Source organism: Amphiura filiformis, chromosome 15, assembly GCF_039555335.1.
Source record: "Amphiura filiformis chromosome 15, Afil_fr2py, whole genome shotgun sequence".
Taxonomy (NCBI): Eukaryota; Metazoa; Echinodermata; class Ophiuroidea; order Amphilepidida; family Amphiuridae; genus Amphiura; species Amphiura filiformis.
This window is the reverse complement of record NC_092642.1, coordinates 57,200,155-57,316,995: the sequence shown is the minus strand read 5'-3', so window position 1 is coordinate 57,316,995 and position 116,841 is coordinate 57,200,155. Positions and strand designations below refer to the sequence as shown.

General features: G+C 36.8%; 3 protein-coding genes across 4 annotated transcripts; 2 read left to right on the top strand and 1 right to left on the bottom strand.

Annotated features, from left to right (window-relative positions):
- Positions 1 to 14,747: 14,747 nt before the first annotated feature.
- LOC140171868 (uncharacterized) lies at positions 14,748 to 30,232 on the bottom strand. Of its 2 annotated transcripts, none has more exons than XM_072195206.1 (4): positions 29,831 to 30,232; positions 21,654 to 22,396; positions 18,552 to 18,656; positions 14,748 to 16,830 (listed from the first exon to the last, which is right to left on the bottom strand). In XM_072195206.1, exons 1-4 carry the CDS (start codon positions 29,922 to 29,924, stop codon positions 16,282 to 16,284), a joined length of 1,491 nt encoding a protein of 496 aa, XP_072051307.1. In that variant the 5' UTR covers positions 29,925 to 30,232; the 3' UTR covers positions 14,748 to 16,281. The 2 variants fall into 2 exon arrangements, with proteins under 2 accessions (XP_072051307.1, XP_072051308.1); XM_072195207.1 differs by lacking the exon at positions 29,831 to 30,232 and adding an exon at positions 23,090 to 24,189.
- Positions 30,233 to 44,369: 14,137 nt separating this feature from the next.
- Positions 44,370 to 51,213, top strand: LOC140171867 (glutaredoxin-1-like). The gene is made up of 3 exons (XM_072195205.1): positions 44,370 to 44,602; positions 49,653 to 49,814; positions 50,811 to 51,213. The coding sequence occupies exons 1-3, from the start codon at positions 44,555 to 44,557 to the stop codon at positions 50,922 to 50,924; spliced, it is 324 nt and encodes a 107-aa protein (XP_072051306.1). The 5' UTR covers positions 44,370 to 44,554; the 3' UTR covers positions 50,925 to 51,213.
- A 9,380-nt stretch (positions 51,214 to 60,593) lies between these two features.
- Positions 60,594 to 114,328, top strand: LOC140171866 (coiled-coil domain-containing protein 171-like). Its single transcript, XM_072195204.1, has 30 exons — positions 60,594 to 60,704; positions 69,224 to 69,260; positions 69,456 to 69,667; positions 70,207 to 70,286; positions 71,465 to 71,639; positions 72,106 to 72,218; positions 73,732 to 73,820; positions 74,640 to 74,775; positions 76,163 to 76,255; positions 76,498 to 76,592; positions 78,156 to 78,221; positions 79,687 to 79,825; positions 83,907 to 84,140; positions 84,841 to 84,930; positions 86,326 to 86,526; positions 88,297 to 88,464; positions 90,161 to 90,349; positions 91,640 to 92,022; positions 93,452 to 93,564; positions 94,627 to 94,758; positions 96,245 to 96,465; positions 101,825 to 102,007; positions 102,463 to 102,654; positions 103,133 to 103,278; positions 104,545 to 104,659; positions 106,777 to 106,839; positions 107,692 to 107,841; positions 108,783 to 108,907; positions 110,238 to 110,318; positions 111,261 to 114,328. Exons 3-30 carry the CDS (start codon positions 69,466 to 69,468, stop codon positions 111,355 to 111,357), a joined length of 4,071 nt encoding a protein of 1,356 aa, XP_072051305.1. The 5' UTR covers positions 60,594 to 60,704; positions 69,224 to 69,260; positions 69,456 to 69,465; the 3' UTR covers positions 111,358 to 114,328.
- The last annotated feature ends 2,513 nt before the right edge of the window (positions 114,329 to 116,841 follow it).

Below are 116,841 nucleotides of genomic sequence, written 5' to 3'. Positions count from 1 at the left end.
TTTTGAAAATTCATATTATTATAGTCATTGATCTGATCTCAAAAACTCAATCCTGTTTTTATAGATGATAATATGTAAAACGTGTAATATAAATATTTTGCCTCATCATTCCAAACTTCTTTGTTGCAATTGCAACCATTTTTATCACGCTTCGCTGTGTTTACACTGACTATGACCAAGTCCAGAAGTGGATTTGTTTTCAATGTACTGGGGACATTTTCCCTTTAATCACTATGTTGATGACGATGAGTTCAGATTTGCTTTATTTTGTTTTGATAATACAATTGAGTTTAATCGCATGCTTAGTTTGAAATTAAATCCCTTTAACTTTGAAGATATGTTTCAACATCACCCAATGAATCTATTAATTTGAATGAGCACACAAACCCTCTCAATAATTGTTCTTATTTATTTGACAATGATATTACTTGCTCAGGTGATAACGATTTTTCAATTTTGCATCTAAATTCACGTAGTCTCAACAAAAATTTTGATAACATTCATAGCTTTATTTCTGGTCTAAGTCACACTTTCACAATTATTTCCATTTCAGAAACGTGGTTAAATGATGATAGTTTTAATATGATTGATATTGAAAATTATGTTCTCGTTAATGCACCCGACAAGGTAGAAGAAGTGGTGGTGCTGCTATTTATATTCATAACTCAGTTGTTTACCGTGAAAGGGAAGATCTTAAATTAATTGTTGAATCATCTGATGACATCGACCACTCTGAGTCTGTATTTATTGAAATTTTGAATTCTGTTAACAAAAATATAATTGTGGGTAATATCTATCGTGCACATCGTACTAATGTAAATATGTTCCTTACTGACTTGGAAAATTGTGTTGCTAAAATGTCTGGTGAAAATAAGCAGTGTTATATTTCTGGCGATTTTAATTTTGATCTATTGCAGTATACTAACAATAACACAATTAATGATTTTCTCAATATTTTTACAATAATAATATGCACCCACTGATTGACAGGCCTACAAGAATAACACCCACTACCGCTTCTTTACTTGACAATATTTTTACAAACGTTCTCACACACCAAATAAAATCTGGTATTTTCGTTAGAGGTTTAACTGATCATTACCCTATTTTTCAAATTACCAAATCTATTCCTCTTACACACCCACACCACCACCAGCATACAACATATCGATTAATTAATCAAAATAGAATCCGAAATTTTCAGAATCATTTAAATCTGGTTGATTGGAATTTTGTTGAAAATATAGGTTCTTGTGAGCATGCCTATGTGGCTTTTCTTAATAAATTTTCTGATTTGTATAACATTTATTTTCCCTTGATATCGTCTTGCTCTAGTAGTTCCAGTAGGCGGCGAACTCCCCGCAAACCGTGGATTACAACAGCTGTCCTTAACTCTATTGTTCGGAAGGAAAAACTTTACAGAAAGTATGTCGGTCATCCAACAGAGTCTAACAAAATGAATTATCATGTTTATCGCAATCGACTAACTTCTATCATTAGGTCTTCCAAAAAGACTACTATGCTGAGAAACTAGAGAATTGTAAAAATAACTCAAACGAACATGGAATATTTTAAATTCTATTCTCGGTCGCCAACATAGGTCTGATCTTCCAACTATGTTTAACATCAAAAACGTTTCAACTTCGGATTCTCAGCATATTGCAGATCATTTCAATTCATATTTTGTTAATATTGGGTCTAATTAGCTGGCAAAATTCAACAACCAAATACTGATTTTCGTGAATTTTTAATTAATGCTCATTCTCCTGTTAACTCACTCTTTCTTTCACCCACCAACTTCGAAGAAGTAGTCAATCTCTGTATGGCACTGAAGCCTGGCGCAAGCAGTGGTCATGATGAAATCAAACCCGAGGTAATTAAAGCAGTCAGCACCTCAATCGCAACCCCACTTGTCCATATTTTTAATTTATCCCTGTCTTCTGGTTTTGTTCCCCACCAACTCAAGATCGCTAAAGTTGTTCCCATTTTTAAAGATGGTGATCGCCACGATTCTTCCAATTATAGACCAATTTCAGTTCTTCCTGCTTTTTCAAAAATTCTTGAGCGTCTGGTCCACAAGAGGTTGTACAATTTTATTTCCGATTTAATCTACTCCATAACTCACAATTTGGTTTTCGCTTCTAACTGCTCCACATCTATGGCCATCATGGAAGTCTACAATAAAATTGTTAACGATCTCGATAACAAAAATCACGCCTTGGTATCTTCCTGACCTCTCGAAGGCATTCGACACGGTTAACCATGATATTCTGTTCTCGAAACTCGCTCACTACGGTATTCGTGGGAATGCCTTCGATTGGTTCAGGAGTTACCTTACTGATAGATCCCAGTTCGTTAACTTTAATCATCGTAACTCAATTCATTTGAATACAAGTTGTGGAGTTCCACAGGGCTCGATCTTAGGACCCTTATTATTCATTCTATATATAAATGACATTGTGTTTTCAAGTAAATTTTTCTCATTTGTCATTTATGCTGATGACACTAATTTATTGGCTTCACATAAAATCTCCATCACCTTATACATTCAGCTAATATTGAACTTGCAAAAATTTCCACATGGCTTAAAGTAAACAAACTTTCCTTAATATTAAAAAGACCACATATATGTTATTTAAAAATAAACACAACACACATATTACGTATCCTGACACTATTTCAATCAATATTGAAAACAAATCTATCTCAAGGGTCTCTCACACAAAATTTCTCGGGATAATTCTTGATGATTCTCTAACATGGCATCAACATAACACTTATATTACAAATATTGTTTCAAATATTCAGGTATTCTTTATCGCCTTAAACACATACTTTCTGGCTCAACATTATTTTCTCTTTATTCTAGTTTGGTTTTACCACATATTCAATATTGTAATATTATTTGGGCCGACAAGAATAATTGCAATTTACAATCTATTCATCTCAAACAAAAGAAAATTGTCCGTATATGCACCAACTCACATTACCTTGCACACACACAACCTTTGTTTAAGAGATTAAATACACTTACAGTTTATGATATTCACAAACATCAAATTTCCTCTTTATGTATAAGTTCAAAAGTAGTTTACTCCCAAATATTTTCACTGATTATTTTAAGAAGAGTAATACCTTCCATTCTTATGGAACCAGGTCAGCTGAATTGTATAGACCTCGCAACTTCAGAACAGATCTTGCAAATAACACAATTAAAAGACAGGGCCCATTAAGTTGGAATGTTATTGATCTCAATATTCGTGAATCTGTAACACCATTAAATGTTTTAGTAACCTGTATAAAGATTATCTTGTATCCCAATATGAGTTGTAATTAGATTGCTCGGGGTTTTATTTATTTATAGATCATGTTGATTTCAATTAATGATTCTCGTGACTTTGAGTCTCGTAATTATCTTTTTATTATCTTGATTATATCGTATTGCCAACACATTTGTCTGTCTCACATGTGCTGTCCTGTCTCGCTTTGCACATTGTAGTTATGTCGCTTCATAATGTCTCTCGTCTTTGCACGTAGTATTTAAGTATTAGTAGTTCTCTTATAAATTTCTTTCAGGGTGGCTAAACTTGTACGAGCCTTGTGCTCTTTTTTGGTCATCCCTCCATTGTAATACCGTTTATTTCGAAATATGATTCAATTGGTAAATAAAACTGAAACTGAAACTGAAACTGCAAGTAAAACACGAATAGTCAAAGGGTGTAAAGTGTAAACCCATAATGGTAATCTGTAATGGTAAACTGCTGCATTGAATAGCGTGCATACTGAGCAGTTTGCCCTGCATTGATATTAATATATACGTATAGATATTTATTTCAATTCAAAATGGCAAACTGTTAACAAATGTCATAAATGCGATCAATTTGTCATTCCTTTTGTATTCAAACATTCTCAATTGGTGTAGCCAAGGTAAACGAACGTCAGGCTCCATGAGATACGGCCTAAAAACCATAAAATGTGGATTTTGGACCATTTTGTCATTATGGTAAACTGATCCACTTTGCCATTTGCACTATGCAGCTTTACACTTTCCCCGATACCTGACTACTATAAAAGACCAAAACTGATTACTTCGATTGCAAATGGCAGCGTGGCGCAACGGCTTAGTCCTTCGACTGGTAATCTTTTGACTATTCATTGATGCGAATGGTTCGAGTCCCCGTGGTGGTCGATTTTTTTTCTTTAAGTGTATTCAATTGTTGTTTTTTTTTTTTTTTCTCACCGCAAAAGCGTATCTTATTATAAATAATATTCAGAAATGAGTTGTTTCAAATTGTTACATCACAATCTTTCTGATTCGCTCGATAAGCCTATACTCAGCAAACGCAAGTTTTACAGAAAACATTTACATGTTGGATTATATTATAAAGGGTACAGAACGTTTTAATAAAATTCAAAAACATTTTGGAAAACATGCTGCAAAACATTGTAATATTTTTTAAAAACTATATTTGTAGTGTTTTTGAATTATGAGACAAACACGAGATTTTAGTCATAATTACGAAATGTGTGTAATTTAGCATAGGAGGTGTTTTCAGTGACCATTCCCTAAATAATCCAACATCTTTATCAACAATTTTATTGTGATTCAAAGGGATATTATATACTCCCAAATTGTGTGCAATATGACGATCATACAACATTTTGTTTTTAAGTTATGGGACAAAAATGACATTTTAGAGCAGTTTACAGCCATAATTACGAAACGTGTGTAGTTTAGCATAGGGGGGTGGTTTCAGTGACCACTCCCTAAATAAACCAATTTCTTTATTAACAATTTTGTTATGATTTCAAAGCATATAATCCACTCTCAAATCGTGTGCAATATGAAGCTCATACGACATTCCGCTTTTTGAGTTATGAGACAAAAAACGAAATTTAGATGAAATATTTTGCATTCGGTAGAGACAATCAACGAAAAAAAGTCTTGAAACGCTTATGCGTAAATAACGGAAAACTGTCACCCCTCTCCCCGTGCAATGTTGAGAAATACCAAAGTCTTCAGCGGTTTCCCAATGTGTTCCAACATTGATTGATGGGGAGAGGGAAGGTAAATCATTGTTGTAGATGTCATGCTTGTTCCCAGGCAAAATATACGCTATTTCCATGATCATATGAAATTCTGCACGAATTTCGACAGAGTGTACCAAGCGCCCAAGGACTTTTTTCAGTAGATTGTAGGCCTGCAATTGCAAGTTGTCCTTTCAGTGGTAAAGTTAGATTCAAAATTTCCTGATAGGGAGGTGTTACCAACAGATGTAACCCATGGTGTTGCACTTCTTCGCAAGTGACTACTTTTCCTTCCATGAATACTGAATACAAGCTTAGGCAATATTTTCATATCATGGGTTACTTTCATTTAAATATATGCTATGACATCAATATTGGGACAATTACAACAAATAAGGTGTCATAATGCACAGAAATAAATTCAGCTTCTAATGCATTTACCAAATTTGGCATACAAAACCGTTTTTGAATAATGTTCATTCATGCATTCATGTCCATTTATAAAGGAGGGGCAGTTACTTTTTAGATGTGTTTAATTGCTATAATTGAGCAAGAATGTGAAATAGAAAATCAGGGCTATATATTTTTACAGGTTTATTATTTTCATATACTTTGTACTTTTCCATGACTTGACATGTTTGTCAATGGTAAACTGAAGGGATTGGAAATTTATTGTTTACTGCTAAACACATTTTGTATTGGCCACTGGTTTACCCAGAATACATTGGTAATGTTGTTAACAATCATTATTTTAGGTAAATATTAATTTATTGATATTATCGTACATTGTAAGTATATCATTTTTAACATGATTATATAGATTTTGTACAAAATGTATGGGCTTTTTATAAATTAACTTAATTTTTTTTCTAATATTCATCTAACTGCATTGTGGATGTTCCATCATAAAATGTGTAATGCTCCATGAAGAATACAAGTTAGTTGGAACTAACCAATTAATCATGTTTAAAATTATGATTTGAAAATTCATATGTGTGCATGTACCCCAAAAGATGAACTACAATGTATCATGATATATTCCGGATGTAAATTATACCCAATACAATGATGGCAGAGAAGTGTTTGCAATCCCTTTTATTTCATTGTAATGTTCTCAGTGTATGTAGAAAATCTTTGTGTGTATGTCAATATCACTGGCTACGTAGTGTTTGACTACAAACAGCCTAGACCTATTTAAGCTGCTTTCAAGTATACCTCCTTGTATACTTTTGTACTTTGATTTCTAATTGCTGACTAAAGGTTGATATAACTGTTGTACAGACTTTCACAATATTTGTTTAAGGTTGGTCTTAACTCTTAACCCTAGAATTATATGGTGTCTTATATGAGGTTTGATAGTGTGGTCATTTAACTTTTGAGCCTCATAACTGCTAAATTGCTGGTCTATATCAGAGGTTGATTCAATGTAATCCCCGCATGCAGTATGTAATTATGTGCAATGTAATAAAGGAGCCATTTCAACACCATTTTACATTCAAATTTATGTACAAAATAAGAACCAGTAGTTTTGATAGAATATTCATCACGACTTTTATGTTTTGAATTGATAATTGGGTATGGGTAATGTTTGTGGATACATTGCTACCAAGAAAGTTAAAAAGTCATGTGTTTTTAAAACAATTTTAGATATTTTAAATGCTTGGGAAAAGAAGGTGGAACCGGCAAAGTTTCCTTGCACATGCATGCATGCAGACGCATAGCTTATCTTGTTGTATAACAACCATGACCATGCACAGCAGGAGCCCAGTGTGATATTTTCTGAACATAACCATGTGTTTCTCAAACATGCTGTCAGTGGCTGCAATGTATTCTGGGCTTACATTTAAACAACCTCTGGGTCTATATAGGAAAGGTATATAAACGGATACATATTTAGAAAGGCAAACACTTGACCCATCCATCTGTGATGTCAAATACATTTTTTAACCAAGTATTCTTTTTTGGTGGGGGGGGGGGGCAACATAACAACAACAAAAAGACTTAAGGCCAAGTAAAAAATAAAACATGTTTCACGTCCGGGTTTTCGAAAAAAAAGGAGGAGGAGGGGCTTTTTATTTTCTATTTTTATCGCAAAATTGGTGTAAATACCCATACTTAGAGCTGTTTTAGGGTATACAATATTAAATGCCTGGAAAAAGATGGAGGCCCTTTTTTATTTGTTGTTCTGAGAGTTACACCCCCTCTAATGATCACAAAACCTTCCTAAAATGTTTCTTGTATCTTAACAAGGCTATAGAAAGCATTCCAACTTCCTAAACATATTTTTGAAAAGTTATAACTGAATTTCAAAAATAAAAATATATTTGAGGAAACCTCAAAAAAGGAAGTGGGAGGGGATGTGAAACATGTTTATTTTTTTATTTTGCTTAAGTCAAAATCAGCCAGACATATACACATCAAAATTGAATAATGAGATATGATATTTGTAAATGTTGTTGAAATGGACATAGAAAAGGATTCCAGACTTCTTTTTGCAAAAGCTGAAAATAATTTAACTTAATGTCAAAAACTGACAAATTCAGATGCAAAATGATATACATGTATCTAAAGGATGCCTTGTGCATTTCTCTGTTAATATTGTTATTTTATGCACAGCGATACTTTTTTGGCCTAATTGCTAAATTAAGGGGCACTAAGTACTATCTGAGACTAAATTAAAAAGACTAGTTTGTGTATGATGTCATCTGTCAATGAAACTCGGAAACGACTTGTTTACGATTTGTTGTGATGATTGAAATTTCTGAATGCAGAGGTAAAACAGCGTGCCTTATGCTTAATTTTGAACCTTCAAACATACAAACCATCTCAAAAGTTGGGTCTGACAGTAATAGCAAACTTTCTCTCCTGAAGGCACAATGCCAAGAAAAGCCTTTCACATGCTACTAAATGCTCATAGGCTGAGGAGTTGATTGACAGGTGATGTCACATGCAAAGTAGTTTTTTTATCTGGATCCAATTGACCTTTTCGGTAAATCCCATAAGCCTTTGCGAGTACACCTAAGAACTCGTCATTTTGCGCCACGCCGCTCTGCGCCGATCGCACATCGTTTATCGAATATCGTTACTGCGCATTGCAAGTCGGCGTGACGTAAAATGACGAGTTCTCAGGTGTACTCGCAATGGGTTGTGGGATTTACCGAAAAGGTCAATTATAAAATATACATTGAATGTTTATGACAATGGAAAGAATATTTTTATGAGGTGATGGACCGTTCCATTCATCGATGCTTTGCCGAGTTGAATGGAACAGTTCATATTTCACCTCGTGAAAATATTCTTTCCATAGAACGAATAAAAACATTCAATATTTGTTTTATATAACTCATATAAAAATTCTTTTTCTTCCACTTAATTCTATGAATCACCGGAAAAACAAAATAAATTAGAAAAAATATTACAAACTGTATTTATTTTAGAATTGACACCCATACCTATAATTAGCGAGTCGGGCTAGTCTCCGTGCACGATATACACTCGCATCTGTCAGCGTTGCCATGGTAGGTGCACGTGAGTGCAATGGAAAAAGGACTATTGCACGGGCGGGGAGTGCAATAGTCTTTTGCTATAATATAGCAAGAATAATAATCAATAGTAATTGACCAATCAAATGATAAGAATCTTTGTATGAGATATATAAAAAATAACACGTATCAATAATAATATTGATTTCATAATCCAAGTCGGCAATGGTATATATCCTGAACTCTTTCTTTCACCCATGTTGCTGTGCATTTCTATGTGTTACACTTTGGTTCAAACTTGAGTCCTTTGGAACTAAAATTCACCCTTTCAATTTTAACCACCTTATCAAATAAATCTGAGGAATTATTATCATCATTATAAAATCCTCTCATGTATTTGTACACCACAAGCGCTAAAACAGAGGAATCAAAACGATGAGGATGATTGGCTCCTTTTAGGTTCCCTTTCCCACGATGTGCTCCCTCGGGCGCTATGCATTGGAGTCGCAGAGAACACTCCACAAGCGGTCCAAGAACATTCTTATGAATAAAACTACTGTTAACGTGCAAGACACGACCAGCGGATATCCATGGCGTGTAACCAATGTCATTTGCATATGCAGTCCTGTTAATATTAAGTTGCGTGAAGGTGCTTGGGTGAGTCATGTGGTATTGACCACCTCTGGTTATGCGAGGATCAAAGTTGTGAATATGCTGCATGAAACCATGGTTTTGTTTCAGATACGGGTAGAGGATTTGAAGAGTATCTAAGAAACGTACGGATGAATCGCCATAAAAGATGGCACCAAATTCCTTTAATGACTCCTGCAAAGAATATACAAATATAAGAAGAAGGTAGTATAAAATCATGCAAAGATTAAGCCAATTTGAGCCTAACAGTAACATTGTCAGCCAATTGATTGCTTTATTCATGGAAGGATTCAAAACCAGCGGCACTATGGGGGAATCTCCCCACTTGGGCTTTTTTCCTGGTTGCCCTGCAGTTGTAACAATGGTTCCCCCCCTCTGTGGTGCCACCACTGAGCGCACATTCAAATAAAAGTTTTGAAAATCCAGTTTTCATTGCAGGAAACCTGTCTAGTTGGCTCTCACAGGATTATTCTTTTTATTTCATGAATATAGAGGAGGTACAAACATGTGATAATCAATAGGTCCTACAATCAACGAAAAAAGTCTTGAAACGCTTGCGTGTAAATAACGGAAAACTGTCACCCCCTCTCCCCCGTGCAATGTTGAGAAATACCAAAGTCTTCAGCGGTTTCCCAATGTGTTCCAACATTGATTGATGGGGAGAGGGAAGGGTAAATCATTGTTGTAGATGTCATGCTTGTTCCCAGGCAAAATATACGTCATTTCCATGATCATATGAAATTCTGCACAGAATTTCGACAGAGTGTACGAAGCGTTCCAAGGACTTTTTTCGTAGATTGTCTCTGCCGAATGCAAAATATTTCATCTAAATTTCGTTTTTGTCTCATAACTCAAAAATGGAATGTCGTATGAGCTTCTCATTGAACACGATTTGAGAGTGGATTATATGCTTTGGAATCATAACAAAATTGTTGATAAAGAAATTGGTTTCTTTAGGAAGTGGTCACTGGAATCACCCCCTATGCTAAAATACACACATTTCGCAATTATAGCTCTAAACTGCTCTAAAATGTTGTTTTTGTCCCATAACTCAAAAACAGAATGTTGTATGATCTTCATATTTCACAGGATTTGGAGGTAGACCATGTACTTAGGAATCATAATACAATTGTTGATAAAGAAATTGGTTGGTTCAGGGAGTGGACACTGAAACACCCCATACCCTAACATACGTACGCATTTAATGAAATTTTTATGCTATATCTCAAAACCGAGAAATCGTATCGCGGCTCTAAGGTGCATGATTCCGAGTTGTTTAATTTATTTTTGAAATTAATATTTTAAGTTCACCTTCATAGCACTTGTCAGATAGGTGAACGAACGTTACAAAACAGAAAAATGAGTTTTAATTAAATATTAAAACCGCATGTACGTTAAGATTGTAAGGAAGTCAATAATAAACTACGACTATCTTCAGTAGATAGCATTAACTTGTTTTTGACATGATGTAACAACTATCTTCAGCAGATTTGTGCTTCACATTTTTGTGTATGGGGTGTGTGTATAATGTGGGGGTGTGTGCGTGCGAGGTGTTGGGCGTGGGATGTATGTGAGGTAGGGCGGAGGGAGTTTGTAGGACTATTATAAGATCACATTTAAATCGGAAAGTATTTCATTTGGGGGCTTTTGGGAAAGAAAGAAAGAAATAATTTAATTAATTAATCAAACATAGAGAAAGAAAGGAAGAAAGAAAGACAGAAAAAATAAATCAAAAATGTATACTTCATGTATTTATAATAAACAAATATTTTCACCGGTTCACCGTCAAGAATAATAAATGAAACAGAAAAAGTAATACCGCCTGGGACCTCATGTTTACAAGACCTATGCCTTAACCACTCGGCCACGTGAGCTTCGTGATTAAGCTGCTTGCAATTTGAACATATAAGCGGTCACTTCAACCTTTTTCCACGTTCATGTTTTTATTTATGTCAAATGTCTTACGTTCATTCATTCATTCATTCATTCATTCATTCATTCATTCTTTCCTTCTTTCTTTCTTTTTTCTTTCTTTTTTTTTTTTTTTCTTTCTTTCTTTCTTTCTTTCTTTCTTTCTTTCTTTCTTTCTTTCTTTCTTTCTTTTTAATACAAAGAAAGAAAAAAAAGAAGCATTGAAAATAATGAATGCATAATTTAGCGATGATTCACGCAAGTAAAACACGAATAGTCAAAGGGTGTAAAGTGTAAACCCATAATGGTTCATGTTTTTATTTATGTCATGTCTTTCGTTCATTCATTCATTCATTCATTTTTCTTTCCTTCTTTCTTTCTTTTTCTTTCTTTCCTTTTTTCTTTCTTTCTTTCTTTCTTTCTTTCTTTCTTTCTTTTCTTTCTTTCTTTCTTTCTTTCTTTCTTTCTTTCTTTTTTAATACAAAGAAAGAAAAAAAAGAAGCATTGAAAATAATGAATGCATAATTTAGCGATGATTCACGCAAGTAAAACACGAATAGTCAAAGGGTGTAAAGTGTAAACCCATAATGGTAATCTGTAATGGTAAACTGCTGCATTGAATAGCGTGCATACTGAGCAGTTTGCCCTGCATTGATATTAATATATACGTATAGATATTTATTTCAATTCAAAATGGCAAACTGTTAACAAATGTCATAAATGCGATCAATTTGTCATTCCTTTTGTATTCAAACATTCTCAATTGGTGTAGCCAAGGAAACGAACGTCAGGCTCCATGAGATACGGCCTAAAACCATAAAATGTGGATTTTGGACCATTTTGTCATTATGGTAAACTGATCCACTTTGCCATTTGCACTATGCAGCTTTACACTTTCCCGATACCTGACTACTATAAAAGACCAAAACTGATTACTTCGATTGCGAAATGGCAGCGTGGCGCAACGGCTTAGTCCTTCGACTGGTAATCTTTTGACTATTCATTGATGCGAATGGTTCGAGTCCCTGTGGTGGTCGAATTTTTTTCTTTAAGTGTATTCAATTGTTGTTTTCTTTTTTCTTTTTTTTCTCACCGCAAAAGCGTATCTTATTATAAATAATATTCAGAAATGAGTTGTTTCAAATTGTTACATCACAATCTTTCTGATTCGCTTCGGATAAGCCTATACTCAGCAAACGCAAGTTTTACAGAAAACATTTACATGTTGGGTTATATTATAAAGGGTACAGAACGTTTTAATAAAATTCAAAAACATTTTGGAAAACATGCTGCAAAACATTGTAATATTTTTTTTAAACTATATTTGTAGTGTTTTTGAATTATGAGACAAACACGAGATTTTAGTCATAATTACGAAATGTGTGTAATTTAGCATAGGAGGTGTTTTCAGTGACCATTCCCTAAATAATCCAACATCTTTATCAACAATTTTATTGTGATTCAAAGGGATATTATATACTCCCAAATCGTGTGCAATATGACGATCATACAACATTTTGTTTTTAAGTTATGGGACAAAAATGACATTTTAGAGCAGTTTAGAGCCATAATTACTTAAACGTGTGTTGTTTAGCATAGGGGGTGGTTTCAGTGACCACTCCCTAAATAAACCAATTTCTTTATTAACAATTTTGTTATGATTTCAAAGCATATAATCCACTCTCAAATCGTGTGCAATATGAAGCTCATACGACATTCCGTTTTTGAGTTATGAGACAAAAACGAAATTTATATGAAATATTTTGCATTCGGTAGAGACAATCAACGAAAAAAGTCTTGAAACGCTTGCGTGTAAATAACGAAAACTGTCACCCCTCTCCCCGTGCAATGTTGAGAAATACCAAAGTCTTCAGCGGTTTCCCAATGTGTTCCAACATTGATTGATGGGGAGAGGGAAGGGTAAATCATTGTTGTAGATGTCATGCTTGTTCCCAGGCAAAATATACGTCATTTCCATGATCATATGAAATTCTGCACGGAATTTCGACAGAGTGTACCAAGCGTTCCAAGGACTTTTTTCGTAGATTGTAGGCCTGCAATTGCAAGTTGTCCTTTCAGTGGTAAAGTTCAAAATTTCCTGATAGGGAGGTGTTACCAACAGATGTAACCCATGGTGTTGCACTTCTTCGCAAGTGACTACTTTTCCTTCCATGAATACTGAATACAAGCTTAGGCAATATTTTCATATCATGGGTTACTTTCATTTAAATATATGCTATGACATCAATATTGGGACAATTACAACAAATAAGGTGTCATAATGCACAGAAATAAATTCAGCTTCTAATGCATTTCCCAAATTTGGCATACAAAACCGTTTTTGAATAATGTTCATTCATTCATGTCCATTTATAAAGGAGGGGCAGTTACTTTTTTGATGTGTTTAATAATGTTGCTGTAATTGAGCAAGAATGTGAAATAGAAAATCAGGGCTATATATTTTCACAGGTTTATTTTTTCCATATACTTCAATTTTCAAGAAATTTGTACTTTTCCATGACTTGACATGTTTGTCAATGCTAAACTGAAGGGATTGGAAATGTATGGTTCATGCTTTGTATTGGCTATACTGATTTACCCAGAATACATTGGTAATGTTGTTAACAATCATTATTTTAGGTAAATATTAATTTATTGATATTATCATTTCATACGTTGTAAGTATATAATTTTTAACATGATTATATAGATTTTGTACAAAATGTATGGGCTTTTTATAAATTAACTTAATTTTTTTTCTAATAGTCATCTAACTGCATTGTGGATGTTCCATCATAAAATGTGTAAAAGGTTGATATAACTGTTGTACAGACTTTCACAATATTTGTTTAAGGTTGGTCTTAACCCTAGAATTATATGGTGTCTTATATGAGGTTTGATAGTGTGGTCATCAGGGTTGCCAAACCCGCGATTTGGTAGCCCAATTGGGCGACTTTTGAAGATTTTCCCCGCGACTTTTGACAATACAACTTAGTTGGAACTAACTAATTAATCATGTTTAAAATTATGATTTGAAAATTCATATGTGTGCATGTACCCCAAAAGATGAACTACAATGTATCATGATATATTCCGGATGTAAATTATACCCAATACAATGATGGCAGAGAAGTGTTTGCAATCCCTTTTATTTAATTGTAATGCTCTCAGTGTATGTAGAAAATCTTTGTGTGAATGTCAATATCACTGGCTACGTAGTGTTTGACTACAAACAGCCTAGACCTATTTAAGCTGCTTTCAAGTATACCTCCTTGTATACTTTTGTACTTTGATTTCTAATTGCTGACTAAAGGTTGATATAACTGTTGTACAGACTCTCACAATATTTATTTAAGGTTGGTCTTAACCATAGAATTATATGGTGTCTTATATGAGGTTTGATAGTGTGGTCATTTAAATTTTGAGCCTAAACTGCTAAATTGCTTGTCTATATCAGAGGTTGATTCAATGTAATCCCAGCATGCAGTATGTTATTATGTGCAATGTAATAAAGGAGCCATTTCAACACCATTTTACATTCAAATTTATGTACAAAATAAGAACCAGTAGTTTTGATAGAATATTCATCACGACTTTTATGTTTTGAATTGATAATTGGGTACGGGTAATGTTTGTGGATACATTGCTACCAAGAAAGTTAATAAGTCGTGTGTTTTTAAAACAATTTTAGATATATTTTAAATGCTTGGGAAAAGAAGGTGGAACCAGCAAAGTTTTCTTGCACATGCATGCATGCATGCAGACGCATAGCTTATCTTGTTGTATAACAACCTTGACCATGCACAGCAGGAGCCCAGTGTGATATTTTCTGAAAATAACCATGTGTTTCTCAAACATGCTGTCAGTGGCTGCAATGTATTCTGGGCTTACATTTAAACAACCTCTGGGTCTATATAGGAAAGGTATATAAACGGATACATATTTAGAAAGGCAAACACTTGACCCATACATCTCTGATGTCAAACACATTTTTAACCAAGTATTCTTTTTTTTTGGTGGGGGGGCAACATAACAACAACAAAAAGACTTCAGTAAAAATCAGCCAGACTATAGGCCTATACACATCAAAATTGAATAATGAAATATGATATTTGTCAATGTTGTTGAAAAGGACATAGAAAAGAATTGCAGACTTCTTTATGCAAAAGCTGAAAATAATTTAATGTCAAAAAACTGAAAAATTCAGATGCAAAATTATGCTATATCTAAAGGATGCCTTGTGCATTTCTCTAATATTGTTATTTTATGCGAAGAGATACTTTTTTGGCGTAATTGCTAAATTAAGGGGCACTAAGTACTATCTGAGACTAACTTAAAAAGACTAGTTTTTGTATGATGTCATCTGTCAATGAAACTCGGAAACGACTTGTTTACGATTTGTTGTGATGATTGAAATTTCTGAATGCAGAGGTAAAACAGCGTGCCTTATGCTTAATTTTGAACCTTCAAACATACAAACCATCTCAAAAGTTGAGTCTGACAGTAATAGCAAACTTTCTCTCCTGAAGGCACAATGCCAAGAAAAGCCTTTCACATGCTACTAAATGCTCATAGGCTGAGGAGTTGATTGACAGGTGATGTCATATGCAAAGTAGTTTTTTTTAATATCTGGCTCCAATTATAAAATATACATTCCATGTTTATGATTACAATGGAAAGAATATTTGTTCCATTCATCGATGCTTTGCTGAGTTGAATGGAACAGTTCATATTTCACCTCATAAAAATATTCTTTCCATTGAATGAATAAAAACATTCAATATTTGTTTTATATAACTCATATAAAAATTCTTCTTCTTCCACTTAATTCTATGAATCACCGGAAAAACAAAATAAATTAGAAAAAATATTACAAACTGTATTTATTTTAGAATTGACACCCATACCTATAATTAGCAAGTTGGGCTAGTCTCCGTGCACGATATACACTCGCATCTGTCAGCGTTGCCATGGTAGGTGCACGTGAGTGCAATGGAAAAAGGACTATTGCACGGGCGGGGAGTGCAATAGTCTTTTTCTATAAATAGCAAGAATAATAATCAATAGTAATTGACCAATCAAATGATAAGAATCTTTGTATGAGATATATAAAAAATAACACATATCAATAATAATATTGATTTAATAACCCAAGTCGGCAATGGTATATATCCTGAACTCTTTCTTTCACCCATGTTGCTGTGCATTTTTATGTGTTACACTTTGGTTCAACCCTGAGTCCTTTGGAACTAAAATTCACCCTTTCTATTTTAACCACCTTATCAAATAAATCTGATGAATTATTATCATCATTATAAAATCCTCTCATGTATTTGTACACCACAAGCGCTAAAACGGAGGAATCAAAACGGTGAGGATGATTGGCTCCTTTTAGGTTCCCTTTCCCACGATGTGCTCCCTCGGGCGCTATGCATTGGAGTCGCAGAGAACACTCCACAAGCGGTCCAAGAACATTCTTATGAATAAAACTACTGTTAACGTGCAAGACACGACCAGCGGATATCCATGGCGTGTAACCAATGTCATTTGCATATGCAGTCCTGTTAATATTAAGTTGCGTGAAGGTGCTTGGGTGAGTCATGTGGTATTGACCACTACGGTTGCGAGGATCAAAGTTGTGAATATGCTGCATGAAACCATGGTTTTGTTTCAGATACGGGTAGAGGATTTGAAGAGTATCTAAGAAACGTACGGATGAATCGCCGTAAAAGATGGCACCAAATTCCTTTAATGACTCCTGCAAAGAATATACAAATATAAGAAGAAGGCAGTATAAAATCATGCAAAGTTAAGCAAATTTGAGCCTAGCAGTAACATTGTCAGCCAATTGATTGCTTTCTGCTTTCTTCATGGAAGGATTCAAAACCAGCGGCACTATGGGGGGAATCTCCCCACTTGGGCTTTTTCCCTGGTTGCCCTGCAGTTGTAACAATGGTTGCTTTCCCCATTGGCTAGTGTGTAACATTATGGTGAATACAAGCTGATTCAAAAAGAAGTAAACTCATGTTTGTGGCACTTGGGTACAAAATCTAGAAGGAAGCCGCTGTAAATGAAAAGAGCAGATTCTGAACAGATAAATTAAAAAAAGAATTTTTGTATTTGCTTACACCAAACCTGAGTTATACTCATTTGAATAAAACCATTTATTTGAATAAAACCTCTTTTCAATGATAGCGGATCCCATCTAGATTTCGTACAAATATGTTCTTTTTTAATCAGCTTGTATTGGTTTGTCGCTCATGGAGGGCAAATAGTGTTCCTCCTGCATTTTTCAGCCAGAGCCCCAAATGGAACATTAATTTGCTTATTTAAACTTGGGGGTTTAAAAAGGTTTGCATGTATTTTTGGCACAATGCGGTACATGCAGAATGCAAACAACAGCGCACTTTGAATTGAAGTTGGGGCGCATAGCAAAATTATCAGGAGGTACACCATTTGCCCTCCATGCAACTTCCCCTGATTAGAGACCGTTCACAAACACTTGTTAGGGGGGCCTGATGCAAAAAGGGGGCCTGGAATTTTTGAAGGGGGGCCCTGAAAAAAATTTTCCTGAAAAAAATAAGTTTATATGCTTTTCTATGATGGGGTTGACCCATTATTTTCATATCAAAAAGGGGGGGGGCCCTGAAATTTTTGAGGTCTGTAAAGGGGGGCCCAAAAATTTTTGTGATGACATTTTTTTTGCATCAGGCCCCCCCCTTACAAGTGTTTGTGAACGGTCCCTTACACCACTGCATATTGTAACTGTCTTTCATTATCTCCTGAGATACCAGACTGACAGGGAAAGCTTGCTCCTCGTTCATCCAAACTGATTACTGTAAAAGTAGAAATTTTCGCGAGGTTTTTATTTTCGCGAATTTCGCGAGTGGACATAAAATTGCGAAAATAAAAACACACGAAAATAACCTTTTGCATTAGGTTTCTATTGTATCAATATCAAAAACGCGAAATTTAATTCTCGCACAATTGACAAAATCTTCAAAATCGCGAAAATATCTTCTCGCGAAAATATTGACTTTTACAGTATTTGCAAAAGTGTGCTTTGGTGTAAACTTATTGACAACTTTTGCATGAAGCTCTTACAATCATGTTTGGACAATCTTGAGGATATTTAAATGTTCTTTTTGTTTTAAGTTGACATCGATGAATTAATTGATATTTGTGACATGATCTGGTCCATGGGGGCCAAAGGAGGCATTTTTGAAAATTGAGTTACTGTAATTATTACATTATACATACAATAGGCTACAATTTTAATACTGAAAACACCAAAGGTCTAGCATACTTGGTTCTAAAGTTATGAAGTTTTTTGATATCTATTTTCTTATGTATTTTCTTGTTTTTTACTCCATATTTTTACCTTTATCTCAGTTTCAAATTTGCCGCCTTTGGCCCCATGGACCAAATTGTGTCACATGTATAAAATTTCATTTTGTTGATTGATTGATTATCACTTACCAATATAAGTAGAGGTTTCCATGCATAGTTGTGTATATTTTTCACATGTGGTGGGTACCTTTCAAATGGAAATTTCCGTACTTCAACATTGCACATTTTGTCAACCTGTATGGGGTCAAGGGTCAAGTTAAAGTAATGAAATAAAATGAGAAAATTATGCTGTATTAACTGTCAGGAAATTCACGTTTATATGTATTATGTAAATTAATGTAATACTAAGAGAAAACGGCTGCACAAGCAGATCTCATTAAAAGTTTGTTTCGCTTATAATTGGCAAAAGAAATGAGACTCGTAACATGTATTAATATAATTATAGAATAGCGTACATGCAATTGGGCACACTCACGCTAGTTGCTCATTGCGTAAGGCGCGACTAATGCAGGCTTATGTGAGTTTATGCGAGAGTAAGATGGGATTTGATCGACGTGCACAGTAACACAAATGAAATAAACGGAGGAAGAGGCTTACGCATCATACACTGGAACATGGAAACATTCAAACATTACAACTAGCGCACAAGATCAAATTAATGATGCTTAATCGTTATTCTTAATATATCAATATACAGGGGAAAGAAGAATTACGCATCGCACACTAGCACATTTAAACATGAATTTACAAATGGAAACATAACATGCATAGGCAGATATACCAGAGAAAAAACTCCGGACATACCTGCCTGTGCGGGGACTAGAACCCCAGACCTCTCGCTTGTCGGGCGAGCGCTTTAACCACTGAGCTACACAGACTGTCCCCGATAAACAGGACTCAAGTCTGGTACTTATGGATATGAGCAGTCAAGGGTGAACAGTACAAACAACACATTACACACCAGTGTACGAGATCAATTAATGATGCTTACCCGCCAGCCTAATATAATCATACAAACGGAGGAAGAGGCTTACGCATCATACACTGGAACATGGAAACATTCAAACATTACAACTAGCGCACAAGATCAAATTAATGATGCTTAATCGTTATTCTTAATATATCAATATACAGGAGAAAGAAGAATTACGCATCGCACACTAGCACATTTAAACATGAATTTACAAATGGAAACATAACATGCATAGGCAGATATACCAGAGAAAAAACTCCGGACATACCTGCCTGTGCGGGGACTAGAAATAGTTTTGCCAATTATTATCCGAACAAACTGCGCCATTAGAATTCCATCCAAGGGGGTGGACAGTGTTTGAAGGTTAAAAAACTTAACCCACTTGAAAATCAAGCAAAAAAAAATTGCATACTTTTACTTGATATAATTGAATACCTGAGTGGAAGAAGGACCCAACTCCAATTTTTTACAAAAATGAGTTAGACCCAGCATTTGATTGCCAGCAGACTGTTCTTCCTTGTGTGTGAAAGATGAGCCAAAATCCACTCTCTATAGTACACTTAATCATGGTTTTCATGGAAGAAAGGCCCAACTCCATGGAGTTGGGCCCTTCTTCCACAAATATTGTGTTAAAGAGGAATTTTGTTCTTCCTTGAAATCTGCTTTTCACTACAATAAACTTTCTTGCTAACATATTACATGCTTCTACTTGTGCAATCAATGGATAATTACCAAATTTCTGTAGCTATTTTTAACACATCTGCTTGTAAACGGAACTGGCACTTGCAGTATATTAGTGGAAGAAGGGCCCAACTCCAGGTCGTATTAAGACATGTACCGTTGCCATGGAAACATCATATATAATGTTGATTGTATGTAATATTGTATGTTCATGTATTAAAGGTCCTCTGAAGATGAAAACACTCTGCCTATAAAACTTTTCCAAATATTAAGTTTTTTCTTAATATCTCAAAAACAGTTTTGATGGAGTTGGGCCCTTCTTCCACTCAGGTATTCAATTTGTTTCATGCTCTTGGCTTTAAAAAAAAACTGTTCCGTGGAGAAACCAATGTATTCCAATGTTAGATCTGGTAGCAATTAAAGTACTTAAGAATGATTTTTGACAATCATGAAGTTAATGAAAATCAGCTTTTGTAGAAAAAATAGTGTCATTTTTAGTCAATCTTAGAAATACATGTATTGCTTATAAGACCAGTTATGCTAAGTTAAAAAGTAGAAACTTTACCACCCCCCAAAAAACAACAACAAATAAACAACAACAACAACAACAAAAGTCAAGCATTTTGTTATCAACTTTTTCAACCACGGCAGTGGCATATATCAAGCAAATTTTCATTGTTGGCAACAATGTTACTGAGCTCCTCACCAAATGACCTGACCAGAACAAAATGTTACAGTGATTTACCATACAGAGGAAACCTATTAGGGAACAAACCAAAAGATCGATGACGTCCTATAAACGAAACTAGATTCGTTTAGGGGAGGGGGTAAAAATACTCGATTACGTTTGTACAAAAACATCGGTCTGATGAATGTGTCATTATTATTATTATGTCAAAATTTTCAACATTTCTTTATTACGTTTCTGGCAGGGAGGGAGGGGGTCTGCTGAGAAACGAAACCAGTTACGTTTATAGGACGTCATCGATCTTTTGGTTTGTTCCCTAAGCAAACCCAGAGGAAGATGCATACCCAGTAATGATGGAATCTTTATTCGGGGATGAGCATATTTTTTGCCTGTTTTAGATGAAAATTTTACAATTTTACCCTATTTTGGCCCAAACACTCATGTTGGGTATTTTAGGCAAAAAAGGAAGGTAAAAAACAACTGATAACACTTAAATAAACACATTTATTTTTATATTTTACATGTTAAGGTATAGGAGGTGCATGCATACATAACACGTTTATAAAGGTTTTTGTGATAAATATAAATTATAAATCAATATATCAAGGCAATTGCACTTTTAAACACTGATTTTCATTCTATACATTATTGTATGTGTTTAATGTGGAAAAAATTTAAATAGCATACTTATGTATGTTTATAATCTAAATGTGATTTTATATTTAAAATCAAATATGGCGTAGCGTCATAGGGCACGGAGGACACATGCCCCCAATCGGTTGCAAAATTTAGAAAATCCCATAGGAAAATTGTACAAAAATGGCTTGTGCCCCTAGACCCAGTGCCCCCCCCCCCCAATCATGGTCGGTGTCGTGGAGTATAATCATACCTTTTTTACTCCATCAGGTGTCAAACCCAAATCATAGACAATAATCTTTGTGTTGGGCATGTGTCGTTGGGCTGTAGCAATCATGCCCTTAGCTTCACCAAGATGATTTTGAGAAGTTGCTGTAACTATTACTGTTCTATTAAATAGGACCTTTAAATCTGGTACATGTTGCTCTATATCTATGAAATCAGATCTAGATATCACTTCTTTATCACCAATATGCAATGCGCTGTGTTGTCGATTTCCTGGAGCTGTCTTCGGTGCTGCAGACAAAGTGTTTTTTGCCTTAATATCTGTGTCTTGTATGGGCTTTACTTCAGTGGTGCCCACTTTGAATGCTGTTTTGGGGTGTGTGATTTCCGACAAGTCTCCAGCCGTTCTTCCATCAGTTTGTGTATGGAGTGAGGTGTTGCCAGTATCTTTCCTGATGTGGGCATTAGGTGTCTGCTTTATCATATGCAGTGGGGCTGGAGCATTGGCCACAATTTCTGTGTATTGTATCGGCTTTACTTCAGTGGCGCCCACTTTGAATGCTGCTTTTGGGGGTGTGATTTCAGATAAGTCTCCAGCTGTTCTTCCATCATTTTGTGTATGGACTGAGGTTTTAATAGTATATTTGCCGAGATGGACATGCTGCTTTATAATATGCTGTGGAGCTGGAGTATTGAATTCATCATCATGTAACGGTGATTTTTCTTGTAAAAGTCTGTTATTATGGTACATATTGTTCATTGCTGCCATTCCTGTGTAAGATACAAGAAAGTGAAAAAAAATAGAATATTTTAATAATCAGTACTCAGTGTTTATGAATTTGATATTCCTAACATTTAAAATCCTATATAGATATTTAAAAAATAGATGATTTATAGATTCACAAATGCAATGCCGAGACATAATTAATCCACAAGCCTTGGCACACTTTACAGGTTGTCGCTGACCACTACGGTCCCACATCATTCCTTAACCATTTTAACAACAACTTTGCTGATTAGAATCGCACCCCCTAAACATTCCACAATTTGACCAGCTCCATGAGTAGGCCTATTCGAGGCTGTTTTAAAAGTTACCGCTGAGTCCATACATGCAGGAGTCAACTCTCAAACAAATACAGTACGCCAGCCGCCAGGAGTTGCCAGGCCTATTATGTGTGTTAAGGAAAATTGACGTTGATTCCTATCAGGTGCAACCCCCGGAGCCGGGGCACTCCCTATCTGAAGTGGCAGGAATATGTCTTGGCCATGTTAAAAGTAGGGGCCTTTCAGGTAAAATGCACATTAAAAAAAATATGGGGTTATGCAGTACACAACCTAAATAAAAATGGGGTCATTATGTGTCCATTGGGGTAACAAACTGTCATTAGGTCATTTAGGTGTCCATTTGGGTAACAAATTGTAAAATGGGGTCATCCAACCTTTGATTTACTCTCCCTACCTTACCCTTTGCTTGCATTGCTATTCTTACTATACATTAAGGTTACAGACACAGGAGGTATTTCCATCAGCCCTCTTGTTCCTAATCGTCAATCTGTAGTTACCAACCCCTCGTTCTCGAAGATTGCAAGTCAATCGCATACCACTTGTTATGGCTTTGTCTTGCAGCAAAGTTAACAGACGGGGAAATATCCTGTGACTGACCTAAAAGGCTGTTGGAGCAGTCTGGATGGTTGCAGAATTTGCTTGCTGTAAGACATCTTCAAGAACATCAAGCCTTCTCTCATTGTCTACAGGTAGGAGGAGAATAAGGGTGAGACAACCCTGACAGAAACCTCAATCTACCCCCGAATCTACCAGCGTGACGATTTATGGCAAAAAACCTTCATGATTATGGAAAGTAGCAAAACTAGAGGCCAATAGAGCCCATGGCCAGAATGGGCACAGCTATCAAACATGCAGAAGGTGTATTGTCTAGTCATAACGCTCAACATGACGTCTTGAAGCCAAAGACAAACGGAAACTTTGAGATTGAGACAGGAAAAATGGCTGGACAAAAGTTGAACATATACTTATAATACAAGGACTCTGATAACAGAGGAAGTGTTTGAAACACTGTTGGACAATGTTGGATGATCTGCAAGAATTCAAACGGGATATCATTGGATTATCAGAAACAAAGAGAGAAGGACAGGGGATTGTTGGACTACAGGGAGGAATGTGGTTGTATAATCATGGTATGGTAAAACAGAAGAGGACACAGGAGCAAAAGGAATTGGATTTCTTGTACATCCAAAACTTGCAGAATAAATAAAAAGCTTCTCCAACAGAGTAGCTGCACTCAATCTTCACTTGACTGGAAAGGACCTAATGAGCATTATTCAAGTTTATGCGACAACTAGCAAGTATGATGATGATATGCATAGAAATATTCTATTAGATGCGAGTAAAGCAATAGAAGCCAACAAAGGAAAGTATACCATTGTTACGGGCGATTTTAATGCCAAAATTGGAGAATGTCAACCAGATGAAGAGACCATCATAGGAAAATGTGGTATTGGACAGAGAAACAAAAGAGGTGAAATGCTATTGGAATTTGCAGCACAGCGTAAGCTGGATATAGGCAACACATTCTTCAAGAAAAGCAAAAACCGCTACTGGACATGGGAAAGCCTCAATGGACACACCAGAAATCAACTTTATCCTCAGTAGTCAAGGGGAATTACTTGTTACCTGAATAGTTCCAAATCAAGTGAAGCAAAACCAAATACAATATAACCAGATATATCAGCCATCCCAAGAATAACATAAAAAAAAGTGGAAATAGCTGTAAAGGAGATGAATAGCAAAGCACTAGGAACAGATGACATTACTAGCGATATAATCAATTCTCGCTATTCGCAATAAGGGCGCGCCAGCGGTTTGCGATGTAATCGTGATGTATCATGGGAAAAGGTCGACATCCAAGTCCACGCAATACGAATATTACCATGCTATTACATAGGAACACGTGACAATATTTTTTAGTTTGTCAAAATAAAGGTGTTACACGCGAATCGATACTCAATAATACTTAATAATGTGATTTGAAATGTGCACAATTAATTTTTTCTCTAGCGATTTGCGTGTAATACCGTTATATTGACAAACTAAAAAATATTGTCACGTGTTCCTATGTAATAGCATGGTAATATTCGTATTGCGCGGACTTGGATGTCGACCTTTTCCCATGATACATCACGATTTTCCCATGATACATCACGATTACAGCGCAAAACCGCTGGCGGCGCCCTTATTGCGAATAGCGAGAATTGGAGGAGAGGGAATCAATCAACATCTAGTTGGACTTTATAACCAAATGTTGGAGAAAAAAGGATACCAATTTGTTGGAAAGAGGCAAAAGTTATTCTCCTTTACATGAAAGGTTAAAAACAGACATAAAAAATTACAGAATTATCAGTCTGTTATCACATGTGTATAAAATTTTCACTATAGGATAATACAGAACAGAATAAAAGGAGTGCTTGATGAAAACCAACCACGAGAACAGGCAGGCTTCAGAAGTGGATATTCAACAGTAGACCATCTGCATACCATCAATCAACTCATTGAGAAGGCAAATGAATATAACTTGAAGCTATATGCATTGGAGACTACAGGAAGGCCTTTGACTCAGTGGAACATAAAGACCTGTTCATTACCTGAGTCGGAGTCAGTGAAGGTTAGGCCTATGTCAAATTCTTGAGAACATTTACACAAACGCCCCGAGCAAACGCCACAGCAAAAAACCAAATTGAAAACGTAAAATCAAGAACACTGAAATAAAATACACCAAACTCTCAAAAGAAGCGAAATGGAGATGAACATGTCACCTTGCACAAAGGGAAGATAGCAGATCAGTGGACTAAACGACTCACTGAATGCAACCAAGAACAGGAAAAAGATCAAGAGGAAGACAAAAGAGGAGGTGGCGTGATGAAATTACTGCCTACATGGGACCTATATATACATGGACAAGAAATGCAAGAGACAGCTGGCAGAATCATGAAGAGGGCCTACGTCCAACAATGGTCGAACACCGTCCTGGTGAGGTGAGGTGAGGTAGGGTACAAAATTGTCAAAAGGGGGTCATTGATACAAACATGTAAGAATACCTAAGTGCCAAACTGCTAATAAAAAATCCCTGCAAGGGATGGCTTCCATCACAGATCCCGTTTATTTCCAGGATTTGTGCTCCCATCATGTAAGTTGCATGTAGACCTTGGAGTAGACTGATGTAGGAGATTGTCTGTTTGATAGCTTTTGATACTGAGGCTTAGTATAATTACCATGATTACATAGATCTCAGCCTTTGGTCATATTTAGTTAAACAGATCGCGGAGCAAACCGTGGGGTGGTACATGTAAGGTGAGGATTAAGATGTAAGCAGTAGGTCATATTATTGCTGGTCTGAAAACTCTCGAGTTGAGCCCATGCAGTGCCGCCGACAAGGGGTGGGGATATAACATTTTTCTTCGCTTTATTATCGTACGGGCCAACTATCTTTGCATTTTACGGGCCCATAAAGGTATCGCATCTTTGCTTTCCACAGGCCCACTATAAGGGCTCTCTTTTTCTTTTTACGGGCCCCTTTAAGATTTCTTTTGTTTTTACAGGCCTAAGGTTGCCTTTGCCTGCCTTTTATGTTAGGGTTAGGGGTAAGGTTTAGGTCTTTTGTCTTTGCCACATTTGCCCTTTGCTCTTACTGCCCATGTCATAAAAAGCAAGCAAAAGAGAGTATAGCGGGCCCGTAAAAAAGCCCCCACCCCACTTCCCGCTGGCTACACAGCCTACGCTATAGTTGGCAAGTTAAAAAAAGAAACATTCCAGCTTCCAACTGTCCCAAAAGAAAATTACCAAGAATTAATTAACCATAAATTTACCCCCTTTTTTATATTTTATTTATTTTAAGACCGTTATTTCAGCATTATTTTTACAGTATGCAGTCGTCATACCATTAATAAAAGGAAACAAGAAGTATTATTTTGAATCTTTAATGTCGTGGTTTCTACCGGGAATGATGTGAACATAATTTATTATCTGTCATTTTGAGAGATATTTTTGCACATTTTAATTTTCAAAGCTCCCTGTTAAAGCCATTTCAAGACGATTTTGAAGTCTGCCCCCCCCCATTTGCAAAAGTATAGGCCTACAAAGAATTTGCGAGCGTACCGATCGGCAAAAAATGTTTTGTACGCTTTTTGGTCATAGAAAAGGTCCCAATTTCGGCAAGAAAGTCCACTTTTCGCAAAATCGCCCCCGCAAAAAAGTCCACTTTCTCAAAATCAGCACCCACCCCCCCAAAAAAAAAAAGAATCCTGCGTACGGGCCTAGCTATGTTAGCACATCTATGACAATGACAAAGGTATACCAAAATCTGAATCGTCGGCGTCCGGATGAGCAAATCACTGAATGGGCCTTAAAAATATTAATAAGTTTTAACTGTCTGGGAATTTTATTAAGCCCAACAAATACATAAAAGAAAATTCACTATTTATAGCTGCTTCAGTGGCGTTCTTTGGGAATTTAGTCATAAGGCCCTTCATAATTATTGATTCCGAGTTTACTGGTAGAAAAAAAGGACGAGGTAACTTTTGATTATTAATTACTTATTATTTTCCTTATTTTGAAACTAGTGGTCACAGCACATTATCAACAGTAGGGCCTACGTTTAGGCACTGCGGATTTGATTAAATTGCCATTTACGGTTGATTTGAATAATGCAGGGGTACCCTTGTTTGCTCAACACATAGTTAAGATGATCAAAGTAAGAAAGTAGCAAATTAATTAATTAAAAATGTCATCATTTTAACAAAGAAAATTTCACATAAAAATCAAATAATTAAATATTTTGCAATTCTCAATTTTGGATGCAGGAGGGAAACAGTAAACTTAAAATCAATTGTGAAGGACCTAATTATGACTTAAATTCACACTCCGTTGTCCTAAAAACACCGAATCCAATCATGGCGGACGTACTGAATCCAATGAGGTCGAAATTGGGATTATATAAACATATCTTAAGCCATTAAAAAACCCGGGAGGGGGGCCACTCCCCGGGGCACATCAATTTGAAATGGATATATAGGTGTAGGGCTGGCACTTTCGCACTAAGGGGCATTCGGTGAGAGCAAAATGTAAAAAATAGGTTTATTGGGTGAGAGCGTGATTTTTGGCATTCGGCGAGAGCAAAATCTAAAAAATATGGGGTCATTGGGTGAGAACATGACCTTTTTTTAAATGGAATCTTTAATAGGTGAGAACCAAAACAGCGCCATAGAAATCTCGAAAATCGAATTTCTAGTTTTAAATGGCTTCAGTCCATTGTTTTTTCAAAATAAGTAACAAAATCAGTGATAAATGAAAGTTGCTGTTCAAATTGAACTTGTAAGGGTCTTTGGGTGACAGATCAAATGGAAAAATAAGGGGTCTTCGGGTGACAGAGCATGTGTTCATAAAAAAATATGGGGTCTTTGGGTGACAGCGATGCTGAAAAGGGGGGTCTTAACAGCCCTACATACGCGTCCCCTCCAAAGTTGGAGTGCCCCACCGCCCCGGGGGCCACTCACATAAATGATCTGTACGCATGCGTGACCAAAAAACAAGTAAAAGGGGGTGTTTTAGGCAAGGCAAGTTACGCGCGTGACGCATTTAGGGTCTAAAAAACACTGATTTTCAAGAATAAGGATAGTTTTCTGAAACTGAACAACTTGTTTTAACCCTAACCGTACTAATTACTACAAAATACTACTTGATATAATGCGCTGTTAGTGCGTGCATCCCATGTCGTGTGATGATGCAATCGCCCTAAGTGATATATAGGCACGGTTTCGCTGGCCAGCGAAGCCCAACACCCGAGGCTAAGTGTCGCCGAGCCAGTGGTTGACATGCGAGGGGTCCCGGGTTCGAATCCCACCCAGTGCAAACAACTTCTTTCTTTGTTTTCTCTCTTTATTCCTTCCTTCTTTCCCTTCCCGTCGCCAAGCCCTTAGGCGGTTAGGGTTAATAGGGTAGCTTTTCAAATTTTTATTAAATTATGAGTCCAAAGAGGGTACGGTATATTGGATTTTTACTAGCTAATAAAATCTTATTAGGGGGTAAATTCTATATTAAATTACCTTAAGGGGGTACTACACCCATGTGGTAAATTTGTGACTATTTTTGCATTTTTCTCAAAAAATAATTACACACTGGTAACAAAAAGTTATGTATATTATTGGGGCAAGGAATCCAATTACTACACTGAAATTTCAGTGACTCAAGACAAGCGGTTCAGTATATATGATATAGGAAACGAGGTACATCCTAGCGGTACCTTATTTCTGATCATAAATAACAAACCGGTGGTGTTGTGTCACTGAAATTCCAGTGTAGTAATTGGATTCCTGCCCCTATAATATACATAACTTTTGTTACTACTGTGTTATTAGTTTTTGAGAAAAATGCAAAAATAGACACAAATTTATCGAGGGTGTAGTACCCGTGCAGTGGCGTGCGCAGCATATTGAAAGTGGCGGGGCCATGTTGTTCAGTTCCCCGGAGTCTGATTAAGAGTGTAATGCTGGTTTCATACTTTCCTGCCGCTTGCCGCTTTGCCGCTCTGAAGATGATTTTACTTCACTGCGCAATCTCACTAAAAACGCTAGCGGTGACCAGCGGCAAGCCGATATATCGATCACTCCACCGCTTTGCCGCGGCGGCAGCACCGCTGGGAGTTGAATTCAAGTCAACTCGGAGCGGTGCCGCTCTGACGTATGAGAACAAAATACGATTTTGGAGCGGTGCTGAGCGGCAAGAGTAGCTTTCAGAGTCATGTCGCTGCCGCTTAGCGGTGTGCCGCTCCGCTTGCAGAAAAGTACAAGCGGCATGATGAAGCGTCATGCCGCTCAGCGGCAAGCGGCAGAAAGTATGAAACCAGCTTAAGGTGCGGGCGAATCCTTATATTTCCGGGGGGCACATTTTTGCACCGTCCCCCGAATGACCAACAAAAGTGGGGGGGCACTGTTAAGGGGCTAAATTTGTTGGTAGGGCAAAACTCGTTTAGGGGGTGTTTCAAAACAATTTGGTCACGCATGCGTATGAGTGGCCCCCCTGGGTTAAAAAAAATGACCAAACTCATTTTAAAAGACTATGGCTAATTGGCTAGAGTGCAAAACGGTAAAATTCCGACGTTTACCCAAAGATACTGACCAGGAGTATATTACTTACTTTCTTGGCGATAAAAATTCCATACAAAAGATATTCCGACCATCACAAAACATGCTAGCACCAATGCCTTAAATATTACGAAACACCTGGCCATCTCGAATTAAATCTGAACATTTCCGCAATCTGTTCTGTCATGTTATGTTATGACGTACGCCCGTGTAGTCCATACTAAACCATCGCATCAAGTATTCAAGGTTATTCACTGCATCATCATTGATAGGCCAATTATGGCCGGCTATTTACAGGAGGCTGGATTGAGGCTGATTGAACCACTGCAGAGGCAGAAATGAATTCGGCATGAACAGAAGATTTCAGCTTATATCGTCTTTTTATGACATTTTTCAGCAGATATCTACGAAAAAAGCTTATTCCCAAAATTTCAGTTAATTCCGATTTTGCGTTTGCGAGTTTATGCATGTACATGTAGGTAGGGTGGTGTGCAGCTGGTGTGGTTTCAATGGTTTCAATTGTAGGGTTGAGGAGAAAAGCCTCGGAGAAAAGCAGAAGCAGAAGCAGCACCAGAGCTGGAAAGTCCACAAAGTTTTAGATATTGTTGAGGGCGCTAAACAGACACAATTTACGATTCATCCAGCAGGGGGACTGTGATTCACGGCCTGGACACCACAAATAAACTAGTGCGCCGTCCAATTTTAACATCGGCGGAACCATGGTGGGGAATGCTGGTGACCTCACTTTTTTGACCGGGGTCCTGACTCTCCCACTTAAATAGTCTATCGTATGAGTTTAAGACCACTAGCATGACTAGTCTGAACTTTTAAGGCGTTGTGTGGCGCTCACATCCGGGTGTTGGATTTTTTTTCAGACTGGGATTTTAGGTCTAACCCCGGCGGGGGGGTACGGTCTAACATGTCTATGCCTGTACTATAAATAGTACTTTTATGCCGCTTGCCGCCAATCACAAGCCCTGATTCCCCATCATCATCATCATCATCTTCTAATACTGTGCAGAAATCTCAGCTGGAGTATAATCGCACCCGGAGGGGCGGGGGTCACTTACATAAGTACATAATGGTATGTGCGCCAAGGGTCCCCCCTTTTCATGCTCTCCGGCAGTTCTTTAAAACCCGCATTTGCATCACTATGCTCCAGTTCATTGAGCCTCAAACTCGGGAAATTGTAGCTCTTTGGCCCAAATCTGGAAACATTTTGAATTTTTTTAGCTCCAAAGCCTATAACCTGGCCCAATTCAATTCAGTTCACAGAGCCCCGCACAAATGTTGAAATTTCAGTTAATCAAGCCCCTATTTTGCCCCAAACTAAGTTGCAAATGGGACTTTTTGGGTCTGAAGGGGGTATTGCTTTGGCGTGAGACAGAGGCGTACTGGGATTTGCCGACTACAATGTTCATTTTGACCCGTGATTATTTGAGCCACGGCCCTGGAGAATCTGAAAAGCAGGGGGGACATTATTTTGACGATGCGTGAGATTTTACTCATTTTACAGCTTTTTGCGTGAGTTTTTTACTACATAGGCGTGAGATTATACTACCTTGGCCATGTTGGCGTGAGACCGTGAGAAAGTGACCCAATGCGTGAGACTCACGGCCAATGCGTGAGAGTTGACAGCCCTGCAGGGGGATTGGCTTTTAATTGGCGATTTTTTTTTGGGGGGGGGGTTGATTACGAGCTGACAGACAAAGACTGATGCTGACCCAAAGCTATATAGATGAGGTGACATGTGTTTACATTTAATACGCCCTCTGTTGGTCTGTGATCAAATCTGTCAGGCAAAAAACACTATAGTTTACATGGAAGAAGTTGATTTTTATTCATTAACTTTGGTTTCAAAGCAAAAAAAAAAAAAAATGGTATCAATCTTGTTTATAAATGCATCAAGCTATATACATAATATCACACAAAACTTCAAAGGTTTTTAAAAGTTGAGTTTTAAAGAGATTTATATGGTCTGTCATAGACACTTCTGTGTTATTTTGCCTGCTTTGAAACAACAGAGGGCGGTCTGAATGTAAACATGTGACATCATAGGTCACCTCATCTATACAAAGGTGAATGTGCATCAGCTAAAACGACTGGAAAGTGGAGTGGTTAGGTGAAAGAGATGCCACACACTCTGGACGCAACAATGTAGGAACGGTAGTCCTCACGGACTTCTCCAAGGCATTTGACCTGGTAAATCACAATATAGCTGTTGAAAGGTTGATTGCTTTGGGGGGTCCGGGGAGCTATCGTTCCTTGGGTTTGCAGTTGTCAATAATCGCACTCAGTGTGTGAGATATAACCAAACAAATGTCTGATTATGCCCCTTGTGTGCTGGTGTTCATCAAGGTACCAAACTTGGTCCCATCATTTTCCAGGCTGTCATCAACGACGCTGCTCAAGGTTGCAATTCTCACTACTGGAAATATGTCGATGATCTCAGTCATCTCACATTCGTTGAGAGGCGTGCATGCATGTGAGAAAGGCAATAACCTTCAGTCTGACCTTGATGACTCCCTGGCCTGGTCTGTAAGTAACCAACTAAAACTCAACCCTGATAAGGGGTGGTGCAATAATTATGTGTACCCCCGGGGGTGAATTATAGGGGGGCAAAGATTTTTGGCAGGCCAAAGGGGGGGCAAGCATTTTTGGCAGGTCGAAAGGGGGGGTCAAGCGATTTTGGCAGGTCGAAAGGGGGGCAAGCAATTTTTGGCACAGATATTTTGGGCACCGTTTCTAAAAAAAAAAAAAAAAAGGCGTAGGAAAATGTTATGAACACGTTCAAATATGCAAAATTTCCTGCTCGCTGCGCTCGCATTATATGTTAAGACAATTTAAGGTTTTAAATTCGGGTTCCCAAAATCTTGCATGTGTAAGGGGGGGCAAAGATTTTTGGCACGTCAAAGGGGGGGCAAAGGTTTTTGGCACCTCGAAAGGGGGGGCAAAGGTTTTTTGGCACGGCCAAAGGGGGGGGGGCAAGCGATTTTTGGCAGACCATTTTGAGAATTCACCCCCCCCCCGGGGGTACACATAATTATTGCACCACCCCTAAATGTCAAACCATTCAATTTATCTGTTTCATGAGAGACCCATGCACCTTCTCATCCCAATCTCAGTGAAGATACGTCATTCAGTGCTTTCTCTTGTTTCATCTGCCAAAGTCCTGGGCATCTTCATACAGCAATGTCTTAAATGGGATGCCCAGGTGGATCATATAGTGAAGTGTGCTGACAAACGCCTCTTCATGCTCCGTTCTCTGAAACGTTTTGGTTTCAACGTTTCAGAGCTGACCACAGTTTATGTTGGTTACATACGTCCCATTTTCAATGCTTTTAGTATACTCTGATGCCATTTGGTATTCATCGCTCACTGTATCCAGTACTAGAGCGTGTCCAAAAAAAGGGCCTGCACTGAAAACTTAAACTATAGTCAGGCAGTTGCTTGACTAACTTAAAACTAGTCAAGCAGGTTAGTCCAGCCTGCCTGACCAACCTAACGTTAGTAAAGCGCGTATCTCAAGCTAGTCAAGCCTGCTGGACTAACTTGCAATTTTGATAAGCTAGTCAAGCCTGCTTGACTAACGTGTAATAATAATAATAATAATAATAGCTTTATTTATACACGGTAAAAACATGTTCAATACAGTATTGTTCTTCCACATGTCCGTGTGGATATTAAAAATATTACTAACAAACACAAGTTAATTTAAAATATAATATATTAGTGTACATAGACTAAAAAACTAAAATTAATACGATCTTTTACTAAGACAAATATTATAATAAATAAAATAGTAACCCTGCATTCTTCCTCATACAGTCACACTCTCACATGCACTCCTCTCTCACCCTCTCAACACACATCCTCCATACATCTTTCACAATAAAGCGTTATAATATGATTTATGTACAAGTTATATTTAAATTATTAAAACACATCATCAAGACCACTATTGCACAAAAACATACAAAATGATAAATTATTCAAAAATATTTTTAGGAAATAAATTATTAAAACACATCGTGATAATTTGCAGGCCCACTATTGCACAAATACAGAAATTTCATATTAATATAAAATACTATAAAAGTAGCACCTACGTTCATCTTCATACAAGCACACCCCTTCCCACCATGAAACAACATACACTCCACTCACCCCTCACTTACATACACGCACACCCAACTCACCCCACCCTTTCATCCCCTCAACACGCATCATCCATACCCAAGATCCATACATCATATACGATTTATATACAAATTAAATTTAACTTATTAAAACACATCAAGATCACTATTACATAAATAATACAGATAATAAACAATATAAAATATACAAAATGATAAATTATTCACAAATATTAAGAAATAAGTTGTTTAAAATGTTTCACATTGTTTCACATTGCACATGCTTCTAATGCGGTGCTTGACTAGCTTACAATATCGATGGCTTGACTAACTTGAAGATACAAACCGGCTTGACTAGCTTTAGGTTAGTCAAGCCGGCTTGACTAGCTTTAGGTTAGTCAAGCCGGCTTGACTAACCTTAGGTTGGTCAAGCCAATGACTTTCGTAACTTTCATTTCGCAATACTAAATTGCGCAACCGCTTTGAACATGCATGTTCAACACATAGGAAATTGCTTTGAAATGACTGCCCCATTATCATGATTATACGTAGTTGTCTTGTTGTAGTTAAAAAATATTGTCGGAATGGAAAGTTTAGGATTGCCAACCTGGCACTAGCATTAATATTGTTTAACAACATTATACTGTTTATATTTGTTAGAGCTTTCTGATGGTTCTAATGTAATATATGGATATTTTAGATATTCACAAGCGATTACAGAGTTTAAAATCTAAGGTATAAACATGATAAGTACTGAAAATAAGTTTCACGAGTAGTAAGTGCCTCCGTGGTCTAGTGGTGAGTGTAGAGGGTTCGTAATCTTCAGGTCCGAGTTCAATTCCCAAAGAATGTAAGTGGGCATAAATTTGCTGTAATCATGATAACCAGGTAAGAGGATTTTCTTCAAGTAATATATCAGTTTCAAAATGCAAAATTATGAGAATAAATCCCACCAGACAAGATAAAATTCCACATTTGTCTCTTTTTTTCATTTTTTTACCAGTAACATGGTTTGCAGCACGCTAGTCAAGCAAGTTAGTTAGTCAAGCAGCTGCCTGACTAGCTTAGGACTGCTTGACTAACGTTAGGTTAGTCAAAATGGACACCATCTGGACTAACGTAAAGTTAGTCATAAACTAGTCGAGCGACTAACCTAAGCTGGTCAAGCAGGCTTGACTAACGTCCAAGCTAGTCAGGCAAGTTAGTCAAGCCTGCTCGACTAACGTCAAAGTTAGTCAAGCACGTTAGTCAAGCAGGCTTGACTAGCCTTACGTTAGTCAAGATGGGCACCATCTGGACTAACTTTACGTTAGTCAAGCTGACCAATATAAGTTTTCAGTGTGCAGAATCATTTTGGGTGCTAATTATTTTCTTATGATAATGCAGTTAGTGTATGTAAGCTATTTTTAAAATACTGGCGTTGTTGTAAACCAAATCAACCAATAAGATGTCTGGCTTACCTATAAATAAATATTTATGAGGTATTTATAATAGTAAACGAGTATGTCCCCTCCACGTTTCAGCAAATACCGTAGGCCTACCGTGTCCCTTTTCTAAATAGGCTTAAAACACAATTATGAAAAACAGGCGTTTTCTGTAAAAATCACACAAACATAAGTATGACTCACTCGATTGCGATGACCCCTATCACAAACAATGCTGAATCCATGCCGCGTTTTTCCCCGTGGACCACTTTACCCCGGTCTCCCCTAGGCCCTAAGTGTAAAGAAGGTGCATGGAGCGCGCACAAATTTTGCATTAGGGCCTATTGGATAGGCCTAATATTAATAAAAGATTGTGCGCACATTTTAGGCTAATTGTTTAGTTACCGGAAAAGAATTTTGAGTAACAGCCCTTAATAATTCTAGGCTAGTTTGGGTGTTAAAAATTTTTAACCCCCCCATATTTTGGGTCTAAAAATTCTATGACCCCCCCGTTGCTCTATATTTGGGACCCCTTCCAAAGAACATGATAGGCCTAACCCCCTGAGGGGTGGTGCAATAATTATGTGTACCCCCGGGGTGGTGAATTATAGGGGGGGGGGGCAAAGATTTTTTGGCAGGCCAAAAGGGTCGGGCAAGCATTTTTTGGCAGGTCGGAAGGGGGGGGGGAGGGCAAGCGATTTTTGGCACAGATATTTTGGGCACCGTTTCTATATTACGCCCTAAAAGGTGTAGGAAACCATTAGGAACACGTTCAAATATGCAAAATTTCCTGCTCGCTGCGCTCGCATATATGATAAGAGAATTTAGGGTAAATTGGGGGTAAATGGAACGCTTAAGCAATAAATCACTTTCTGTGGTTGGGAGGGTATCCATGATATGATTTTTGTTTGTTTCAATAAGTAGATAACATGTTTTACAACTTGTTTTAACGGATTAACTCCCATTTTATGCTTTGTTTCCAAATACATACATGGTCATGGTGTTCCAGTTACCCCAACACTAATTGGGGTAAATGGAACAATGGGGTGGGTAATTGGAACAAGGGGCATTACTTGCAAGGAGCCTATACATTCATAGCTATATTTACATTGGACATCAGAATATTTTATTTAACATATAATTTTGTGACTAAACAAAAGATTAAGAACAATAATTTTGTTTTCATGATTTTTTATAATCATAAAATACCACGTAAAAATGCACTTTCTCTTGGTATAGGCCCTACATAACAGAAAAAAATGGGGGCCTAATCTACCATGAATTAGTTATTTGTAGTACCGGTATAATATTTCTTAATATTTAAACCAATTATAGCAAAAAAAATATTAACATGTTAGTCATCAACCGTGTTCCATTTAGGCCTATACATAACATGCACGATTTACATCAAGTGGGTCTGTTGTGGGGTAAATGGAACACCAAACCAATTAATTAGCTAATTAGCACATTAATTTGCATAATTTCATCATTAAAATCTGTTATTGTTTTTAAAAACATTATGTTATTGTAGATAACAAACCTTATTGCCAATATTGTATGACAACTCTCAGCACAGTTGTCAAATATTCAAAAGTTAGGAATCAATACCCTTAAATTAGTAGGCCTATTCAGGCCCGTACGCAGGATTTCATTTGGGGGGGTGCTGATTTTGAAAAAGTGGACCTTTTTCCAAGGGGGGGGGGGCGATTTTGTGAAAAGTGGACCAAATTTGGACCTTTTTTTGTCCAAAAAAGCGTAAAAAACCCCATTTTTCTGAAATTTTGGGACTTTTTGTACACGTTTCCAGATTTGGGGGGGGTGCTCCGCACCCCCCGCACCCCCCTGCGTACGGGCCTGGGCCTATTGTTCACTGAACCGTAGCACCAGTGACAACCCCCGTGACAACCTCAGTGAAATTTTCTTCCACTCCCAAACCGAGTAAACCTAAGTTTGGGGTATGAAACAAAAGCGGAACATATGGCGTTGGGTTAACAGGAACACTCGGTATGATGTTGCCCAATAATTGCAGAGGAAATTGCATTCTCAGCGTTCCATTTACCCCACCGTTTCATTTACCCCAATTTACCCTAAGGTTTTAAATTCGGGTTCCCCCAAATCTCATGATCTTAGTGTGTAAAGGGGGGGGGGGGGGGGCAAAGATTTGTTGGCACACCGAAAGGGGGGGGGGCAAAGGTTTTTGGTGCATCAAAAAGGGGCGGGCAAAGATTTTTTTGGCATGGCGAAGGGGGGGGCAGAGAATTCACCACTCGGGGGTAGGCCTACACATAATTATTGCACAACCCAAAAGCCCCCCCACCCCCTCTCGGCTTGCACAGCCCAAAATCAATCAATCCGGAACAATAGTCCAGGAGCAAGATCCCACAGGGGGCCTAAATAAGGACTTGGTTCATCCCCACTACATACAAGGTTTGACACCATAGGTAGTTAGTATGGACCCTCTAGATCACTGCTAGGTAGGTAGTGGACTCAAATTGTGGTATCACTTTTTTTTTACAGGTCATTTTATATATGGACGTATAATCGCATAAAATCACCAAAAATAGGACAAAATTAAGGGGTAGGGGAAATATAAACTCCAAGAACTCAACCTTTACTCATAATAATGAATTTATTTTGGTATGAATATGTAGCTAATTGATTGTTCTAACTGCTTAGTATTATTTGAAAGCAAACCTAGGTTTCATTTGATCATGATTTGAAGTGGCCAGTCCATACACTAGTGAAAAATCAGATTTTTCACAACAATGCGTAGGGTGGGTGTTTTTGTGACATTGGCTTCAAATTTTACTATTGTGTCAATTTCTATTTTCAAAATTAATTAAGTTTCCATTTTTTTTTTTTTTTTTTAATATCAAGCATATCTAGGCAAACTTTGATGTTCTGGTTCAAATATTTATGTATGTGCATGTTTGCTTGCATGTTGGTTTGTGTTGTGTGGGTTTGGGGTAGGTGGGGTTGGGTATGTGGGGGTGGGTGCAGGGTGTGTATAGGGTTCAGGGTTGGGGTGTTTTACATGTCTTAATATGTCACTCGGCTGAACTATATAAGTTCTATTAACAAAATTTGTTTGGTAAGTTGCCATTCATGTAATATTTTGAATATTTATATGTGTGGGGTGAGATCAACCGCTGTTTGTCAGGAAAATAGACTGAAAATGTAAACAAATAGTTACTTTTCCACATGTAGCAGCGTGTGTATATAACAATATTAAGGGGTAGGGGAAATATAAACCATCATAACTCAACTTCAACTCATGATAATGAATTCATTTTGGAATTAATATGTAGCTAATTGATTGTTCAAACGTGTTAGTATTATTTTAAAGCAAAGCAAACATTAATTGTCAGGTAGATAGCCATAAAATGTGAGAAAAGGTTACTTTTCTATGTATAACCATGTCTAACAGCGTAAAATATGACATTATTAAGGGTAGGGGAAATAAAAACCACCATAACTCAACCTTTACTCATAATAATGAATTCATTTTGGTATCAACATGTAGCTAATTGATTGCTCTAACTTTCCAGTATTATTTTTAACAGAAAAACCATAAGATAGACATAAAATATGATAAAAATGTTAATTTTCCAATGTGTAACAGCGTAAAATTTGACAATATTAAACGTTAGGGGACGTACAAACCAACGTAACTCGACATTTATTCATTATAATTCATTCATTTTGACATTAATATATAGCTATTTGGTTGTTGTAATCTTTTAAAGCAAAATAACCATTAATTGTTAGCGGGAAAGACATAAAATGTTTTTAAAATGTCAATTTTTCATGTGTAGTACCGTAAAATATGACAATATTAAGGTGTAGGGGACATTCAAATCACCAAAACTCAAGTTTTACTGATGAAAGTGAATTCATTTTGGTATCAATATGTAGCTATTTGATTGTTCTCATTTTCTAGTATTATTTAAAAGCAATTAAACCATTAGTTGTGAGGTAGATAGACATAAAATGTACGAACATGTTAATATTCCATGTCTAACAGCGTAAAATATGATAATATTAAGGGGTAAGGGGACATACAAATCACCAAAACATAGGTTTCACTGACGAAAATGAATTCCATTTTGATATCAATATGTAGCTATTTGATTGTTCTCATTTTCAGGCATTATTTTAAAAGCAATTAAACCATTAGTTGTCAGGTAGTTAAACATACAATATGAGAAAAATGTTGATATTCCATGTCTAACAGCGTAAAATATGACAATATTAAGGGGTAGGTGACATACAAACCACCCAAACTCAAGTTTTACTGATGAAAATGAATTCATTTTGGTATCAATATGTAGCTATTTGATTGTTCTCATTTTCTGGCATTATTTTAAAAGCAATTAAACCATTAGTTGTCAGGTAGTTAAACATACAATATGAGAAAAATGTTGATATTCCATGTCTAACAGCGTAAAATATGACAATATTAAGGGGTAAGGGACATACAAACCACCCAAACTCAAGTTTTACTGATGAAAATTAATTCATTTTGGTATCAATATGTAGCTATTTGATTGTTCTCTTTTTCTGGCATTATTTTAAAAGCAATTAAACCATTAGTTGTCAGGTAGTTAAACATACAATATGAGAAAAATGTTGATATTCCATGTCTAACAGCGTAAAATATGACAATATTAAGGGGTAAGGGGACATACAAACCACCCAAACTCAAGTTTTACTGATAAAAATGAATTCATTTTGGTATAAATATGTAGCTATTTGATTGTTCTCATTTTCTGGCATTATTTTAAAAGCAATTAAACCATTAGTTGTCAGGTAGTTAAACATACAATATGAGAAAAATGTTGATATTCCATGTCTAACAGCGTAAAATATGACAATATTAAGAGGTAAGGGGACATACAAATCACCCAAACTCAAGTTTTACTGATTAAAATTAATTCATTTTGGTATCAATATGTAGCTATTTGATTGTTCTCATTTTCTGGCATTATTTTAAAAGCAATTAAACCATTAGTTGTCAGGTAGTTAAACATACAATATGAGAAAAATGTTGATATTCCATGTCTAACAGCGTAAAATATGACAATATTAAGGGGTAAGGGAACATACAAACCACCCAAACTCAAGTTTTACTGATGAAAATGAATTCATTTTGGTATAAATATGTAGCTATTTGATTGTTCTCATTTTCTGGCATTATTTTAAAAGCAATTAAACCATTAGTTGTCAGGTAGTTAAACATACAATATGAGAAAAATGTTGATATTCCCTGTCTAACAGCGTAAAATATGACAATATTAAGGGGTAAGGGGACATACAAATCACCCAAACTCAAGTTTTACTGATTAAAATTAATTCATTTTGGTATCAATATGTAGCTATTTGATTGTTTTCATTTTCTGGCATTATTTTAAAAGCAATTAAACCATTAGTTGTCAGGTAGTTAAACATACAATATGAGAAAAATGTTGATATTCCATGTCTAACAGCGTAAAATATGACAATATTAAGGGGTAAGGGGACATACAAATCACCAAAACTCAAGTTTTACTGATGAAAATGAATTATTTTTGGTATCAATATGTAGCTATTTGATAGTTCTAACTTTCTAGTATTATTTTAAAAGTAATTAAGTCATTAGCTGTCTGGTAGATAGACATAAAATGTATGAAAATGTTAATATTCAATGTCTAACAGCGTAAAATATGACAATATTAAGGGGTAAGGGACATACAAATCACCAAAACACAAGTTTCACTGACGAAAATGAATACCATTTTGGTATCAATATGTAGCTATTTGATTGTTCTCATTTTCTGGCATTATTTTAAAAGCAATTAAGTTTCCCACGAGGGGTTGAAGGTCATAATGGGGCCAATACTAAAAAATGATCCTATCATGTTGTAATGTTGTAATCTCAAATTGTTCCTGTCATCGCTAAGAATTTAAAAGAAGACAATTGTCATAGTTCTACGAAGCTTAGTTCAGGGGTTATAACGTCGAATATATCAAAAATATCATAAATAAAGGTCAAATTTTAAAAATGGTCCAATTGCAACAATTAACGTAAGAAACCTCAATCGTATACTACATTCAAATTTTGGTGCAACGATTTGTATTCCCGTGTTCCCCTTCACAGTTAATGCAGCCAAAGTTGAGTTATGGTAATATTTCCCCTACCCTTAATATTACCATATTTGACACTGTTACACATGGAAGTTTTTTCTCACATTTCCTTTGTATCTACATAACAACTAATGATACTAGAACGTTAGATGAATTCATTATCACGAGTAAAAGTTGAGTTATGGGAGTTTATATTTCCCCTACCCCTTGATATTGTCATATTTAGGGACCGTTGTAAGGGGGGGGGGCTGATGCAAAAAGGGGGTCTGAAAATTGTTGGTCCTCCTAAAGGGGGGGTGAGGAAAAAATTACCAAAACTTTTCCTGGAAAAATTGAGTTTATATGATTTTCTATGGGGTTGACCCATAATTTTCATGTCAAAAAGGGGACCCTAAAATTTTTGAGGTCTGTAAAGGGGGGGGGGGCCCGAAAAATTTTTGCGATGAAATTTTTTGCATCAGGCCCCTCCCCTTACAAGTGTTTGTGAACGGTCCCTTCTGACAGTTTCTGTGTATCTACCTGACAACTAATGATCGCTTTGTTTATAGAAAGTTAGAACAGCCAATCAGATACATTCTGATACCAAGATGAATTCATTTTCATGAGTAAAAGTTGAGTTATGGCAGTTATAAATTTCTCCTGCCCCTTAATATTGTCATTTTACGCTGTTAGACATAGAAAATTAACCTTTTCCTCACAGTTTCTGTATATCTGCCTGACAAATAATGGTCGCTTTGCTTTATAATAATACTAGAAAGTTAGAACAACCAATTAGATACATTTTGATACCAAGATGAATTCATTCTCATGAGTAAATGTTGAGTTATGGCAGTTTATATGTCCTCTACCCTTAATATTGTCACATTTAAGCTGTTAGACATAGAATATTTACCTTTTCCTCACAGTTACTGTGTATCTACCTGACAACTAATGATCGCTTTGCTTTGAAATAATACTAGAAAGTTAGAACAATCACCTAAATACATTTTGATACCAAGATGAATTCATTTTCATGAGTAAAAGTTGAGTTGTGGCAGTTTATATTTCCCCTACCCCTTAATATTGTCATATTTATTTATGCTGTTAGACATAGAATAGTTACCTTTTCCTCACAAATACTGTGTATCTACCTGACAAATAATGGTCGCTTTGCTTTAAAATAATACTAGAAAGTTAGAACAATCACTTAGATACATTTTGATACCAAGATGAATTCATTTTCATGAGTAAAAGTTGAGTTATGGCAGTTACAAATTTCCCCTACCCCTTAATGTTGTCATTTTACGCTGTTAGACATAGGAAATGTACCTTTTCCTCACAGTTTCTGTATATCTGCCTGACAAATAATGGTCGCTTTGCTTTAAAATAATACTAGAAAGCTAGACCAATAACTTGGATATATTTTGATACCAAGATGAATTCAATTTCATGAGTAAAAGTTGAGTTATGACAGTTTACATTTCCCCTACCCCGTAATATTGTCATCTTCACGCTGTTAGACATAGAAAAGTTACCTTTTCCTCACAGTTTCTGTATATCTGTCTGACAACTAATGGTTGCTTTGCTTTAAAATGATACTAGAAAGCTAGAACAATCACTTAGATACATTTTGATACCAAGATGAATTCATTTTCATGAGTAAAAGTTGAGTTATGGCACTTTATATTTCCCCTATACCCTTTAATATTGTCATATTTACGCTGTTAGACATAGAAAACGTACCCTTTTCTCACAGTTTCTGTGTATCTACCTGACAACTAATGGTCGCTTTGCTTTAAAATAATACTAAAAAGTTAGAACAATCAATTAGATATACATATTGAATTGAATTAAATAGAATTAATACCAAGATGAAGTCAATATCATGAGTAAAATATTGAGTTCTGATGATTTATTTTCCCCTACCCTTAATATTTTTCTATGTTATGCTGATATACGAGGGAAATCAACATCAGTTTTTGTTGGGTTTTTTGGGTTTTTTAAACATTTTTTGTCTTTTTCCCAGTGGTTACTCACGTCCTACACATAAATATTCAAAATATTACATCAATGGAAACTTAACGGATTTTGTAAATGGAATTTGGTGCAGTGTAGTGGCATATTAAGACATGTACACACATTCATCCCTCCCCCACACATACCCTATGTACACCCAGCACCCCACACACACCTCGTCCCACAGACACCCCAACGAACTCATACATATTATAATGATTGGAACTGTTACAATAATGTTTCCCTTGATATGCTTAACATTAAAAACAAAATAAAACATTAAAATTTAAATAAAAAAATAAAAAATGGAAACTGAATCAATTTTGAACATATAAAGTGCTATAGTTGTGAGATTTGAGGCCAATGTCAAACTTTACACATATGGTTTTAAAAAATCAGATTACCACTCATTTATGGACTATATACTTCCAAATATGCTCAAATGAAACCTGTTTTTGTTTAAAAATAATACTAGAAAGTTATGAAAATCATTTAGCTACATATTGATACCAAAATGAATTCAAAATAATGAGTAAAAGTTGAGTTCTTGGAGTTTATATCTCCCCTACCTCTTAATTTTGTCCTATTTTTTGTGATTTTATGCGATTATACGTCCATACATAAAATGACCTGTAAAAAAAAAGTGATACCACAATTTGAGTCCACTACCTACCTAGCAGTGATCTAGAGGGTCCATACTAACTACCTATGGTGTCAAACCTTGTATGTAGTGGGGGATGAACGAAGTCATTTTTTTGAGGTTGCTGCTCCTGTACTACAATGATGGATTGTTATCACGCCGATGACTTCGCAATTTCTGAACAACCCCATAGACAGAAAGCATTGTTCACAGAATACGTGTATTTGAATGGATTTATTTCATGGGTTGTTGCAGATGAGAATGCGAAATGACCAATGCTGATGCAGCTGTTTTGGTTGAGTATAGTAATCGCATCCTGATAATCGGTTTCCCCTGGTTTCCCGACACTGGCAGGTAAACGTGAGATTCTGGTTGGGTGTTTGGTTCTATCAGTTCTTGCTCTTCTTATTTACCACCGATATTTTGCAACACACTCCTCCAATCAGAGCAACATCATGCCTGCAGTACAAGAATTCGTTGATGCGAAAGTTAAAAATGGAAAGGTAAGGTAAACCGCAATGCAAGCTGTTGAATTCAGCATGTTCAGCCTAATACTCATGTACCATGTGTACATTATTAGCTCGAGATAAAATACAGGTTTACATCTTACATTTAATATCTTGCTGTATTTCATGATGTAGGCTACATAGTCATGATAGTTGGGGAACGTTCATAAATACTTTGGTAGGGGGGGCTGGAAAATTTTGATTTCGGTATGTCAAAACTTTTTTGACCCCCCCTCTGTCTAGTCGGGATTATGCACTTTCAGTTTCTCACGCGTTTGAACGGGAATTGGATTGCGTACTTTTTCGATGTCTAGTGAGCAAATTTCTTCAATATTTTGAGAAAATGATGTCAAATTTTCTATTCTATATTGTTTGGTAATAATGTCTTTTGCCAATAGTATGTTTAAAGTTGTAATTTTGTGTGTTTGATCGCAAAGATCGGATATTTTCGTTCCCGATTCGAATTCTGAACCCTTCGCAAGGGTGCCGATTTCAGCAGAACTTTGACGATAATTTTGCCTTTTGGACACTAAAATGCATTCGATCCTTAATTTTGTTTCAACCGAGTCTTAAATTAGCAAGCACAATAAGGTTGGTACCACTTTTATATACATTGATACAATTTTAAAGAATTTTTTTCAAGTTTCTAACCGGCGCAAAGCGTTAAGTGTGTATTTCCCATTGACATCCAAAATGGGAAATACGAGTCTGATGGACATAGGAACGGCGTCCATGAGACTCAGCGAGTCTACCTCTGTCTGTATGTTAAACTTTTAGAACCCCCCCTCTTTATGGACTGAAAACTTTTTTGACCCCCCCTTTTGTATACACCCAAACTTTTTACCCCCACACACACCCACATAATGAAGGTATAATAGTACTTAAAATACTCCGCTCTTGTTTCCACTATAGGTAATGCTTTATTTTGGATTAAACTTATACAGTTTCAACCTTGTTACAAATTCAAGCAAACAGATCCATAATAAATTTATCATTTATCAGTGTCACTCTTACAGGCCTTATGTCTATAATAGGCCTAAATTGTCAGGACATTTTATAATATAAAAAATTGCTTTCAAATAAGGTCTCAAAAGTTATTGCATTGATGTATCAGGGGTGTATCCAGCTTTCTTGTTGTGGGGGGGGGGGGGCAAATAAAATTTTTGGGCACAGGCGAAAAACAATTGCAGTTGCTTTACATACATATACCGGAGCTTTAAAAATGCTTAACTGGATGTCCGAGCGTAGCGCGGAAAAATTTGGTATTTTACTCTATTTATGCCTATGATCGAGATGGAAAAGGCTTCATTGTGACAATGTGCGCGCGTAGCGCACACAAATTTTGTATTCAAGTTTTTAGACCCCCCCCCTTTATGGGTGTCAAAACTTTCTTGACCCCCCTTTTGCCATGTCAAAAACTTTTTGACCCCCCTTTTGGAAGGTCAAAACTTTTTGACCCCCTACAAATTTCAGCCCCCCCACCAAGGTATTTATGAACGTTCCCTTGATACTGTGCACTGCAACTTCCGGGATGGGTAGCAAGCTTTTCTTTATTATTGGTGAATCCCAACCTTGAAATAAGTAGGTATGCTAGGTGAATTCAAATTGCCATCAAACTGCATCATTTTATATATCAAATTAAAGCTCTTGAGTAAATAAAGCCAAAACTGAAAACCTTTTTTTTCATAGCACTTTCCGTAGCAAAGTTACATCTTGTCAAAGATTGACTTTCATCAAAAAGATTCAGCTAGCAAAATTCCCCAAAACGGCATTTCGGGATGTTTCTAGATGAGTCTCATTATGATAGCAGCTTTTTTTAATGGAACTGCTATCATAATCCCTATAAAATTCCATGTACGATTGTCTTATCACCATAAAAAATCATATATTTGGGTCAAGTGAAGTAGAGAAAGCATATATATGTAGGTTTCCTTCTTCGGCCAGTTGTTTTAAATTTCTATGTAAATATGCATTGTCGGCGAATTTGACTGACTAGCAAATGTGTTAACTAAGGTTTGCCTGGGATACCTAAAATAAGCAGGCATCGACGGCAGAACCGAGGGTCAGGGGGGGGGCGGCTCCCACTTTTTAATCAAACCCATGTCCCACCATGATAATTCGATAATGACAATGAGCTGTGTGTGCATAGAGCTATGATATCTGTATCATGATCTGGTTGAACATGTATAGGGGCTGTGCAATAATTATGAGCCCTGGGGGGAGGGTAAAATTGGGGGGACAAGAAATTTTTGGCTAGCCAAAAAGGGGGGGGGGCAAGCGAGTTTTGGCACACATTCATGGCATGGGCGCCTTTTTAATAAAACACTCTGAAATTAAGTAAAAAGGCTTAAGAAAACAGTACAGAAACGCTTAAAATATGCAAATTTTCCTGCTCGCTGTGCTCGCAACATACATCTAGACCATTTAATGTAATTGGGATCCCAAAAATTTGGCATGTTAAGGGAAGGGGTATGAACGTTTGAACAGTATTTATTGTGGGACATTAGAGCACATCAGACATCAAATTGCATTCTGAATACGAAGAATGGCCTTCTGATATCAAATAATTTTGATTTTTTGAAATTCGCAATGTATAAATACACATTTTATGGCAAATCATTAAAAATTGATATTTTTGATATTTAACAGTACTCGAAGTAAACTTTATAAATCTGAAGACAGAAGATTTCTACCTAAAGTGTATGTAGGTGGGATGAAAAGCCGACGATCAATTGAAAATTTTGACCTTCGAATTGAAGATTGGATTTTTTCCCAAAACACCAAAAAAAAAATTCTAAAGGTTTTTTGAGAAAAAATCCATATCTTCAATATGGAAGGTCAAAATTTTCAATTGATCGTCGGCTTTTCCTCCCAGCTACATACACTTAAAAGACTATATCATTAAATTTAGAAAATTTACTTCCAGGACTGTTTTATCTCCAAAATGTGAAAAATATCAAATTGTCATAAAATTTGTATTATATCGCGAATTTCATAAAATGAAAATTATTTGATATCAGAAAGACATTCTTCGTATTCAGAATGCAATTCGATAGGTCTGATGTGCTCTGATGTCCCACAAAAAATGCTGTCGAAACGCTCATTCCAGTTCCCTTAAGGAGGTTCGAAACGATGTTTCTGGAAAACAGAAACTACATTTAGAACAATTTGAATAGATTGAATAAGTTAAGCTAAATACACTGAGCAAAATAGTTTTTGTTTGAAGGAAATCGGACATACGGTTGTCAAGATATACATGTTTTTAGTTTCTTTGTATTCTATTGTTTTTGCCAATATATTGATGAAGTTAATGAGGAAAATTGGCAAAATGTGCTCATGAATATTCATGTTTGCCAATATTATTCCAATATCTTATGAATAAACCTCCATACTACTTTTATTTTATATGACTTTGACATGAAACTTTGCCAAGTGTTTCTATGGCCTAAAACATTAACATGTGATTTTCCCGCACATCTAATTTGCATATTTGCATAATTAATTAGCATTATACTTAAGGCTAATTAATTATGCAAATATGCAAATTAGATGGGCGGGAAAATCACATGTTAAAGGTTTATGTCATAGAGACACATTGGCAAAGTGTCAGGTCAAAATTCTTAAGGGTAAAAGTAGTATGAAGGTTTATTCATAAAATATTGGGAAAATATTGGCAAAAATTAATATTAATGAGCACATTTTGCCAATTTTCCTCATTAACTTCATCAATATATTGGCAAAAACAATAGAATACAAAGAATCTTTCAACAACAATATCTCAAAAACCGTTTGTCCGATTTGGCTCAAATTTTAGAATTAAGATTATTTTGCATATCTCTCTGCAACAAGTCTATTTTAATCTCAATCAGAGCAACTTGATTTTGCCTTTCGTACCACCTTAAGGGGGGCAAAGATTTTTTGGCGGGCCTAGAGGGGGGGGGGCAAATGATTTTTGGCAAAATTTTTCAACTCCCCTGTGTTCCGTAACCCGATGGACAACATCATCCTGCCCCCTCCTCCGATTTTTTTCATTGTCGATGAGTTTTTGGTATCACACAATACATGTAGATACCGTAATATTTTTCTCAATACGATCCTAAAATTTGACACTCAAAGCATGCCAAGTCGATGTATTTCCGAAGAATTCTCGTAAAAACTGCTACCTTGGTGGCTACCACTAATAGGATTTCTGGGCATGCATTATTATGAATGAAATCATAATATTCAGTCTCTTCAACAGCTAGTTTGATTTCGCGTAATTCACACATACATTGTCAATGTGGAAAGAGCGAACCATATTAACAGTGCCGCCGATAAGGAAGTGTGTTACCCTGGGGTCCACTCCTAGGGGCCCGTAAAAGTAAAGAAAACATACCCTAATGGGCTCATAGCAAAAAAAAGAGACCTTGGGGGCCCGTATTGGTAAAAAAGAGGGCATGACGTTCATTTTACCCTGGGCACATAATTGCTCTCGGCGGCACTGCATATACTGTTGAAGAGACTTGGCTCCAATATGGTATATTAATATATTTTCTAAAATTCCCACAGTAATTACAGTTGGCTTCGTGACGGTGGAGCAGAGACTAGAGCGTTGTGATATTGCCCACCAGGTCCGGGTTTGATCCCCAATGGTGGTAGATTTGTTTTCATATATCCATTTTTAATCCAAACTTATTTAATTTCTCTTGAAATGTACTTATTGGAAAGAGAAATATATTTTGTTTGCTTTTTTTCTGAAGTGGTACTGCATGGGTGCGAAAAAAAGCTAAAAAATGCAGCTTGGGAGTTGGAAAACAGGGTTCGCAGGTGGAAAAAAACACGGTTTAAGTCGGTTGTAACCGCTTGGCAAAAACAGTTTTTGCTGGCAAAAATGGCAAAAACTAAAAAAGTGATTTAAAGTTCAGATTTTTTATCTCAAAACGAATTATTAAATTAAAAAATGAACTCCCTGAGTGTGTAACAAGGCCAGATTTTAAAAACATGGGTGTGTGCACATTCTACATGTAATGTTAAAAATTGTGTTTTCATGTTGTTCATTTACTCTCAGGTTGTTGTTTTCTCCAAGAGCTACTGTCCATATTGCAAAAGAACTAAGTCACTCCTGAATGGCAAAGTCAAAGCAGATGCCCTAGAATACATAGAGATTGAAAACAGACCTGACATGAATGAAATGCAAGATTATCTACTCAAAATCACAGGTGGAAGAAGTGTAAGTTCTAAAAAGTAATTATCATTTTTTGGGTGGGGAGAAATACTTGTTCTTTGATGTCAACTGTAGATTGGAATACCGACATTGAACAAATTGTAGAATTTATATGTAGTGTGAAGGATTCTCATTGCTTGTTTTTGGGACAACCAGGGGTCCTATATTAATTATTAAAAGAGTGTTTTAGTAAAAAAAAATCATTTGATTTAATTTTTTGAGGCAGTGTAACTCTTTCATTTGTAAATCTAGTTGTGTTCACATCACATTGTCGGACATACGCCCGGCGGAATTTGGTCATTGGCGTAAGTTGTGTAAGCACATAGTGGTAGGCGCTGTCATGCAGGAATAATGGCAGTGTAAACGATGGTCAGTGTAAGTTCCGCCAGGCGTACGTCCGATGATTTACTCTTAACAGATGTCAGGAGAGCTAGGTGTAAACTCGGCCAGGCGTATGTTGCAAATGTGAATCCTGGCACCCGGTGTAAGTTTGACCTTTTTTGGGGCGTAACTAAGGAATTATATTTGGTCGTGTTTGAAAAAGGTCATGGAAACACTGGAAGTGGTAGCCATTGTTTATGCCGACTAGAAGTAAACGCTTGATGGAACTAGTCGGTGACTGCTGGGAGTAGGCTAGTTGTGGACATGCGGTAAGAGTAGAGAAAATATTTGTGGAATTTTTATCAATGTTAGCATAAGATTACGCCGGGTGTAACTCAAAATGTGAACACAACTTCTGTATTTGTCATAATATGACATCTGTCAATTGTTTTTAAGTATGTTATTTTTGTTTGGGCAACACATTGAGTTATTTTCCTTGTATCTTAATATTCCCCATGGCCCCATGTGGCCATCATTTGTAATATTGTTTGCATTCTATTTGTTTGTCATGTTAAAATTTGATAAATCTGGAAGTGAAAGTATCATTTGTGTGTGTGAATGCTGCATGCTCTGTGCACCCTACCACACTGTCTATTCAAAGTTTGTCTCTTGTTTTAACAGGTTCCTCGTGTGTTTATTGGAGGTAAATTTGTAGGTGGCAATGATGAGACACAAGCTGCTAACCAGTCTGGCAAACTCAACACCATGCTTAAGGAGATAGGAGCCGCTTTGTAAAATAATCATATTAATGTTACTCAGGAACTTGTGTGCTTTCTAATTATTTTTGGTAGTATGATATAAAAAATAGTTGGGAAGTACCACATGTGTGTACTGTGCTTCACCTTGAGTTTGGTAATGTCACCAGTACTATTACGTATTGCAAGTGTGCAGACAAACCGTCCTAGTTGCATGCCTGTACAGTGTGTTGTGGCATTTGGTTAGTGGGCACTAATGTGTGCTATTCAGCACTACAACGGTACAACCAGTGAAATATGTTTATGAATACATGTACATCATTACCAAACTCAAAAGTGAGTGAAAGAAAGAGTAGATATTATAGTATGTTGTTTGGTCCAAGGTATCATGTTAATGTAATACAGTTGGTTATGTTTTATTGGTGAATTGTGTGCTTACCTCACCCATAGTTTGTACATTGTTTTTTATCTGAAGATATATGTTACGACTGTGTTAAGTTTTATTTAATATCTCTTTAATTGAGACCCTCAGTCAATATAAAACAAAATATTCATAAAAGTGATACAATAGTACACAAAAGTGATACAATATTAAATATAAAAAAATGCAATGATAGTCAGGAATTCATTGACATCTATACATATGAAACGAGAACATTTGTTTTGAATTGTCGGATTTCTTTTACAATACCCTACCACTGTAGATTTTCAATGGGGGTCTTTTATGAACGACCCATACACATACACTGTGAATGTAAAAAATGGTAGGGTATTCTAAAAGATAGCCGAATTGTCTCAAAGACATGTTTTCCATAGCAGTTCAATTATTGGTGATAAACTGTTCCAAATATATACACAAACCAGAATTAGTGTTGAATTTTGGAACAATCAATGTATTGGAAGAATGATTTCTGAATTTATATGAGAATTGAGTATCAGGAACAAATTCAAACTGAGATGATAAGATATCTAAAGTTTTAAGAATAAGCATATAATTTTTCCATCTGTGCTTGAACTTTATTGTCTCAAAAAAGGTGAATGCAAATTTCATTTTATGACCAAATATTGATGAATGCAATTTTGCCTTAGGTTTCCCTTGCAATTGCCTTGGTGCCCAACGCACTGAATGGTCTATTGTTCTATTGTGTCCGATTTGAGCGCTGACATATTGGAAAATGTTGCCAATCAATATTCATGAGAGTGTACATTCAACATCCAATTTTCGAAATTGGGTGACTTGTGCTTGGCAGGTGTAAAATACATCTGACTGGGCGTTTTAAATACGTAACGCATAAAGGCATTGACATCATCGAATGGCTGCCTATAGTGCTGTTAGCGTTAGGCCTATGTGGGGAGGGGCTGTGTTTAGTGTCTATAATAATTATCATAATGCCTACATTTTGTCATTCCTTTTTCTTTTCTCTGTACTTATTCTTTCCTTGAAGTATCACTCCCTCTTCTTATCTCCCTTCCCTTCTCCATCCCCTCTTACTTTTGTCCCCTCTCATTCCTATCATTTTTCTTACCTTACCTTTCTATTTATTTACTTCTATTTATTTATTTCTCTTCATTTCTTCCTCTTTCTCTCTTTATCCAACCCCCCTCTCGTTCTTGATATCCCCTCTTTCACCTCTTCCTCCCTCATCCCTTCCCAAGACCTCTCACAGAAGAGCTGCCCCCCTTCAGTACGCCACTGTTTATGACATTCTCCTTCTTAAAATAAAATAAAATGTCAATTTGTGAAACAACTTTTATATAGGCCTATTATACCGGTATACTTATTATTTGTTACATGTATACTTATAGCTATTACCATTATACAGTACTATAGATATAAATGGCAGCCTTGAATGCTTGATGTGTAATCATTCAGCAAGCGCATTCAATTTATTTAAATGATGCACCTGAAGTCAGTGGGGTGATCACGAACTGTACTCAGCGGCTAATGTGTACTTTTTGTGCTTACGGCTACTCAATCACATCTTTGTGTGTTATTATAACAAAAGGTACTTTTCGTTCCAGACGTCGCTTTTACGCGCCTTTCGTTTGATCACTTATTGACAGTAGCCTGCTAGGTAAAGCGTTAATACACTGTCGGGTCAGCTTACCGATTTAATGGCGGAAGCCCTTTGTCCCAAACAAAAGGTACCTTTCGATGAATAGCTTGTCAGATTTCAAATCGGCACAAGGTTTCAATGCGTTACGTAATCTATTTCTTCTCCATCTATTTAATAGCTCCATGTTGGTGCCCACTAAAATGGATCACGTTGGACATATTCTTGTGATGGCCTTGTGCCCTAGCATGATTGCATAACAATTTGACATTTAGGATTTGTTTCATATGGCAAAACAGGATAATACTTCCCCCAAAATTAGTGCTGTATTTGTCTGGAATCAGGAGTAGTACTTAACTGTATGGTCACAAAATAATTATCATGAGACAAAGGTTAGCTGATTTTCTTGTGCAGAAGTGTGCAATATAATGATACAATATACCGTACTGACGCGAGTATAGTCCCACCCCGTTTTTGGGTGAACATTTTTCAAAATTGGGGGTGGGACTATACTCGAATTTGAAAAAAAAAAAAAAAAAAAAAATTAATTTTTTTATTTTTTCGGTTTTGTAGTGTCCCTGGACCTAGACCTAAATGCTAGGATCATTCATGGTTCACCTAAAAAAAAAAAATTTTCAAGATATTTTGTATTTTTAATATGAAAATTGATAATTTGTATTCATGTCATACTCTATTAATGATTTCAAAATGCATTTTTTAATATTTTTTTTAGGTCAACCATGAATGATCCTAGCATTTAGGTCTAGGTCCTGGGACACTCCAAAGCCGAAAAAATAAATAACTGAAAAAAAAAGGTGGGACTACTCGCGTCAGTACGGTATATCCTACATGGATTTTTTGTCACCGACCTTATGTTATTTTTGTATTGCATGAAAACAAACAGGCGATAAGACAAAACAAAAACCCTGTTCTACTGCCTGACCAACCCAGATTTTCTGTTATTATTATTTGTTGTATGCAGGTAAAATCAGCAGTTTCTTGGCCATATAAGTAAATTTATTTTGAATGAACAAATCAAGCAAAGTAAAGGAAATAAGTTGCAACAACAACAACATTACAACATTTAAAGAGATTTTTAGAGTCATTTGCTAAGAAATAATAATAAGAAAAAATGCAGGCTGAACCCTATGTACTTGAAAGGTCCATCCACCTGTAGAACAGGGTATGTTTTTGTTTTTAATAATATTAATTTTATACTATAAAATAAATAGTGATACACAGTTGCTTTAGTTTGCAAAAGTGTGTGGTGTTAATTTATTTTGATACATGTTGCAGCTACCAGATTTCAATACATTGGAATCTACTGATACCCACCTTTTAAAGTTATTTTTTAAAAACTTCCGTGGTCGGGGTACGCGCTGGTGAATTGCGATGGCGTAAAAGTGACAAGGTCGCCTACTACGCGCCGAACAGACAACCAATGGGTCAACCGACTTGTTGTCAAGTGCGTTGATCAGCCAATCAGCGTGATTGCTTATTTTTTCTGGGTGTACGCTCAGTGGCGCTTGGCGCTGGCTCGGACCACGGAAGTTTTAAGAAATTAACTTTAATAGCCCTAACCTAGCAATAACCATGTCAACAAGAGGACTGAATGTGCTCACATAACATCGTTTTGAAGTATTTATCATGATAGTGATATAGTTATAAATTATAATATATTATAATAACTGTGAGAATTTGAATCCATAAAAGTAACAATTTGAAAAGTATTTTACTGTATGTACAATTAGTAGTCTTTATATGACCATTCTAAAGGTATTGTTTTAGTCAAACAAAATAAGCCGTTTCTCAGATACAATATAATACCAGTAAAATGATCAATCTGATATTCTTAAGTTTAATAATAATAATAATAGTAATAAGCATTTGTAATGCACCATCAATCTAGTAGAATAAGTACAATTAAACATTAACATACTTAAGTACAAGTACAATTTAAGGCCCCAAAGCTTGTGTGTGTAAATGTATTGTAAATCATAAAATATTTTTTTATATATCACATCATTTATTGAGCGCTATATCAAAAATTACCACAGCGCTGTACAATAGCAAATAACATGGTTAAAAACACAATAATATAGAATTATACAGCAAAAATAAATATCACTTACATGTACAACAATAATTATTAAAAAGCAACACGATAAATCATCAATAGACCATAATAACATGATTAAAATACAATTTTAAAAACCCCAAAGCAAATAAATGATAAAATAAATGTAGGCAAATACCAAGGATGCATATAAGGAACAAAACATTATTGAGATGGAAAAAGGTGAGTTTTTAACAATTTCTTGAAAATATTGACTGAGGGTGAAAGGCGGATATGGAGAGGGAGCAAGTTCCTTAATTTTATTTTATAGTTTAATTGGGGGATTATTCATACTTCCAACATTCCAACAATCAAATATATGGCAGCCTTTTAGTTCTGTACAGTATGGAGCCTGTTACATTTGGCTGAATACACCACATGGATGTGGTTCTTATATGTCTACTATTAGATATTTGACACATTCTTGATTGCCACAGGAAGTTTTGTACTTGCACTTGCAGAACTTCCCCCCCCAAAAAAAACCCCCCAACATGCACACATTGTGCATTAGGTTATCAGTTGCTTTAAACTTTGAGGTTATCTATTTCTTCAGGGTTGAGCTGCCACAACATTAAAATGCATAGGGATTATGTTATCTTACAAAATAAGAGCTGATCATCCGGACGGAAGGCAGTAGTTTATGAATGTCAGTGAGTTTCTTTGCATATTTTGGCCAACTTTCCAGTAATGTGAAATTCTGGTGCTAGTATATGGTTGTGAAAATGATTACCAGTATATAAATGTTTGTGAGATACTTTGTGCATATTTTAATACAACTTACCCATTAGAGCTATCCTAATTATGTATCACCTATATTCTTGCTACATAGCTATGTAACTCATCATTATTATTCACATATGAAATGTTTGTGTTGTTGTGCCCTAAGTATTGCCCCAAGTAATATATATTTGTATATTCAAATTTTTATTATAATAATATTTTTTAAATGAATGTTAGTAGGCCTATGATAAATTTTAAAAATTGATTAAATTTTATGGTAATGGGTTTAATACACCAAGATAATTATTATAAAGCGCATTTGGTTCCGAGCAGACATTTTATAATTCAAAGAATGGGCACTGATCAGCCTGGTGATGTTTGAAAAATATCATGTGCAAATTGTATTAATACAGACATAAGAAGTTTCCTTTCTTGAAAGGAATTTTTTTGCCCAAATTTCCAATGGATCAATTAACACATTTATTTTCATTGCATTACAAAATTGTAATATCTCTTTAACAAAAATGATTTTCCCTACAAATGAGAGCTTACTGGTTTATTGAAAAGGGTGTATTGAAAACATTTGCCACAAAATACCAATTAATGTAAAATGAAGGAAAATAGGCATTCCAATCCAGCACTGTTAATGTAGGCCTATTTATTGGTATATTTGATCAGCTGATTAAATCTTGGAATCCAAAGTGCTCATTTTTAAGTCACAAATACAGCCTTACTCAGCAAACACAAAAATATTTTACAGAAAATGTATGCCAGGGGTTATATAAATGGTATAAAATATTTTTCAGAAAACATTCTGTTATAAAATATTTTCTAAAAATGTTTACCAAAATATATTTTACAATAACATTTTGAAAACAATCTGGGGTTTAGATGCCTTTTAAACATATTTTTGTGTTTGCTGGATAGGTCATGATTTTCATAAAGTATTTTTAGATCATATAGTATACTATTACTATGACAGTGGTATTAAAACTGCACTTAGTGACACAGGAAATAAGTACAAGGCCATAATATGGCCAGGACTAAGTGGACACAAGTACATGTCCAGGCTATACATGTAGTAAATAAAAGTAGCCAGTTTCACTTCCATTATAAATGTTTAAGTGACATTGTGCCTTGTGAAAAATACCGGCGGAATAAATATTTTTCTTAACACAATTATATCTTGTGTTTCCTTTGCTGTGTACAGGTTCCAGATAGTATTGTCAGTTGAAAATTGGTTAACTAAACTAGCATTTTAATGTTCACTGCTTTCAGCTTTTCTTTTCAGTAAAAAAACCCAACCCAAATAGTCTAGTAGATAACCCCAAAATATATTGCCCTTATCGTACACTTACAGTCCTTATCGAGGACTCGCACTCACACTGCTTCTTTGTGCACTGTGCAGTAGGTTTATAACATTTGGCCCCAGGGGCCCATTCAAACTTTTTGAGTGCTTACCACTTTCAAGAGCCATACTTTTTTAAAGCTCCTCCCACTTTCAGAACTAGTAGATTTATACAAGTGCAGACCTGCCAACTGTCCCTCATTTTGAGGGACTGTCCCTCATTTGGGGTTTACCAAAGTGAAAATGAGGGACAGTCCTGTTTTCTGAAAATTTCAGTGATGGCAAATTTAATTGATGAAAATGATGCAAATTTCACTTTAAAATTTTCCTCAAGCATTCTCTTTTGTCTATAACTCTAGTTGTGATAAATTCAGACCTGCAAAACCTTCTCTGAATTCTGAAAGTATTCCACACCTCAAGTCTTTGAATTTGTCGGTACCTGGTTTGTGTACATGTGCAAGGTTTTGGTCTCAATGTCCCTCTTTCTGACTTTGGTAGGTTGGCAGGTCTGCAAGTGCATTTCAGTTCTGAATGATTGAACACTTATTGGTATTTAATAGGTTCATCACCTGTAAAATTTGATAATATCAGAATAATGTTGCTCATATTCAGAAATTTTATCCCCACAAAAATCCAATTCAGTGATTTCAGTCTCCTTAAAGCCATGTACGATCTTATAATATGAAATTGGTTAATTTTTTTCAAACCTGATTTTTTTCCATATTTGTAATGTTAAGACATGTCCCAACTTGCACCTAAATGGAATCGCCCAAATTTGTTGTCTTTGTAGGTCAACAGAGCAAAGTTCGACATATTATCATAATTTAAAAATTATGATAATACCGGTATGTCCTCCCATAGAACTGCGTGCTAAATGGCCAAAATAGTGGGGTTTCTTTCACTTTGCCTTGTTATTTCAACCTAAAATGGACAGCAACCCTTCCCATCAGTTATTACTAATATTATTTTAACATTTTGAGTAAAGAATAACAAAAATTAAAATTTGACGGAAATCGTATAGGCTTTACGGGGGTATTACACCCCTGCCCAATTTTGGGCCTTTTTGCATTTTTCTCAAAAATTAAAGCGCATTTGTGACAAGTAAGATATGTATATTATTATAGGGACAAGGACTACAACTACTGCACTCGAAATTTTATTTCAGCACAGACAACAGTTGTGGAGTTACAGCCAAAAATGAGGGAAAACCAATATTTGATCAATAAATCAGTGAACTACTTGCCTTGAGTTGCTGAATTTTCAGTGCAGTAGTTGTAGTCATTGCCCCTATAATATACATATCTAACTTGTCACCAATGCGCTATAATTTTTGAGAAAAATGCAAAATTAGGGACAAAATTGGACAGGGGTGTAGTACCCCCTTAAACCACTAAGGCTATAATTCACTATACATGTACATTAAGCGCCATAAATGTTACTAATGGAAAGCACATTTTCTGTCAAAAAGTATTTTTCAGCATCTCCCGCGCGGCACACCCAATTAATACTTAGCCCGTGTTCGTTGGCATTACTCAGTAAGTTGATGTAAGTCGTTGCGTCAACTTTACGAGTAATGCCAACGCGTACAATTTTGAGTAACGCTGACTCGATATCATTATGTTGGTCGCACTCATTTGAACTTACCGGTACTTTATTGAGTTGTTAGTTACAACTCAGAAAATGAAACTAGCCTAGGTTAGCATAATTTTCTAGAGGTGTGCTATACAAAATGTTGCACTGATTACAAAAATAAATATTTGAATACTGCTAATTGTGCAGAAAATGATCAAATTACGTGAATTAAGTAACAAAGTACCAAATTGGAATAACTCAAAACAATAAGTATACCAGTGACTTAATATGAACGAGTTACATCAACTTACATGTTGAGTTACAATAACTCAACTAATTGGTTCTTTGAACCTTGTTTATTTTTCTAAGTTCCCTGAACTTGAATTCAGAAGTTGGCATTACTTAAAAAGTTGACGCAACGCCTTACATCAACTTTTTAAGTAATGCCAACAAAGTTGATTAGTTGACGGAACTTTTGAGCTTTTTCAGCATTTTTAAGTTCGGATAACTAAAATGAATTTTGTTTTGGCAACTTTTACACTATTTTTGAGTTGTCGATGTCCAAACTTACTGCTTTTAAATTGCGCCAACAAGGCGCGAACAAGTCATTTCTATGAGTGTATTAGATCCCTAAAAAGTCCCCTGAAGATGAAAACGCCCGGTGAAAAGAACGTAAAGCTTTTCCAAATATTCAGTTTTTATATCTCCAAAACAGTTGTTGGGCCCAGTTTCTCAGTTCAATTGTTATACTCTGACGATACCGCAAGTTATAAAAATACATAAAGTACCTGATTTGCTGCCTTAGGACCGATCGCAGGGCCGGATTTACCATAGGGCCAGATGGGCCCGGGCCCTGGGCCCCAAATTTTTGGGGCCCCCAAAATTGCCCTGTACAGTGTGCATCTTCCATTTTAGCCGAAAAACACCATGTTTTGGGCCAAAATAGCCTACAAATATTGCAAAATTTTGTGCGCTTCGCGCGCACTGGCCTGTTGTATAGCGAAATTAGCTTTAATTTGGGCTTAAAGTCCAATTTTTGCGAATGTAACTTTCTAAAACGGGCGTTTGGGGCCTCTTAATTTTGGCCTGGCCCAGGGCCCCCAAAAAGGTAAATCCGGGCCTGACCGATCGTTATTTACGGCAGGGGGATTGGAAAAAATATTGACAAAAATATTCGTGTTCCCCCCTCGCGTCCGCTCTAACTTTCGGATTTTTTCCCGATTTCTCCAAGTGAATCCCCCCGCTGGTTCAACAAAAAATTTCGCGTTCCCCCCTCAAGACCCCCCTCAAATTTCGGGTTCCCCCTCAAAATGCCAATTTTCTGGTTTTACTGGAACTTTGCACGCGCGCGCGCAACTTGCTAAAGTTTTTACCCCGCCCCCCTTAGTGCCAAGTAGCGCGGGAGGGATTGCATTTGAAAAAAAAAAAAAAAAAAGAAACAACAACATTTAAATGAGGTAAGGGACTGTTCACAAACAAGCTCAAACACTTGTAAGGGGGGGCCTGATGCAAAAAAAAATTATCACGAAAATTTTTCGGGGCCCCCCTTTACAGACCTCGAAAATTTCAGGGCCCCCCTTTTTGACATGAAAATTATGGGTCAACCCCATAGAAAAGCATATAAACTCAATTTTTCCAGGAAAATTTGTGGTCATAGTTTGTTTCAGCCCCCCCCCCCCCTAGGAGGGTCATAAATTTTCAGGGCCCTTGCATCAGCCCCCACCCCTTATAAGTGTTTGTGAACGGTCCCTGGTAAATTCCATCTTTTTGTCTTACTATCTAGTTGCTGTTTTCTTTGTCCAAAACAATTGTGAGGTGACTCAAGAATTATACAACACTCTACATTTAGCCTGCTCAGACCCTACACTGCCTGACATGCAGATTGGAATGTAGCGCCCTCTTATGGTAAACGTGAAGCAATTTATCATGGCGGTCAAAACAAAAACAATCGGAAGTTCAAATCCTGGCCGTTTTTGTTGAAAAATTCTACATCCCATGCATTAGAGCAAGGTAAATATATCAAAAATCCATGCAGTGTTTATTGCAATGGGTATGTTTGTTAGAAACGATTTTGTATATTTACAGCTAGAGCAGGAACATTGTTGTCAATATTATTATATTTTGCGAAATTCGTGAATCATGATCATCAATTATTATTTTAAGCTTACCTACATACCTACATACAGTCAGTTGTAGAAAGTGCCATAGGCAGGCCAGTAACCAGGATTTGTTGTGGGGCTGATTTTGAAAAAGTGGACCTTCAAAATTTGGACCTTTTGGACTGGGGGTAGTGTAGGTTAGATACAGACTTTAAGGTACATATTTCGAGGTGCATAACAGACACAAAATTTGTGTCATAACAAACACCAAATTGGTGTCGATGACCTGACATGCATGCATTCTTTTGTGATGGTCTTTCAATTTGTGTCGGTGTCCTTGGCAGACTTGACTATGCTTCAGTGGTCATGAAAGGATTCAATAGATAACCTCTGCCCCACTAATCCCCAGCTATTGTCTGAAATTGCACCTCGGAAGATATATTATAACAACTCAGTCCCTCAAATGATAGTCATATAACGACCAAAAGATAAATGACTGACTATCATTGAGGACTGAGTTCCGCAGTCTAAGTGTAGGTATGCACTAGTGCCGTACTATTACGCTGACTTTCGTATTCGGCGAGGAGGACGATTTCGACCTCCTGGTTTGTTTACAAACAGAGAGGTAGACAAAAGACCGTCACGCTTGTCCAAACACTCAAGTATCAGAAGGATGGTCCACAATAGCGTGATTCACGTAACATGAATAGGGATTAAAAAGCTGTCACGTAGAACCATGTGCTTCTATTGTCCAATTTGCCATCAAGATTTCATATGGAAACAGTTCAGACCCAGTACAGGATCATGTCAGAAATTAATATTTTGTTCTGGGTCTGATTATTCGGACTAGGTATGCACGTAGTTCGCAAGGCAAACTTAAAAAAACCGGGCAAAACAGACGTGTCATTTATCGGTATGACATTTTCGTTATTGACGCTGCCCTATTTTAAGTTTGCACAGAAGAGGCATCTCAGTTTTAGTGCGTCGATTGTCAGTAAAATGCACATATACTCACTCTAAATTGTTCATCAAACTAATCCTGCGTTCCTTATGAAAAGAACCATATGCTGCATTGTATGTACAATCACCAAAAAAGATGAAAAACGCATCTAAAAAATTCGGTACGTGCAAGCTTACGGGACTTAAATCAAAGTCACAAAACAGCCTATAAACAAAGTGACGTCATCGCTTTGCCACAGAGCCAATGACGTAGCGCTGACATGTACCACGTGACATGCATCTGATCATGTGATATTTCATATTTGGCCGTGTGTCGTGAACTGGTGTTCTCAATAGGGTGGTGTTGTTTCATATTTTAGTAAAAAATGACTTATTTGTAATAAGCAAGCACCTTTAATCATTTCTAATGCCATCAAATTTGCATTCATTTTAAAGCCTATAGTGTCCTCCTTAATTTGATACCAAACTTAATATTCTGAGGTTTTTAATTAAAAAGTTGTAAGTAATTAAGTAAACGAAGACGCAGGGTGGTGCAATCCAATTGGGATACGGAATTGGGATACGGCACCATGTAAAGTCTATGGGAGAAATGAGCACTCTGCTCATCAAGGTTTTTCTATATTACAACAATGAATAAAGTCTTTAAGATACTGCCTAAAGGCCTAGAATGTACTCTTTAATTTGGTACCAAATTTGATGTTCTGAGATTTTAAATAAAAAAGATTTAATTAATTAAGTAAACGAAGATGACGGGTGGTGCAAAATTGGGATACGGCACCATCAGTTCATCATGGTTTTCTACATTGCAACAATGAATGAAGTCTTTAAATCTCTACTTTTATACTAAAGATCTATTTGTTTTGTGGTAATTTAATTAGTTGATTGATTAATTAATTAATTAATTAGTAAAATTAATTAAATTAATTATTAATTAATTAATTAATTTTAAATTAACACGGATCTTGGGACACCGAAATCTGAAGACAACCATCTCAGGTTTTTTGTAAACTGCCATAAATCAATTGTAATTGATTTTAACAGGCCTGTATTAAATAGCCATTGAATTAATTAATTTAATAAATAAATTATTAATTAATCATCTAATAAATAAATGAATTAATATTAAATAAATAAATGAATAAATATTAAATAAATAAATAAATAAATACCGGTAAATAAATAAATAAATAATAGCTACAGACCAAAATTTAATATTTGCTCAGCCTCATTCATAATATTGGAATTTTAAAATTGGACATTTAAAATAATATGCACACATTTATATTATAAATGATTATATTATAATTGCTCACTGCATGTGAGCTATTAAAGAGTGTCAAGAGTAAGAAAAATTCAGGTGAATTTGGTAGGGCTTGGTTGATGACGCAACCTCTCTGGATAGTATACAAAAGCAACTTTGCCCAAAAGTATTGCTAGGAAGAATCTGAAGTGAGTTAAACTTGTAGTTAAGGTAATACACTATTTTAAAGTGTTGCGATTTGGTAGTTCACAACATCTTGCGAATGGTAATGAGCTTCGCAAAATTGCATTGCTCATTTCCTTGCGGCGTGTAGAAGACTTCAAATATCACAGAAAAGCTTTTATAGGTCCTGTGGTTCTTGAGTTATGTTGTAAAGAGGGCTGAAACAACAACACTTTTGTAAAATGTACATAACTCATTAACAACAATAAATTAAGCAAGTTTTCAAAGTATATGATTTGTAGAATGAACTTTTGCAAAACATCAAAGTGTTATTCTTCAATAATATATTGATTTAGACAATAAAAATCGATTTTTTTTTTTTTGGCTTTTTCGACCAACAATATCGCAACGACCCTTAATACCTGTAGTTTTTACATGTTTGAAGTCAACACAAGAGATTGGTTCTTTTAATCTTTTTAAACTGAGCAAATTTTATGTCGGCATGTTTCGGTGTACAAATGACATCACACCACAGAAAGTACCCTATTTAGGTGTAAACTTATCAAAGTAAACATTTTTAGGATGGTTGTTGCTTGCATTTTACAAATGTATTAATGTTTTTAAGAATACACTAAGATTTTAGTATAAAGAGGCCCTTTTAGCAACTCAAGTATTATTTTTGTATTTTCCTCAAATTTTTATGGAAAATTTTGTAACGTGTCATTCCGTGTATCAAAAAAATACATCAAGTAGGGGTAACCCTATCAAAGTATACATTTTTGGGTGGGCTATTGCCTCTACTTTGCACCAATAAGGTTGTTTTTTAGATAGGTGCTATGGTTTGGATGTTACATGTTTTTCAGGAGGTGCTACTTTTTGACAACTTTTTCATGCATATTTGGATTTTTACCTGATTTAGACTTACCCCTACTGAAAATTAGATGCCATTTTTGGAAAGATTGGACTTTTTCCATTCAGAAAATGTTTACTTTTGCTATGATAGGATCTATAATTTGGAAGTTATGAATGTTTCAATGCAAAATGATGCGTGATCCTAGAAATTTACTAACGAAACGCAAAGGAACACCACTTCAAGACACACAGCCATTTACGGCATTAAAAGTTGAAGTTGCATTGAAATTGTGTGCTCTGGAAACTTATTTTTTTCTGGATTCATAATGGAGTATTAATTACAATTTCAGCCATGCACGTTTAGGTAAGAAGTACAACAACCCGTGTAATTAATATTATGACAAACATGCAGATATTTAAGCTTCTGGAGCCTTGTACTGTTTATTAATTGCTCTAATTGAAATTACGTTCACTCGCTTTCTGCAAACAGATCCTCCCATACCGTACTAGCAGAGCTAAGTACGGTATGGGTTCCTCGTACTAGGTATGCACGTAAGTGAATTCAAATTTGCCATCAAACTGCATCATTTTAAAGAAAGCCAAAACCAGGGCCAAAACTGAAAACCTTTTTGTCATAGCACTTTCCGTAGCAAAGTTACATCTTGTCAAAAAGATTGACTTTCATCAAAAAGATTCTGCTAGCAAAATTCCCCAAAAACAGCATTTCAGTGGTGTTTCTAGATCTTAGTCTCATGATTATAGCAGCTTTTTTTAATGGAACTGCTATCAAAATCTCTCTAAAATTCCATGTGCGATTGTCTTATCACCTTTAACAATCATATATTTGGGTCAAGTGAAGTATAGAAAACAGATTTATGTAGGTTTTCTTGACCAGCCTGTTCTTTTAAATTTCTATATGTAAAATAATAATAATAATAATAATAATAATTTATTCTTATAAAGCGCATTACAAACAAATCTCAATGCGCTTTTACAAAGCATACATAAAAGCATAAACACATGACAACAATATTTAAATATACAGCATTAAGATACGAACTAACATTTTAAAATTAACAAAGAAAATAAGTTGATGTATATTGCACAGTTACGTCAGAGGCGAGCAAAGGCGGGACAGTAGCATGTGAAATATACAACAATAAACATGCAAAATTCAAAGCAAAATAACACAAGATGCACATTTCAATACAAATATGTATTGTGTTCTAGGCGAATTTGGTTGACTAGCAAATGTGTTAATTAAGGTTTGTAAGTTTTTGCTGGCTCGCCATGATTCTAGCGAGTAGATTTCTTGCAATATTTGGCTTATTTACCATCCAAAAATATCCTTCAATATACCTGTATATCTTCCACATATCCAGCGCGGTCAAAAAAAGATTTAACAGGACTATCAGTTTTCCCAGCCATTTTGTTTACCCGTTGTTATCGACGTGACCCGGAAGCAACTGATTAGTCTCGACCCTAGAGTGCAATGTGGCTGTATCGCGAACCGGCTGTAAATGAGGTGGGTCACCTTGTGACTTACATTGTTTCATCACCGAACACGCTTGTCGGACGTAGGGGGGTCGATGGCTTGGAAATTATCTTTTAAGTATCAGAAATTCCAAGTTTAATTTACTTGGATACATGGAATAAGATTTATAACTATGATTTGGAGATCAGATATATGTGAGTACCAATTTCATATAAATTGACTGAATTGCAAAATAAATTGTTGAAATGTTTGAGCTGCGCAAAACGTTCGTAAAGTGTGTAAATCCCATTGACACACAAAATAAGCCAGTCTCTGTGTACAAATGGCATACACAAGACTGGCAAGCTCGGGTAGTGGGGCAGGTGGTATGCGCCGTAGTTCCAGTAACTGTAACCATAGACTCAGGTCCGTAGATGTCATTATGTTAAATGATATGACTGAAGTCTTGCTGGCAAGACTAGTATGGGCCGTGGATTCTCTAAATTCAGTAAATTTCCATCGTCAACCGTGTCCGTGTATTCGTGTAATTGAATGGGATTATTTTGAAATTTTAAAATGCTTGAAATGTGAATAAATAATATAAATACAAGCTAAAACCGTTGGGGTTCAATAATGAACCCCACATAACTAACTGAGTAAATGGAAAATGCCATACGGGATGATACGGCCGAGCGGTTTGCCGGCTCTCTCCGACCATCATGCCACTCGCCGCTTGTTGTGGGGGGGCAGATTTTAAGTGGACTTTTTTTTTCCAAAGAAAATTTGAACCTCTTTTGGTGAGACCACCCACTAAATTTTTACTTTTGCATCAAGGTTTAGTTTTGCATCATGGTTAAAAAGTTGCCAAACACTTTGGAGTCAAGGTTTAATGTATTGGAAGGAGGGCAGGGGTTCGATAAATGAGGGAAATTATGGGGTAAAAAACAAGGTCAAAACTACTTTTTGAAAACACTTGAGAGAAAATGATCATTTTTTTAGGGAGGTTTTGTCTCGAAAAATAATTTTAAAATAATCGTAAAAGCAAGAAACGTACCTTTATAAAATAATTCCGTCACATGAAAAGATGATCAGATGAGTGAAAAGTTGCAGACATTTTGAGAAATATATGGGAATTTTCTCAGAAAAATACATCACGTTTCTTGAGACATTTGGCATCTTGATAAATGCAGAATTGCGTCACGCAGTAAAAAGATGTCAAACGCGCTTGAAAATGCATGATTCGCTGGCGTAAATTACCGTCAAAACGTGCGTACATGTACATCAAGCAATTGAATACCTGAGTGGAAGAAGGGCCCAACTCCAATTTTTTACAAAAATGAGTTAGACCCAGCATTTTATTGCCAGCAGACTGTTCATCCTTGTGTGTGAAAGATGAGCCAAATCCCTCTCTAGATAGTCTTCCAGGTACACTTAATCGTGGTTTTCATGGAAGAAAGGCCCAACTCCATGTTAGGCCCTTCTTTTATTCATCCATGAAATCTGCTTTTCAAATTTCACTACAATAAACTTTCTTGCTAACATATTACATGCTTCTACTTGTGCAATTAATGGATAATTTCTGTAGCTAATTATAATACATCTGCTTACGGAACTGGCACTTGCAGTATATTAGTGGAATTCAGCTCGTATTAAGACCTGTGCCGTTGCCATGGAAACATCATATAATTTCGAATGTATGTAATATTGTATGTTCATGTATTAAAGGTCCCCTGAAGATGAAAACATTCTGCCTATAAAACTTTTCCAAATATTAAGTTTTTTCTCAATACCTCAAAAACAGTTATAATGGAGTTGGGGCCCTTCTTCCACTCAGGTATTCAATTGTGCTACACCAAAGCTTCGGAGCTGGTATCACCGGTTTTGCATCAAGCTCTTTTACGTCAAAATTAGCTATAAAAACGTGAATTTTGGATCAAAATAAAGCTTGGGTGGTCTGAAAGTCGGGTTCGCCCCTTTTTTGACCAAAAAGGCATTAAACCCCATATTTTTTTAGCTTGTTACACTCGCAAAAGGGACTTTTTGAGTCAAAAGGGACTTTTGGGGATGGGGGCATTCACCCCCTGCAGCCCCCTACATCTTTCTACCGCTGGTGTAGAAAATGATGAATATCTCCCGTCATTTTTGGTTTCTAAAGAAGCCAATTGTAATGCTTGCACTTGATGTGTGTTGAAAGAACTTGTTAGTCATAAGCATGCGTATTGACAAACAACTGTGCGTTTTGAAATCAAAAACTAACAAAAATTCGGATTTTATATACATGTGCAGAACAAAAAAAAATGACTGTTTGTTAGTTTGTTTTATTTCTTTTTTGCCTGGGTTACTCATTCAGTGGATGTTTTTAGTATCCTCTGTTCTTCCATGAGGCCCCAGGGGTCACATTAAAATATAGCGTGCATCAAAATACACTTGTATAAAAAATACATTAAAATCATTTAACAAAATATTTGAATACAAATGTGCAAACTAACCCATATTTACAATTATAAAATAAATAACCAACACAGCTCATCAAATTTAAATACAATTACAAAGCACTTTTAACAAATATAAAATTCAAAATTCAGAATTAGCAAGCAAAAACCCAACAAAACTTTTTTCAGCAAAAGAAAAGATTTTAGATGTTCATGATACTAACCAAAATACTACATAAAAGGCATGTTTTTGGAACAATAGGCAGTTAAACACATTTCACAAATTATAAAACAATTAAAGATTTAGAACATACTAAAAATTAGGGTTGTTGAACTTGTTGTCGACAAGGCTGTTGTCGACAATATTGTTGACAAAGCAATTTTTCCCAGTTTTCCCGATTGTCGACAAGCATGGGCTAATAATTATCAACAAAGACTAGTCATTAAAAATATTAGAGATAAGCTTAAGATTACAATTATTGACCATGAAATAACTTCTAGGTATATAAAAAGAAAGTAATAATTGAGTAACATTACAATGATAGGGTGGATCAATAGACTTCATTTTGTAATGGCGAGTTACCGATGATTATGTGTATTTGACAGTAATATTTTTATGTAAATACACGACACATAATGTGATCTCTGAACGTAATATTTGGACTTTATTGATGTATTGCTTTGTCGACAACTTGCCAACATCGAATCTTGAGATTTGATGATTGTCGACAATGAAAATTCTACTTGACAACAACCCTACTAAAAATTGATATACATGTTAACATGTAGTAAGAAATTTCATCAGCATTTCAATTATTAAATATACACATTTGAAAACTAAAATGTTCATTCGTCAACCCTCCAGCAGCCTGCAGGCTTAACACGGTACTAGCGCAGTGTAGACCACAGGTAGAGGTACCGGTAGTCTAAAGCAGATAATGTACCAGGTCAGTGACCAGGCTATATTTAGCCTTAGTACCTCGGCCCATGCAAAACTATTAAACAAAATGGCCATGCGTGGCTATTGAAGAACTAGTGGATTCAGCCTGAGCCTACCATCATGGCGATTTCTGCCATGAAGATATCGGGGTGATGACTCTGGTTTCAACTTTTCCAGCCCCCCCCCCCACCAAAGTATTTATGAACACTCCCTTATCATGCTATGAAAACAGTTTACACTGGAGACACCCTATGGCACTTCCTACGACTTGAGAACATTGGCTTCCTGTTGACACTCCTATGAGTAGAGAAACCACATAAATCATGTGTACACATGTGTTTTTTTTCAGAGATAAATATCATTCTTCAAGTTCAAACAAATTAATACTGTAAAAGTCAATATTTTCGCGATTTTGAAGATTTTGTCAATTGCGCGAGAATTAAATTTCGCGGTTTTGATATTGATACAATAGAAACCTAATGCAAAAGGTTATTTTCATGAGTTTTTATTTTCGCGATTTTTTGTCCACTCGCGAAATTCGCGAAAATAAAAACCTCGCGAAAATTTCTACTTTTACAGTAATCACATGTAATGGAGACAGCTGGTAGCACCCTAGACTGGCCGGGATCAGAGTTTTCAGCCAGTGAGTTATTCAGAGACCGGGGATTGATGCGTACATCATCATCACTTACAGATGAAGTACCAAGACTAACCGTGGATGAAGTACAACAATTGAGGGCGCAATTTAAACAGCTGCAAAGTGACAGCAATCATGAAGCAGGAACAGAAAATGGTAATTAAGGATATGCAACATGATCGCATTAATTTTTAGAAATGTTTTTATGCCTGCACTGTGAGGCAAACTGTTTTTGCAATGTCTGTTTGTCCAACCATCTGTGTCTCAACGCAAGGGCTTAGCCAGCCAGCCGTGTAGATACACACCCATGGCCTATACTTTGTACACAAATCTTAAATTTACACACCCAGTTTTTTTAATTTATACACCCAAACCTTGACTTAACGTTTATGTGTGATGGCTGCTCTGGGTAAAGATTAAAATTTGTTCATCCTATCAACCCAGAAAATTAAGTGTATAATTTTCATCCCTATTTGACTTCGCATATTTCTTCTGGAGTGGACCATTTATTAGAGGGGGCGTTAATAAGAGAGAATACAGCAGATTATTTGTCGGTCAGTATTAAATCTAGATGGTTTTAAGCTTCCCCAAAAGTCACTAAGACTAACTTTTGTGGCCTGACAGTAAAGTTAACAAAATGTTTTGTCTTTTTGTGTTATGTATAATGTAAATGTTGTGTGTTTGTTTCCATGAAGATAATGCAAGTCTTCTACGACAACGTATCAACAAGCTAGAAAAGGACAAGTTGGAGTTGACAACAAACTTAAATGATGAGGTATGGAAAAAAAAACTTGAGTTGATATTTGGAGACAGTTAAGAAACACATTTTGATTCCCTGTGATAAAGTATATTATTAAAAAAATGTCCAATGCAGCTTTCTTACACATGTACTTTTAATATACCGTACTCCTGTTTTGAGGGCAGAAGAGCCGATTGATTGATAACTCACTTTGCGAAAGTGATGTTGGTTTTGTTTGTGAATAATTCTAAAATCTTGACTAAGGCTGGCATTTTCGGGCGGGCTAGCGGGTACCCGCCCGAGATTACATTACCCGGGTAGGAAATACCCTCCCCGGGTACCCGAATTAAAAAAATAATAATTAAAAAAAAGATTTTCAAGATGTTTTGTATTTTTAATATGAAAATTGATAATTTGTATTCATGTCATAGTCTATTAATGATTTCAAAATGCATTGAATTTGAATTTGAATTTTTTTTTTTTTGTTGCAATTTTGGTATCCGGTTACCCGCCCGAAAAATTCGCCTGGGTACCCGGGTACAAAATTACCCGAAAATGCCAGGCCTACTCTTGACCAACATGGCTGATCATGTGAAATGTATTTGACTCACCATCTAGTACTATCCGGTTGCTAGTGAATTATAATTATCAACTGCAAGAAAGAGAAGTAACTCAAAACAATGAATCATATAGATGAGTTGACCTCAATGTTTATCAACAAAGGCAAGGGACTGGTATATCTATATGCTTGAGTGAATCCCATGCAACCACTGCACTATTCAATAGCCTCATTGTGGTGTGGCGGGAGTTTTAAAAACACAAGTCCTAAACAAAATATGATGCACACGCATACTGCCAGGCAAAAAACAAAGGAAATTGTGATGATGGAGGTCCGGATAAGAGAGGTTGGACTGTACTTTGGTTCCAAATTATTTCTTGTAACCCTACTTGCAAAAAGCACAACCCCAACACACAGACTTGTAACGAGTCATAACTTATTGAGACTCCACTTTTCAAAAATGGAATGACTCGACTCTGATCTTGAAATTGTACAGCGACTCAAGTCATTTGACTCAACTGGAGCTATTGCTAGAATTGACCATGAAATGACTTGACTCGTTATGACTCTGCGGCAACACGCATATCAAAAATTTAGTACCATCCTCAAGAGTTGACAGTTACATTTTATTTGCATTTTTCTCAACCAATTTTAGACGAGCAAACTTCAAAGCCAAGTAGCTAAACTACGAGCTCAAGTTGAGGAAGGGGAGGTGACAAGACAAAATCTAGAATATGAATTGGCTGTGGCAAAGAAATCAACGGGTCAAGGAAAGAGAAACTTGAAAGAGAAGACAAGTGAATTAAATGGCATCATAGAAACATACAAAGGTTGGTCTATCTTGTGCCTTAAGAATGGGTGGGTTAAAATGGAATGTGACCTAGTGGTGTTTGTACTCAAATATTGAGACAAATAAAGGGGGAAAATGTCCCAAAACTTTTGTTTTGATACACTTATTGGCCTTGACTCAAGAACCACGAAACCTGTGGAAATATGAATGCGATAGTTGGCTTCCTTGACTCATTTTATACAAGATCAATATATTAATATTAGGAAGTACATATCAGATTTTAATTAAATGGCTAAATCTGGAAAATAGGGCACCTGCCATTCCACTTGCCTTAATATATCAAACTTAGGGATTTCCATGTTTGTAATATTGAAATTTGTGAATTTGCCAGGAATATTTCACGTTCAGGTGCAAAAGTTGATACTCTTTATTGTGCTGATGATGGAGAGCATTGAAGACTTGTTAAAAGAGCATTCATTCATTGCCTTAATCCCTTGTTTATGTAGATAAGATTGTTGATTTGAAGCAACAAGTGGATGATTTGCAACATGCCCTAGAGAGTCAGAAGAGAGTATCGGAGGAACTGGATGGGAGGTATCAGCACAAACTAGAGGAAAAGGTAAGGACATTACAACATGGTCTAGAGAGTCAAAAGAGAGTATTGGAGGAACTGGATGTGAGGTATCAGCACTAACTAGAGGAAAAGGTAAGGACATTACAACATGGTCTAGAGAGTCAAAAGAGAGTATCTGAGAAACGTTAATGGGAGGTATCAGCACAAACTAGAGGAAAAGGTAAGGTGCGGCAGGCAATCAATAGAGCTTGCATAAAGAATACTACTACTGATTCCAGAAAAATACAGAACTTATATGTGACCCGCTCCCACAAAACCAGACATAAGTCACTAATTTTGAAAATTCAGTTTTTGATGTCATCATTTAGTATAGGTTTTTAGCTTTCATTTGATACCAAAATTATGTTTCTAGGATATGTGGTCCTCATTCTACAGTCTTTCAACAGGAAGGGGAGAAGCGACACGTAAAGAAAAGGCAAATGCAAGAAAAATGGCTTTAAAGTTTGTAAAACGCTATGTTAAGGACTTGGTGTGGCTCAGAAAATGCTAGATTTGGGTGTTTTAGGCGTAAAAGAATATTTAGTTTACAATGGTAGGTTAAAGTCAACATAGTAAGGAATAAAAAAATAATAAAAAATGAAAAACAAAATCTGTAAGGTTTTTCACCCCTTTCCCAACTTTGACTCGCTGTATCTCGAAATGGCTGATTGCAACTTTTGGCGGGTTTCGTCAAAGCGGGTTGCATATTTTTGGATTTAAAAACAATGTTATCCTGTTTTGCCAAATGAAACAGGTAAATTTGATACCTGTAATTTAGTTAGTTCTAACTGGCAATAAAGGTCAAAGTTTAATATTTGACCAATTTAAGGGATTTTTATGTTTTGATGAATCCAAGTGTGTGAAAATATTAGATCCAAAACATAATAATGATAAAATTGGATGCTTTACGCCTAATATTTATTGGTCTCGCTTTGAGTTTTAAAATATTGGGCTCAACTATGTCTCGTCCAATATTTTAAAACTCATAGCTCAACCAATAAATATGGGCTCAAGAGATCCAATTTGATATCAAAATTACAATTACAGTCACAGAATTCAAAGACTTCGCACAAGTCTAAGCATTCAAATGTTTGAGTGTAGGCTAAAATTTTGCTCATAATTTTAATATTTTATGTTTTTTTAAAAATAATTGGTTATAGAAATTCCAAAAATTAGTCTTTGTACAAGAGTTTGGGCTTGATTGTCACAGCATACAAAAAACACACTAAAAATACTGTCATGTTCTTGGTCCTATGTTACAAAAACTGGACAATACTAAAATTTGACTTTTATTACTCCCCATTCCAGAAAAATACAGAACTAATTTTTTGGATTAAAAATATTATCCTGTTTTGTATTATCCTGATTAGGGCTTAGGTTATAGCTTAAAACTAAGTTATTGGGTTTTTGGGCCAAATAAATTAATGAATTGGTAATCACTTATCATTTGTTATCAGTAAGAATTTAGAAGTTGTAATTTTTTAAACTTATTTGATTGATTCAATACAATTTGGTACAGGATGGTCTCCTAGCAACATGCCAGGCTGAAAGGGATCTCTTGACGACGGAGAAAGAACAGCTACAACATGTCTTTCAAGAACAAGAAAAGTGAGTTGAAAAATTGACAAAAACAAAACAAAACCCAATAGTGCTGAAAATGTGAAGCACCATAATTATGTGTTGCAGTGAGTGTCTAACACAGGCTAGTCCATTTGAAGTCCATATACCCACTATGGACGACATAAGATTCCTACACAGGTGGTGTAGAGGTAACGGTGGTGTAAAATCTCCTCTTTTAAGCTGAATTCCCCTTTTTTTTGGAAATTTCTTTGAGGCCAAATTTAAGCTTTTTCTTTCATTTTCAGTGCTTTTTGTCTTTTTGGAACAAAGTTTCTCTTGTTTCAATAGAGGTCACTCACCCGTGAGGTGACCACATATGAAATTCACACTCCCTGTGTGGAAGAGTAAGGTCATATCTTCTATAAGGGGAGTATGGCTTTCAAATGGCATTGTCCAATTTGATTCTCTTCAAGTTGCTTTTAGTTTGATCTTACAGGATATGTTAGATCATCTAAGTTCTACAAAATGCAAAAATCTGATTTTTAATAATTAAATTAAATTATATAGTGTGTCTCGTCTCAAGTACGCCATGTTGGATTTCGCATTGATGGATTTGTATCAGTTTGTTTATGCAGTTGCATTGCCAGCGTACGGATAAATCACCCTTTTACGTGCGTGTACCAAGCCCCACAGGATTAGGTTGGCACACACGATTTGAATCTGCCACTGCAAAATCCAACATTACGTTACTCTCAACTTGAGACGAGACACAATATAGAACCGTCAAGCATTCTCTGCAAGAGAACAAAGCATTGTTGCTTTATCTGAAATGTTTGATCGATGATTTTGTTGTTGTAATCTATGTAGTATATATGCTGAGGCTCAGGAAAAGCTAGCTGAGCTTGAGACGGAACGAGACATTCAGACGGACACAGTGAGACAACAGCTGAATGACCTGGAGTATGCAGCAGAAAAGGAAACAAGACTGAAGAAGGAACTTGAAGTAAGTCATATGCTACAAATACCTCTTTTGTCTGCACTTGTCTGAGTGGCAGGGTCTTAGCTAGCCACCCGTCTGGCCGTCATTTTAGATGGGGATTTAGCTCCTGGGACGGGCAAAATTAATGCCTTCGACAGGTGCTATATTATAAATTGTTTGTTTTGAAAAGCTAATTGACCTTTTTAGTAGACCCAATTTGTAGAATAAGGCCATATCAGCACATATTTAAACTCTTTGAACCCCCAATGGGCTATAGACGTCTGGTAAATGTTTTAAAGGTCAAATTAGGACAGGCAATTTTTTTCAAATGACGGGCAACCCTCAATTTCTAGCTAAGACCCTGCTGAGTGGTCATAATAATTACGCAATAGACCTTTTCAAATTGACTCATTCCGATTAAATCTGAAACACGCTTATAAATCGGTACCTCTTCAGCATCACATGCAGTGCAAAGTATCAATGCGTAACATGAAAGACACGATCAAGTGTGTGGTATGTCTTGTGTGAGAGACTGATGTTTACGTTGCCAAGTGCTAATTTGACCAAATCTATTAAAGTGCTGAAAAATGACAAACATTTGTACTTTTCTTTCCATTTCTGTCATATTGTGAAGTGCCAATGACATGAGGTGTTAGTTCAATATGTTAGAATATTTTATTTTACATGATGACCCCATGTTGACATTGGCTAAATAAGCTGTATTCATGACATTTCTTGTCCACCATTTTGACCTCCTAGCTTACTGAATAAATATCGCTCGCTGCACCTGGTTTTCCGATCTTGATTTGAAATGCTTTATAAAAAGGAACTTTCAGAGATCTGCCATTGAGGACAAAAAAAATCTTCAAAATGAAAAATGGTTGATAAATTGGGGAAATATCCTTAAACCATTATCTTTTAGAATCAACAAAATATGAAGAAAATTTTATGTCTGTGTTTGAGTTCATGTCCCCTATTGGATTTGCATGGATGGCTAGTATGCCCAGACATAAAGAACTAAGATTTGGATAAATGTCCCTTTGAATGTTCATCATAGATTGATCCTGGCAACATTTTATTGAATACACCAAATTAGCCAGGTATGAAGCCTTGAAGTCTATAGATAAAAGCAGGCAGGCCCTCTATTGACACAAATATTTAATTAATTTTGTTTGCGGTATTCTTATGAATGTGCTTAAACACCTTGTGATCCATTTTGGGTGTAAGGGGCTGTATAAAAGTATGCTAATATTATTATTAAATAAGGTATCAAGATGTGTAAAGTATAATTGGGGTTCTTTTTGCCTTTTCAATTTGAAACTTTGATGCAAAGAATTTTGTCGACTAATAAACAGAGTTGTTACTTTTTTAATGTGTTTATTAACCAACCATGTGTTTTGTTATTTCACAGGCAGCAATTATCAAAATCAAATCGATAGAGGAAGGTATAGAAGCAGAGAGAGCTGCTCACCTGGAATCCAAATTCAACTCAGAAGTCGTACAGGTAAACAGAGAAACACAATTGACAGTAATCCTGGGGTTAACCTTAGCACAGGAGGAAAATGCAATCAAGGTATTTGCGGCCGCAATTGCCTTGTTTTGGATGCAATTGCCTTGAATTACATGCATTACTAGCTGCTCAATGGAAACAAAAGTGTTCAACTTGATTCAGCTTTGAAATTTAAAAAAGGTTCCAGTACCTTGAGGAAGTTAATTTGCTTTCTTGTCTATACTTCTTTATTTCAGTTGAGAGTTTGTGATTTGGACGGTGCATTGGAAGTTGAGAAGGCTGCTAACACACAGGCTGATCTTAAAATGCAAACAATGCAGCGGCAAATCAAGTGAGTTGCAATCCATCGATTGAAATCTGTACAAAGTCTGGAGTTGTGAATGAAAAACTGCTAATAGAACTGCTGTAGCTTTGTCTTGATTGTGACTAAATGATAAAGGTTGCATTGTAATAGGGGCAAGCAGGTCAGCTTCCCCCTGTGAGAAGTCTTGACCTATGGGATGCCGGCAACCCGGATATTTAAGATTATTAGGCCTTTTTTGTACCTTTCAGCCCATTATAGACAATATTTGTCAAGCCCCCCTTAAAATTTTTCTTGCTCTCCCCACTTTGCCCATCCCTGAAAAAGTCCTGGGTGTGAGGGTGTTGTGTAAATACTATACTAACCCTGTATTTTTGGCATCCTGTTTTAATGGGACAAAGACACAATGGCATTTGGGTATATACCCTGACATTTTTGTTGTGGTATCACAACAGATATTTATTATTTATACCATTCGGTCCTTAGGCCTGGCACAACCCAATATTGCAAAAGCAATAGATTAAAGGGGAGTCCAAAACATCAAAAACAGCAAAAATTAAAAGAATAATTAAACCAAAAACACAGAAAAACAAACACGAAACATAACAATGGAACTGGCTAGCCAAGATGGGCACAGAGGGCTGACTTAATGTCCTCAGGGAGGTAGTTCCAGAGTGTCGGGGCATAAGGATAGAAGGATTTTTGGCACAAGGTCAGACTACAGAAAGGAGGAACGATGGCACGGGAGAAGTCAAAGGTCATCTAGGGGTCATTTGAGGTCATAGCACAAATGTGATGCGATCAAGCAAAATCAGTTGGAACTCGGGAATATTAATGCTCACCTCAAATGATAAGAAAAACTAGAATTGGTTCCAGTGAAATCTAACGTACGAAAAAGGACAAACATTTGTTTCTTTCTTTCCATATTTACTATCAAATTGTGAAAAACAAAGTAGATGAAGTTTAGCTCAATCTGCTAGGAAAATATATAAACCAATGACCCCATGTTGACTTTTAAACCCCATGTGTCAATTAAACTACCATTAAAGTGACTTCACTTTTTATACAGGGATTGAATACAAGTGTCGCGCCCCTGGTTATTAATCTCTTTGTTTACTGCCAGTGGCGTACCGTGGCCGCCCCAACCCCGGGGGGCTGAAGAAAATTCAATTTTGCAGCCCCTTCCTCAACAGCCCGAAAAGGTTGACCCAATTTTTTTCTTGGTCGTTTGAAAAAGTTAGCGCCCTAAAAGCAGCACATTTTGATGTATAGTACCATTTTTTCAAAATTGTTCATGCTTAATCTAATTTTTCCGCCCTTTTTATTTACTAATTCTTTTTGCCGCCTTTCGTTTTTGCCGCCCCTGTTTTTGCGGCCCCTTCTTCTTCCGCCGCCCCTTCATTTTGGCCGTCCCCTGCTTTTACCCTGGGGGGCTGGCACCCCCAAAGCCCCCCAAAAAAATATGCGCATGACTGCACAACTCCCATCATTTACCTACTGCAAGAAGTGGCAGATGCTCCATAATTGAATTATGACACCTGTAATTGTAATATCTATTTTTGTATAAAATGTACATTTTTGTTTGCATGATAGGGAGTTGGAAGGTGCTCTTAGAGAGGAGAAGGAAAGTCATAGAAGAACTGAAGCTGAACTGGAACAGTAAGTTACAACTTGACACTCAATGATTTAGCTCAATATTGTAGATATTGCCTGGCCGGGATATTTTAGAGCCAATTTTTTTGCAATGAATTAGACTTAAAGAGTCTGTACTCCAGGCAAAATTGTGTACCTCCAGATTATTATGCTAAAAGCCACAATTTCTCTGTGTTACAAAATTTACAATCTGTGCTACAAATTGGACGATTTCCGTGATTTTCCATTTTCCACAATAAAGCACTGAAAAGTTAAAACAAACATGTTTTAAAAGTGTATTTTGTCTTACCTTTTACTGTAGTATGGCCAGAATCTTGCATTGTAGGCCTAGAATTAATGCTAGAATGGATTGTTTAATGGTTGATTACTGCTAAATAATTGTTTTATTTTGCAAATCAACACAAAAATTAGAAATTTTACACAGTTTTTCACTATTTTCAAAATTTCCGTGAGCAAACCCCGAATTCTGTGAATTTTTCTGTTTTTCCGTATCACGGAAAAATTGTGGCTTTAATTATGCTGTACACCCAGCAAACTTGGATTTTGGATGTGTGATGCATTGTGTGCTACTTGCATAAACCTTGGTAATGATTATGCTTTAGATATTATGCTTTTATACGCTGTCTGGAGTTATTAGTGAAAAGGTTGAAGGTCAAAGGTCAAGATTTGGGTTCCACATAGGTCAAAACAGAAAGATGCTCCAGCCGATTTTGATGAAAATTGTTTCAAATTGTTTATCTTATCAGATACATGTTTAAAATAGGCTAACCTTAAGGGATCCAAAATGAGCGTTTATTATGTTTTCGACAGTATTTTTGTGGGACATGAGAGCACCTCGGACCTATCGAATTGCATTCTGAATACTGAAGCATGTCTTTCTGATATCAAATAATTTTCATTTTTGAAAATCACAATATAATACAAATTTTATGACAAATTATAAAAATTTGATATTTTTCAAATTTTTGATATATAACAGTCCTCGAAGTAAATTATATAAATCTAATGATATATTCTTAAAGTGTATGTAGCAGGAGGAAAAGCCGACGGTCAATTGAAAATTTTGACCTTTCATATTGAAGATATGGATTTTTCCCCAAAAAGACCTTATTTTTTTGGTGTTTTGGGAAAAAAAATCCATATCTTCAATACTGAAAGGTCAAAATTTTCAATTGATCGTCGGCTTTTCATCCCACCTACATACACTTTTAAGTATAAATCATCAGATTTATAAAGTTTACTTCAAGTACTGATAAATATCAAAAATATCAATTTTAATGATTTGCCATAAAATGTGTATTAAATTGCTAATTTCAAAAATCAAAATTATTTGATATCAGAATGACATTCTTCGTATTCAGAATGCAATTCGATATGTCTGATGTGCTCTGATGTCCCAAAATAAATACTGTCCAAAAGTTCATACCCCAGCCCTTAAAGAGGTTGATATATTTAATATTGTACTTTACAGCTTAAATATTGAGCATGCATCAGTGAAAGGTCAGTTGACAGCCGAGTTAGAGAACAAGCATGCCATGATAGGCAACCTGTCTAAGCAACTACAGCTACATCAGGGCAACTTTGATGAACTCAAACAGGAGCTGTCAAAGGTAAGCATGCCATGATAGGCAACCTGTCTAAGCAACTACAGCTACATCAGGGCAACTTTGATGAACTCAAACAAGAGCTGTCAAAGGTAAGCATGCCATGATAGGCAACCTGTCTAAGCAACTACAGCTACATCAGGGCAACTTTGATGAACTCAAACAGGAGCTGTCAAAGGTAAGCATGCCATGATAGGCAACCTGTCTAAGCAACTACAGCTACATCAGGGCAACTTTGATGAACTCAAACAGGAGCTGTCAAAGGTAAGCATGCCATGATAGGCAACCTGTCTAAGCAACTACAGCTACATCAGGGCAACTTTGATGAACTCAAACAGGAGCTGTCAAAGGTAAGCATGCCATGATAGGCAACCTGTCTAAGCAACTACAGCTACATCAGGGCAACTTTGATGAACTCAAACAGGAGCTGTCAAAGGTAAGAATGCCATGATAGGCAACCTGTCTAAGCAACTACAGCTACATCAGGGCAACTTTGATGAACTCAAACAGGAGCTGTCAAAGGTAAGCATGCCATGATAGGCAACCTGTCTAAGCAACTACAGCTACATCAGGGCAACTTTGATGAACTCAAACAGGAGCTGTCAAAGGTAAGAATGCCATGATAGGCAACCTGTCTAAAGCAACTACAGCTACATCAGGGCAACTTTGATGAACTCAAACAGGAGCTGTCAAAGGTAAGCATGCCATGATAGGCAACCTGTCTAAGCAACTACAGCTACATCCGGGCAACTTTGATGAACTCAAACAGGAGCTGTCAAAGGTAAGCATGCCATGATAGGCAACCTGTCTAAGCAACTACAGCTACATCAGGGCAACTTTGATGAACTCAAACAGGAGCTGTCAAAGGTAAGCATGCCATGATAGGCAACCTGTCTAAGCAACTACAGCTACATCAGGGCAACTTTGATGAACTCAAACAGGAGCTGTCAAAGGTAAGCATGCCATGATAGGCAACCTGTCTAAGCAACTACAGCTACATCAGGGCAACTTTGATGAAACTCAAACAGGAGCTGTCAAAGGTAAGCATGCCATGATAGGCAACCTGTCTAAGCAACTACAGCTACATCAGGGCAACTTTGATGAACTCAAACAGGAGCTGTCAAAGGTAAGAATGCCATGATAGGCAACCTGTCTAAGCAACTACAGCTACATCAGGGCAACTTTGATGAACTCAAACAGGAGCTGTCAAAGGTAAGCATGCCATGATAGGCAACCTGTCTAAGCAACTACAGCTACATCAGGGCAACTTTGATGAACTCAAACAGGAGCTGTCAAAGGTAAGCATGCCATGATAGGCAACCTGTCTAAGCAACTACAGCTACATCAGGGCAACTTTGATGAACTCAAACAGGAGCTGTCAAAGGTAAGCATGCCATGATAGGCAACCTGTCTAAGCAACTACAGCTACATCAGGGCAACTTTGATGAACTCAAACAGGAGCTGTCAAAGGTAAGCATGCCATGATAGGCAACCTGTCTAAGCAACTACAGCTACATCAGGGCAACTTTGATGAACTCAAACAGGAGCTGTCAAAGGTAAGAATGCCATGATAGGCAACCTGTCTAAGCAACTACAGCTACATCAGGGCAACTTTGATGAACTCAAACAGGAGCTGTCAAAGGTAAGCATGCCATGATAGGCAACCTGTCTAAGCAACTACAGCTACATCAGGGCAACTTTGATGAACTCAAACAGGAGCTGTCAAAGGTAAGAATGCCATGATAGGCAACCTGTCTAAAGCAACTACAGCTACATCAGGGCAACTTTGATGAACTCAAACAGGAGCTGTCAAAGGTAAGCATGCCATGATAGGCAACCTGTCTAAGCAACTACAGCTACATCCGGGCAACTTTGATGAACTCAAACAGGAGCTGTCAAAGGTAAGCATGCCATGATAGGCAACCTGTCTAAGCAACTACAGCTACATCAGGGCAACTTTGATGAACTCAAACAGGAGCTGTCAAAGGTAAGCATGCCATGATAGGCAACCTGTCTAAGCAACTACAGCTACATCAGGGCAACTTTGATGAACTCAAACAGGAGCTGTCAAAGGTAAGCATGCCATGATAGGCAACCTGTCTAAGCAACTACAGCTACATCAGGGCAACTTTGATGAAACTCAAACAGGAGCTGTCAAAGGTAAGCATGCCATGATAGGCAACCTGTCTAAGCAACTACAGCTACATCAGGGCAACTTTGATGAACTCAAACAGGAGCTGTCAAAGGTAAGAATGCCATGATAGGCAACCTGTCTAAGCAACTACAGCTACATCAGGGCAACTTTGATGAACTCAAACAGGAGCTGTCAAAGGTAAGCATGCCATGATAGGCAACCTGTCTAAGTAACTACAGCTACATCAGGGCAACTTTGATGAACTCAAACAGGAGCTGTCAAAGGTAAGCATGCCATGATAGGCAACCTGTCTAAGCAACTACAGCTACATCAGGGCAACTTTGATGAACTCAAACAGGAGCTGTCAAAGGTAAGCATGCCATGATAGGCAACCTGTCTATTAAGCAACTACAGCTACATCAGGGCAACTTTGATGAACTCAAACAGGAGCTGTCAAAGGTAAGCATGCCATGATAGGCAACCTGTCTAAGCAACTACAGCTACATCAGGGCAACTTTGATGAACTCAAACAGGAGCTGTCAAAGGTAAGCATGCCATGATAGGCAACCTGTCTAAGCAACTACAGCTACATCAGGGCAACTTTGATGAACTCAAACAGGAGCTGTCAAAGGTAAGCATGCCATGATAGGCAACCTGTCTAAGCAACTACAGCTACATCAGGGCAACTTTGATGAACTCAAACAGGAGCTGTCAAAGGTAAGCATGCCATGATAGGCAACCTGTCTATTAAGCAACTACAGCTACATCAGGGCAACTTTGATGAACTCAAACAGGAGCTGTCAAAGGTAAGCATGCCATGATAGGCAACCTGTCTAAGCAACTACAGCTACATCAGGGCAACTTTGATGAACTCAAACAGGAGCTGTCAAAGGTAAGCATGCCATGATAGGCAACCTGTCTAAGCAACTACAGCTACATCAGGGTAACTTTGATGAACTCAAACAGGAGCTGTCAAAGGTAAGCATGCCATGATAGGCAACCTGTCTAAGCAACTACAGCTACATCAGGGCAACTTTGATGAACTCAAACAGGAGCTGTCAAAGGTAAGCATGCCATGATAGGCAACCTGTCTAAGCAACTACAGCTACATCAGGGCAACTTTGATGAACTCAAACAGGAGCTGTCAAAGGTAAGCATGCCATGATAGGCAACCTGTCTTAGCAACTACAGCTACATCAGGGCAACTTTGATGAACTCAAACAGGAGCTGTCAAAGGTAAGCATGCCATGATAGGCAACCTGTCTATTAAGCAACTACAGCTACATCAGGGCAACTTTGATGAACTCAAACAGGAGCTGTCAAAGGTAAGCACGCCATGATAGGCAGTGTGAGGGGCCAATTAGATATTGTTCTGTAATCCCCTACCACAAAAACTTGTTCCTGTGCTGGATATATGCAGAATTTGACTATGATTACAATTTTTGCCAATTTTGATGAAAAAAGGTCATTTTAAGCTTAGTTTTACAAGGAAACACTGGCACCCTTCTGCACTTAATTTGTTCATTATAATTAATTGTATAAAGCATTTGTTTCTTAATACTGAAAGTTTCTCCCTAAATGTGATGTGAGCGGACAAAATGAGTTATTTATATTATTTTCTTTAATTTGCATCCTTGCCCATTTTACAGACATTACTAGACTGAAAAATCCATGAAAATTGGGAGATAATAATTTTCATTTAGTTGAAAGCAAACAAAAATAAGAAAGGTTGAAAACTCAAAATCATTGGCTGTTCCAGTTCAAATTCATACCCCTGTCTGGAAGACATGGCCTTAATCTTCCACGCAGGGAGTGAGAATTTCAAATGGGTTTACCTGAGGATGACTCTGTTTGAAATCTACACCTGCTATGTGGGATATTAAAGGTTATTATATTCCATAGGGGATGTATGGATTTTAAGTGGAACAGCCCATTTTACTTGACATGTTACAGGCTAAAAAACGACAGATTTACTTAGAAGAGACCTATGGCGGCAGTATGCGTGAACTAGAGTTACTACTGCAGAATTTTCAAATCACTTGTGCAGAGGGAGTGCCAAAGAGAGGCAAAGGAAAGAAGAGCCAACAGCAGCATGGGGATAGACCTCTTACTCCCTCTGTAGTATTGGAGACATTGAGACACACATTGACAGATTATCAACGCAGACTAGATCATACATCACAAGAGGTAAAGCACAATTTTGAAAGAATCCAAAGGAGAAAATTTTGACAAATCTATGGACAGAACATTTCTTGCTATGAAACACGGCATTGGTGTTGTTAGAGCAATAAAGTCGCATACCATTTCAGGTGTTCCCACAGAATTAAATCCAGAGAACCCCTATACCATCACATGCAATAGCGTGGTCATCAGTTATGGGGAAAAATTGAGGGTAATCGGGTCCTTGCGGACGGTACGCGGGATCAAATGAAAATGATTCTATGTGATCATCACACTCTTTTGATGCAGTCAAGCAGGATTAGTTTCAGGTGCATTTTGAGCAAAACAGGAATACCCCAATTATTGCCCCATGCGTGTATCAAGACGGCGGTCAAGTCCTGGTTCTCTGGTTTTAATTCTGTGAGTGTCCAAGAAAAAAAAATACTTGCAGATTTTGGAAACATATTTATACTGTGAAAATTATTGTGAATGATAACAGCCTGCAAGGTTTTTGAATTACCATATTGCGGTTGCTGCAAAGAGCGTTTTAAAAGTGTGTGTATTGTTATTATTATTATAATACCTCGTAATTTGCCTTTAAATGCATAGAAAAATTCCTGGCAGTGCACTAACATTATTTTATAACTTTATAAAAAAGTAAAACTAAATCATATGTAAAGTATTATTAAAGTTGTCAAATACTTAATTTTTAATTTTTTAATGGCAGCTGAATCAAATGAAGGCGCGTTTTGAGAAGATGACTAATGAATGTGAGAGTTACAAAGAGGTGACATGGACAAGAAGTCAAACAGTTCAGGTATGTGCAGAAAAGGGGCTTTTCCAGTTGAAATACACACTACCTGTGTGGAAGAGGGAGTATGTTTTTCAGATGTAATTGGTCAGAGGTAATCGTTTTGAAACCCATACTCCCCCTGTATTATGATTATACCTATATCTTACACAACTGGAGTGAGTATTACAAATGGAAGTTACCCAATTGTCTATTCTATTTCAAATTGATACTCCCTCTGTGACAAACTTATAGCTAAATCTTCCACTGGGGTAGTGTGGATTTTAAATGGAATGGCACAATGTGTGTTAACAAGGAGGGCCCAATCATTGTCACAGCATGAAATCTGGTGGCACAATGTGCAATTTGCTATCCTTCACATAATTTGCTTTTCTCCACTTATGTGATTTGGCCCACAAAACCATCTATGATATTATATTCTTATTCAATGGGTGCGTCTTGTAAAGAATTCACGTAATTTGATTGGTTTTCTGGTGTATAATATCTCACAATAGTTGATAGTGGTATTAGTCAGGGCGCACGCCGCCACGCAACGGCGGCACGCTTGTTGCTCCTAAATGAATGTGCGATAATGCGTTCGCGTAATACACGTGCGAGAACCAAGAACGCGATTCGGCGGCTTAGATGTTCGTGATGGGTTCGTTCATTTAAAACAACAGGGATGTCCTCACAAAAGTAACTTTATTTTTTTCTGAAAAAAGGCAGTTTTTCTCGCAAAAATTACATTAAAACTGAATAAGAATGAGAATAAATGATAGGATTTTGTCTTTTGCCTATCAATATCGTGTCATAATGGATGGGCTGGCCAATATATTTTATCGTAGTGGATACCGCTGCGCCCGCATCCACTACTCAAAATATTGGCCAGCCCATCCATTATAACAACGATATTGGATAGGCAAAAGACAAAATCCTATCATTTATTCTCTAAATATTCTTTTTTCGGATCCTATATTCCTAAGATGATTAAATCAAGAAGTTTTAAATACATTTGTTTTAATGAAATCAAATCTTGCTGCAAATACCTGCAATACCATCTATTTTCTATCTATTTACCACACGCAATTCTGTGCAATTTGCCATTTGTGCGCCAGTTTCATGGCTCTGACCAGCGCCCAAGCAAGGTATTTGGAGTTGCTGTCCATCATAGGCTGGATAGTTCAGGTTGTAAAGCACTAGACTTGCAATTCAGAGGTTGCTGGTTCGAATCCTTGGGATTGCTGTGCATCATAGGCTGGATAGTTCAGGTTGTAAAGCACTGGACTTGCAATCCAGAGGTTGCTGGTTCGAATCCTTCTTCAGCCAAGTTGAAGAAGGGGAGCAAAGAAATGCACAATTAATCCATATCCACATACAGACAAACCTCCAAATTGTATTTTTTCAACAAATTTGTGAAAATAGGATCTTCAGAAGAAATTTGTCAGCACCAATCGGGACCTCGAGAAGACGCGCAGACAGCTTAACGAGAGCGAGGCTCAAGTGGCAACGATGAGAATGGAGTTACAGCAAGTCATCCACGAAGGGGAGAAGGAGAAATCTAGAGCAGAAGACATGACGGAAGAATTCAAAAAACAACACAAAAACATGATTGATTCCGATGAGGTACGGTAAAACCTCTTTTATATGGAGCTCTCATAATGATATCACTGTTATGAATATCTTCAATAGATAAGATGTTTTTAGTTTATCCCTTTGTTTCCAAGCATTGAAAGGCCACTTATTTATGGGCAGCACTGTTTAACAATATTTTTTTTCTTGCAATTTAGCTTGTTGGATATTAAATGCAGAACTTGATGCAGTTCTCTGTCATGACTTGGCTAGTGCTTTAGTCTAGTCGCAAAGATGAACAGCAGCTAATTTTCAATTTAGGAACACTTACGCCTTCAGGAATGAACATTGATTTTCCTGTTTTCCATCGTTAGGCCCTTTGCGTTTCTTGCTCACACATTTTTTGTGCGTCCCACTCGCGTTTTTCACGGTAGTTTCCTACTTTTTACTTTTGTATTTAGGATAATTGCACTGTCAATTGAAAACCATTTGTGGGTTTAGTGTAACAATGATATATTGGCATTTTTGTAGGAGAAGCATGTTTGATTTTCAATTGATTTACTTATTTATTGCATTTAAACTTAATTTAATTAATTGGCTAAGACTTGCATTTCCCTATATTTTCATAATCCATGAATCAATAACTCAATTTCACCCAAAACTTTCTTACACTGACCTGTCAAATTTGTCATCTGACATTTTTGACAGAAAAGAATACAAATGTGTTTATTTTGTCACTGGGTAACAACATTTTATTAACTAAATCAGGCTTTTCTTGCAAAACTTGACACAGCAATGACTGAACTGTCTGCAGGTATATCTATTGACATATTTATACACATGTAGCAAAGGGTTATTCGGTGATGAAGGGTAATATATGGTAATGGCCAGTACAAATGGATCCGGGGAACAGTTATGCAGGGTAACCTCAGGTGGTTATTGGGGGTGGATAATATGTGACCCGTTACAGCGAAAGGTACCTTATGTCGGCTGCTACAAGTGTCTCTTTTTCCCCAATGTTGGCAGAAAATATCAAACAATAATGCCAATCTGAAGTGGCGGTCATTTCAAATCATCTACAAGTCAACGAGGTTCAGGAATGTCCTCTCATTGTTAGTGGGTGGCTAATACATACCTATACAAATACAATACAATGCTTTTGTAACCCACCACTCATGCCACTTGAACAGGGATTAGCCATATCAAATAAAGACTAGAGCTGTATAACAAACAGTTCTATAGACAGGTACAAGCTTATTATCCTCTACAACAATAGGATTAATGATTGGTTTAGAATGCATTTGTTACTAGCAAAATAAGGCATATGTAGCTCCCGACTTAAGGTACCTTTTGCTGTAACGGGTCACATATGTGATGTGCCCAGTAGAAACATTGACTATTTGATATTGGAAGTCACTTAATCTGTGAAACTACAAAACAGTGTATAAGATCAAAATTTGACCATAGGCAGCTTGAAGGTCTTTTTTTGTATGTGTGGTATCCCCACAAAATATAAAGAGTGAATGGAACCCACCCTTTGTTGAACAGTACAAACGACCCAGTTGATTATGACACATATTGAAAAATAGGGGGGAATAAAAGCGCAGTGTTTGCTTGGGTGCAAACATGGTTGAAAATGCCGCTGAGCTATATAGGAATTGCACAGTAGCTAATGGACAAACGTATGTGGTTGCTGAACCCTGTGGTATCTAGATGCAATTATTTGTACTGCAATTAATGCCATGGAGATTTGTATGTCTGCCATTGAGCAATCCAATTGAACCTGTATACACAACTGCCTGATATGAGTTTATTTCTTTGCAGACCAAACGTATCTACTTACATAGTGTATACCAGCGTATGTTAGCAGGGAGAGTAGTAATAAGCAATAGGGAGTCAGCATTGAGTACATTTACATGGGATGAGTTGAGTATGGCAGTACAGGACCAAGTAGTGTCTCTAATCAATACACTCAACAGAGCTCAGGATAAGGTAAGCTTATTATATCAGAAGGGTCTTCATTAGCAGTAGCCCTAGAACTCTGGCCATAGTATCCGTTTTTTACTTCTACTAGGGCCAGAGGCACTTACATTGAAAAATTTGTTGGAGATGCTTGAACGATCCAATACAAAAAGTGACAGCATTTCAATGCTTGATCGAACCAATACAAATGTGTGTCAGGTCACTAATTAACATGATAAAACCCACTTGAGAACACACAATCGCCGGTCATTTCTAAAGATGCATTTATACTCAATCGCTTTTGCAGAAACCTGAATCGCACGCATGATCAGTGCACTAAATCGCCGTTTGTATTTGCCTGCTGAGCATGCGCATGATTCGCTGTTTTTCGAAAGCGACACGTAAACCTCTATTGAATCCTCTGTCGGTCAGCGTCGTAGTTAGCGACAATGATTCAGTCTGATGATGAGTAACCCATGGGTATAAACACAGCTTTACACAATGACTAATTTACATAGGCACAAAAGACCGCGTTCATGTACCATTACTCAGCCAAACATGGCAGAGTAGGTCCCGGATTTTTGTGCATGTTCCTATCTCCTCAACGTTATACCTTTCCAACAAGGAAAGAGATACGAAAGGCGAACGTCTAATTAGCAGTGTATTATTGCAAGATCAGTGGTAGGATGTCAACACTGAGAACATTAATGCTCTGTTTGCTAGCCATGAGCCAACGGAGCTCAGGATAAGGTAAGCTTATTATATCAGAAGGGTCTTCATTAGCAGTGTATTACTTCAAGATCAGTGGTAGGAAGTCAACACTGAGAACATTAATGCTCTGTGTGCTAGCCGTGTGCTTCAATGGAAAAAGGTCAAGTTTTGAACTATTTTCTCAAAATATCAAGGGCTATCTTAAAGGGGGACTCCGGCAATCATAACATTATGCCTTATATGTTAGAAAAATAATTATCAAGCACGAATCACATTGTTTTATTTAAAACAAACTCATATTGACCATAAAAGCGAATAAAACAGTCGGCTCTCAACACGCGATATTCACAATTCCCGCGCCGAATTGTCTAAGTGCAATGACGTAATGGTTATTTGTGTTCAATTGTCGTCAGCCTTCATTGTATTACTGGGACGTCATTGCACTCAACGCCCGGGAATTTTGAATATCGCGTGTTGAGAAACGGATGTTTTTATTTGTTTTTATAGTCACTGTGAGTTTGTTTTAAATAAAACCATGTGATTCTTGCTTGATAATTATTTTCTAACATATAAGGAATAATGTTGTGATTGCCGGAGACTTCCTTAAGAACTACTGAACCAATAACTAGGCTAATTTTAATAGATTTTCATGCTGATTCTCAACCTTATTAGATTTTTTACCAACTGCAAAAGCTGGATTTACAACTTGCCAAGGGAATATAATGGTGGACAAGTTATTACATGAACCAGCAATGCTCCATCTTTAGTAGTTGGATTTTGTTGAAGGCCTATTCAGCAATTGTAAAAATCATCAAATTTCATTTGTTAAATATTGATCATTTTATGGGCATTCTGGTAGATATCAATTGTTAAGGAATTATTTTTGTTTCAGGCTGCACAAGTTTCACTTGCACTCTTATTCATGGTATGTACAACTTCAAAAGTATGTCTAACATACTGTTACACTTTATCTGCTATCTCAATTTATGGCTTGATTTCTTCATCTTTCTTGCAGATTGAACACCTCGAGACAGTTGTGAGAAACAAAGATGAGCTTTTAAAAGAGATACAAGATGGCCACGAGGAGAGTCTGTTAAAATTGGCATCATCAGGAAGGATGAGGGAGGAAGAATGGCAGAATCAACGGCTGGAATTAGAAGAACACTTTAGCAGGCAACTGGCTGATCTCCAGTCAAAGTCCAAGGTAAAAGCACACAAGCACAGTGATATATGTGACCCGTTACAGCAAAAGGTACCTTAAGTCGGGAGCTACATATGCCTTATTTTGCTAGTAACAAATGCATTCTAAACCAATCATTAATCCTATTGTTGTAGAGGATAATAAGCTTGTACCTGTCTATAGAACTGTTTGTTATACAGCTCTAGTCTTTATTTGATATGGCTAATCCCTGTTCAAGTGGCATGAGTGGTGGGTTACAAAAGCATTGTATTGTATTTGTATATGTATGTATTAGCCACCCACTAACAATGAGAGGACATTCCTGAACCTCGTTGACTTGTAGATGATTTGAAATGACCGCCACTTCAGATTGGCATTATTGTTTGATATTTTCTGCCAACATTGGGGAAAAAGAGACACTTGTAGCAGCCGACATAAGGTACCTTTCGCTGTAACGGGTCACATATAGTGCGATACGTACAGGCACTGTAATGCCTGGACGTTGATCTACAACCCTCAACAGGTGCTGAAGAGTTTGATTTTCTTATGGCATTACAAGTGTGTAGACATTGATATTTTCAATCTAACATATGTTTACTCCTGGTCAAACAAATAAGGCACTTGAAGAATAGAGGTTATCTAGTTCTATAAGCTGCATGTCCTATCAACGACTGCTATACCTTGTTTAGGACATTCTAAAGAAGTACCTGCATGTGCAACCATGACTGTTTCAAAATAGCCCGCCAAAGTCATGCAGGTAACTCAGAGGTCGTGCATTGAATTTGTTTGAATGACGAATACTACGGGAACCAGTGCCTTTTGTTAGAAGTCACACATGAGTGAAGTGGATAACCTCTATTGAGAACTTGAATACAACAATGACCCACGTGACAGGTGATTTTGACAAAACTCAGAAAACCTTCATATTTTAATTTATTTCTTCAGTTACATATCTTTAGTCACCAGGGTAAGACTTACGTGCGAATAAGAAAACAAAACTGCATGACAATCTACAATTTGCGTTATTGTGTGGGGGTAATTTTATTTGATGGACTTGGGTTGTTTGTTTGAATCACATGGACTTGGCTAATTGTTTTAATTACATTCAATTTCACCACACACTATACCAAACCCCACCCAAATTTGTTGAGGAGTTTACATAGCGTATATTCCTAAGATTAAGAATGGTGGTCAGTATGCGGTGATACAACAATATGTAAATATCATGGCATTCCACCGCAGCTTTAAAATAAAGGCATGCACCATTTGATTGTAAGGTTAATTTAAAAAATAAATCTGATGACTCTCACACAGAAATCTCAAGCAATGGCTGACCAAGCATGGGAACGTGCCAGACTCACTGGAACTGTCAAAGAAAGTCTTGAATCCGAGTGCATGGAACTAGAACAGAGACTTATACAGACACAAAGAGAACACTCGGCGCTCCTTGCCACATGTGGGCTGTTGTCAGGCGCCCTCTATCCGCATTTATATAAGATGAATTTATTGGCTTCTCAAAGGGCGTTTCTTGAGGAACAGTTGTGTGCAATGGATTCATTTAAGAGCAAGGCAAAGGAGCTGGCAGAGACATTAGCTATGGAGATTGAGGATGTGGGAAGAGGGACAAGTGAGAGAAGAGGGAGGAATTTAATGTTGCTGTTTAGAGTTGGGGTGATTGCTGTCATAGCTGCTAATAGGTAAGTGATATAGAAAGGCAATCAAATTTGTAATGTGTGGTGAGTCTGTAAATGTACAGTATATCTTTTTCTGTGAATTACATGTAGTAGTGGAGATGATTTTGAGCCAGAAAATTTATAACACTTATGCATTTATTTCCAAGTTTAAATTTTCAAGCTTCCAGTATAATGTTATTCATTAATTTCTGTTTTATTGAATTAAAAGGGCATTTTGTGATCCACAGCCTCATCCCCCCACTTTTCTCAAAAAAAGATGAGATTTTTATATTACTGGAAACCTCTGGCTACATAATTTTTGTGTACAAAATATATCTTGCAGATTAATTTGTTTAGCAAAGATATTGTGAAATTTGAATTTCGTTCTGGTATACCAGAACGAAATTACAACGCATTGTCTATGGAGCTGTGTAATACACAAAATCATGCATAACTCGCAAACGCAAAATCGGAATCAACTGAAATTTTGGGAAGAAGCTTTTTTCTTGGATATCTACTGAAAAATGTCATAAAAAGAGGATGCTAGGATCACGAAATCCTCCTTTAAGTTATTAATGCTGGGGTGTGTTTGTGCGTGTTTGTAATACCTCCAAACGAGGATCTACATAATGGATACACACATCACAAACGAGGATACACCTCTGACGGTGGACGTCTGCTGTGTGCTGAATATAACCAGGACATCGCAAATAACGTAAAAATCCATTTAAAATGGGTCCACCTATAGGGGGTATAGGACGGGCCACGGTTGAAAAGTAAGTGGTCTGGTGTGTGTGTCGATTAAGAACGGGTGTACGAGTCGTCGGTTAGATAGTATTAAATCATATGCAGAATGAGGTCCTCGTTTGGAGGTATTTACAAGTAGGTGTGTGTTTCCGGGGGGTGATAGTCTGGGATGTGTGGAGATATAGGATGGGTTGTGCTGAAGTGTGAGTGGGGTGTGGGATGGGTCTGTGTATGCACTATGCAGAGAGTTTGTTTTGTTATGGGCTTTGTGATTAGAGGTGAGTTTTGTGATTTTGTGAGATATAAAAAATGTGATATCAATATTGTGTATGGTGTATTCAACTGGATTATCCAGTGCAATTCATTTCTTTAGTAATCTGATTGTGATTTTCAATGTAAATTTATATGTTTTTTACTCACTGTTAGACAGTTTCGCCATGGGTGCCATGCATGCAGTGCTTTTAATACACCATGGGGAGTATGTGGTCATGGGAACATACTTTTCATTGGGATATGAATTGTATGATGTTGCCATGAGGCTTTGTTCCGTATTGAAAAGCATTTCCAACAATTACGCGAAACCCCAACCGATGTCCTATAGTCCCGTTGTAGGAAAGTTTGCTCTTTTTATAAAGTACTGCTGTACATGTTTAAAATATGTCCCAAAACTTTCACAATATTATTCAAAGATTGATTACTCTTTCAGGTTGAAATATCTGGGAAGTTCCAGTCAGCGACTGTTCACATCGGTAGATAATCCATGCTGTGTGTATTCAATGGGTGTGTCTATAGGATCCAGCCAACAAAGAAAACTAATGGGTATGTTGATGCATGTCAGTATGCATGTTGGTATGTATGTGTTTGTTTTCACCGACAACCAAGGTCGTAAGAGAGCGGCAGAGGCCGCTAGACGCCGTAATAATGCATATGGGGTATAAGCAAAAGTCCATGCTTACTGTAGTGAAATGTCAGTGCATAGAGGTCCATGGTTACGCAGACCCATAAAATTGAATTTGAGCCCCATGACACCCCACTGGAGGGCCCCATATATGGTCTGCAGTTGTAGCATAGTGTGCTGTATTTTGTTTGCATGCAAATTAATTTAAGAGTGATTATTGGGAGGGGGAGGGGTAATGCTATGCATGATATATACTGCGCCAAAAAGGTATCCTTACACTGGGAAAAATAATCACAATTTCAAAACTGAACCATATTGGAATTAATTTGTTTTTTTAATAGATGCACTATCTAATCCTGCACATCATGACACCACATTGAATCCAATGTGACCTCAAGAAGTAAAGTTACAAGCAATTGAATAGACGAAGGTCCTGTTTTAAAAGTGACAAATTGGCCTATACAAGGCGTAAAAAGATTCCAACAACAATTGAGACAACACAATTTCTTCAATGAAGCTTTATTTAAAGCAGTTTTAATTTCAGTTTTTACTCCTCTGTACTTTTCATAACTCTCATTTTATTTGTCAGTTCTTTTGTTTCAGTTTCCTTTTGTTTTCAATTAAAGGCATGCATAAATTAGCGATTCACCACTCCCAAACCATTATGTCTAGTCTGTGGAGTTTTGAATAGGCCAGTTTGTCGCTTTTAAAACTGGACCTTCGTCTAATCAAATGCTTGTAACTTTGCTTCTTGAAGTCACATTGGATTCAATGGGGTGTCATAATGTGCGGATTAGATAGTGTATCTATTAAACAAATAAATTTACCCAAATATGGTTTAGTGGTAAAATTTGGATTTTTTTCCAAGTGTAAGGATACTTTTTTGGCGCAGTATATATGTTGTTCATGATTATATGCCTGTGTTTTTGTGTGAATAGCAAGTTACAGATCATTTTTTGCATTTTCTTTCTACTTATGTGTAGGTCTGCAAGCAGAATTCAATTCTCAAAGAGACTCGATAGAAGGTCAAGCCAAAACTTGGTTTAGTAGTCAAGAGTTACTCTCAGCAGTAATGTCATCTGTACCAGAACTCCAAGAGACACTTCATAAACCAGGTAAATATGACTCTCCATACAGGGACTTGGTGATAAGTCATGCTTTACTTTGACCAAATGATGAACTCACTGATTAACAACCATTGCTTTTGCAAGTGACATCTTGCTTTTGCAGTTAGTATGGAGTTGAAGATTATTTTTCAACCTCCCAAGTGATGTCACTTGTCATGTGAACTATATAGACCAATCACTGCTTACCAGACAAGAGCTAGTATTTTGTTTACCATTCTTGATCATTAATTTAAGAAAATGAAATACCGTATTCGTTCCAATAACCGCCCATGCCCCAATAAGCGCCCACCCAGCGACTTTGCAACAAACACAATATGAAATTATTAACCGCCCATCCAATGTTGTCAAAATTCTTCCAGTAAGCTTACCTGTCGAGTGAATTTACATGCATCAAAAGTATCCAAAATGTGCACCAAAATTAAATTATGGCGCTATTTCATAGTGGGCAGGCGTATAGATATTAAAAATACTTCACAATAACCACCTGCAAATGCCTTTAAAAGGCCAAGTTTGAGGATTTTCTAACTCAAAATCGTATTTTCCTGTGGCGGCCATCTTTGTTAGTGTGCCCTCAAAAACATTGTCAGTATAATATTAATGATTATATATACACACTTTGTGAGGGCGCACTAACTGTGAGTAACTAAATACTTTCAGACGGTGATTGATGACTAAAAACAATGTAAAAAATAAGCGCCCACCCAAAATGACTTTGTTAAGAGCCCTGGGCGCTTATTGGAATGAATACGGTAATCATGTAAAGAATTATCAACATCAATTGATGTGATAAAATTGTACTTTGTGGTATTTAGAATATTTATTGTATTTGTGCACATTAAAATGTCTGCAATTGCAACAACCTTCGCAATTCAAGGCAGTTACGCTGGTGCCCCATGTCATTACTCCTCCGCTTTCAGACACCGCTGAACCACACGCTCAGAAAAAAAATGGGAACCTCCTAAAAAAACTGATCCCTAGCCCTGCTGGTGGCAAGAATTTTTGCACAATATAGGTTGAAGTTCACTTTTCAAAGGGCGAACTGTAGTTAAGATAACAAAAACGACTGCTAAGAAAGTCAACTATATGACCTCAAAAGGTCAAGTGGAGACAAACTCACAAATTTGTGACCCTTACAAGCTAAAATACTGCTTATTTAGCCAATGTCAACATGGGGTAATCAACAGAAATATTTCTTACTATATTGGACTAACAATATGGCGGTGCCTAGTACGCTCTCATGGAATAAAAAACCTTTACAATATGACAATAATGGAAAGAAAAGTGCAAATAATTTGGACAAAATGCAATTTCAAATGACGTCACAAATGTAAACACCAAGACGCCATTCCTTCAGCTAGCTCGTCAAAATCCCAGGGCCATGATTGGTCTAGATATTTATATGTGATGTCTATGTTGCAATCAAGTGTAAAGTCAACTTCCGAATCAATCACAGACTGTATTGTTTTCACCACAGATTCCCATACAGATCCGCATACTGTAACAGCGTGTGCCAGGAAAGCTTTCATCAGCCTCATGGGCAAGTTGTCAGCAAGTTTTCAAACATCTCTTCAGACGTACCCCACAGGATATGGTGGTAGGGAGAAGGGGTCTTTGGTTCGATTCCTGGCTCATGGGCTGAACAGATGTATGGCACATTCCTCTATGGCGGGGAAATCTAATCTCAATTCTTCACAGGTGAGAGTTACGCCATGAATAAATTACAGTTCCTGCTTGTTAAAATAAAATTGTATCCATTATGACATTTTGTATTGCTTCCCATATTTCTCTAGAACTGTTTTCCGATCTATAATGGGCTATTCCAGTTGAAATCCATACACTCCTTTGGAAGACATATGACCTTAATCCTCCTACACAGGGAGTGTGGATTTCAAATAGGGTTACCTGAATGGGTGACTCCATTTGAAATCTGCACTCCCTGTGTATAGATTTGGAATGGAATAGCCCAATGTATGATTCAACTACAATGTATCCAGACTGGCAGAGAAACCAAATACAACCGCAAACAAGTTTAACTAACTGCAGACGTCTCCATAGTCTACTTGCCCATTGTGCATACTCTGGCTATTACATTTATGAATAAAACTCTGATTTGTATTAATTTGTGTACAGTCAATAGATTTTCACATCTGATCTTTTCAGTCACCATACGCCCTCTATTTGTTAGCTTCCCATGTAGACTACTTACTTTGGATTGTGGTTAAAATGCTTGACACCGGTGTCTATGGACAGCCTGATGGATTTCTGGCCTACTAAAATTAGCCATGATGTAATGCATCTTTATTTGGATCTGGCTTGTGATTGGTTGTCCAGATCTTGTGATGGTTTAAATCATCCAAGCACGTCTTTGGAATTTGCGGCACTTTGTGAAGGCGCAAAGTTAAACTCTCAAACGGTGCATGGATGTACACTGTCGTACGTCTCTTACTTGCAAGCTTGGTGTTGTGGTTAGATTGAATGATAACAAATAGGTGGGAAGTATGATTGACAGTATGTGTTAGGGACAAAGTCCTGCTCAAAACCCAAAGTACATAGTCAATCAATAAACTGGTAGATCCCAAAATCAGAATTGTTCGGAAAGTGAGCCCTCATTATAATTATACCAGGATTATGTTGCATTCAATAACATACATATACTTTACTTTTGCTGTCACTAATTATATACACATTTTTATGACCATTTATTGAATACTGTAATTGTGATAAACATCAGTATAAATTTGAGTAAAACTGAATGCATTCAACTTTATCATGATTAATAACATAATTATGTTTATTTATCAAAAATGACTATAGTTTAGCATAGTTTGCTATAATAGCTATGGCATAGTTTAGTTTTACTGGGGAAGTGGATCAGATGATCAAATCTGATGAAGTGTTCTCAATCAAATGATAATCCACCCAATTGGGTGATTTCTGTGCTACATTCTGTTAAGGAGGCACACAGGATCACTAATTATCCATTATTATTCACCTCATAACTCGAAAACTATTTATGTAAAGTATATAAAAGTATACATTTTTTTAACGGAAATGAGCTCATAAATCCATTTAAAATGTCAGTTTTGGGTCAAAAGTACAATTTTCGAGAAAATCCCAAAAAAGCGGCTTTTTTTGACCAAAAATTTTGGTCCGCCATAAAAAATTATTTGAAAATCAAAAACAGTAAAACATGATTTTTATTAATTTAGACAAATAAATCTAGAAAGTGTTTTTTTATTTTTTCGAAATTTTGCTTAGTTTTTAAAATATAGGCAAAAAATCAGTAAAAACGCGTGTGACCCGTGTTCAAATTTTTGAATCATGGGTGATAAAAAAGTTCTAGGCCCTAATTTAAAAAATGAAAAAACACTATCTAGATTTTGGCCATATCTAAACGTTTGACTTAAAAACTTACCTCAGTGATGCTTCATTTAGACGCTATGGCGGACCAAAAATGGTTAAAAGTGGTCAAAAGTGAACTTGCCGAATATCGCGATATAGAAAAATACAGCGGATTTTAGGTCCATTTTTGAAGATTATTCCATAAATATATAATCCGGTGACTTGTGACGTTTGGTCAAGTTAGAAAATGAGAAGGGGCGTCCAACTGCAGCAGATTGGCATTTTCTTGGTGATTTAGAAGGTAAAATATACAATATGACAAAATTATCCGTGCACATTCGGCAGATGTTTATCCACATGGAGTAGCCATTTTATTTACTTCAGTCTTGTTTCCATGGTGCAGCAGAGCGTCCGACAAGGCCGCGGAGTCGCGTCGGCGTTTGAGGAGCGACTGGGCGCGCCGACAGACAGACAGGTTACGCGAATAAGTTGCACAGTGCATGGTCGTGTTGCCGCGAACGAAACCATGATAATTTAAGCACAATTTTGTCCTGTTCCGTATCATGCTCTGTATTAAAATTTGCGGACATCAGAACATTAAAAGTAGCATAGAATAACTGACAAGCAATTATTTTAGCAGATAATCAGGAAGTTTTTTGAAATGAAGAATAAATTGAGACATAATCATGATAATTGCCATTTCTGTTTTTTCATAATTTTCATAATTTTGCTTTAAAAATGCAATGTTTTTAATTTATCGTTTTTGGTGATTTTCTTTTTTTTTTGTGTTTTGTTTTGTTTTGACAAATATTGCATTTTTATGTTCATTATGTTGTTACTACTGTTGCTTTTTCTTAAGAGGCACCACCGCTGCCCGTCCGTCGCCAAAGATAGGGGCCTAGGCATTTTAACGCCGTTATATAGCTAGCCCTACCTACATCACAGGAATCCCAAGTAAAATTTTAAAAGATTCTGATGTGTCGCATTACTCAATATTCCGTTTTTGTTATTGTAATTGTTTGTTGTTATCATATTTTATTTTTAACTTTTTACGGAATATCAAACACGTACAAAAGTCATAGGCCTATTATAGGCCTAAAGCCACAATAAAGTTGTAAAATATTTTGTACCGCATAAAAAGTGAATAAAATACAACAACAAAAATATAAAAAAGTGTGTCTGTTGTTGTTTTCAATCAAATAAACGTGTAAAAAGTGGGGTAAAAGTTGTAATATGTCTTGAATAAACTTCTTGTAAAACGGACAAAAAGTAGGCCTATATATATGTTAAACGGGCAAAACACGGAGAGGTCACAAGAAAACTGAAAAACACGGAAATTGACATAGCCTAATTTCAAAAGTAGAAAACGGAACACTTCTGGCTTTAAATTAGATTGTGGTTTATGCAGTAGGCCTACCGTACTAGGCCTATTATAGGCATCATGCTATAAAGAGCGTTTTAAAACACTGCATGAAAACATTCACGAAAAATGCTTTAAAGCAGTTTACCTTTTAAAGTAGGCCTATACAGAAAACATTATAAACGTGAAAGTTGAAAGCCAGACAAACATTGCAAATAAAAAGGCATTCGGCCAAAACATTCGCAAAAAGTGTTGAAAAACCAAAAGCCTTTATCGCAATCATGGCATATGGTAGACCTAATAGGCCTACTAATGGAAATGTAGTTAAAATGGGTTATGAAAAAAGTATGAATTTGCGTTTTCGATTATACTTCTCGTTTGAAATTATTATTTAGCATTAAAACATTCATGAAAATGCTTTCATAAACGCGTGCTCGCTATGCCGATTTCAAATATGATCGACATTTTTGACAGTTGTAGGCCTATACCTAGTATGATGTATTGAAATGTCAACGTTTTTGACATTGCGTTAATGGTCAATCAGGAGTAGAGAACGTTTGAAAACGAATCTTAAATCCGTGTTTTAATAACACTTTGAAACATTATTCAGGGCCTTAGGTATCTAATATAGGCCTACCGGTAGTAACTGCTTGCCTATTTTTATGGTCTTCAAAATTAAGACGAGACTGAACGACCGCAGAGGCCCCCGAACCAAGGCTGGGACTGCGTAAAATATAAGCTATAGGCCTATATTCTTGTCCAACTACCCCAACTTGGTAAATCAAATAATAAGAATGAAATGAAATGAATGAATGAATGAATGAATGAATGAATGAATGAATGAATGAATGAAATAAAACAAATTTTTAAACATAAAATAATAAGCCTAATGATGTACTATACGGGCTAAGTCTAGCCTACTAGCAAAATATTTAGGGCCTACGTTTTCTATCTATCTACCAGATTGCGTCATCATTACAGGGCTTCTTACGGGTAACTACTTCTTACAGATAAATTTCATCTTTTCAAGTTCAGAATGAAACTTGAAAAACAAAACAAAAACAAATAAAAAATTCAGCACTTTTTTTGGCGAAATTTGTCGAGTAGGCCTACTGATTCTGGGACGGGGACGGTGGTGGTCTGTCGGCCCGCAGTTTCGCAATGCAATGGTGCAAGCTTTACTATACCTTGGAAGAGATCAATACCGTACGATAAACGGTAGTGATCGCGATTGGGGACTCCAGTGCCTCAATCAACAATCACCTCGCCCATCCAGTTTACCATGTGTGCGTGTCTTTGCTAGCTGTATCGCCGCAGTATGCAGCGTTCACGAGAACGCGATCTATTGCGGAAAACAATGATTTATTTGCTTTTGCATTTTGACGAATTTTTAATGAAAAAGGGTCTTTAAAATAGCTTTTCTTATGGTTCAAATTTTAAGATTTCTTTAAAATCTATTAATGACAAGATAAAATACGGTTTGAAGATGACATTAGTGATGAAAACTCAAATTTGGCCATGTAACACTTCAGTGATCCTGTGTGCATCCTTAATGCACCCAAATAATAGGATTTTGGGTGCCTTTATCTTTGACTGGAAACTGGGATATAACTGGAGACTGAATTAAAAAGACTTGTTTGCATCTGACAATCAACTCCCCACAGCCCGTTAGTAGTGCATTAAAGGAAGTTTGATTCATCTGGTGCCTTCATCAGAGATGCATCTGGTGCCTTCATCAGAGATTCATCTGGTGCCTTCATCAGAGATTCATCTGGTGCCTTCATCAGAGATTCATCTGGTGCCTTCATCAGAGATTCATCTGGTGCCTTCATCAGAGATTCATCTGGTGCCTTCATCAGAGATTCATCTGGTGCCTTCATCAGAGATTCATCTGGTGCCTTCATCAGAGATTCATCTGGTGCCTTCATCAGAGATTCATCTGGTGCCTTCATCAGAGATTCATCTGGTGCCTTCATCAGAGAAAAGGAAATTACAGAAAATGGTGAAAAAAGATGTTACTTTTACAAGGCAAAAACCATTTTTCTAGGCATTGTTGACATTGTACCTTCAGGAAACTAACTTTTGAGACAGTTTATTTGTTTGAAGGTGCAAAATTAAACAAAGGGCACACTGTTCTACTGCTGTGTTCAGAATTTTCAATCATCACAAAAATCGTATATAAATCATTTCTGAGTTTGATTGACAGGTGACATCAGATGCAAACCAGTATTTTTAATTCATTCTCCGATTATATTTGGCATGCCTAGTGTTCACTGCACCTTTGGTCTGGAAATGCATGGCAGGCAAGCCTGGTTCAGTGGGGTCTCTATCATACTGTTGTTTTTCACACAGCAAATCATGTCCAGTCTACAACAAAATATCATCAGTTTCACACAGCGTTTGCATTCCGCCGAAGTAGAAAGACGGTCACTCAGAATGGAAACGGCTAAATTGAAGGATGAAAACAAAACGCTGAAGAGAAAATCTCAAGACACGGATAATATGGACAAAGAGTTGAACAGATTAAGACAGCAGGTAGGAGCAATAGAGGAAACCTGTCAGTAATTGATTTGAATGGCATCAAATTCTTCTTTGATCTTGTTGAATTTGGAAAGCATTTGCCTAGCTGCTCCAATAATTGAGCAATTATCACAAACAGGTGAATTTGATCTCATGTGTTTTCATAAAGCAGCTCCAGTAATTCCTTCTGATGAGTGAGCCAATCATAGCACTGCCTGTTAGTAAATGTATCATGTATCCTATGGATAAGACATACCTGCATAAAAATCCTGTTTACTATTTCACACATTGTTTCAAAATTTTAGGAGGGTCATCAAAGTTTGGTCATGTGTGGGACATAAGCCACAAAAATGCCATCTTGCCCATTTCAGAAATAACAACTCAAACTAACTTTAGAGGAAGATTGATGCAAATGTCATTTACATAAAATAAGAACAACACTAACAATCTCTTATTGCACCTCTTTGCAGACGTCAGGTTTGATACAGCGCAATAAGTTTGAGAGTGTCTGCCAAGAACTAAGCAATGCATTACAGCGAGAGCATCAAGCACAACAATTACTCAATGAACAGAGCACACAGCTGGAAGAATTAAGCATGAGACTCAATATGCATACTGCAGAAGAAATGGAGAGGAATTCTACCATATCAGAGGCTGTCAAGGTGAGCTGTTTTTGTGCTTACAATGTGCTGTGACATAACTCCCACAAAATATAAGAAGCAAGTCAGCAGAAATGTTTTCAGCTTTGTAGGGCAGTAGTTAGGGCGTCAATCTCTAGTCCATGAGGTCCTGTGTCCAATCCTTACTGCTTGTAACTTGGTATTTATACAGGTTACACCAATGAATTTGGAATGAATCACAGCTGATAATGGGGATAAAAGTTTTATTTAATTTACTAACATCAATCTATCAATTCAGACTGTTTTTGATTCATTTTGGGTAAATGAACTAGGATGAGAGAGTTTAGTCCTACAGAGGGGGCAAGGGGCTGTTGGGCTTGGGTACAGAGAGCCATATTTTGTACATGTAGTTTGCACTTTCAAAAGTGTAAAATACCATGACTGTCCCACTCTGTTGCATCCCATATGGAAAGCAATGCTTAATCACTTGTTAATGACTACCCACAATTTGTGTCCTCAGGAATTGTCTGATGCCAAGATGCAGCTGAAAAGGAAAGAGCAGTTATTACATCAACTCAATCGGCAAATTAGTAATATGGAAGGAGAGAAGAAATCACTGCAAGATAACGTGCTGGAAGCAGAAAGGGCACTAGGAGCTGTATCCAAGTAAGTGTGAACACAGTAGAGGGTTAAAATACCATAGCATGTTGCTATTAACCCTAACACTGGACCCTGCTTTTTGGGATCGGAAGTCAAAGAAGATCCGAAAAAGTCAAGGAGAAGAAGAATTTTGGACGTGGCACCCCGGGATTCGAACCTTTGACCCCTCGCATGCCAAGCACACGATCACGGACCGGTAGCTACGGGTTATTGCTGCCCGGCCAGCAATGCCGTCGCGCATATAACACTTAGGGGATTGCGCCATCGCAGACCCTGGGATTCAAGCATGCATGAATTTTTTCATTGTAAGATTTTTGGGTGTTAGGGTTAGGGTAGGCTCTAATCTGGAAAAATGCATCTTAGTTAACCCTAACACTGGACCCTGCTTTTTGGGATCGGAAGTCAAAGAAGATCCGAAAAAGTCAAGGAGAAGAAGAATTTTTGACTTGGCACCCCCGGGATTCGAACCTTTGACCCCTCGCATGCCAAGCACACGATCACGGATCGGGTTATTGCTGCCCGGCCAGCAATTCCGTGCAAGCATATAACACTTAGGGGATTGCGTCATCATGAACCCTGGGATTCATGCATGCGCAGATTTTTTCATCGTAAGATTTTGTAAGATTTTTGGGTGTTAGGGTTAATATTGAAGTTGAAATCCCTGCAGGATGATCTGGAAGCCAAAAGGGCAATGGGAGCTGTTTCTAAGTTGGTGTGAACCGCAGAAAATGAAGGAACTCCCTGCTTTTTTTGGCCAGATATGGAAGAATATATTTGGTTATTTGTGTTTTGCTGGAATGCATTTGGAACAAATCACTGCTTGTGTGCAGTACTTGTAGACTACAGTCTTAGAAAAAATGTGTTTGAACATTTACTCCAATTCTCATGTTCTTCTTACCATAATGCGCATACTACATGAGCCGCTGGAAACTATGAATTATTGTGGCTTCAATATTCGTCTACAATATAGCCCCTCCCCTATACCATCCAATCAATGTTTGGAGAAGATATTGTGAAGATAAGCACATTGTGCGTTACAACATTGTATGGGGGTAGTAGCGGGACCACCTCCAATTAGGCCTTAAAAGTGTCTCAGATTGTAGATACAATTTGAAATGCACTGATTGTGTGGAAGAAGTGACACAAGGACAACGTTATCATTGATGCAGTTTGTTTGGGTAAGTTTCTGTGTAATGTCGACAATGACCCAATTACAAAAGGCCCCATGTATGCCCCTTGTTGTGAAGTTGAATTTATTTGATCTTCTTACAGGGATAAGGAGTCATTTGCTGTAATATTACAAAGTGTGCAGTCTGCAGTAGAAGATACTAAGAGACAGTTAATAGCCAGGGTTGATAGCCACACCATTGAAACAACACTCACACAGGTCAGTTACGCTTGTAATACAAATTCAGTAACTTGTGCAGTTTTCAGCTTCAGGAATTCCCACATTGAATTTGGTACGTACAAAATGGTTGTAAAATTTATGGCATCTTGATTTTGGCCATAAAAATTCCAGTGAAAAGTAAAAAATCATGGTATTTTGATTATGGTCATGAAAATTCCAGACATATATGTCAAAAGTGATGGAAAAGCCACAGAATTCCTTTCAAGTGAGAATTTATGGATCCTAGGTTTCTTTACCAGACAGTCAGGTTGTCCAAAATTACATTGTCATTACGTATACTGGAACAACCCATAGCGTACGTCGCACGAGAAATTGTACTGCATACAGGGTCTTAGCTAGCCACCCGTCTGGTCGTCATTTTAGACGGGGAGTTTGCTCTTTGGACGGGCAAAATTAATGCCTTTGACAGATGCTATATTATAAATTGTATGTTTTGAGAAGCTAATTGACCTTTTTAGTACATATTTGAACTCTTTGATCCCCCAATGGGCTTTAGACATCTGGTAAATGTTTTGAAGGTCAAATTAGGATAGGCAATTTTATTCAAATGATGGCCAACCCTCAATTTCTAGCTAAGACCCTGACTGCATATGCTCTGCTGATTGCATATTCAAACTTTGTACAAATGAGTGCAAATGACTGAGAAAATGGCAACAATGCACCAGTGTTTGTATAGTGCTCAACAAGTGGTGTTTGAAGACCAATGTGAAGTGTGTTATCTGTCAAATCTGCTATTCCCTGATAAGGTCATTTACAGTCTGTGGGAACCCTAGCTAGTTCTTGTGTAGAGTTTAAGAAATAAATCTAATATTGGAACTTATTTGTTGCAACTTTGCTACATTGTGTCTGAAACCACCAGAATCCCTCAGGCAACTGACCTGCTGCACTGTTTTTTTAGTTCTTATGTGTCACCAGTGATGCCAACGCCGCGCCTTAGGCGCACAAAAAAGCATGCCGCTACTTGCCTAAAATTGGGCTACTTTTGCCAGTCTCAGGCCGCGGCAGTAATTTGATGTATTTTTCTTTCAATTTAGCCGATTTTCGGCGATTAATAAAGGTTTTGAGTCTCTGAAGCTCCAAATTGCAGTCACAATGGGTTTTGTGACCATTTATTGATCGGTCGGTGACTTCCCAGTAAGTACCGGAAGTTTTGAAGTCAAGTGTTTTTCCGCCCAATTGGGTGTTTTGCGTTCTAAATTCGGGGAAATCCGCCCAAATATCCGGTATTGGGCGCTATTTTTGGAAGGTTAAAAATTGGGCTACTTGAGAATCCTTTACTGCGGCCTGGCGAGTCAATGCGCCGCGCCTTGGCGCTGAAAAGTTTTGGCAACACTGTGTGTCACAAGTCTTGCATTTCTAGTAAAACGAGAACACCCAATTGTTTAGTAAGGTTAGTAATAGGTTAGTTAGAGTCAAAGATGTTTTACTTTAGTAAAACCTAGATAAGCTGATGCCTATACTGATGCACGGCAGTGAACGTAACCGTTCCGGCTGAAATCCAGAAATGACGTCATTTGTTCTGGTGCTGCCACTTCCGGGTAACGCGGGGGAAGAACATGCCTTTTGCAAACAAAATGGCCGACTCGTCCCGGCCCCTTTCCAGCGAAAATACAGCTTATTTAGGCAATGTGAACATGGGTCATCGCCAGAAATATTTTCCTATGCATATTGGACTAACACCTCAGCTATATGGTATTTCACGATATAACAGTAAAATAAAGAAAACTGCAAACGTTCGTTCGTCGGATGTTTGACGAAGTGACCAGCTCTGATGACGTCACTATGTAAACAACATAGAGGTATCCAAAAGTATGCTAATTAGAACAGGTTAGAGTGAACGACGAATCAGAATACGATCCTGGTATCCAGTTCTATGCAAATGAATTAAAGGAGGTTACGTGAACATGTAAACTTATGCGACTCTTGTGTATACCGACCTCTGTGGTTAGAGTTCACATATAGCGTAAAAATGATATTTTCTTATTTGAGGGGTATTTGACCTTCTTTTCATATTTTCCTACTCTGAACAATAAGTAGTAGTATTTTGAAATAGGGATCAGTAATAAATAATGCAAGTGTAATCTTATTTCTTGTAGATTCTCTCCTTGTGTAACAGACGTGGGTTAGACGGCACAAGCCCTGACATTATGGCAACAAAGGTGAGTGGCAAGTGATGTCAAGTAGAGCAATAGCCAATGTTTTTATCGGCCATCGTATCGCCGCCGATATTGGCTGCATTGGCACAAAAATCGGAATCGGCAAAAATGCATCTGATGCTGAACCAATGTTTTGAATTCTAGAAAAAATAAACTATCCATGAATTTGTCCATCATTTTGTGCTGAAAATTGAGGTCTAAGTGCACCAAATTGATTTTTCCAACAATTAATAATAATCTGCATTCATATTCCATTACTTTTAAGCTGTATTTAATCACCGAATAACAACTAACATTCAGGCACCCTGAGTTTTGAATTACTGTAAAACAACTTAATTTCGCTAGCGCCTTCAATCGCTAAATGAAATTGCCGGTAAATAGTTCATTTATAATGGTTTTACATAGCAAGATGATGTAAATTCGTGAATTTAAATTGCTATAAAAAGATGACTTCTTGCTAATTCGCCAAATTGTTTTCCCATCTTTCCCTGTCTCAAAAATAATATTTTCCATATGCACCTAGTCGCCTACCCTATGGAATTACCTTCCTGACTCTGTTGTCAAATGTCCGTCCCTGGCTGCCTTCAAATCTGCTATTATTGACCATGTGTTCTAGCCATCTCCTCCACCTCATTTGTTTTGTCTGTATTTAATTTTTCTCATCCACTTTGTTTCTTCATTTTTTGTCTGTCACTTTTATTTTGTTTTTTGTGTATTTAGGCCACCCTTTAATTTAGTGCTAGTCACTATTGAGTTACACCTGGTCTCTGACCGAATCGTAATAAATAAATAAATAAAATTAAGTTGCTATGAAATTAAAGTGTTTTACAGTATTTTTTTTTTATTTGATTCCAGGGCTTGGTCAGTCTCTTTGTAGAACTACAACAGACTTCATTGTCAAGAATATCAGCATTAGAAGCAGAAATCAACTCACATAAGCAACATATCACAAGACTCAAGAAAGAGTTACAGGCAGCCTGTAGGAGAGAATATGAGGACAGTGAGGTCAGCAAGTTTCTAATATTGTTATATTTATTCACAATTTTTTTTATTCACAAGAAGTTATTGAAGTTATTAAAGTTCTAGCTGGTTCAGGTATTTTGTAGATTTAATTGGTTACTGAATATCTAATTCTAGTGATAAAACTTTTGATTTATATCAAAGAGGTTTATATCCATTTTTATTCTTCCTTCATTTTTTTGTCAGTTTAACCTTTTCTTGGCTTGAAAGACAAACTTTTTTTTTGGCCTTGGATACAAGTTGGAACATGTATAAACATTACAAATATGCCAAACAAAGAAAAAGCTTGAAAAAAATGAATGAAATTGATTGCCAAGGTCATATATTATGGCACAGACATACTACCTCAAACTAAACTTGACCTTGGCATCCATTTACATGGCAGTCAATAAGGAGGTGCTAGACAATAATAAGGTGCTAGACAGCAGTGTGTGAGGATACAAGTTGTAGCCCCAGTACAGTTCTTAGTTTGCTTGCTCTTGTGAAAATTGAGTTAGTTTGAAATTCTTCTGGACAGAGAACTGACTGCTACTTTTCCTGTTGTAGCCCATGCGAAATCTGGGAGCTGAGGCTGGCTGCTAATGTAGTAGGTTTCTGATAATTTGCTTCTTAGTTGCAAGTCCATGACTTGTTGTTAAATGGTTTATAGACTGATTGGGCCACAAAAGTCAGCAAGTCCATGACTTGTTGTTAAATGGTTTATAGACTGATTGGGCCACAAAAGTCAGCAAGTCCATGACTTGTTGTTAAATGGTTTATAGACTGATTGGGCCACAAAAGTCAGCAAGTCCATGACTTGTTGTTAAATGGTTTATAGACTGATTGGGCCACAAAGTCAGCTGCAATCTGTAAAATGTGCAGAGCCCTTGAGATTTTGGCATAAATGCACTATAAATCACTAAGGTTTGTTTTGGGTTATTTTACAGGGAGGCAACAGCAGTAGAAATGGTTTTGATAAGCTTGATTTCCTTCCAGTCTCATCACTGGGTAGCAGGTCCAGGCCACTCTATGAATCTGAACGCAGCTACAAAGAGGACTTTGCCCCGTTGAGGTGAGTAGAAATATGAGGTGATCAATAGCTACTCCTGATTCCAGAAAAATACAGCACTAATTATTTTGGATTAAAAAAATATCCTGTTTTGCCAGTTGGAATAGCTAAATCCTAACTGGCAATGAAAGCAAAATTTTAATATTTGGTCAATTTTTGGAAATAAGGGCCAAAAACATGCATTTTTAGGGCGTGTTTCGACCTTTTTCGTATTCTGTGACAATCAAGCCCAAAGACTGGAACAAAGCCTAATTTCAAGCTATACATTCCAAATTTTGGAAAACACATTCTCCAATCTTTTTCATAACCAATTAGCAAAAATAACATACAATATTAAAATTATGAGTAAACCACGCAGACGACACGGCCGCATCGTTGTTAAACGGTGATGAACAACGGTGAAACATGATTGAATCCCTAAATATGGTGTCAGTGTGCCTTGGGCCACAGTGGTTAGCGAATCCCTGTTAAGTGTGCTGAGGCTTTATATGGGTTTATGCCTTTGGCCTGTGGGTAATGCCCTTTGAATGATGCATTTTTTTAATCATAGAGATGAAGGAGGTGAAAAGAGCTGAGAGGAATATATATAAGCCCCGGCAAAAAACGCAATCACGGTTTTCTCGCCGTAATTCTCGCTATTGAGTAATTATCTCGCTTTTACAAGCAATAAAACAAGGTGTTTTATGCCACAAAATCTTCCGAAAATCATTGAGTTCCATGCCGTGTTGACAATTCATGTCATCAAGTAAGCTTAAATGCACTCCCCAGTGTGTAGTTTCAGTGCTTAATTGGTCTCTAAATATATGTCATGTCAAGGTAATTGAATACTAAATTATAGTAGTTTATTGTTAAATTTATTAAACTGAGAAAGGATTTATAATGTAACGAACATATTGAGGTGGAAATAATTGAATTTCTGTTTACGTTTTTCGTCCTTCGATCGTGAGTCGGGCGCCATGTTTACATACATTGGACTGCTTAGACTCCCAGAGGGTTGTATTTTGTTTTATTTAATTTTTAATTTTTCAATTTTTGGCGGCGATTTTCCGGGAAAATCTCGGTTTTTAAAGCAAATTTGGGGTAAATCTCGCTTTTTATTTTTTTCATATCTCGTTTTTTGCCTTTAAAAATTGTGTTTTTTGCCGGGGCCTAAATATATAGCTTCACCATACTAGAAAGGAAGAGGGAGAGTATTTGTGATTCTTTCCTGAGAGAGACCATGCATGTGTATTTCTTTTTAAATCTGCAATATCTTTAATACAAGCCACTGTTTTTACAAATATATTTTGACCCCCACGTCTAAAACCAAATGAATGCGTTTGATTTATTGCAGAGCTGAGGTGGATTACAGTATTCAGGCTACACATAGTACACCTGTTTTAACAAGACATTCCACAAATAGAAGACATGACAGGTTAGTTGCAAGCATAAATATTGACCGCTCCCTTACTGGGTGATACCGTATTTCGTCAAATAAATGCCCCGGGGGGCGTAACATTTTCCCAAGGGGGGCGTTTATTCAAGGTCAATTTAAAAACAATAATTCTCGTTAAAATCAATAGGTAAACTTAAAACTCACGCTAAATAAAAATGATGAACTAGAAACACTGACTTCTGGTTCACTTCCGGGTTTCCAATCCAGATTATCGCCAATTATTGACGCTATTATCAACCATGTGGGCAACTTGGTAAGCTTACTACACAAGATAGCATGGAAATATCGTCATTTTTGCAACATCTTGGTAGGAAAAAGTGGTGAGGCGTTTATTAGAGGGGGGACTATTTGATGAAAGTGGTTGGCATGTACATTGGCTGAACATCCCATAATTGCACATAGGCTGAATATGACATCCACACTCTGGGCATGGACATATTTCAGCCTTCAATAGAACTTTTCTAAACTTATGTCACCAAAATTGCACTCTACTCTTCAAGTTGTAGTGCTACATGTGTGTCATCTGACAATGAGAGTCAGAATTGCAATAGAAATACTTATCATTGAAGAAGTTGTATTGCATCCCACTTTGAGCGTGTATCTCAGGCATATTTGAATTTTCAGACTTGTGCCAAAAAATTTGTGACTACAATGTAAAACACACACAAAATTGCATGTTTTTGGCCCATTTTCCTTTTTTTCAGATTGGACTGTTTGCCAGTTAGAACTAGCTAAAGGATTAGGATTTGGCCATATTTAATTTGACAAATAAAACAAATATTATTTTAATCCAAAAAAATTGGTTCTGTATTTTTCTGGAATCAGCAGTAAGAAGTAAATAAGAGTTTCTAGTAAATGCTGTAATGATAATCTCTATTTTTTTATTTGTTTTTTATTTTTATTTTATTTTTATTTTTCTAGCTTCACAAGTCCGAAGAAAACCAAGGTCAGCTCACACCTTTCAGAATCACACAGGTCATCTAGAACATCACCATATGGTTCCAATGAGGAGTCATGACATAGTTTAGTTTTCTGCCACAATTATTGATATGGCATATATTTAATATATCAGGGACAGAAGAGAGGGAGAGAGAGAGTGTGTGTGTGTGCATGGGAGTGAGTATGAGAATTAGAGAGAATGGGGGAGGGGATAACGGTTTACAGACAACATAAGAATATTTTCTATTTATGATATTAAGAAATGGAAGGCAGACAGGTAGTGGAAATTGAGGTTTCAGATTGATAGTCCGAAGGGTCATTAGTCCCCAAACTCAATAACTTATAAACCCTAAGGCCTAAAAAAATTGCTTGATTGGTGTAATTCGACCGACCCGTAAATGAGGCCCGACCTACCCTAATTTTTGATAAATGTTATGCCAATCAAACAATTTTTTTAGGCCTAACTATAAACTTCACCATAATCTGTAACCTAAGCCCTAATTATAACCATAACCCAAAAGCTAACCAAACCTCTAATCCTAACCCTATCCCAAACACTAACCTGCTTATCCCTAATCCTAACCTAAATGTCCTCAAACTGAACATCAACCCTTTTCAGACTGTGGCCCTTTGGACTAATGGGCCGTTCCCGAAAATGAATTCTCGGAGGAAGGAAAAGTGGCCCAAAATTTGACACTTGCATATTGACTGTTGAAGGGAATATGAGTGACTTGCCAAAGCAGAACATCCTTTGACTTCAAATGGCAATGTAGAAGTAATCTGATTCAGACAGTGAAGATGCAATAAAAGTACAGGGTGTAACAATAAAATTTATACAATTACATTTTGATTTCTGAGGAAAAAACAAACAGAGTTATAGCACAAATGTTATATGCAATACAATCAGTATGATATCTTGGCTAAAAGAAGACGTTTAGTTGGTTTCTTTACTAGATTGGGTTCAAAAGCTATGTCCAATTTCCTAAATCATCCAGAAAACGTGTTGGGCCACTTTTGCCATGTTTGCGTATATCAAGTTTGTACCGCTACGAGTAAAACAGCTTTTACGCTTAGCGTGCATTAAACATCAAAAAACTGACACAAACGTATTATAAAGTGGTTTTTCTTCATAAATTAACATGTACTAAATAATAATATGATATAATTTCTTTAAAATCGATAAATGAAGTCATGATATTTCTTTCAAATTATTTTAAAGAAATTTCTCGTATTCCTGAGATAATGAGATATCATCCTTGGTAAAACTAAGAACAGTTTTTGCATTCATAAGTACATAACAAATGTTGTGGAGCTTCAGCCATGATTCCTAGTAAATGAGGTTGTAATATCAGTGTTTAGTTGTCAAGGACTCTGTAATGTAATCATTTCTACCACTTCGAATACCCCATTGTTTAAAATTACCATTATCATAAGAGAGTCGACCAACTGATCCGTGGTTCAACTTTATTTTGTCACACACAGACTGAGACAAAAGTGGCCCAAGCGGTTTTAAGACTACAATCCAGGAAAAAAAGGTTGGCACAGTTTGCCTGTCTTTTGGTATATCTCTGCCCCCGCTCCCCCAATTAAATGTTGGACCAAGCCATGTTGTCAACAGGTCCGTGAGACCCTCCAACATTGAATGATGGGGAGTGGGGAAGGGTGAGATATAGGGGAGTCTGTACTTCACATATATTGCATGCATGTTTCCCTCGCCTCCCCAATTTTAATAGGGCATGCATTTCCATTGTTTAGTGCAAGTGTGCCAACTATTAATTTCGCGGATTGTAGGTAGCATAATTGGCCATCTCTTCACTTCTATACTATCAATTTTATTGGAACAAAGCTTGTCTGGTGGCTAAAGAAATTATCTTGATATATTAAACCAAAAAATAAGCAGCATACTTGTGTAATTCTATTTTCCAAATTGTATAAATTTTATTGTTACACCCTGTACTTCCCTTTGCTACTATTAGTGAGATCATTACAAGTGAGGCTGATGAATTTAGAAATCATTGGTAACTTTAAGGTTGCACGACTAAACAGTCATAGTTGCAACTATTTGCGGTAGTCGACATTGGCAACTATTTGCGGTAGTCGCTACTTCCGACTATGACATGTTGATAGTCGACTAATGAGGACTATCTATTGTGTCCTCAAGATACATCAAGCTAATAATACACAAAGATTTGCTAATTTGACATGGACTCACATCCATAAATGTTCCTGAAATTTAAACTTTTAAGCTTGATTACAATTGACAAAGAAGACTGATACGGCCGGTTTCTCGAAGCATGACTAGTGGTCACGCTTCGTAAACCGTCATGTATACCAGTGCGTACAATTTCACATCGTACATAGCCTAGAAAGATAAATCAATAAAATGGATCCACATTGGTAGGGCTGGCCTGCAGGCTATAATAGGAAGTTTGACGACTAGCCATGCTTTGAAAAACTGGCCCTTAGGGTTCAAGCGGATATCCCACTGTTGGTTCATGTACCTTAGGGAATTAGTCAAGGTTGAAATGTGGATGTAAATTGTGTTGTGTCTGTCATCAAAGTAACAGGTGTAAGTCAGTGCCTCTGTGGTGAACTGGCTGAGTGGGGTTTCCTAAAAACCTATGTATTGAGTAAATATTAAGAACCAGAAAAAGAAAAAGCAAGTTTTGTAATGTCTGCTTTAATACCTTTACTTGTATCTTTGTATAATATATTGCCTGCCTGCGGCATTCATTTTTAAAAATATTCAAGTTAACCATACCTTGCATGTGTTGATGTGTGCATTTTGAGACTGACAAGAGTTTTTACTCAAAACCAGTCGCGACTATGTAGTGTTGATTAAAAAATCTGAAGCCGTGCAACCCTAGTTAATGTATACACGCTAGCAGTCGACACTGGATAGCAATATACTCTGATAGAGATGGTTATATGCGACATTTTTGAAAGCTAGCTGACATCTCATTTGCTAAAATTGATCAAGGCATTCATATTTTCTAAGTGAAAAAGCATCCCAAATTCTTGCTATTTTACTTATTTTTTTCTGTTTATTTTAATCTTCAAAGCACTTTGCCTCAATGGCCCCCCTCCTTTGATGCGCATATGATCTAATTGGCCTATACATGATTGCTGCTCATTTGGTGATAGCCCTACTATAGGGCCACAAAGTATACCTCAAGAACCGCTAAAACCCAGTAATTGCTCCCCCCCCCCCTAAAATGGGGTGGGGGTGGGAGCTGTCACTGGGTTTTAGCAGTTTTCTGGGTGTACTCCCCATTCCAGAAAAATACAGCACTATTAATATGTTTGGATTACAAAAATATTTTCTTGTTTTACCAAATGAAACATAGCTAAATCCTAATCCTTTAGTTAGTTCTAACTGGCAATAAGAGGGAAAATGGGGGGAAAATTTGAGGGAAAATGGTCCAAAAACATGCAATTTTGCATGTTTTCTTACAATTGTAGTCACAAAATTGTAAGACTTGTCACAAGTCTAAGCATTCAAAATCTTGAGTATTGGGTAAGATATATATTATACTAGTGTACCTGTAGCTGTAAGAGCACCTGCCGCCGTGATAGTTCTCCCGTGATATGGAGAATTACTTTCACCAAGTTTAAGTCAAATCAGATGAAGTTTAAAATCTAGCTCCTGGATGACCCTTGACCTCGGATGACCTCGATTTAAAGTTTTACGTGTTCCCCTGACACCAAGGATTACATCCACCAAGTTTGAGCCCGATCGGACAAAATTTGAAATTTGAACCCTTTGACCTCGGTTGACCTCAATTTTATTTCGGGCATGTATTCCCCTCGTATCAAGGATTCCATCTACCAAGTTTGGGCGTGATCGGACAAAGTTTGAAATTTGACCCCTCCATAATGACATTTGACCTCGGTTGACCTCAATTGTATCTTGTGCATATATTCCCCTCGTATCAAGGATTCCACGTACCAAGTTTGAGCCCGATCGGACAAAGTTTGAAATTTGACCTCTCCGTAATGACCTTTGACCTCGCTTGACCTCAATTTTATTTCGGGCATATATTCCCCTTGTATCAAGGATTCCACCCACCAAATTTGAGCCCGATCGGACAAAGTTTGAGATTTGACCCCTCCGTAATGACCTTTGACCTCGCTTGACCTCAATTTTATTTTGGGCATATATTCCCCTTGTATCAAGGATTCCACCCACCAAATTTGAGCCCGATCGGACAAAGTTTGAGATTTGACCCCTCCGTAATGACCTTTGACCTCGGTTGACCTCAATTTTATTTCGCGCATTATATTCTCCTTGTATCAAGGATTCCACCCACCAAATTTGGGCCCGATCGGACAAAGTTTAAAATTTGACCTTTGACCTTGACATCCGATGACCTTTCAAACCACCCCATAAACGTGGAATGCCCGATACCTATCTATATCCGAAATATCGGAACGATGCGTTGAAGCGCAGCGAAACGCATAGCCGGATAGACAGACAGACAGAGCTCATTATTTTATTAGTATAGATGGGTCAGTCCATGTCAAAACAGACTGAGTGTACACCCACCCTCTTGGATTATGCTCTCCTTTGGCTCAGGGGTACCTTTCATGGACCCCTAGGTGAGATCACAAGAAAAAAATTCAAATTCAATTTCGTTTCCGAATGGCGGGCCATCTAAGTTTGGCGACCTTGACCAAAATTGGGAATTTAAGGTGTCCAAATGACAAAGCGCTCTCTTTGAGAGGCATTTTCTTCTTAATTAAATCAGTTGTGACCCTCTTTTGAATGTGGTCACTCACTGGCTGTGTCTGAAATGCCTAATGCCAAAAAGATTGATTTCGGAATTTCGTTGGGATTTCAGAGGGGGTCAAAATCAGCACTTCATACTGTTCAATCAAATTATCTTTGATTTTGAAGGACCCATGATAATGCCACAGTGCACTTATAGGTCCTAATTATGTTCAGAATGGATTAACCATGTGCCAATGTCTATGAGCAATTAAAAAAAAGAGACATTTCTAGACCCCCTACAGAATTTTAGGCCCCCCTAAAGTGGTTCAGCCACAAATGGCGCTTAAAATCAGCAAATTTTGACACCTAATAACTTTAGGTGTACACCAGATATGAATTTCTAGTCTTTTGCATCTGAAAGAATGTAGTCTAATGTTACTAGGAACATAAGATTTGTTTTGTATTTTTTGTGTTTTGATACTTTCAAAAAGGTCATTGACCTATGAACATTTTTCTTCATAGCGCCCTCCTGAAAGGTCTGACACATAACAAACTATACATTTTTGGAATCCTCATGACCATACGAGTAATTTGATATATTACTTGACATAATTGGGAGCATTCTGAAATTTGACTCCCATAACCTGTACTTTGCATGTGCATCGTTGCCAGGAAGTGCATTTTGACCCCTTAAAAATCCATACAGAGGATTAGAAAGTAGTTTTTCTTATTATTTGACTCAAGAGCAACTTGAAATATCAGGATAAATAATACAAATGGCTATAAAGTGATCAAAAATATAAAAAATATCATACTAAAATTGGCATTTTGTACCGTATCCTGTATGCATGG

Excerpts from the sequence above, each read along its gene's own strand:
- LOC140171868 (XM_072195206.1), bottom strand. The coding sequence starts at position 29,924 with ATGGCCAGGTGTTTCGTAATATTTAAGGCATTGGTGCTAGCATGTTTT. Across the intron at positions 18,657-21,653 it reads CACCTGATGGAGTAAAAAAG|GTTGACAAAATGTGCAATGT; the intron begins GTATGATTATAC and ends GACCCCATACAG. Across the intron at positions 16,831-18,551 it reads GGAAACCTCTACTTATATTG|GAGTCATTAAAGGAATTTGG; the intron begins GTAAGTGATAAT and ends TATTCTTTGCAG.
- LOC140171867 (XM_072195205.1), top strand. The coding sequence starts at position 44,555 with ATGCCTGCAGTACAAGAATTCGTTGATGCGAAAGTTAAAAATGGAAAG. Across the intron at positions 44,603-49,652 it reads CGAAAGTTAAAAATGGAAAG|GTTGTTGTTTTCTCCAAGAG; the intron begins GTAAGGTAAACC and ends ATTTACTCTCAG. Across the intron at positions 49,815-50,810 it reads AAATCACAGGTGGAAGAAGT|GTTCCTCGTGTGTTTATTGG; the intron begins GTAAGTTCTAAA and ends TTGTTTTAACAG.
- LOC140171866 (XM_072195204.1), top strand. The coding sequence starts at position 69,466 with ATGGAGACAGCTGGTAGCACCCTAGACTGGCCGGGATCAGAGTTTTCA. Across the intron at positions 70,287-71,464 it reads CAACAAACTTAAATGATGAG|ACGAGCAAACTTCAAAGCCA; the intron begins GTATGGAAAAAA and ends AACCAATTTTAG. Across the intron at positions 108,908-110,237 it reads GAGGACTTTGCCCCGTTGAG|AGCTGAGGTGGATTACAGTA; the intron begins GTGAGTAGAAAT and ends GATTTATTGCAG.